Consider the following 123,713-nt stretch of genomic DNA (forward strand, 5'->3'; position numbering starts at 1 on the left):
AGTATATTGGATAGCTTGAAAGGAATGTCAAGGACAGAGGGGTTAGGGAATCTTATTATCTGGAAAGAAATCACTTTGTAGGCTGACCCACACCATCTTGCAGACTGTCATGTTAAGATAAGGTAAGGCACATCAAGTCAATGAAGATGGATTAAGTATACACCACATGCTTAGATCTGCACTAGACATTTTTAAGAGCATATGGAAGATAACATTTTCTCCCTGCTTTCAATGAATGCACCATCATTTTGGATGAAAGAAGACTACACTCATCAGACAACAGTACTACAATAGTGGACACAGATGGTCAGATTTAAGAGTCATCTAATTAATCATGGAGAAACTAGTATTTTTGCTGCAAAGTGTTGTGATGAAAACTTTGTTTAAGATTAAGCTTGATATTCAAAAAAGAATTCCTTGCCAAAAATCTCATTGCAATATGTTTTAAAGTATATTTGTACATAAATATTTCACGTCACTTTACATCAATAAAGCCAAATGCCACCAAGATTTCCAGCCTCCCTCCTATGAAACAACATGTTTATATTTATGGAAACTGAGTTCACATTAACCACCAAATAAGTATGTGTCTGCTAGCTTCTTAAGAAAACTATTCACAAATAGAAATGAGGCCAATTATGTGATGTACTCGGGTGTTTTTTTTATTTTATTTTATCATTGATTTGAGAGGAATAACTGGTTTAGATGTTATCATGTTTCTCCATAGCCTTAGTCAAAGAATTCAGATATGCAGACCAATTCTCGCTCTTTATGCATGGTTTTAAAACAGAGTGTAAAATGCACTTGGTGCTTTGCTCTTCATGGCTAAGAGATGTATGGAGTATGCCGAAGGGGTTCAGTTCAGGGCACATTTCACTACACATTATAAAACACTTATAAGATAATAACAATTTTCAATTATATCCAGTGAGGCAGCAACACTCAAAAGAGATTTTAGCAAAATATCCTTCCTAGTCTTCCAAATAAGCAGTGCTTTTTCATCTAGAGGCATGTTTTTCAAAGTGTAGTTGCAATTTTCCATGGACATGTAAGTTTTTCTTAAAGCATAAAGCTCTGAAGCAGGACTGTATATTCAATTTGTTGATAATTCATGTTCCTTCTTTCCCCGTCATTTTATTCTTTTTTTTTTTTTTTTTTTTTTTTTTTTTTTGAGACGGGGTTGCCCTGTCATCCAGGCTGGAGTGCAATGGTGCAATCTTCTTGGCTCACTGCAACCTCTGCCTCCCGGGTTCAAGCGATTCTCCTGTCTCAGCCCCCTGAGTAGCTGAGATTACAGGCACATGCTACCACGCCTGGTTAATTTTGGTATTTTTAGTAGAGACATTGTTTTGCCATGTTGGCCAGGTTGGTCTCAAACTCCTGACCTCAGATGATCCTCCCACCTTGGCCTCCCAAAGTGCTAAGATTACAGGTGTGAGCCACCACACCTGGCCCACTTTTTTCTTTACTACCATAAGGATCCTTGTTCAGTCATCCTCCATCCTCCACCATTGTTTTGCTTTCTCTAGTTTCACCATCTCTCTCCTTCATTTACTGGTGTTGCTTTACTGTCTTTTCTCTCTCCTCCCCTTCTCCTTGTCCTTTTGTCTCTCCTCCCCTTCTCCTTGTCCTTTTCTCTCTCCTCCCCTTCTCCTTGTCCTTTTCTCTTCTTCCTATTCTTCTTCACACACAGCCACAAGAACTTTTGTCTTCTGCTCTCTCTAGAGCCAGATGTTAAGAAGTGTGTTCCCCCCATACAGTGTGATCTGAGAGACAAATGGAAGCTATTCATGAGCAAATAATGACACCCCTGCAGTGGCAGCAGTTCTTATTTTCCAGATGATCTGTGGACAGGTGATCAAGGCTGAGCCAATAATAGCACCCTACTCATAGTTGCTAAGTTTGGGGCAAGGGACATGAACCAGGTTAAATAGAATCTTACCCTGGTGAATTTTCTGTTGCTGCTGATAAAAAAGAACTTCCCTCTGGATAGACACTAAAAGAACATGACTTCAGGGATGCTCAGGGCTAGGCTCTTTATCGAGGAAAGAAGTCTGAAGGAATGAAGGTGGCACTCTGAGAGAAAAAGAGAGGAGTGGCAAAGGAGGATCCATGTTGCATAATTTCCTAATTTTAGTCTACAAACACAACAAGCTTTTCTGTTTTTTACATCCATTTTTATCAAGTCTCCTTCCTATTTTTCGAATAAATATTTTATTTACTTTTAATTATTTTGCTATGTTTATTAGAATTCAAATTGTTTCAGTTATTTGCAATTGAATAAGTTATAATTAATGTAACTATTTTATACAGTCCTATTCCTTGCCAAGACTTTCTGATATTACAAATTCCACTTTTAAGTTGTAAGGAAATTATAAGGAAATGTTCACAAACATTCTGGTAGAGATGTAATAAGACACTACATCTATGGAGAATGATTTGTTGATATTGACCAGAATATAAAATGAACCAAATCATTGACCTCACAATCCCACTTCTAATAATTCAATCTAAAAATATACTCACTCTGTGATAGAATTTATATATGTGAGTATGTATACTTCAGTATTTCTTTTTTTTTCCTTTTTCTTTATTATACTTTAAGCTCCGGGGTGCCTGTGAAGAAGGTGCAATTTTGTTACATAGGTATACACACGCTCTGGTGGTTTGCTGCACCCATCAATCTGTCACCTACATTAGGTATTTCTCCTAATGTTATCCCTCCCCTAGCCCCCCACCCGCTGACAGGCCCTGATGTATGATGTTCCCCTCCCTGTGTCCATGTGTTCTTATTGTTCAACTTCCACTTATGAGTGAGAACCTGCAGTGTTGGTTTTCTGTTCTTGTGACAGTTTGCTGAGAATGATGGTTTCCAGCTTCATCCATGTCCCTGCAAAGCACATGAACTCATTCTTTTTTATGGCTGCATAGTATTCCATGGTGTATACGTGCCACATATTCTTTCTCCAGTCTATCATTGATGGACATTTGGGTTGGTTCCAAGTCTTTGCTATTGTGAATAGTGCTGCAATGAACATACATGTGCATGTATCTTTATATTAGAATGATTTATAATCCTTTGGGTATATACTCAGTAATGGGATTGATGGGTCAAATGGTATTTCTAGTTCTAGATCCTTGAGGAATTGCCACACTGTCTTCCACAATGATTGAACTAACTTAGACTCTCACCAACAGTGTAAAAGTGTTCTTATTTCTCCACACCCTCTCCAGCATCTGTTGTTTCCTAACTTTTTTTTTTTTTTTCCAGACAGTCTTGCTCTGTCACCCAGGCTGGAGTGCAGTGGCATGGTCTCAGCTCACTGCAAGCTCCGCCTGCCAGGTTCACACCATTCTCCTGTCTCAGCCTCCTGAGTAGCAGGGACTACAGGCACCTGCCACTACGCTCGGCTAATTTTTTGTATTTTTTAGTAGAGATGGGGGTTCACTGTGTTAGCCAGGACGGTCTCAATCTCCTGACTTCATGATCTGCCCACCTCAGCCTCCCAGAGTGCTGGGATTACAGGCGTGAGCCACCGCGCCCAACCTGTTGTTTCCTGACTTTTTAATGATTGCCATTCTAACTGGTGTGGGATGGTATCTCATTGGGGTTTTGATTTGCATTTCTCTAATGACCAGAGATGAAGAGCATTTGTTCATATATCTGTTGGCTGCATAAATGTCTTCTCTTGAGAAGTGTTTATTCATATAATTTGCCCATTTTTTGATGGGGTTGTTTTTTTCTTGTAAATTTGTTTAAGTTCTTTGTAGATTCTGGATATTAGTCATTTGTCAGAGGGATAGATCGCAAAAATTTTCTCCCATTTTGTAGGTTGTCTGTTCACTCTGATGATAATTTCTTTTGCTGTGCAGAAGCTTTTAAGTTTAATTAGATCCCATTTGTCAATTTTGGCTTTTGTTGCCATTGCTTTTGGTGTTTTAGTCATGAAGTCTTTGCGCATTCCTATGTCCTGAGTGGTACCGCCCAGGTTTTCTTCTAGGATTTTTATGGTCCTAGGCCTTATATTTAAGTCTTCAATCCATCTTGAGTTGATTTTTGTAGAAGGTGTAAGGAAGGGGCTCAGTTTCAGCTTTCTGCATATGGCTAGCCAGTTTTTCCAACACCACTTATTAAATAGGGAATCTTTTCCCCGTTGCTTGTTTGTGTCAGGTTTGTCAAAGGTCAGATGGTTGTAGATGTGTGGTGTTATTTCTGACTCCTCTGTTCTATTCCATTGGTCTATATATGTTTTGGGACCATTACCATGCTGTTTGGGTTACTTTAGCCTTGTAGTATAGTTTGAAGTCGGGTAGCATGAGGCCTCCAGCTTTGTTCTTCTTGCCCAGGACTGTCTTGGCTATGAAGGCTCTTTTCTGGTTCCATATGAAGTTTAAAGTAGTTTTTCCAATTCTGTGTAGAAAGTCATTGGTAGCTTGATGGGGATAACATTGAATCTATAAATTACTTATGGCAGTAAGGCCATTTTCACAACTGATTCTTCCTATCCATGAGCATGGAATGTTTTTCCATTTGTTTGTATCCTTACTTATTTCCTTGAACAGTGGTTTGTAGTTCTCCCTGAAGAGGTCCTTCACATCCCTTGTAAGTTGTATTCCCAGGTATTTTATTATCTTAGTAGTAATTGTGAATGGGAGTTCACTCATGATTTGGCTCTCTGTTTGTCTGTTATTGGTGTATAGGAATGCTTGTGATTTTTGCACACTGATTTTGTATCCTGAGACTTTGCTGAAGTTGTTTATGAGTTTATGGAAACTTGGGACTGAGACGATGGGGTTTTCTAAATATACAATCATGTCATCTGCAAACAGACAATTTGACTTCCTCTCTTCGTATTCAAGTACGCTTTATTTCTTTCTCTTGCCTGATTGCCCTAGCCAGAATTTCCAATACTATGTTGAGTAGGAGTGGTGACAGGGCATCCTTGTCTTGTGCCAGTTTTCAAAGGGAATGCTTCCAGTTTTTGCCCATTCAGTATGATATTGGCTGTGGGTTTGTCATAAATAGCTCTTATTATTTTGAGATACTTTCCATTGATGCCTAGTTTATTGAGAATTTTTAGCAGGAAAGGCTGTTGAATTTTGTTGAAGGCCTTTTCTGCATCTATTGAGATAATCATGTGGTTTTTGTTGTTGGTTCTGTTTATGTGATGGATTACGTTTATTGATTTGCATATGTTGAATCAGCCTTGCATCCCAGGGATGAAGCTGACTTGATCGTGGTGGATAAGCTTTTTGATGTGCTGATGGATTCAGTTTGCCAGTTTATTAGGTTTATTGAGGATTTTCGCATGGATGTTCCTCAGGGATATTGGCCTGAAATTTTCTTTTTTTGTTGTGTCTCTGCCAGGTTTTGGTATCAGGATAATGCTGGCCTCATAAAATGAGTTAGGGAGGATTCCCTCTTTTTCTATTATGTAGAACAGTTTCAGAAGGAATGGTACCAGCTCCTCTTTGTACCTCTGGTATAATTCGGCTGTGAATCCATCTGGTCCTGAACATCTTTTGGTTGGTAGGCTATTAATTCCTGCCTCCATGTAAGAACTTGTTATTGGTTTACTCAGGGATTCGACTTCTTACTGGTTTAGACTTGGGATGGTGTATGTGTCCAGGAATTTATCCATTTCTTCTAGATTTTCTAGTTTATTTGCGTAGAGGTGTTTATAGTATCCTCTGATGGTAGTTTGTATTTCTGTAGGATCAGTGGTGATATCCCCTATATCATTTTTTCTTGCGTTTATTTGTTTCTCCTCTCTATTCTTCTTTATTAATCTGTCTAGCAGTCTATCTATTTTGTTGATCTTTTCAAAAAAACCAGCTCCTGGATTCACTGGTTTTTTGAAGGGTTTTTTGTATCTCTATCTCCTTCAGTTCTGCTCTGATATTAATTATTTCTTGTCTTCTGATAGCTTTTGAATTTGTTTGCTGTTTCTTCTCTAGTTCTTTTAACTTTGATGTTAAGGTGTCAATTTTAGATATTTCTTGCTTTCTCTTGGGGGCATTTACTGCTATAAATTTCCCTCTACACACTGCTTTAAATGTATCCCAGGGATTCTAGTATGTTGTGTCTTCATTCTCATTGGTTTCAAAGAACAGCTCTATTTCTGCCTTCATTTCGTTATTTACCAGGTAGTCATTCAGGAGCAGGTTGTTCAGTTTCCATGTAGTTGTGGGTTTTGAGTGAGTTTCTGAATCCTGAGTTTTAATTTGATTGCACTTTGGCCTGAGAGACTGTTTGTTATGATTTTTGTTCTTTTGCATTTGCTGAGGAGTGTTTTACTTCTAGTTATGTTGTCAATTTTAGAATAAGTGCTGTGTGGTGCTGAGAAGAATGTATCTTCCGTTAATTTGGGGTGAAGAGTTCTGTAGTTGTCTATTAGATCAGCTTGGTCCAGAGCTGAGTTCAAGTCCTGAATATCCTTGTTAATTTTCTATCTCGTTGATCTGTCTAATATTGACAGTGGGGTGGTAAAGTCTCTCACTATTATTGTGTGGGAGTCTAAGTCTCTTTTTAGGTCTCTAAGGACTTGCTTTATGAATCTGGGTGCTCCTGTATTTGGTGCATATATATTTAGGACAGTTAGCTCTTCTTGCTGCATTGATCACTTTACCATTATGTGCCCTTCTTTGTCTCTTTTGATCATTGTTGGTTTGAAGTCTGTTTTATCAGACATTAGGATTGCAACTCCAGCTTCTTTTTGCTTTCCATTTGCTTGGTAGATCTTCCTCCATCCCTTTATTTTGGCCTATGTGTGTCTTTGCACATGAGATGGGTCTCCTGAGTACAGCACACTGATGGGTCTTGAATCTTTATCCAATTTGCTAGTCTGTGGCCTTTAATTGGGGCATTTGGCCCATTTACATTTAAGTTTAATATTGTTATGCGGGAATTTGATCCTGTCATTATGATGCTAGCTGGTTGTTTTGCCTGTCAGTTGATGCAGTTTCTTCATAGTGTCAATGATCTTTACAATTTGATATGTTTTTGCTGATACTGGTTGTTCCTTTCCATGTTTAGTGCTTCCTTCAGGAGCTCTTGTAAGGCGGTCCTGATGGTGACAAAATCTCTCAGCATTTACTTGTCTGTAAAAGATCTTCCTTCTCCTTTGCTTATGAAGCTTAGTTTGGCTGGATATGAGATTCTGGGTTGAAAATTCTTTTAAGAATGTTGAATATTGGCCCCCACTCTCTTCTGGCTTGTAGGGTTTCTGCTGAGTGATCTGCTGCTAGTCTGATGGGCTCCCTTTGTGGGTAACCCGACCTTTCTCCATGGCTGCCCTTAACATTTTTTCCTTCATTTCAACCTTGGTGAATCTGATGATTATGTGTCTAGGGGTTATTCTTCTTGAGGAGTATCTTTGTGGCGTTCCCTGTATTTCCTGAATTTGAATGTTGGCCTGTCTTGCTAGATTGGGGAAGTTCTCCTGGATAATATCCTGAAGAGTGTTTTCCTACTTGATGTCATACTCCTCATCACTTTCAGGTACACCAATCAAATGTAGATTTCATCTTTTCACATAGGCCCACTTTCATGGAGGCTTTGTTTGTTCCTTTTTATTCTTTTTTCTCTAATCTTGTCTTCTCTCTATATTTCATTAAGTTGATCTTCAACCACTGATATCCTTTCTCCCGCTCTATCGATTTGGCTGTTGATATTGTGTATGCTTCACGAAGTTCTCGTGCTGCGTTTTTCTGCTCCATCCAGTCATTTATGTTCTTCTCTACACTGGTTATTCCAGTTAGCCATTCGTCTAACCTTTTTTCAAGGTTCTTATCTTCCTTGCGATGGATTAGAACATGCTCCTTTAGCTCAGAGGAGCTTGTTATTACCCACCTCCTGAAGCCTACTTCTGTCAATTCATCAAACTCATTCTCCATCCAGTTTTGTTCCCTTGCTGGTAAGGAGTTGTGATCCTTTGGAAGGGAGGAGGCTTTCTGGTTTTTGGAATTTTCAGCCTTTTTACTCTGGTTTCTCCCCATCTTTGTGATTTATCTACCTTTGGTCTTTGATGTTGGTGACCTTTGGATCGGGTCTTTGAGTGGATGTGCTATTCCTTTCTGTTCGTTAGTTTTCCTTCTAACAGTCAGGCCCCTCTGCTGTTGGTCTGCTGGAGTTTGTTGTAGCTCCACTCCCGACCCTGTTTGCCTGGGTATCACTAGCAGAGGCTGCAGAACAGCAAAGATTGCTGCCTGTTCTTTCCACTGGAAGCTTCGTCCCAGAGGGGCACCTGCCAGATGCCAGCCAGAGCTCTCCTGTGTGAGGTATCTGTCAGCCCCTACAGGCAGGTGTCTCCCACTCAGGATACACAGGGGCCAGGGACCCACTTGAGGAGACAGTCTGACCCTTAGCAGAGCTCAAACACTGTGCTTGGAGGTCCACTTTTCTCTACAGCCATCAGGCAGGGACGTTTAAGTCAGCTATAAGTCCCTGACTGGGGCTGCTGCCTTTTATTTCAGAGATGCCCTGGCCAGATAGGAAACATCTGGCAGTCTGGCCACAGCAGCCTTGCTGAGCTGCAGTGGGCTCCACCCAGTTCGAACTTCTCAGAGGCTTTGTTTACACTGTGAGCATAAAACTGCCTACTCTAGACTCAGTTATTGTGGACACCCCTCCCTCAACCAAGCTCTTATCCCAGGTCGCTCTCAGATTGCTTCTGTGCTGTCAGTGAGAATTTCAAGCCAGTTGATTTTAGTTTCCTTGGCTCCATGGGAGTGGGACCTGCCAAGCCAGATGACTTGGCTCCCTGGCTTCAGCACTCCTTTCCAGGGGAGTGAGTGGTCTGTGTTGCTGGCCTTCCAGGGGCCACTGGGGTATGGGAAAAAAAAAGAACCCCTGCAGCTAGTTCAGTGTCTGCCCAAATGGCTACCCAGTTTTGTGCTTGAAACCCAGGGCCCTGGTAGGGTAGGCACCAGAGGGAATCTCCTGGTTTGCAGGTTGCAAAGACCGTGGAACCAGAGCAGTATCTGTGCTGGAGCTCCTTAGGCTCAGTCCCTCATGGCTTCCCTTGGGTAGGGGAGAAAATTCCCCAACCCCCTGCACTTCCTGGGTGAGGCGATGCCCCACCCTGCTTCAGCTCACCCTCCGTGGGCTGCACCCACTGTCCAGCCAGTCCCAATGAGATGAACTGGGTACCTCAGTTGGAAATGCAGAAATCACCCACTTTCTGCATCGATCTCCCTGGGAGCTGCAGACTACAGCTGTTCCTATTCAGCCATCTTGCCAGCAAGTCCCCAGTATTTCTTAAGTAGCAAAATATTAAAAATAGCTTAACCAAACTGAAATAGTGGTGAAGAGTAAATTGTTAAACTATAGTATGTCATCAGTGAAAATATAACACAATATTTAAAAAATGAAACAAACATATATGAAGTTATGTGGAAAAATATCAATATAATAAGAATAAATCTAAGTGAGGTGGCAAATGATCTGTTCATTAAAAACCATAAAACATTAATGAAAGAAATTTAAAAAGACACAAATAAATGGAGAGATAGCTCATGTTAATTGATTGGAAGAATCAGTATTGTGAAAATGTCTATATTACTCAAAGTGATCTACAGATTTAATGCAATGCCTATCAAAATCCCAATGGCAATTTTAATAGAAATAAAATAAAAATTTAAAATTCATATGAAACTACAGAAGACCCTGAATAGTTAAATCAATCTTGAATAAGAAGAAAAGAGTAAGAAGTATTACACTACCTGATTTGAAAATGTATTACAAAACTACAGTAATAAAAACAGTATAGTACTTATTTAAGAATAAACATATTGAAAAATGAACTAGAGTAGAAAGCCCAGAAATAAACCTACACATATAAGGCCCAATGATCTTTAAAATAACACCAAGAATACAAAAGAAAAAAGGATGCTGTCTTCAATAAATGATGCTTGCAAAATTAGATATCCACATGTAAAGGAATGAAATCAAACTTTTATATCACACCATACACAAAAATCAACTCAATGTGGATTAAAGACTTAAATGTTTTACCTGAAACCCAAGAAGAAAACAAAGGAAAATGCTCCTTTGACATTGTTCTTGGTGTTATAAATAAAGTTTCAGTGTTGCAAAAGAAATGGCACTTGAATATAAAATGTTATTTTTAATTCTCAGCAAGGCAATGTACTTCTATAGAAGGATGTGCCCTTACAGACGGAGCAATGGTGAGCACACACCTGGACAAGAGGGGGGAAGGGGTTCCTATTCCTGATGCTCATGGCCCCTGCTGCTGTGTCGTTCCCTTATTGGCTAGGGTTAGACCTTACAGGCTAAACTAATTCTGATTGGCTAATTTAAAGAGAGTGATGGGGTGAGTGATTTGGGGGAAAAAATGGTTGTGGCAGAGCAGGAAATCGGAATGTGTCAGGGTGGAGAATGAGTCAGGGCAGAGCAGGTAATTGGAATGAGTCAGCGTGGAGCAAGTAATCAGAATGAGTCAGGGTGGAGCAGGTAATCAGAATGAGTCAGGGTGGAGCAGGTAATCAGAAAAGGTTGCTTTACAAGGAAGTTAAGTTTAAAAGTAGAAGGCAAAGAATTGAACATACTGCCATATTGATTCTTTGAAGAGAAATTTAGAACCGATATCTAACAACCCCTCCTCTTGCATTTCCTTACAGTTCTTTCTCTTCAAACTTCTTTAACATGTCTTGGCTTAGTTGTTCTGCTTGATTTTCCAAAAGAAGAAGCTTTTCTGGATAAGGTGGAGGATAGTTAAGGGAGGTTTTAGTAAGTGCCATTTTTATAAGCCTCTGCACCAACCCATGGATGCATGGTGTGACACAGCACCCGACAAGAATAAGTACACCCATTATGGCTCTGAGGGAAGTAAGAATTGAGGCTATTCTTCTTTTCCATTTACTGAACCACTTTTCTAGCCATCCTGTAAAGGGGTCATTTACCCCCAAGTTGTTGGCTAACTCATTGGACAAAGCAGTCAGACCTCACAATGCCTTTGTTATAATTCCATCAGGGGTGGTGTTGTTTGGGATAAAGGTACAAAATTGAGTTTTAATTATGATGCAAACTCCTCCTTTTTCTGCTAATATCAGGTCTAAGGCTATCCTATTTTTCCCAAGACGTCTGGCTAGTAGCCCCTAATTGCTCAGCTATTCCTTTAACAGCATCTCTAGTGTAGTTAATAGATCACTGCTGGTTGTAATAGATGTAGTTTATCCAATTTACATTTTATTAATTGTCACCCATCAAAATATTGACTCAAATCCTGCACCTATTTGATTTCAGGCTTTAAATTGCTCTGGTATATACCATGGGACTCTAATTATGTCTAAATAGACTTGAGAGTCAAAAGACCCATAAGGGGCTTCTTTTGCTTTACAATGTCTTATTTTTCCTGTCTCTGGTTTCTGAAATGCCAGGGTGAAAGGGACAGCCACTTCAATTACTTCCATTACTCAGCAGAGTGTCCAGTAAAGGCCTACCATAATACCACTACACATCTGCTCAGGGATGAATAAGGGCTGACTGATTGGTAAGCTTTTGAAAATTTTTAAGCTTGCTGTATCCCTCCAGGTCTCCAAGGAATGCTAAGTTTCCTCCCTGTCATGAGAGACACGAAGTGAACTTAGTGTTGGGAGATGGAAGCTGGATGGTCCTCGGGGGCTGACCCACAGGGTGTCAAACTTTGGGATATAACAGAGAGAGAGGTTGACACGACTTGTTACCCCAGGCTGTAGAATCCTGGAAAAGAGCTACCCCAGAGCCCAGGCCTAGTTGACGGAAAGACCACCCTACTGGAAAAGGGATAATCTGGGCCTCTGTCCTGCCATGTGCATAAGCATAACAATTGCCTTTGTTTAACATGTGGACAGAATATTTAATCCATTTTAACCAGGCATTTACATCTTTATACCCTGTTTCAATGGCTACGGTTTGCCTTAGGTCTCCTATTTCTACTACTGAGACCTTGCTTTTGTGATTTGGCATGAGGTGCGTCATAGTTTGATTTTGTAGGCTTGGGAAAGGGGCAGCCACAGCAGGTGGAGGAAGGAGAACAAAGTGCACCTTAAAGAAGCCTATAGGATCCTTTCCAGTGACCTCTGCTCCTAAAGCATAGAAGTGCTCCAAAGTGGGATTAGAGTTGCTAGTGGTAGGCATAGTAATGGATATAAGCACTGGGTAAACAACCAACAACTTTAAACAACCAAATTTATTTTAGGACAAAAATTTACCATATAACATTCTGTTTTACATAAATTCTCTCCCCTCCCCTTTTTTTCTCAAAGATGATAACCATTCTTTTCAAAAGCGAACTTCCTTCATGTCTGCAGACTAGACTGTCTAAGGCCACAAGATTAGAAGTTAGGATAATACGTGTTACACTGTTAACTTTTAGCAAACTTTACTTTTATCGAAAACCTTGTAAGTTCTGGATTTCAATTATTCTTTGCTATTAATAAGACCTCGTTCAGTCCATATTAACTTAGAATTGGTGTAGATGGCTCCTTCCTGATTCTGTAAATACTTTAAGGCTTGGCTGAGTGCAAACAGCTCCCACATTGAGCAGACCAATTATTATGCAATTTTCCACTCTGCTTCTTTAAGAGTTTCCTTATCACTTACTGAATACCCATTGTGTCTTTTTCCCTCAATCACCTGGGAGGAAACATCTATCATCCTGTCTGAAGGGAGTTCCTCCTAGGTCTGGTCGGACTTTTGTATGGTAATTAAGATTTAGATCCCCTGTTAGGAAACCTGCTGGGTTAAGGGCATTTTCAGTGGTTAATGTTAAATCATCTTTTTCTAACAGAATAGCCTCATACTTTAAGGTTCTTGAGTCAGTAAGCTACCTTTCCGCTTTTTTTTTTTTTTTTTTTGACTTAGGATAGTTCTGACCTGATGAGGTGTGCTCAATGCGGTTTCCTCTAAAAGTCATTTTTCTACTTTCTTCTAAAAGTCATTTTTCTATTTTCTTCTGTTAGCAAAGCAGTTGCTGCTACAGATTGAATGCATTTGGGCCATCCGCAGGTTACTGGGTTTAGGAAGGCTATAGGTTATCAGTGGCCTCAGTGCTTTCGGGCTAGGCACTTGTTTACACTGACAACAAGGCAGTATTGGAGTGTTATAGAGTCACAGAGAAGACCTTCAATTACTAATTATAGGTTTTAAATTTACCCTGGCTTTTAAAGGAATAGGGTACACTGTTTTCTCTTTACTATTTCTATCTCTCTCTTTCTCTCTCTTTGACTCTCTGTCTCTCTCTGACTCCCTCTTTGTCTCTCTGACTCTCTCTCTCTCTGCCTCTCTTTCTCTGACTCCCTGTCTCTTTCACTCTTTTTCTCTGACTTCCTCTCCCAGTTTCTCTTTCCTCTCTGCTGCTTTCCCTGCCTCTGCCAGCTGCTTATGCTGCTGTTCTCCCCTCTCCTTCCCCTTTCCCTAGGGGAGGGGCCGGCAGGAGTGGAGCTGCTCTTTCTTCCCCTGAGAAGAAAGGAAAGGGGAGTTCTGAATATTTTTCTTACTACTGGAGGCTTATGTGAGGTTCAATCCCCTGAAATTTGCAGAAGGCTCAACCCCCTCAAACCAGGGATGTCTCGCCTTACCTGTCCTGGAAGGCTCAACCCCTCAAATCAGGGATGTCTCACCTTGCCTGTCCTGGAAGGCTCAACCCCTCAAACCATGGGGTATCTTGCCTTGCTGCTCTGGAAGGTTGACCTGTTTCCTCCCTTTCCCCCTCTGAAGGTTCCTTGCACACTTCCCACTTGTGTTGTCCTCTCTGGCTGCTCCCCCAAGGAAAAATTAGGCCCCTCTTAGTGTTCGCGTGCCAGTATAAATCCCACAGCAGGATCAACCCTAAGCCATATGAGGTAGCTACGGAACCACGGGGAGGACCCACTTACTCCGTCCAGCAGTAGGACTTGTCAACATCAACACGAACAACACCGCAAGCAGGGTTGTTTGTAATCATTCACGCATGCACACATTTAGCCCTCCAGAATTTGACCACAAGGAAGTACTTTACTGACTTCCATGGCTTCTCCTTCCTTGGTCTGTGCACAGAGTCGTCACTGCAGTATGTGAGGATCCTTTAAGCCAGGTTGCTGGGCAGTTTCTTTTTGTATTGCTGAGAGCTTGGGTTATTCCTCGCACTGGGTGGGTCCTGATTTCTCACCCCTCAGGCCGCCATAAGGGGGTGGGGCATGTCCCCTCATGAGAAAGAACCAGAGACCACCTCCAGAGGCGAATGTAATCCCAGATGAGCCCCCAAATTGGTTATAAATAAAGTTTTGGTGCTGCAAAAGAAATAGCACTAGAATACAAAATTTTATTTTTAATTCTCAGCCAGACAATATACTTCTATAGAAAGATGTGCCCTTACAGATGGAGCAATGGTGAGCACACACCTGGACAAGGGAGGGGAAGGGGTTCTTATTCCTGATGCTCGTGGCCCCTGCTGCTGTGTCATTCCCCTATTGGCTAGGGTTAGACCGCACAGGCTAAACTAATTCCGATTGGCTAATTTAAAGAGAGTGACGAGGTGAGCAGTTTGGCGGGAAGAATGGTTATGGCAGAGCAGGAAATTGGAATGTGTCAGGGTGGAGAATGAGTCACAGTGGAGCAGGTAATTGGAATGAGTCAGGATGGAGCAGGTAACCAAAATGAGTCATGGTGGAGCAGGTAATTGGAATGAGTAAGGGTGGAGCACGTAATCAAAAAAGGTTGCTTTACAAGGAAGTTAGGATTAAGAGTAGAAGGCAAAGAATTGAACATATTGACATATTGATTCATTGAAGAGAAATTTAGAACTTATATCTAACATTGGAAATAGTTGTTTGGGTTTGACACCAAAAGCACAGTCATCCAAGTTAAAAATAGACAAATGAGATTGCATCAAATCTCTACAGCAAAGAAACAGTCAAAAAAAAAGAAAGGCAACCTAAAGAATGGAAGAAAATATTTGCAAGCCATACATCTGATAAAGGGTTAACATATAAAACATATAAGGAACACATACAACTCAATAGCAAAAAATAACAATAATCTGATTTTAAAATATTCAAAGGAGCTATGAAAACACAGACATTTCTCTAAAGAAGACAGACAAAAGAATGGCCAACAGGAATATGAAAAGGAATATGAAAAGCACTGTGAAATGTGATGTGGAAATGTACATCAAATCTTCAATGAGGTATCACCTCACACCTGCTAGAGTGGATATTATCTCTGGGATTTTCCTTCAAGGGGCTGACACTCATTCTGCAGATTTTAATACTAGCGTTGTCTTGGTCTCCCAGAATGTATCAACAAATTTCTTTTCCAAATAATCAAAATCATTCATATTCCTGTAAGTAAGAATTTTTTTTTTTTTTTTTTTTTTGAGATGGAGTCTCACTCTGTTGCCCATGCTGGAGTGCAGTGGTGCAATCTGGGCTCACTGCAACCTCTGCCTCCCAGGTTCAAACAATTATCCTGCCTCAGCCTCTGGAGTAGCTGGGATTACAGGCATGTGCCAACATGCCTAGCTAATTTTTGTACTTTAGTAAAGACGGGGGTTTCATCACATTGGCCAGGCAGGTCTCGAACTCCTGGCCTCAAGTGATCCACCCACCTCAGCCTCCCAAAGTGCTGGAATTACAAGTGTGAGCCACCATGCCCAGCCTGTAAATAATCTTTAAAACTGGTTTGTCTGTTAAAATATATTTCAGTTAAGTTGTCCAGTTATGCCACATAAAGACAAAATCAAGCAGAAATGGCAAGCATAATCATTATAGCCAGGAAAAAATCTCCCTGATTTCAGATATGTTAAATGTCTAGGAGTATGTATGTATGTGTAACTATTTATGTACACACATTTGCTTATATATACAGAATATTCCTGGAGATATGGGAGAGAGTGGTAATAAGGGTTTTCCCTAAGGAAAGAGCCAGATGTTTTGGAGACAGAAAAGTGGAAGGGAGTACTTTTTTTTTACTTTATATCCTATATATCAATTGAATTTTATTCTGTGAACAAATATTACCTTTTCAAACATAACTTTTAAATATTAATTAAAATTCTACTCCTATTGATTTATTCTCTTGTGTTAAGGCAATGTTTTTTAAGGGATACTGTATTAGAGTTCTTCAAAGAAATATAACCAATAGGATATATATCAAGAAAGATTTATTTTAAGGAATTGGCTCATGTGCTTGTGATGGGCTGGCAAATCCAAAATCTGTAGGCCAGACCAGCAGGCGAGAAATTCTAGCAGGGTTTCTTTGTGGCAGTCTTGAAGCAAAATTTCTTTTTCTGCAGGAAACTTCACTCTTTGTTCTTATAGCATTCAGCTGATTGGATGAAGCAGGCTATGGAGGGTAATCAGCATCACTCAAAGTCCACTGATCATAAATGTTAACCACATCTGAAAAATACCTCCACAGCAACATCCAGACTACTGTTTGACCACACACGTGGGCACCGTAGCTAAGCCATGTTGACACATTATATATTCACACATAGTATATGGACAACTAATTGTGTACAACTGATTTGAAATGAGATATTAATAAACTTTTTGAAACAGTTATATACGATACTTCTTTCTACATGTACTTGAAAAAAGATAACTAAAGTATTAATTCTAAGATATCAAGCAGATTACTGCAAATAATGATTCCAAGTCTATTTAAGATAGAATAAAGGTGTTAATTAAGTAATAGTACAAGTGGTATGTGGCAAAAAGTTGGAGATGGTGCTAAAATGACTGGATTTTGAAAAACCTTGGCCTAACACCTGCACCCTTACAAAGAAAAATATCCTTTAATAATGAAATTAACAGATACTTTCCCAGGAGTGAATTTTGATGAATGAAAGCTGTATGCTAAGGATAGCATGGCAGAGTATCTTAGTTCATTCTAGCTGCTGTAACAAAATGCCATGAATTGTGTGACTTATAAACAAGAGAAATTTATTTGTTATAATTCTGGAGGCTGAAAACTTCAAGAGTGAGACACCAGAAGATTCAGTGTATTATGAGGGCACATTTTCTGGTTCATGATTGGCAACTTTTCATTGTGTCCTTACACAGTGGAAGGAACTAGCTAGGTCTCTGTATTCTCTTTTTATAAGAGCATTAATGTAATTCATGAAGGCCCCATCCTCGTGATGTAATCACTCACAGAATCTTCACATACTGATATCATCAATTCTTATCACATATTTTGTTTTTAGTTTTGTTTCTCTCATAGCTGTTTTTTTTCTTTTTAGTTTTAAGTCAAGGAGAAATACATGAGAAAAAATAGTTTTAAATGAGACACATCATTTAAGATTACAGGAGGAAATAAATGCTGGTATGGTTGGCTGTGTCCCCATCCGAATCTCGTCTTGAATTCCCATGTGCTGTGGGAAGGACCTGATGGGAGGTGATTAAATCATGGAAGCTGGTCTTTTCCATGCTGTTCTCATGATAATGAATGAATCTCACAAAATCTAATGGTTTTAAAAGGGGGAGTTGCCCCATACAAGCTCTCTCTTTGCCTGCCACCATCCATGTAAGATGTAACTTACTCCTCCTTGCCTTCTGCCATGATTGTGAGGCCTCCCAAGCCATGTGAAACTGTAAATCCATTAAACCTCTTTTTTTTTCCCAGTCTCGGGTGTGTCTTTATCAGCAGTGTGAAAACGGACTAATACAGATGCTGAGAAGCAGTGGGCTAATTGCAGGAGGTTCATGATGTTCGAGTGAATGTTATTGACTGGTCACACAATGAGCAATACTTGGGTGGAAGCACAGACTATTCAACCACAGTTATAGAAGAGAAGACAGAGTAAAAAGATGATGATGCAAGTCAGTGTGCAGAGTTGGAGGCGCAAAGATAACATCGTTTCTTAGGATTGCTCAGATTTTCTTGGGAAAAGTAGAGATAAAATCAGCAAAGAGTTAAGATGAGGGAGAGTTAGTCTAGACCTTTGAGATGGGATGAAATGGGCAAATAGTTTTCTTGGAAGTAGAAGAATGAGTGGACACTGCCTTTACTTCTATAACTGTGGTTACGCAGTTCATGCCCTTACTCAAGTCTTGCCCATCCTGTGACCAATGGATACCATCCACTCTGACATCAAGAATCAAACTAGACCATTGCTCCTCAGCATGTTCAATGTCTTCTTCTCTACTGGGTAATGGTTTTGCTAGACAATCCTGAGGACCACTTAAGATTTATGATCATAAATTTAAAATGAGAGCAATAATTGGATGTTTTTATCTAACCACATTCAGCTAGTTGGGGGCAAGTAGCTAGGGGATAGAAATTTGGATTTAAAGAGGTCAGTCTTTTGCTGAATGAGTACAATTGATGGAGAGAAAAGCAAGGGAGTTAGATGCTCCCGTACTTCCAATTCTCATAGCTAATCATCACCAATCCTTCCTGCTACCCTGGCAACCCACTGCTTGTATGCATGCACAAACACACACACACACACACACATCAGATAAACATAGTATTTCCATGTCATATGAATATTCATAAGTTTGCTGCATACTCAAGTATACTATGTACAAGCATCTTGAAGTTTTCAAACCATGTTAAGTTGAACTCTCACATAGGAGACAATACAGCATATGCTGACAAATCAAAATAGTTTTTGATCAGCTCATGGAAACCTTAGACACCAGGTAACATATGAATTCAAGCATCCAAACATGACGCCTTGTGAATAATTTCTGATGCAAAAATTATAACAAAACCTTGCTACTATTAAGAATTGAAACATTAGTCAACCCAATTTGATGTGAGGTTAAGAAATATATAAATAAGTATGTTTTGATGGAAGAATACAAACTATAAATTTTAGAAGCTGATACACCATGTGTGGTGTAAACACAATTTGAGCACTGCACATAGTTGCTAATGCTACAATATTATTCCTAAACTGTCTTTCTGATTAGTTTTTCACTTACTTAAATCATTCATAATCATTATGTTTTACTTTATTTGAGAAAGAAGAAAGATGTGATGTGAATATTTTAGCATTACTAGGAAAAACAAAGTAACAATTTAGTCTTTCAAGTGCCTGTTTATTGGTACTAACTTATACAAGTAGGAAAATCAAAGAATAACATCTGTTGAAATATCTCCCAATTTATATTACCCTCTTTGTGAAGTTGTTTCCCCCCTCCATACTCCCTGCCTGTGATCTGGATATCAAGAAAAAGAGAGAATACAATTAAGAAAGGACATATTGGCTTAAGGGAATTGCTGGCACACAAGAAGAGAATAGAGAGGTACCCCTTGAGGTCCCAAGAAGAAAAGATAATGGTGAAAGAGGTCGAACCATGTCCTCATTTTTCTTTTCTGGAAAAATCCTAATGGACATGGTGAATATTGAGAACAGGAGAGAGGGAGAGAGGATAGTGACACATTTTATCCAGGATACCCTGGGAAGGCTGTAAGTCTCTAGAGCAGGAGTCAGCCAATGTCTATGAAGGGTCAGATAATAATTTTAGGCTTTGTGGCCCAGGTGGTCTCTGTCACAACTACTCAAACTTCGTCCTCCTAGCACAAAAGCAGCCATAGATAACATATAAATGAATGTGTGGCTGCGTTCAAATACAATACTTTTTCACATCAGGTGGCAGGCGGATTTGGTCTCTAGGCTGTAGTTTGCATACCCCTGTTCTAACAGAAGACTTGTATGTGGCCATGTTCAACATGACACGTCAGGGATCATACAGGGTTGGCAGCAGGAAATGGTTAGAGAGATAGCCTAAGGTTGCCCTCTCCTCTGGCTCCCTTCCAATTGTGGGGACCCTAAAGAGGTTTAAATAGTTTTCTTAAACCGTCCTAAAGAGATACAGTGGACCTTCAGAAGAATATAGGATTGAGATAAAGAGAATGCTCTGAGTTCCTATTTTCTTATCGATGGCAAAAGGTGGTGTCCATATATTTCAATAGTAGATGTCAGCACAATGCCCAAGCATCCATTGACCCAGCACAGCAATCACTAGTTCAAAGAATCTATATAACTAGTCACACCAACAGCAGAGGTCAGAGAAAATAACTGGATTCCACAGACCTTGTATCCTGATACCACTATGGAGACATGTAAACCCCATATCATATTACCAGAAGGCATGTTGGCAAACAGCTGAGGATGACAGAAAAAACATTTGAGAAATTAAGTCATCCCAAAAAGAATTAAGTTTCCAAGTTAACTGGAATAAAAGGACTTAAATTGCTGGATCTGAAGAGTTTACTGTATTGCAAATGAACATAGTGAGGTGTGGATGGGAGGACATGGGGACTCTGTTCCACCCTACAATGTTAAGGCATTGAAAAGATCATATAAATTACAGGATGTAAAGAAACTTTTTATTTGAATAGATAAGTATCAAAAATAAATATTTAACCCTACTACACATGATTTCACATAGAATATTTCTTGTTCCTAGAAAACAAATTTTGTGAAGAAAAGATGTTAGTTCAATGGCTATACTGACAATTGTGTACCCTTCCTATATATCAAGATAGAAAAAAAATCCCAATGCAATTTTCACCTTTAAGTCAAAGATTGTTACATGGTTTGAATTCTAACGGGAAGAGAAAAATCAAACAAATAGTATGGTCCCACAGAAAAATTTTTTTTAAATTATACTTTAAATTCTAGGTACCTGTGCACAATATGCAGATTTGTTACATAGGTATACATGTGCCATGTTGGTTTGCTGCACCCATCAACTCATCATTTACATTAGGTATTTCTCCTAATGCTATCCCTCCACCAGCCCCCCACCCCCAGCCAGCCCTGGTGTGTGATGTTCCCTGCCTGCCCTGTGTCCACGTGTTCTCATTGTTCAACTCCCACCTATGAGTGAGAGCATGCAGTGTTTGGTTTTCTGTCCATGTGATAGTTTGCTTAGAATGATGGTTTCCAGCTTCATCCACGTCCCTGCAAAGGACATGAACTTTCCTTTTTTATGGCTGCATAATATTTCATGGTGTATAAGTGCCACATTTTCTTAATCCAGTCTATTATTGATGGACATTTGGGTTGGTTCCAAGTCTTTGCTATTGTGAATAGTGCTGCAATAAACACATGTGTGCATGTGTCTTTATCATAGAATGCTTTATAATCCTTTGGGTATATCCCAGTAATGGGATTGCTGGGTCAAATGGTATTTCTAGTTCTAGATCCTTGAGGAATTGCCACACTGTCTTCCACAATGGTTGAACTAATTTACACTCCCACCAACAGTGTAAAAGTGTTCCTATTTCTCCACATCCTCTCTAGCACCTGTCGTATCCTGACTTTTTAATGATCGCCATTCTAACTGGCATGAGATGATATCTCACTGTGGTTTTGATTTGCATTTATCTGATGACCAGTGATGATGAGCATTTTTGCATGTCTATTGGCTGCATAAATGTCTTCCTTTGAAATGTGTCTGTTCATATTCTTTGCCCACTTTTTGATGGGGTTGTTTGTTTTTTTCTTGTAAATTTGTTAAGTTCTCTGTAGATTCTGGATATTAGCCTTTTGTCAGATTGGTAGATTGCAAAAATTTTCTCCCATTCTGTAGGTTGCCTGTTCACTCTGATGATAGTTTCATTTGCTGTGCAGAAGCTCTTTAGTTTAATTAGATCCCATTTATCAATTTTGCCTTTTGTTGCCATTGCTTTTGGTGTTTTACTCTGAAGTCTTTGCCCATGCCTATGTCCTGAATGGTATTGCTTAGCTTTTCTTCTAGGGTTTTTATGGTGTTAGGTCTTACATTTAAGTCTTTAATCCATCTTGAGTTAATTTTTGTATACGGTGTAAGGAACGGATCCAGTTTCAGCTTTCTACATAAGGCTAGCCAGTTTTCCCAATACCATTCATTAAAGAGGGAATCCTTTCCCCATTGCTTGTTTCTGTCAGGTTTGCAAAAGATCACATGGTTGTAGATACATGGTGTTATTTCCGAAGCTTCTCTTCCATTCCATTGGTCTATATGTCTTTTTTGGTACCAGTATCATGGTGTTTTGGTTACTGTAGCCTTGTAGTACAGTTGGAAGTCAGGTAGCGTGATGCCTCCAGCTTTGTTCTTTTTGCTTAAGATGCTCTTGGCTATGCAGGCTTTTTTTTTTTTTTTTTTTTTTTTTTTTTTTTGCTCCATATGAACTTTAAAGTAGTTTTTTCCAATTCTGTGAAGAAACTCAGTGGTAGCTTAATGGGGGTAGCACTGAATCTATAAATTACGTTGGGCAGTACGGCCATTTTCATGATAATCACTCTTCTTATCCATGAGCATGGAACGTTCTTCCGTTTGTTTGTGTCCTCTTTTATTTCATTGAGCAGGGGTTTGTAGTTCTCCTTGAAGAGGTCCTTCACATCCCTTGTAAGTTGGATTCCTAGGTATTTTATTCTCTTTGTAGTAATTGTGAATGGGAGTTCACTCATGATTTGGCTCTCTGTCTACTATTGGTGTATAGGAATGCTTGTGATTTTTGCACATTGATTTTGTATCCTGAGACTTTGCTGAAGTTCTTATCTGCTTAAGGAGATTCTGGGCTGAGATGATACGGTTTTCTAAATATACAATCATGTCATCTGCAAACAGAGACAATCTGACTTCCTCTCTTCCTACTTGAATATGCATTATTTCTTTCTCTTGCCTGATTGCCCTTGCCAGAACTTCCAACACTATGTTGAATAGGAGTGGTGAGAGAGGGCATCTTTTTCTTGTGCTGGTTTTCAAAGGGAATGCTTCCAGTTTTTGCCCATTCAATATGATATTGGCTGTGAGTCTGTCATAAATAGCTCTTATTATTTTGACTCTTTATCCAATTTGCCAGTCTGTGTCTTTTAATTGGGGCATTTAGCCCATTTACATTTAAGGTTAATGTTGTTATGTGTGAATTTGATCCTGACATTATGATGCTAGCTGGTTATTTTGCCCATTAGTTGATGCAGTTTCTTCATAATGTCAATGACCTTTACATTTTGGTAAGTTTTTGCAGTGGCTAATACCGGTTGTGCCTTTCCATGTTTAGTGCTTCCTTCAGGAGCTCTTGTAAGGCAGGCCTGGTGGTGACAAAATCTCTCAGCATTTGCTTGTCTGTAAAGGATTTTGTTTCTCCTTCACTTATGAAGCTTAGTTTGGCTGGATATGAGATTCTGGGTTCAAAATTCTTTACTTTAAGAATGTTGAATATTGGCCCCCACTCTCTTCTGGCTTGTAGGGTTTCTGCCGAGAGATCTGCTGTTAGTCTGATGGGCTTCCCCTTTGTGGGTAACCCGACCTTTCTCTGTGGCTGCCCTTAACATTTTTTCCTTTATTTTAACCTTGGTGAATCTGAAAATTATGTGTCTTGGGGTTGCTCTTCTTGAGGAGTATCTTTGTGGTGTTCTCTGTATTTCCTGAATTTGAATGTTGGCCTGCCTTGCTATGTTGGGGAAGTTCTCCTGGATAGTATCCTTAAGAGTGTTTTCTAACTTGGTTCCATTATCTGTGTCATGTTGTGGTACACCAATCAAATGTAGATTTGCTATTTTCACATAATCCCATATTTCTCAGAGCCTTTGTTCATTTCTTTTCACTCTTTTTTTCTCTAATCTTGTCTTCTCACTTTATTTTATTAATTTGGATATCAATCATTGATATCCTTTCTTCCACTTGATTGAATCGGCTATTGAAGCTTGTGCATGTGTCTCGAAGTTCTTGTGCCACGGTTTTCAGCTCCATCAGGTGATTTAAGGTCTTCTCTACACTGTTTATTCTAGTTAGCCATTCATCTAACCTTTTTTCAAGGTTTTAGCTTCCTTGTGATGGGTTAGAACATGCTCCTTTAGCTTGGAGAAGTTTGTTATTACCGACCTTCTGAAGCCTACTTCGGTCAACTTGTCAATCTCATTCTCCATCCAGTTTTGTTCCCTTGCTGGTGAGGAGCTGCAATCCTTTGGAGGAGAACAGGTGCTCTGTTTTTTGAAATTTTCAGCTTTTCTGCTCTGGTTTCTCCCCATCTTTGTGGTTTTATCTACCTTTGGTCTTTGATATTGGTGACCTACAGATGGGATTTTGGTGTGGATATCCTTTTTGTTGATGTTGATGTCCTGCTTCAGCTCGCCCTCTGTGGGCTGCACCCACTGTTCAACCAGTACCAGTGACATGAAACAGGTACCTCAGTTGGAAATGCAGAAATCACCCGTCTTCTGCATCGATCACGCTGGGAGCTGCAGACCAGAGTTGTTCCTATTCAGCCATCTTGGAAGCAACTAGAAAAATGTTCTAAAAATTCAAACAGCTGGTTTTACTTGTAAGGTTAGAAATTTGCTTTACTTTACCTTAATATTAGTTTGTCTACTTCCAAATTTCAAATGATGAAATGCCAACTTGTGAATACTACCAATGACTAAACAGTTTTTAAGTATATGACTTTAAGCCAAACTGAGTGATAAACAGAGAGAAATTTTGACTTGGTAACAGTAGCTTTTCCATCCTAGGTAGACTTGTTCTTCTTTTAGATTAAGAACCCCTGAAGACTATCCCATGTCATCTTTGTATCACAGTGGTGGTAGTTGGGAACAAAACACAGAGTTGATCCATGTTATTCTAAAGGCAACTTTCCTCTAGCTGTTTATTGTAGTCACATGTCAGTTTCTAAAATATTATAACCAAAGACAGAAATTGAGCTCCATTTTTCCAGATGGCTCTTCCAAAATATCAGTGAGAGGTAAGTACAAGAGTTTGGCATTATGGCAGTAGTTTAGAATTAAAATTTTGTTGTTTTTTTTTTTTCATTAGTTCTAAAGCATTTCTATTAGGATACTTCTTTAAAGCCTCAGTCAATGAGGTGAAAAGCCTTTCCAGAAATCCCATTCCTATTATTATGTTACTACAACAAAGCTTTTGCAAAGGTCCCTGCAATTTTTTTACATTAATAGATGCCTCATTCTTGAAAACAGAGATTCTCGCTCAGAATATTGTGAAAAATGGAAAGAACAGATCCTCAAAGTTACATGTAACTAACAGTATGTGAAAAAGCAGGGTTGAATGTTCAAAACAAAGTAGTAAATCAGATATTAAGAAGTAATACCATATTTAATTATAAAAATCTATATTTTTCCTGATAATTTCTCTCTAATTGAAGGGTAAGTAAGAGGTATACAAGCATCCAGGTTCTGATCTATGGATACTTTCAACATATTCATTAAACCTTACCACTGAATGAAGAATAACGACTGTATTTAAGAGTTCCTTTTAATTAATGATATAGTTAATTAAAAATAAAAGAGCACTCTTGAGACCTCTATTTCCTAATATTTATTCCTTTTAACTATCTATTTCCACAGAGTAAAATGTGTCTAATCATGAGGAAATAAGATCAATCATCAAAACTTTCTTTCTAAGTTTTGAACTTGGAATTTTCAAGCAACATTTTTTGTGAGATAAATAAAAACAAGTCAGTGTACTTATACTTGTTAGAGTTTATCCTTTTCTACTATCAAGGAGATAAGTAGATCTGTAATATTTCGCTGCTAAGAGAGTTTTTCAAGGAAGGAAAACAAAATATTCTTGAAGTTAAGACTTTTTTCTGATTTTTGAGAAATATTAGTATAATGAAGAGATTATTTTAAGTGTGATTAGTGAGGACAGAAAGAACCAAAGTTTTTAGAGGATTATGACCCTTGATACTGGGAAATAGGCTATTTCTTTTGAATCAAAAGAAAAGGAGAAAAATCTAATGCAGTCATTTTTTTTCTGAGACAGCAACCTTGCAGTTTCTCTAGGGATGTTTCACAATTTCCCAGCTCTTCATATTTGCCAGTGGCAATAACAGCCAAAAGAATGGATTGAGAGGGTGAGTAAGGAGTCAATTGTAGATTAGAGGAAAGTGAAGAGATGTCTAGTAGAGAAAGTAGCATTCACATTTCTATGATGAATTCCCTGCAGGGGCAGTGCTGGCCTAGATGTCTTTGATACCGATATAACCTAATTTCTGAGTTATTTTATGAAGAAAAGTAAAAGTTGCAAAATATAATATATTAGAGTATGAAATATTCCAATACATCCTTGCCTACTTCATAGTGGGCACTTAATGAATCAATAAAGATTAGGTATGTTATGAACCTGTTTTGTGCCTAAAACCAGTTCAATTGTCAATTGGTGTATTTCATTTTGTTGTTTCTTTTTATTTAGTTACCAGAAAATCAAAAATATTTTTTTAAAAATCTAGATTATTTCTATTGTTTTCTACTTATTCAGGGTTTCCATTAGTATACAGTAAATTTTATGATGTATGCTATTAATTATAAGTATGGAAACTCACTTCCTGGGCTATCTTTATTCTTTGCTCTCAGATTGACTGCAGGAATAACATTGTCTGTAGATGTTTTGGGGTAGTTGTCTGTGAGATGGTCATGATCCTGTTGGTTAAAAATCTTTGAAAAAGGTTAATTAGGCAGGGTGAAAACATTAGTGCTATGCATATTATTAGGAGATGGCCCAGTGAAAATTAAATATTTTTTGTAAAATATATTTTGTAAAAGTTACAAAATATAAAATATAGTGATTGCAATTGATGTATTTCATTTTGTTGTTTCTTTTTAGTTACCAGAAAAAGAAAGTCAAAAATTTTTTTTTTAAATCTAGATTATTTCTATTGTTTTCTACTTATTCAGGGTTTCCATTAGTATACAGTAAATTTTATGACGTATGCTATTAATTATAAGTATTGAAGCTCACTTCCTGGACTATCTTTAGTTATAGTTGTTAAGAACAATTATTTACTAGACCCAAAATTGCTCAAAGACATCTTTTCTGCGTGTTGTGTGGAGGGAAGAGGGAGTGGAATCTTGATGTTATTGTACCTATACAGCCTTAAAGTATATTCTTTCATTCATTTTATAGTAGTAAGTTTAGATAACAAGTAGCAATTTAATCTTCTCAAATCTCTATTTCTCCATCTGTTAAAACCACCCGGAATAGTTATGCAGACTAAAGAAGTTAGTATATGTGAAGACACTTGAACCGGTTTCAGGCACAAAACAGGTTCCTAATATACCTCATCTTTATTGATTCATTAAGTGCCCACTATGAAGTAGGCAAGGATATACTGGAATATTTCATACTCTAAATTTCTGAGGTACATTCATGACTAGGTCAGTAGCAGAACCTGAAGCATGACCCAGTAACCTTGTTACATACCAGTATTCTGTCCCTAACAATGGTTTGTGAGAAGTCCTTTATGTACTTCCTATCTAGGCTATCAGGAGCCTTTCTACCAGAAACTCAGAACTATTACAGCACTGACTAGTCAGCGATACCAGCATCATCTGCAGCACATGAAGATTCTTGCTGGGCTAGAGGTCTGTATAAGGCACCCGGGCTCTAGTTCCACCATGTTTCTCTTCTCTGACCCATGGTGCTTCACTATCATTCCAGTCATGACCTTGCTTTACTGCTTAGGGCAAAATTTCTAACAGGTCATAGGTAAGCCACATAGGAAATAGGAGCCTCATAATAAATACGCCATAGAACAAAATGACTGACAGATAATATCCTGCTATAGGAACTAGGGGGATAGGTAACCCATTTGCTAGATTTGTGTGACAATGAGTGTAATTTTTGTGATTTATTTAAGGCAAGAATGTCTACATCTTCTTTAAAAGATTAGGCAACACAATAAAATAAATGTATGTGTTATGCTAGCATCATAAGGACATCTTGACACTTCTTTTAATTTTATGACAAGTGTTTTACAAGTTTCTCTCTAATGTTTTCATAAATCAGTAGTTAAGTATATAAAATTATGATTCTATATCTCTGGAAAAAATCACAGAAACCTTTCTTTAGGTGATTAACTTCAATATTTTCAAAGTTCATAGATCTTAAATGTTAGCTTAAATTTTAAGCCATCAACCTTCTGACACTTCCAGCTTGCCCTATACATGACACAAGCATACTCCCACAATCAGAGACTCAGGGACTTTCCTCATGGGATGAACTGAAGGGATATGGTTGGGCATTGACAGTATCTTGGTAGAGTAAGGAATGCTTGTAAGAGTTAAAGAAAGAGAAAAGAAACGTGAAAAGCAGCTTAACAGTCAAAGACAAGTTTATTTTGGAGAATAAATCTGAGAGGGGCTTCTGGCTCATTTCGATCAGGGGCATTCTCTCTTACAGATTAAAGGTATTTAAGGGTTTAGAGGGTGGGAACTTACTGCAGCCTCAGAATGCTTCTGTGTGAAGGAGAGTTTGATTGAGGGGTTGGAATGTCTCTGGTCAGAGGGGAGGTTATCTCAGGATTGGCATGTTTCTGGTCAGAGGGAGGTTTATCTCAGGGTTGGAATGTTTCTGGCCATGCTGACATTAGCCACTAGGCTGTTTTGGGGCTGGATTTAGACGGTTTTTAATCGAGGGGGATCTTAAAATGATGGTGTTTGCCCAAGATGGTGATGCTCCTGCTCTGTCAATCCAGACCCTATAGTTATAAAAGGACAAAGGGCAGTGTGTTCTTTCTGGCTACTTCCTGCTGAGGTGGGGATGGAGAATTCTTTGGTCTCAGATTGACTGTAGGAGTAACGTTGCCTGTAGATGTTTTTGGGTAGTTGTCTGTGAAATAGTCATGATCCTATTGGTTAAAAATCTTTGAAAAAGGTTAATTAGCCAGGGTGAAAACATTAGTGCCAGGCATATTATTAGGAGATGGCCCAGGAATGGGATGACCCATGATATGATTTTGTTCCCAAACCAAGAATCTATTTGGTTGTTTTGGTAGTCTTTTAGCATCTTAGCCCTTTCTTTAAGTTTTTCAGCAGCATTTCTTAGTTGGTCCAATTGGATGAGATAGAAGCAACATTCATGGCAATGTTCCTGCTCTGTCAATGCTAATGAGTCAAAAACATTTAAGATTGTTTGAATCTGTGTGACTGAGAGGCAAGTAATGGAATAGGTAAAGTCAAAAAGAACAGCAGTGTTTGGACTCTAAATCTAGTCTTGGTAGCACTGGGCAAGTGAGGCTATTGGGACAATCAGAAACATGTGTCTGAAACCTGAGAACTGATATGGGTAATACACAGGATGAACAAGGCTGAGGTCGGCAACAGTAGAAAAACTGACATCTAAGAGGCAAGAAGAAAAAAGACCCCCTAAAAAATAAGCATAAAGATTGAAAGAGAGCCAGATTTTAGTGGCATTGAACTAATAGCATTATGCTAATTTTGTAACATAGAATTTTTAACCAAGTTAATTTTCTTTGAATATTATTAGGTTGGGGCAAAGTAGTTGTGGCTTTTGCCATTGAAAGTAATAGCAAAAGCCACAATTACATTTGGACCAATAATAATTCAGAGATGTACCAAAGTTTATGGAATATTAAATTTTAGGATATTAAGTTGCACCTATTGCTGATTTAAGAATGGCAATAAGATGAAATATACAGATTAATATTTACTAAAATAGACATTGTTTCCTGAGATTCAGTTTTCTAGTACTGCTCAATATTTTTCCACTTTCAGAAATATTATCCTCAGGACAGCTAGAACAAATGTCAAAAACTTACAACTAGATTTTAACTCGATTTTATTTTAGTTAAACAAGGTTTTAACCACTCGGAATTAACTAAATTCAAACCTAGTTTTAACACCACCTTAAATGCACTATTTTAAATCACTTGAAATTAACTAAAAAGAGAGAAGTTTGTATAAATGCTTGCATAAAAAGGAAACAAGGCCTCAAACAACCTAAATGCTTACCTTAAGGCACTAGAAGAAGAACAAACTAAGCCCAAAGTTAGCAGAGGGAAAGAAATAATAAATGTTAGAGCACAAATTAATCAAATAGAGAATAAAAAAAAAGAATAATCAATAAAACTGAATATATTTTTTAAAAAGATAAATAAAATTCACATAACTTTAGTTAGACTAAGAAAGAGGACTCAAATTCATAGAATCAGATATAAACAAGGCAACTTTACAACAGATGCCTGAGAAATATGAAGAATCATAAGAGACCATTATTAACAAACACATGCCAACAAATTAGATAAGCTGGAAGAAACAGGTAAATTCATAGAAACACACAACCTACCAAAACTGAATCCAGAAGAAAAATAAAGCTTGAACAGACCAATAACAAAGAAGAAGACTGAATTCGTATTTAAAAATCTTCCAAAAAAGAAAAGCATAGGGCCAGATGGCTTCACAGCTGAATTCTATTACACATTCAAAGAAAAATTAGTACTAACCCTTCTTAAATTCTTTCAGAAAATAAAAAAAGGAACACTTCAAAACTTACTTTATGAGCTTATCCACTACAACCAAGTCTGCTTCATCCCTGGGATACAAAGCTGGTTCAACATATACAAATCAATAAATGTAATTCATCACATAACCAGAACTAATCATAAAAACCACATGATTATCTCACTAAATGAAGAAAAGGCCTTTGATAAAACTCAACATCATGTTAAAAATTCTCAATAAACTAGGTATTGATGGAGCATATCTCAAAATAATAAGAGCCATTTATGACCAACCCACAGCCAATATCATACTGCATGGGCAAAAGCTGGAAGCATTCCCTTTGAAAACTGGCATAAGACAAGGATGCCCTCTCTCATCATCCCTATTCAACATAGTATTGGAAGTTCTGGCCAGGGCAATCAGGCAAGAGAAAGAAATAAAGGTATTCAAATAGGAAGAGAGGAAGTCAAATTGTCTCTGTTTGCATACAACATGATTCTATGTTTAGAATATCACATCATCTCAGCCCAAAATCTCCTTAAGCTGATAAGCAACTTCAGCAAAGTTTCAGGACACAAAATCAATGTGTAAAAATTGAAAGCATTCCTATACACCAACAATAGAAAAGCACACAGCCAAATCACAAATGAACTCCCATTCACAATTGCTACAAAGAGGATAAAATACCTAGGAATACAGCTAGCAAGGGAGAACTACAAACCACTGCTCAAGGAAATAAGACAGGATGCAAACAAATGGAAATATGTTCCATGCTTGTGGATAGGAGGAATCAATATCGTGAAAATGGCCATACTGCCCACAGTAATTTACAGATTCAATGCTATTCTCATCAAACTACCGTTGACATTCATCACAGAATTAGAAATAACTACTTTAAAATATGGAACCCAAAAAGAGCCTGAATAGCCACGACAATCCTAAGCAAAAAGAACAAAGCTGGAGACATCATGCTACCCAACTTCAAACTATACTACATGGCTACAGTAACCAAAACAGCATGATACTGGTACCAAAACAGACAGATAGACTAATGGAACAGAATAGAGATCTCAGAAATAAGACCACGCATCTACAACCATCTGATCTTTGACAAACCTGACCAAAACAACCAATGGGGAAAGGATTCCCTATTTAATAAATCATGCTGGGAAAACTGGTTAGCCATATGCAGAAAATTGAAACTGGACCCCTTCGTTACACTTTATACAAAAATTAACTCAAGATGGATTAAAGACTTGAATGTAAAACCCAAAACTATGCAAACCCTAGAAGAAAATCTAGGCAATACTATTTAGGATATAGGCACAGACAAAGATTTCATGATGAAAACACCAAAAGCAACTGCAACGAAAGCAAAAATTGACAAATGAGACCTAACTAAAAAGCTTCTGCACAGCAAAAGAAACTATTATCAGAGTGAACAGAAAACCTACGAATTTGAGAACATTTTTGCAATGTATCCATCTGACAAAGGTCTAATACCCAGAATCTGCAAAAAAAAATGTAAATATACAAGAAAAAAAATCAAAAAGTGGGCAAAGGACACGAACAGACACTTCTCAAAAGAAGACATTTATGTGGCCAACAAATATATGAAAAAAAGCTCAACATCATTGATCATTAGAGAAATGCAAACCAAAACCACGGTTAGATACCATCTCACGCCAGTCAGAATGGCGATTATTAAAAAGTCAAGAAACAACAGGTGCTGGTGAGGTTGTGGAGAAATAGGAACACTTTTACACTGTTGGTGGGAATGTAAATTAGTTCATCCTTTGTGGAAGACAGTGTGGCAATTCCTCAAGGACCTAGAACCAGAAATACCATTCGAGCCAGCAATCCCATTACTGGGTATATACCGAAAGGAATATATATCATTCTATTATGAAGATACACACACTTGTATGTTCACTGCAGCACTATTCACAATGGCAAAGACATGGAGTCAACCCAAATGCCCATCAATGATAAATTGGATAAAGAAAATGTGGTATATATACACCATGGAATACTACGCAGCCATAAAAAGGAAAAGGATTATGCCCTTTACAGGGACACAGATACAGCTGGAAGCCGTAATTCTCAGCAAACTAACTCAGGAAAAGAAAACCAAACACTGTAAGTTCTCACTTATAAGTGGGAGCTGAACAATGAGAACATGTGAACACAGAGAAGGGAACAACACATACCGGGGCCTGTCCAGAGGGTGGGAGAAGGGAGAGCATCAGGATAAATAGCTAATGCATGTGGGGCTTAATAGCTAGGTTATGGGTTGATAGGTGCAGCAAACCACCATGGCATACATTTACCTACGTAACAAACCTGCACATCCTGCACATGTATCCCAGAACTTAAAATAAAATAATTTTTTTTAAAAAACTTTTTTTGTGAAGCTAGCATCACCTTTATACCAAAACTAGAAAAAGACAACACAAGTAAATAAAGCTAAACGCCAATATCCCTGATAAACATAGATGCAAAAATTCTCAATAAAATACTAACAAGTCAAATTCAATGGCACATTAAAAGGATCATACACCATGACCAAGTGGTATCTATTCCTGGGATACAAGTATGGTTCAACATACACAAATCCATCAAGTAATACATTACACTAACAAAACAAAAGGGGGAAAATTCACCTCAATAAATGAAGAAAAAGCATTTGAAAAGTTCAATACTCATTCATGATTAAAACCCTTAACAAAATAAACACAGAAAGAACTTACCTTAACACAACAAAGGCCATATGTAAAAAGTACTGCTAGTATAATCAGTGGGGAAAAACGGAAAGCTTCTATCTCAGATTCGATACTAGACAAGTATGCCCACTCTCACCACTTCTGTTCAACATAGTACTGGAAGTCCTAAGCAGAGCAATTAGACAGAAAAAAAAAGAAACAAAAGTTATCTAACTCAGAAAAGAAGAAATAAAATTATCTTTGTTTGCAGTTGACATAATAACATATGCAGAAAACCTTAAAGACTAAACAGAAATTTTATTAGAACTAAGGAAAATTCAGTAAAGTTCCAGGATACAAAATCGGGATACAAAAATCAGTAGCATTTCTTTCTTTTTCTTTTTGAAACAGTCTCACTCTGTCACCCAAACTGGAGTACAGTGGTTCAGTGGCACGATTACGGCTCACTGCAACCTCTGCCTCCTGGGTTCAAGCAATTCTCCTGCCTCAGTCCCCCAAGTAGCCAGGATTACAAGCGTGTGCCAATATGCTCAGGTAATTTTTGTGATTTGGGTAGAGATGGGGTTTCACCATGTTAGCCAGCCTGGTCTCGAACTCCTGGGCTCATGTGATCCACCCACCTTGACCTCCCAAAGTGCTGAGATTACAGGTGTGAGCCACCATGCCCAGCCAATCAATAGCATTTCTATACAATAATAACAAACTACAGAAATTAAGAAAATAATTCATTACAGCAACAAAAATAATAAAATAGGAATAAACTTAACAAAAGAGGTGAAATACCTGTACAATGAAAATTATAAATTTCATTACTGAAGGAAATTAAAGAAGACACAGATGAATAGAAAGGCATCCATTGTTCATGGATTAGAATTAGTATTGTCAAAATTTTCACACTACCGAAAGTGGTCTACAGATTCAATGCACTTCCCATCAATATCACAATGCCATTTTCTACAAAAATAGAAAAAAAATTATTAAATTCATAGGAAATCTATAGAGATTTGAGTAATGAAAGCAGTCTTGAGTAAGGAAAACAAACCTGGAGGCATCACACTTTTTGACTTCAAAATATGTTACAAAGCTACAGTAAAGTAATCAAAACACTATGGTGATGGCATAAAAACAGACACATAGACCAACAGAAGAGAATAGAAAGCTGAGAAATAAATCCACTTAGTTACAGTCAATTGATCTTTGACAAGGATGCCAAGAACACACAAGGTGAAAAGAATAGTCTCTTCAATAAATAGTGTTTGGAAAATTAGACGGCCATATGCAAAATAATGAAATTAGACCTTTATCCCAGACAATATACAAAAATGTATTCAAAATGTATTAAAGGCTTAAAAGGAAGACTGGAAGCCATAAAACTATTAGAAGAAATTATGGGAGAAAAATTTCTCGACATTGGTTTGGGCAATGATTTTTAAAATATTAACACCAAAAGTATGAACATCTAATGCAAAAATAGACAAATGGGATTGCATCAAACTAAAAAGCTTCTGCAGAGCAAAGGAAACAATTAACAAAACTAAAGGCAGCCTATGAATGGGAGAAAATATTTGCAAGCCATACCTCTGATAAGAGTTTAATATCCAAAATACATAAAGAGGGCTGTGCACAGTGGCTCACGCTTGTAAACCCAGCACTTTAAGAGGCCTAGGCAGTTGGATTACTTGAGGCCAGGAGTCCGAGACCAGCCTGGCCAACATGGTGAAATCCCGACTCCACTAAAAATACAAAAATTAGCCAGGTGTGCTGCTACACACCTGTAATCCCAGCTACTCGGGAGGGTGAGGCACGAGAATTGCTTGAACCCAGGAAGCCGGGGTTGCAGGCAGACAAGATTGCACCATTGCACTCCAGCATGGGTAACAAAGCAAGACTCTGTCTCAAAAATACATACATATGTGTGTTTTATTAAAATATACATATACGTATACATTTTTATTAAATATACATATACACATATATGTATTTGTGTATGTGCGTGTGTGTGTGTATATATATATATATGTAAATGGATCTCACAAAGCTCAGTAGCAAGAAAACAAACATCTAATCTTAAAATGGGCAAAGAACTGGAATAGACGTTTCTCCAAAGACATACCAATGGCCAACAGATTTTTGAAAAGGGGCTGATCATCACCAATTATCAGCGAAATGCACATCAAATGGAAGTGAGATATCATCTCACACTTGTTAAAGTGACTATTATCAAAAGGAAAAGAAAAGATGTGTTCCAATGATGTGGAGAAAAGGGAACCCTTATACACCGTTGATGGAAATGTAAACTGGCACAGTCATTATAAAAAAACAGTACAAAGCTTCCACAAAAAATTTAAAAGTACAAGTACCTTATAACCCAGGAATCCTACTTCTGGGTATAAATACAAGGAAAATGAAATCAACATCTTTAAGCAATATCTTCACTCCATGTTCATTGCAGCATTATTCGCAATAACCAAGATATGCAATCAACCTAAGTGTCCATCCATTAATGAATGGATAAAGTTGTGGTATATATACACAATGGAAGCTTATACAGTCTTTAAAAGGAAAAAATCCTGACATTTGTGACAATATGGATGAATCCAGAAGCCATTGTGCTAACTGAAATAAACCAGACAGTAAAAGACAAATATTGCATGATCTCACTTATATGTGGATTCTGAAACAACCAAACTCACAGAAATAGAAAGTAGAATGGTGATTTCCAGGGACTGGTAGTGGAAGGGAAAAATGAGGAAATGTGAATGATAGGTCTGAACTTTCAGTTATGTAAGTCTCAGTTATGCAAGTTCTGGAGACCTTACATATAGCAACGTGAATACTGTTACAGTACTGTATTGTACACTTAAAATTTGCTAAGAGAGTAGACCTTAAATGTTCTCATTACACACACACACACACACACACACAAATCAATGATTAGGAAATTTTTAAAATTAAAGACAGCATATTTTGTGAAAAGCTAGTTTATAATCCTAGCTATTGTATTATTACATACCCGTAATATAGTCATTTGGTCCAAACAACTTTTGCCTTTGTTTAATAAGAAAGTTGTTTCCATTTTCTCCTAATTCAGAAAGAACTTAAAATGGCACTGCCACTGCAAAGTTAGGATTGTTGGGATTGCAAATGTTGCTCTCCTAATTGATACCGTGCTTCAGGTCCAGGTGCCTAGCAGTTTTGTGACTAGAGAAAATATAAGGCAATAAAAGCATGCCAGAAATGTGCTAGCAGGAAGAAAGAGGAAAAAGACAATGAGGTCCTTTTTGAGAGATTCTTCAGGCTTATTATCTCTCATCGTAGTATCTTAGCAGCATAAAGAACTGGTTTTCTTTTTTTGTTTAATGTTAAAACTTCTAATATCCAGATATTAAATGAACTCAGTGATAATTTTAGTAGATTAGTTCTCATTTTTTCAGCCTTTTAGCTTAAATCCGCTTATCAGTAATGGAAAAATAATGATTACTTTCTTCAGAGTGTTTTATGGTAACTTATCCACAGATATTAGGTTAACAAAGCCATGTGGAGCACATAGTTCTTAAAGCCCATATTGAGCCAAAATTTATCTCACATTAAAAAATCACAGAACTTGCCTTTCTGACCAATTCCTGATTATTTTCATGCCACAAGCTGACAATATTTAGTTTTCAATCAAATAAATTTAAGGTCGTGCTTCTGACCATAAAGTATTCCGTTTCCACCTATTTTTATTACTTTGTTTAAAAATGTTTACTCCTATAGGATTTTGTGTGTATGTACAAAAGCTAGAAGTTATAATATTCAATCAATTACAAAGCAGATTTACTTTCAAAAACTTTTGCATATATGCTAGAAATGACTAAATGTATGTCTATAAAAGACTGAAAAAAACTTGGCAATGAGACAAAAGTCTTTTTGCATTCCCTTGATTGCCTAAATTCTTCACTTTGGAGCTGATTATTCTGGCATCATGTAGAGTGTAGACAGAATATTAGTATTCTGTCTATTCTAAATTTCCAGACAAATCACAGTTCTCACAAATTGGCACTTGGACAATGTCTTCATACTCCACGTTTCACTTTGAGATCCATCAATTTTTGGGCAACCTCTTCTTACGTACACAGGAGAAGTAGAGTGAAAGAGGATATCCTACGAAAGGTGTCTCAAAGCTTCAGCAATCATAACTGAAGGAACATTCTAGATATTGCATTAAAAAATTCACTAAACCCTTTAAGTCATTTTTCCCTTTAAAATAATCACTTCTGCTCTAAGAATCAAGAGGTTATTTAACTTTAATTTAGTCTTTATCAAAAAATATTCAAAGTTTGAAATGTCAAATAGTTCTGAAAGCGTAACAAAAACAAGTTTTGACGTATCCCTACCTCTTCACCTCTCCCATACACAAACACCATCCTACTTACCGTAGGCAACCATTTTCATGTTTATTGCCTATTTCATGTTATTTATTTACTTCTCTATTACTAAATAATATATTTGTTGTCAGATCTTTGTTCATCAATTCTAGCTATCATCCTTTTGCTTCCCATTATAGTAAGTGAAAATATCACGTCCCTTCCAATCTATCTTGCCGTCCACTCATCTACCCACCATAATATAATTTTTGCCTAATCTCTATTTATTCATGTATTGTTTGTATTACCACATATTTCTTCACCAAATAAGTATATTACAATTATGTGTCTTTCCTGTCAACCCTTGTGGTAGTGTTTGCCTGGCAATTTTTTTTACTTGCATGTTAACTTATTTTTAAACCACGGGCAGTTTTTCCTGAAACAGGACTGTTTTCCCATAATAAGCTAAAAGCGCTTCTTGGGAAAATATAATTAAAATAAAATCTCGTCCCCATCCAGAAAACTTCTTCACAAAGGTAAAAGAGAAATAAAGCAATTTTATTATCTAATAGGTATTAAAACCAGAATGTGATGTGCATCATAGCATAATCCACTAAAGAGATTGCAAGAGCAGAAAGGATTATTGCACTGTTATACAGCCAAATAGATATAACTCACATGCATATTCTCAGAATAAACAATAACTAGTTCCCCAGTAAGAGGACCTATCAGCATCATCTGTCATACGTAGAATTAAGATTTGTAAATTTACTTAGTAACTGAATTGGCTTTATCCAAAGAAAAAATAAACGTCTCATATCTTTATAACAGGAGGTAGTTTGAGAACAAGGACCTGACTATCTTAGGTTCCTTCCCTTCCATACAACCTGGGAGATAGGGGCTTTATCTTCCTTGATGATTACATTTCAAAGAGGTGGTTCCCAGGTTTTGAAGAAAAAGACATTCCTGGGTCATTAAGTGGGCAAGAGGCTCTTTTAGCTTTTGAAAAGATTTACATACATTTCAAAGATACAGAAATAAGTTACAATTACAGGTTTTCTCAAATAAATGCTCTAAGCAAAGGGAGGGAAGAGAAGTCTCTTATTTTCAACAGGGAGAATTAAACCTTTTATTTTTAATTTGCATTTGCCTTTACACACCCCATCGTGTAGTAGCAAACTCACAAAAGCCCTGTGGAATATTTAAAAATTTTTAGAAAAGCAAAGCAATACTTCATATCTGTTGATATTTGTACAAACTGCTAGAATGAGGAATTCAGAGTCTTAACATTTAATTGTACTGTATTCCTTAGGTGACGTCATCTTTGCAAAGTTGGGTCTTCAACAATCGCTATGATAAAAAGAAATTACTTGTGAAAATCAATGTGAGATATAAAAGGAGGAAGTCGGTATCCAATCCAGTTTTGAGGTTTAAGTTGTGCAGTCTCCGGCAGGTACACACATTAGTAACTGTGATTATTTAAGAATGAAATAAAAATATATTAATAAATATACTTTGAGTATTGTTTTCCTATAACTAATTTTAGGAAATAAATATTTACTAATTTTTGGACCTATTTAGTTAATTAAAAAAAAATGTTAGCCATTTCTTAGGGTCTAGGTATTCCAGGAAAAAAAATTACGGAAACATTAAGTCTGCTGTGAACAGAGAAAATGGGGTAACCCCTGGACTAGTAGTTAATCTATGCAAAACTGCTGTACTAATTTATAGGGTTACAGTAAACTCACCTCGATGCGTACGCCTTTTCTTCTTTTTTTTTTTTTTTCTTTGAGACGGAGTCTCCTCTTTCACCCAGGCTGGAATGCAATGGCGTGATCTCCGCTCACTGCAACCTCCGCTCCCGGGTTCAAGCAAGTCTCTTGCCTCAGTCTCCTGAGTAGCTGGGATTACAGGCACCCGCCATCATGCCCAGCTAATTTTTGTATTTTTGCAGACACAGGGTTTCGCTACGTTGGCCGGGTTGCTCTTCAGCTCCTGACCTCGGCCTTCCAAAGTGCTGGGATTACAGGCGTGAGCCGCCGCGCCCGGCCCTTTTCTTCATATTAATGGCAGAAAGATATTTGCTCCCTCCCATCCTCTGAGAGTTAAGGTTATATTCATTAGAATGGGAATAATTTGAAGTCAATCTTTTTACCTAGGAGGAAAAAAACACAAATCCAAAATGGCGCCTAACTTATGCTTTGTTTACCCTCCCCACCCCCAGCAGGGGTCCGCTGCTCTATTGTCATAGGAATAACAAGGCTTATTATTCACATTTATATGTGCATGAGAGTGAATTTATGAAAAAATAACTTTCCACCAAAATAGAAACATCCATCCAACAGAGCACCAGACCACCTGGGCCTATTAATTCACTGAAAATTGGGGAAATGCTCTCAAAACACATCCCTTCATAAACCAAATAGTTATTAATGTATACGTACAGCAGTTTTGTGACTGGTGAGGAGGATATGACATTGGAAAAGTCCAGTCTTCAGCTAGATAAGTATAGCCCGTTGCATTTCCATTCTTGGTGATTTTATGTATATACATTGTGTATCTGCAATGTAGCTAATTATCCAACCCATAAAACGAAATAGATAAGGAAAGAAACAAGGAAAAGAAAATAGAAGTTGGCCAGGCGCAGTGGCTCACGCCTGTAATCCCAGCACTTTGGGAGGCCGAGCTGGGTGGATCATAAGGTCAGGATATCGAGACCATCTGGCTAACACAGTGAAACCCCGTCTCTACTAAAAATACAAAAATTAGCCGGCTGTGGCAGTATGCGCATGTAGTCCCAGCTGCTGGGGAGGCTGAGGCAGGACAATGGCGTGAACCCAGGAGGCGGAGCTTGCAGTGAGCCGAGATTGCGCCACTGCACTCCAGCCTGGGCTACAGAGCGAGACTCCGTCTCAAAAAAAAAAAAAAAAAAAAGAAGTTAACCTGTATGCCATCAACTATTGTATGACTCTGTGTTCTTTTATAAATGCTAGATTCATGAACCATTGCCAGAGAAGGTCATTCACTTTAACTGGAATAAAACACAATAGCAAAGTAATTTTCTTAATCTCCTGTATGAGTTTCCTTTCCTGCATCACATTTCCATCCCTCATTTCTTTTGTCTCATTTCATGTCTTCCATTATAGTGGTTTTAATATGCTTACTCCCCAATCTCTTATTGGCCCACATTCAAACCATTTACTGTAGGTAATTAGCTTTAGTGTGTCTGAGCCTGTGTTATCTCAGCCTGTTCTGTTCACAGCAGTCTTTTATGAGTACCCTTCTTATATCAGAATTCAAAGCAGAAAAATAGGATCAATGTCTGTCGAGGACACTGTGGCTTAATTTTGCAGTTTCTAGCAACTAATTGCTCTCTTATACTCATTTGATTAAAACCACAAATCCATTGACAGATATGCTGTTTAATGAAAAAACAATAGGCTAAGCCTGACTGAAATTTAAGAAGGGCTTCTATGTTAGTGAGTCCCTGAATCCAAAATCAAATACCTAGCAACCACAGGATAAGCTACACAAAACGTGCTTAGAGAAACTTCAGACAAATTGAAACCAAGTTAAAGAATTTGCATCCCCCTTACTCTCTTAACAGCTTTCACATTTCCCTCAGTTCGACTAAACTTTAGACTTGCTTTTTCCTGATTCTAGGCACCTGACATCTCTTTTCCTAGAGCACTTACTCTGAAAAACTTGTAATTCATTCTTTCCCTGCCCCTTCCAGATGTAAATACTTTCAAAGATATCTTGCTGATTTTACAATTCAGGAATGTCTTTTTCAAATAGCTAGGGGCCATCCCGTGAAAATTCAATCATGAAGGAAGGTAGTGCCCCTATTTCCCAGTTTTTGCAAGAGGATAGGAGCCTAACTTCAGTGGGCTCCTCGCTGTAAGTTGTAAAACTACCTCCTGTCTTGAAAATAAAAAAAAAATTAAAAAGTTTACTTTTTCTTGGATTAAAGCCGGCTGGCAAACACAGACGGCCTATGATCTTTCTCTTACCCCACCTCCTAAACACTCTACCTGCTTTTGTTTGAGCAGAGTTGAGTTCTGGTCTTTCTCTTCTATTGCAAATAACCTTGAATAAAGTCTTCCTTGTCTATTTAAATTTGCCTGATGCAGTTTTTGCTTTGACACCCCAAGGCTGGACAAAAATATAAAAATTTTTTAAACTACAAGTTTTAATTTATAGCTTTTTCTGGGACTGGTTCTGGGCTATCAGCCAGGTATTGTAAAGCTGGAAAATAAGAATTCAAAAAGAAGAAGCATTTCCATTTCCAGTTTACATCAGAAAGTGATTCATATGGAAGATTATTAAATTGTCATATATTCATGAGAGAAATAATGCTTGAAAATAAAAATTAAACCAATAAATTAAATTAAATATTTTGTCACTCTTGATTTTTCTCTAATTATTTCTTGAGAATATATATATAGGTAATGCAGGAAAATGTTTAGTCTATATCTACATGTGGCATTCCATTTATTCTGCTTTTACATAGTAAAATCCAATATCTATTCAATGAAGAAATTTTAAATGATGTTGATATATTATCCTGTCTTTGAAATTATAGTCACTACACGCAATATTTGACGCTAGTTTATAGTTCACTGTTGACATAGAGATTGCTGATGGGTTTAGAATGCAAAGGCAACAGGTAAGGTGCTGCCGTTACTCAAAAACAAGAAAGTAAGCGAGGTAGAATGGTGGGAAGGGAAGTTAGATGTTGAGTTCAGTTGCTGACAAATTGAGTTTATGATGCTTATGATTTACCCCAAAAGAGATGTCTGCTATGGGCAAAGACATGAGAAGACAGATGAGGCTTGGAATTGGGCATTTGGTAGGCATGAAGGGAGGGGGCGAATATTCTACAGAAGAGAGAACTTGAAGTCTTCAGATGGAAAAAGATGAAAGAGAGAAGAGGTTAATATATCATAGAGAGCAGAGAGAAATTAACTGAGCAAGGTCCCAAAGAAGATGATCAGGAAGATTCATAATAGAATGAAAGGACTAGGTTAGTAGATGACCCTGAAAAAGAGGGGACCGCTTTGCCACTGAGATGAGATGAAATAATAGATACATGTTAATCTGTAAATGGAAGGTAAAGTGGTGTAAATGAAAGCTGAGAATGATCCTATTTAATAATCTGTCTTTTCTCTCTGAAGTAAGAAGTAATACCATCCATGGCAAATAATATTATGATGCAAAGCACAATAGAAGCTTCTAGATGTCTGCTCCATTATGGAGATAGCTCTAACTGAACCAGTTTCAGTATAGAGCTGTGCAAGCCATTTGTGATCAGGCATTGCTTTGTAACATGTCAGTTCATCACTTTCCAAATCACTAACACAGCTGTCACTGTCCTGCATAAAAACCTCAGAGTTGGTGAGTCACTTTCACCATGTGTTGTGGTGGCAATTTGAACACTCTCTATTGTATGCCTTTACTGCTTTATTGGCTGTATGTAAGCACTGGCTGGCAGGGGTGGAGTATACTTCTGTATAACTGGTGTTAAGCTTGACTCTCTAAACACCTCCTCAATAAAATACCTTGTGAAAAATTGAATTGTTTTAATAAAATTGACTAATTCCACATCTGCAACATATCTTCTTTACTGTGCTTCACTTTATCGTGCTTTGCAAGTTTTGCAATTTTTACAGATTGAAGGTTTGTGGCAAACCTGTGTTGAACAACTCTATCAGTGCCATTTTTCCAACAGCATAGGTTCCCTTTGTGTCTCTGTGTCACATTTTGGTAATTCTCACAATATTTCAAAATTCTTCATTATTATCTGTTCTGGTGATCTGTAGTCAGTGCTCTTTGATGTGACTATTAAAATTTCTTCTGCAGTTTCCTCACCTCTCTTAGCCTTCACAGAATTAAAGAGAGTTTGAGCCTTGCCCTGGGTTAGGCTTTGGCTTAAGGGAATGTTGTGGCTGGTTCGATCTTCTATCTAGAACACTCAAACTTTCTCCATATCATTAATAAGGCTGTTTTGCTTTCTTGTCATTTGTGTGTTCACTGGAGTAGTATTTTTAATTTCTTTCAAAAGCTAAAATTTGTATTGACAACTTGGCTGTTTGGTGCAGGAGGCTTAGCTTCATGCCTTCTTCACTAAGCTCAAACCTTTCTAGCTCCTGATTTAAAGTGAGAGATGTGTGACTCTTCTTTTCACTTGAACACATAGAGGCCATTGTAGGGTTATTAATTGGCCTATTTTCAATATTGTTGTATCTCAGGGAATAGAGAGACCCAAGGACAGGGAGATAGATGGGGGAACGCCCTGTCATGGAGCAGTCAGAACACACACAGTATTTGTTTATTGTTTGCCATCTTAGAGTTGTATGGTTCAAATAAGGCAAAACAACCTTATTAATGATATGGAGAAAGTTTGAGTGTGAAGGCTAAGAGAGGTGAGGAAACTGCAGAAGAAATGTTTGAAGGTCTTTGCCTAAACCAGTGTCTAGAAGGTAACAGATACTGGTTAGTGAAGTTTAAAGAAATAAGCCATCTTCCTACATAGAAGTGCAATATGAAGCAGCAAGTGCATAGAAGCTGCAGCAGGCTACTCAGAAGATCTAGCTTAGATCATTGATGAAGGTGCCTAAACTAAACAACAGATTTTCTTTGTCTTTTTTTTAACATCTAATAATTTCATTTTTTTATTTCAATAGGTGTTTTGGAATCAGGTGGTGTTTGGTTACATGAATAAGTTCCTTAGTAGTGATTTTGGAGATTTTGGTACATCCATCACCTGAGCAAACTACACAGTACCCAATGTGTAGTCTTTTATCCCTCACCCCTCTCCCACCCTTTCCCCCAGGTCTGCCAAGTCCATTGTATCATTCTTATGCCTTTGCGTCCTTTTAGCTTAGTTCCCACTTATGAGTAAGAACATATAGTGTTTGGTTTTTCCACTCCTGAGTTACTTCACTTAGAACAATGGTCTCCAATTCCATTCAGGAATTGGCAAATGCCATTATTTTGTTCCCTGTTATGGCTAAGTAGTATTCCATGGTATGTATATACCACAATTTCCTTATCCACTCATTGATTGATGGGCATTTGGGCTGGTTTCACAATTTTGCAACTGAGAACTGTGCTGCTATAAACATGCATGTGGAACTATCTTTTTTGTACAATGACTTCTTTTCCTCTGGGTAGATATCCAGAAATGGGATTGTTAGATCAAATAGTAGTTCTAATTTTGTTCTTTAAGAAATATCTACACAGTTTTCCATAGTGGTTGTACTAGTTTACCTTCCCACCAGCAGTGTAAAAGTGATCCCTTTTCACAATATCTATGCCAACATCTATTTTTTTTTTATTTTTTGATTGTGGCAATTCTCGCCAGAGTAAGATGAGTGTTATTTGCATTTCCCTGATTATGAATGATGTTGAGCATTTTTTCATATGCTTATTGGCCATTTGTATATCTTCTTTTGAGAATTGTCTATTCATGTCCTTAGCCCACTTTTTAATGGATTGTTTGTTTTTTCCTGCTGATTTGTTTGAGTTCTTTGCAGATTCTGGATATTATTCATTCGTCAAATGTATAGATGGCAAAAATTTTTCCCACTCTGTGGATTGTCTGTTTCCTCTGCTGATTGTTTCTTTTGGTGTGCAGAAGCTTTTTAGTTTACTTAAATGCCATTTATTTATCTTTGTTATTGTTGCATTTGCTTTTGGGTTCTTGGCCATAAGGTCTTTGCCTAAGCCAATGTCTAGAAGGGTTTTTCCAATGTTATCTTCCAGAATTTTTATAGTTTCAGGTCTTAGATTTAAGTCCCTGATCCATTTGAGTTGATTTTTTTAGAGAGATGAAGATCCAGTTTCAGTCTTCTACATGTGGCTTGCCAATTATCTCAACACCATTTGTTGAATAGGTTGCTCTTTCCCCACTTTGTGTTCCTGTTTACTTTGTTGAAGATCAGTTGGCTGTAAGTATTTGGCTTTATGGGCTCTCTATTCTGTTTCATTGGTCTATGTGTCTATTTTTATACCAGTACCATGTTGTTTTGGTGACTATGGCCTTATAGTATAATTTGAAATCAGGTAATGGGATGCCTCCAGATTTGTTATTTTTGCTTAGTCTTGCTTTGGCTATGCAGGCTCTTTTTTGGTTCCATGTGAATTTCAGGATTGTGTTTTCTAGTTATGTGAAGAATAGTGGTGGTATTTTAATGGAAATTGCATTGGATTTGTAGATTGCTTTTGGCACTATGGTCATTTTCACAGTATTGATTCTACCCATCCATGAGCATAGGATGTGTCTCCATTTGTTAGTGTCATCCAAGACTTCTTTCAGCAGTGTTTTGTAGTTTTCCTTGGAGAGGTCTTTCACCTCCTTTGTTAGGTACACTCCTAAGTATTTTGAAGTTTTTTTTTTTTTTTGTTTACAGCTATTGCAAAAGGGGTTGAGTTCTTAATTTGATTCTCAGCTTGATTGCCATTGATATATAGCTGAGCTACTGATTTGTGAATATTTATTTTGTATCCTAAAACTTTGCTGAATTAATTTATCAGTTCTAGGAGCTTTATGGAGGAGTCTTTAGGATTTTCTATGTATACAATTCTATCATCAGCAAACAATAACAGTTTGACTTCCTCTTTACCAATTTTTATGCCCTTTATTTCTTTCTCTTGCCTGATTGCTCTGGCTAGGATTTCCAGTACTATATTGAATAGAAGTGGTGAGAGTGGGCATCCTCATCTTGTTCCAGTTCTCAGGGGGAATGCTTTAAACTTTTCCCATTCAATATAATGTTGGCTGTGGGTTTGTCATAGCTGGCTTTTACTACATTAAGATAAACAACAGATTTTCAATGTAGACAAAACAGCCTTCTATTGAAAAAGATGTCATCTAAGACTGTGCTAGCTATAAAGAAGTCAATGCCTAGCTTCAAAATTTCAAAGGGAAGGCTGACTCTCTTGTTAGAGGTAGCCAGCATCTTTAAATTGAAGCCAATGCTCATTTTCCTTTCTGATTTTTCATAAAGAATTTCATAATTTCATGAATTTCATAATTCTTTAGGGTCCTAAAGAAGTATGCTACATCTACTCTGCTTGTGCTCTACAAATGGCACAACAAAGCCTGGATGACGATACATAAACAGAAAAAGCTCTTGGTTTACTGAATATTTTAAGTCCATTGTTGAGACCTACTGTTCAGATAGTTTCCTTTCAAAATGTTACTGCTCATTGACAATGCACTGACTCACCCAAGGGCTCTAATGGAGTCACCCTTATGAATGATTTTGAGACGTTCAAGATTTCAGTGAAGGAAGTAACTACAGATGTGGTAGAAACAGCAAAAGAATTAGAATTAGAAATGGAGACTGAAGATGTGACTGAATTTCTATAATCTCATGATTAAACTTGAAGGAATAGGAGTTGCTTCTTATGGACAAGCAAAGAAAGTGGTTTCTTGAGATGGATCTACTCCTGGTGAAGATGCTTTCAACATTGTTGAGATGATAACAAAGGATTTAGAATATTTCATAAATGTAGTTGGTAAAATAGCAGCAGCAGGGAGTCAGAGGATTGACTCTAATTTTGAAAGTAGTTCTACCATGAGTCAAATGCTTATCAAACAGCATCACATGCTGCAGAGAAATCTTTCCTGAAGGTCAATGAATGTAGCAAACTTGATTGTTGTCTTGTTTTATGAAACTGTCACAGCAACCCCCGCCTTCAGCAACCAACCACCACCTTAATTATTCAGCAGCCATCAACACTGAGGCAAGAACCTTGACTATCAAAAAGATTACAACTCCCTGAGGGCTCAGATGATTCTTAATATTATTTTAACAATAAACTATTTTTAATTAAGTTTACCCACTTTTAGAAATAATACTGCACATTTAGTAGACTACACTGTAGTTTAGTAGACTACAGTGTAGTGTAAACATTAACTTTTATAGGCACTGGGAAACCAAAAATACTTGTGTGCCTTGCTTTATCACAATATTTGCTTTGTTGCACTGATCTGGAACCAGACCCACAGTATCTCTGAGGTATGCCTGTATTTACAGAAATCCATGGGCCTCTGAGAATAAATATTGACAGAGTACCTCTCTTTTTCTATCTCTCATTGCTCAATCATTTTTGGAGCTCACAATAGTTCTTTGCATTAAGTAAAGTGTCAATAAATGTTTCTGGAAGATGACTGTATTGTCTTTGACTTTTTGTTTAAATCTTGTATTGCTTTACTTTTAAACTTTTCATATATTTATGCTTTATTTCACCAGTTAGATTTTAAGTTTTTGAGGAGAGTAACTCTAGTTACAACATTCCGTATTAAAGCCTGAATTGACTTAAAAAGAAAACTTTGGAAGAGGCATTTTGTAAGAAAATCACATTACATAATTCATCCCATGGCTAGCCAAAAATGGTTTGAGAATTATAAGCACAATTGAAATATTTTTAATCGAAATTATATAATAAGTATAAGAACATATCAATTTTTTCAGATTTGATTTTTAAATTTTATTTTGAAGCAGTCTTACTGATATTCATGGGAGGGAATGCTAGTACTAATAGTAGAACATGTTAATATTTTTAGTATTTACAGAATTCATGCTCATCAGTGAGAAGACAATCTTGTAAAAATTTTAAAGTTTTTTATTTTTTAGTACATTTTTCCAAATTCTTTTTATGGATGACAATATAAATAGCTATTCGGTATCTTAAAATAAACTGTAGAATAGTACACAAATTTGCTTTTGGTCAATATCTACAGTGAAACTTGTGAAATGAGAAACATGTGCTATTCTATTTCCAACCTAGAAAGGAAGTGAAAATAGTAAAAACTGCATCCACAAAATAATTCTCATTCGTTACTAGTCTTTCTTTTAACTGGAAATCTTTTCCAATGATCTGCAATGAGAAAAGAATTCTTGCAAAATTAGTAGGAGTATGGGAACAAAGAAAATGAACAAATGTAAATGCAAATGCAATTTTTACTCCCTCAAAAACAGAAAAAAAATTTAGCAAAGCCCCTTATTTAGTATTATAAAAGCAACACCGCTGCCTTCTGGTAAAAATAGAAATTGCAATCCCAGAAAGACTGAAAGGACATTTAACATATTTTTTCTTTTTTTTATTTGTTGATGGTCCAAAACTTAGTGAACATTTTCTTTTCTTGAGAATATCACATTTTTATGTCTAGGGCCTCAAATTTGTTCAATTGCTTAATTAAATATGATTTTTAGGATTAAAAGAGACACTGTATAATACCCATGACTAAAAGTTGTGGGTTGTGTTCCTTTTAATCTATAAAGTGAACTTCAGCATATACTAGTGAAAAAAGAAAGCCTGAACTTTGGAGCCACAGATACCTGGATTCAAGTTCTATCTCTGATTCTACCTTTGTGGCCTTGACGAATTAATTTCCCTGGGTTTCAGTTGTTTCACATGCAAAACAATAGTGGTGTCGTGAGCATAAAATGTGTGATACATCTAGTACATTTTGTCACACCGAGTAGATAAGCAATAACTGATAACTACCTTATTTTCATTAGAATTACCTGATTTCTGCTATACTTTTTTTGAAAGTGTTTTCATGGATAATGTTATTCAACATGGTTTTACTGCTTATAATTAATTTTCAGACCTTCAAATCACCTGTCAAAGATGCCTGGTAGCTGGGCGTGGTGGAGCATACCTGTAGTCCTAGCTATTGGTGAGGCAGAGGCAGGTGGATTGCTTGACCCCAGGAGTTCTAGTCTACAGTGAACGATGAGGGTGCCACTGCACTCCGGACTGGTATCAAAGTGAGACCGTGTCTCAATAAATAAATAAAGACATATGGTAATTATCAATACATTATTTACTTATATAAAAAGAAAGCCAATAATAGATTTATTTAATCTTACCAGGACCCAAACAAGATGTATATAGGACAAGGAAAAGAGAGGGAAGAAGGAAAAAATTTGAACATATCTGATATTGTGACTTATGTTCCCTTTCCTTGGGTAAGCTTTGCTGACAACAGTCAGAGACCAGTCAAAATATTGTGTCATTGTGCAGCCAGACGGATCAGTTGTTTCCATATTATTAGAAAGATTTCAAGAATATAGCAGCAGAGTATGTCCTAGGATGTCTTTTTTTATGTCTGAGTGTCTTTAGCACCTGTACCTTAGTTATGCCAAATCTGCCGCATTTTCCTTATCAGAATTTCTCATATTACTATCATCATATGTTGCCTGTACTCTGCCAAACTACTTCTGGATCTATTCATGAAATATCCAATAGTGTTATGTTCATACTATTACTGAAGTAGCTCACAAAGCAGAGAAAGGAGGAATTTACCAAGCGGTGTTCTCTAATTTGTTGTTGTGGTTATTTCTGAAAGGAAGAGCCCTGGGCAAAATTTAAAAACAAAAAAATTTCTCTTTACTGCTTCCCAATTTTCTGACACCCTTTCTTCCCCAATTAACCTCATCCATCCCAAAGAGCACATGCTTCCATGTTTTCAGATGAAGCCCGAGTAATGTCTTAACCTCAAAATTACCCCATTATTTTTATGTCTCTTTTACTTTCAAAACTAAATGTTTATTCTCTGAGACTAAAGTTAGAAATAAGAAATCATCATTAAATCACTGACAACAAAAATTGAGTCATGTCTCCCTCCCGCACTGCATCTTCTTCAATGCAATAGTTGTATTCAGCAGTTTTCAACCCTGGTTTAACTTTAGAATCACCTGGGAAATTTTTAACAAGTTAATTTAATTTGTCCTAGATAGAGCTTGAACATTGTTAATTTTAAAAATTCCACGAGTGACTTCAATTGTAGCCATCATTGCCAACCCTAAACCCAAAACCTAGTTAATAAATTTCACGAGGTAAGGAATAAGTTTTTTCATAGGTTTGGAAGGGAGAATTGTACTATAATTATGTTTATTTTCTCTGTATAAGTAAAGCAAGAATACAAATTAGTAAAGTAACTGGAAGAAGTGGGGCTGATAGGATTCAATCTATAAAGAGCCTTATTTTTATCCCATTGCTATCTTCAAGCATATTTTGTAGGCTCTACCTTCCCCACTCCCTTGACAACAGTCTAAGATTTCATAGCTATATGGTAATTTTAGGCATTAGAAAAGTCTTATTTCTCTTATACCCCCAAATTAGAACTCACTCATGAAAAAGGTACCAATAAGGGAAGAGAGGGTAGTTCTTCATTAGTCCATCTTGTTTTCTGTGCTCTTTGCATCAGGGAAGGGATGAAAGAAAGACAGGAAGAGGGGCAAAATCCCTATATGACCAGGGTCTACACCGTCTTCTCTTGGCTGACACTGGCTGACTTCCATGCCCTCCATTATGGCATGGCTTCAAAGACTGCTTCATTTATGAGGTGCAATGTTAGGTCCATGTTTGCCTCTGAACTGATCAATTCCCAGACAGATTGTTTCCCCTTGAGCTGACTTCTTACAGCACTATCTTTCTTTGTTCCTTACTTTAGTAGGAAGGACCTCACAGCAAGGAGCACCTGAGGCAGAGTTCCATCAAGTATAGTAATGCCTCATGGCATCTTATTGCATGGGAAATTCTCACCCTCAGATGTTAGGAATGCAGCTATTCCTGTAAGACTCCCTCTGTTTGCATCAACAGCTGTTTTTTTGTTGTTGTTTGTTTTTTGTTTTTTTGTTTTTTTAAATAGCTTATTTTTTAAAAAATCATTGTTTCTAATATTACATTCTAAAATTTTCAAATCAGTGTTATTAGGGAAAAAATATGTATCACAAAATGCACCATTTTTAAGTACACAGTTCAATGATTTAAAAAAAGACACTAACACTGCCATCACTGCTGTGCCCTTCTCCAATAAAGCATTAGCCATATCACCAGAGAGCTCTAGTTTTTTGTTTGTTTGTTTTTTTAATAAAGAATGATTTTTGTTTGGAAAGCAACATCTGTCTGCTTACATGTGCTCACTACTGCTGGATTACCAGTATCTCTAGCCTCTTCGACAAACAGAATCTATTCCATCCTTTTATGTGCTTATTTGCCATATGTGTATCTTTTTTGGAGAAATGTCAATTTGGATGCTTTGCCCGTGTATTCATTGGCCCATTTATCTTTTATTGTTGAGTTGTAACAGTTCTTTATATATTCTGGATGCAAATGAGTCCCTTATCAGATATATAATTTGAAAATATTTTCTCCTACTTTTGGGTTACCTTTTTATTTTTTATGGTATTGTTTACAGCATAAAGTGTTTAATATTAAGTCAAATGTTTCCATTTTTTAATGTTGTCATTGTGCTTCTGGTGTCATATCTGAGAAACCATTGTCTAATCCAAGATCACCAAGATTTACCTTTTTTTTCCTTCTAAATGTTTTAGAAGAAATATTTACAAACTTTAGCTCTTACCTTTAAACTTATGGTCTATTTGGAATTTAGTTTTATATAGATGTGAGGAAGGGGTCTAACTTCGTTTTCTTGCATATGGATAAATTATCATTTAAATCAGTTAAGATAAATATGAGAAAATATATGTTTATATAGTCTTTCATATTCACCCATGTACTTACCTTTTCTAGTGCTCTTTATTTGTTCATGTGAATTAGTTACAATCTAGCGTCATTTCTTTTCAGCCTTTTTAGCACGTCATTTCATTTCTTTCAGAACTTACTTGAGTGTTTCTTGTAAGGCAGGTTTGATAGGAGGAAATTCTTTCAGTCTTAGTTTATCTAGGAATGTCATTTCACTATCACTTTTGAAGCATATAGTTGCTAAATATATATTTTATATTCGTTTTTTTCTTTCAATACTTTGATTCTGTCATTCCCCCCTACCTTCTAGCCTGGATATTTTTGGAAAAAAGTCAGCCATTAGTTGCATTGTTTTCCTCCTGTGCATGTTGACTGGGTTTCCATTTTCTGTTTTCAAAATGTTCTCTTTCAATAGTTTCAATAAGATGTGTGTAGCTATGAATCTCTTTGTGTTCACCCTTCTTTGGACTTTGATGATGTTCTTGGCTATGTAATTTAAATTGTTCAGCAAATTGGGAAGTTTTTAGCCATTACTTCTTAAAATATTTTTTGTCCCTTTATTTCCTTCTATGATTCCTATTACCTTATATATTGGTATGTGTGATGGCTTCCCATAGTTGCTGAGGCTCTTATTTTTACTTATTCTTTTTATTTTCTAGTCCTCAGATAGAATAATTGGGAGATCTTCAAGGTTGCTGATTCTTTCATCTGACATTTCTAATCTGATGTTGTTTCCCCAGTGAATTTTTCATTCATTACAGTTATCATACTTTTCAATTCCAAAATTCCCCTTTCTTTTCTATAATTACTCCTTATTAATATTCTCTTTGAGGTATTTTTATCATAATCTTATATAACTCTTTAAACATGGTTTCTTCAGTTATTTGGGCATATTTGTAATAGTTGTGTTGAAGTCATTGCATACTAAGGCTAATATTTGCTCCCCTTCAAGACAGGTTTCATCGACTATTTTCCCTGAGTATGGGTGATGATTTCCTGCTTTAGACGCTTCACAATTTTTTTGTTGAAATCCAGACACTGACGAAAATATACTATAGCAATCTTTGAATTCATTTTCCCTGCTGGGTGTGTCCAGAGATCCCTGTTAAATTTCTTGCTAGTCTGGTAGCACTGCATGTTTCAACCAGCATCTCAACCTCACACTAGCTGCAACACTGGCCACTGAGATTGCCAGTGACTGAGAAAATGCCCATGGGCCTTGAGTTTCACTGTATTCCACTCCAAATCAAGTCAGCCTTCTCTACCTGCAAAACTGCTGGTTTTCACAGTCTGACACCCTTATAGTACTACCACGATGATGAAGCTGGTGAAGGAACAAGAGCATCCCCAGGCTAAAATACATCAGAGACTCCTATCTTTTTTCTTTTTCTTTTTTTTTTTTTTTTTTGCCTCAAGACAGGGTCTCACTCTGTCATCCAGGCTAGAGTGCAGTGGTGATCACAGCTCACTGCAGCCTGGACTCCTCAGGCTCAAGTGATCCTTCTACCTCAGCCTCCCAAGTAGCTGGGACCACAGACATGGGCGATATCCCCGGCTAATTTTTCATATTATTTGCAGAGACAAGGTCTCCCTATGCTGCCCAGGCTGGTCTCAGACTCTCAGGCTCAAGTGATCCTTCCATCTCGGCCACCCAAGCTAGTGGGATTACAGACATGAGCCACCATACAAGGTCTGCTTTTCTTATACAAGATTTAGTAGGTTTTTTTTTGGTGAATACGTATTTCCCAGTCTGTCATATGCCTGTGTTTGATTCCCAGGGACCTGAAGTGATTGTTTTTGATAATTTTGTATAGTTTTGTTGTATTGCTGCATTTTTGGAGAGGATTTGATGAACCCCTCATTCCATCATTCTAGTAGATCAGGTTTTTACAGTGTATGTGCAGAAATACTGAAACTAATTTGTGTGTTTATAAGGTGTATTAGACAGAATTCTAAAAATGCTTCTTCCCCAATATTCCACACCCTGGGCTACTCAAAGAAGCTCTTTACTGATACTGTGGTCAAGAGACTTTGTAAATGTAATTAAGATAATGGATCTTAAAGTAGTGAGTTTATCCTGAATTGTCCAGGTCAGCCCAATCTAATTACTTGAGCTCTTAAAAGCAGGTAATTTTATCCAGCTAGGGTCATAAAGAAGCAGCAAAAGAGAGAGCAGGAAAGATGAGACAGAGGGGAAGTCAGAGAGATTCAAATCTTGAGAAGGAGTCCACATGTCATTGCTGGTTTTGAAGATGGAGGAAGTCGGGGGAGGTGCATAAACCAGGAAATGTGGATGTTCTCTAGGGCCCAAGAACAACCTCCAGACATTGTTGTAAAAAAAACAGGGACCTTAGTCCTACATTGCTATGTGTATTAGTCTGTTTTAACACTGCTATAAGGTACTACCTGAGACTGAGTAATCTATGAAGAAAAGAGCTTTAATTGACACACAGTTCAACAGGCTCAACAGAAACTGTGACTGGGAAGTCTCAGAAAACTTACAATCGTGGCAGAAGGTGAAGGGAAAGCAAGCATGTTTTACCATGGTGGAGCAGAAGGGTGGAAGGAAGTGCTAAACACTTTTAAATTACCAGATCTCATGAGAACTCACTTATAAGACAGCACTAGGGGGATGATGCTAAACCATTAGAAACTGCCTCCATGAGCCAGTCACCTCCCACCAAGCCCCTCCTTCAACATGTGGCGATTACAATTTGACATGAGATTTCAGTGGGGACACAGCCAAACCATATCATCATGCAACTGAATTTGCCCAACAACCTGAATGAGCTTGGGAGTTAATTCATCCCCAGAGCCTCTAGAAATGAATACAGCCTTGGACAATAACTTGATTTCAACTTGTGAATCCTGGAACAGAGAACTACCTGAACCACACTATTCCTGGGCTTCTCAACTACAAAACTGAGAGATAAATGGATATTATTTTATGACATAAAATTTGTAGTAATCTGTCATGTCAGCAATAGAAACTAATACTCTATCTAGTATTGGACAAATAATGTGTTGTGGATAACAAAAGCCAGTTTTCTCACGCTTTAAGAAAGTATTTACAAATGAGGAAAAGGAAGATTAACATGAACTCTATGGTGTTGGATTGCAATTGGAGGTATCCATATTCATACATACATAAATTAACACAGAAATAGATGTTATGTATGTTAACATGCACATCTTGGTTTTCAATTATTTGATCCTTAAATAATGGAAAGTATAAGAAGAGCCTGGAGTATCTTGTGGTGCTAAAAAGTAAGGATGTCCTCAAATAATGATGTAAATATGTCCAAAAAACACAGGAGCCAACATACTGTGGCTCCAATGTCTACATATAAAACAATTTGACAAAAAAAAAAAAAACCTAGTGGATAATAACCTAGTCAATTAATGTATATTCGTTCAAATAATAGAGTAACTTTAAATAACAGAGAGAAAGGGACAGTTCTTTCTTAGATTACAATACCAATTAATACATGTTACAGAAGTGATGAATACAAAAAATCACTATTAGCAAAAACCATATTAAGCATGCAAGAATCAAAAATGGATGCTAAAATTAGTGGATGAAAGTTTGTTGAGAAACAGGATATTTGGATGGTCTCAAAGTATCCCTTCAAGAGCTAGTTATTAATAACACGGGAGAAAATAAAATTAGAGTGGTCATTGCTGGCAGATATATACCTTAACCAAGTGATCAAAGTTCTGTCATATTTAGACATGTACTCACTAATATGTGCGCTGAGAAGAGTATATCATTTTTGCCAAAAAATATGTATAATGTTAATATAATCATGAGAAAACATCAGACTAATCCAAATTGATAGATATTCCACAAAATAATTGGCCAATCCTTTTCAAAATTGTCAAGGTAATATATGGTAGACAGCCCCCAATATCATCCTAATGATAGTCACAATATGCATGCCTCTTGGTACTACCTATTGTCTTTTCTTCCCACTCTATACCAGGCATGGTAGGCAGATTTGTAAAGACATCTTCTCCTCCCTGGCTTATTCAACCAAATATGAATCAAGGTGTTGTAGTTTACTGCAAAGTTCTTTTAAATCCTTTTAAGGACTTTGCAGCTGGAATTAAGATTACTAAGGTCATCTGTATGACCAGTAGACTGTGGTAGAAAAGATGGTATGTCACTTCTAAAATTAAATCATATAAGACACTGTGATTTCAGTTTTGGTTGCTCTCGTTTTTGTGTCATTCACCCTGGGAGCAGTCAGCTGCCACGTTACAAGACCTATGAAGAGGCTCACATGTTGAGGAATGAAGTTCTTTTTCAAACAAACATGTGAGCACACTTTCTTACAAGCAGATTACTCAATCCCAGAGAACCCTTCAGATGATTACAGCCCCAGCCAATATCTTTATTGAGACCTCTTGAGAAACTTCAAACCAGAGCCACCCAGCACAGCTGCTCCTGAAATCCTGACACACAGAAATGGTAGGATAATAAATGTTTCCTGTTTTAAGCCACTGAAGTTTAGAGTTATTTGACACCTAGAAATAGAGAGGAAATATATCATGAAGAAAAAAGACTGGGTAACCATTCCAGATTGGAAAAGATTAAGAAGCAGTAATAAATAAATGTAACGTGGGATCCTTGACTGGGTTCAGATCAGATAAAGACCACCGAAGCAGGAAATTACCCTGATCCCTTTGCAGGGGGGAACTGGAGTGTGGACACTGGAGCTAGCTTGTTGCTTTGGTGCCGGCAGGGGTAAACTCCACTCACTAGAACCTGTTATGCTCAACCCCTTGTGGAAGAGAGCACATAAGTGAGTGGATGCAGGAGCCAGGGTGAGTGCTTTTGGGCACCAACAGGAAACATCGTGCAGGCCCCATAGAAGCATCTAATGGGGAGTACCTGCGACCCCTGAAGCTCCAGGGGCATGCTTTACAGCGTTCTTTTAGCTTTGCTGTCTGCTGATGGCTTAAGTGAGAAACAGCTCAGTAGGCCCTCTGCCTTTTGGCGTGAGGCAGTTGCTCTCCACCAGTGAGGGCAGAGGGTCAGAGTGATAGCCTTTAGCATTCGCACCCGTGGCACCTGAGCTGTTGTTCAACATCCAGGAAAAATCAAGTTGCATGAAAAAATTGAAGGGTGGTGAATGTGAAGGACTTTATTGCCTATGAAAGTGGCTGTCAGCCGCAAGGGGAGCTGGAAAAGGGATGGAGCAGGAAGGTGAACTTTTCCCGAAGTCCAGTGGCCTGGACTTCTTCTCTCCAACCCCAAACCAGTTTCCAATGTCCAGCTGCTTTTCATCTTCTCCTCGCCTGCTCTGCTGGCAAGGATGGGGGGCGGAGTGGGCCATGGGTGGTTTTGGAAAAGGCAACATTTGAGCAGGAAAACATGAATGTATGTTCTCACTTTGGGCTGTGGTTCCAGGCTTGAGGGTGGGGCCTTTACCAGGACTCGCTCTCTTCTGCCCAGAATTTCCCAGCCTCCTGTCCTTGTCACCACTAGTGTTAGGATTGGCAAAATTTTAATAAAATCTGTAGATTAGTTAATAGCATCATGCCAATGCTAGTTTCTTTGTAATTGTTTCTAGTTTTAGGTAATTGTTCTATGGATTTTTAAAATATTAACACTAGAGAAAGCTTATAGAGGAATTTTATGTGTACTATTTTACAAAGTCTAAAAGCACTACAAAATAAAATTTTACATGGAAAGTCAGACGCACTAAATTTGAAAAGAAAAAAATGATCAATTCTTGATAATTTTTATAAGCTAAATTAATTTTAGCTGAAGCACTAAAATGTTATAATCCAATTTACCCATTGAGTTTTTCAAAGTGGATTATCTTTCATCTATTTTTGATTACTCATATGTGCTGTAAAAGTTAGTGTTTATTGGACTTTACTGAAAAAAAAGCTGAAGGAGCCTGGGGGAAAAGAACATTACATTTCAAATTAACATCTAATATTATTTCCTTAAAATATTTCACTATTACAATAAACTGAGATAAATTAAATACATCCCACACTTTTTTATCAGATATTTTACAAATAAACCATCTGTAAAATGTATCCTACTTACATAAATGTTATATATTAATCTGTCATATATAGAAACTTGTGTAAGAGAATTTCCCTAATATATATTTCATAATAAATGTGGTTTGTATTGAATTAAAAACATCTGTTGAGATACGAGAAATCACTGGATTAAATTATTAATACATTCACCAAGTTCAAAAGTATACTAATTTCCCTTTCCCATCCATAAAATATGCTTATGTTCACAGAGATAAGGCAAGTTTCAAACCTGTGTCATTTAATAAGCTCAAACATGACAATTTTGTATAAACATTCTGATTTAATAAATGGTATGAATATATATTTTGCATACTTTACAATAAAGAAAATTTTGAAAGAAAATGGATCTAAAACTTTGTTTCCCTTCAATTTACATAGTAAAGTCAACTGCATACAGTTCTTTCCATGTGTAAGTTTTACATTTGTATTTTCTACAGTTAAGTAAATCTAAATGTTAAATTTTAACACATATATCCAATTATGTACAAAATTACAATGTCAATTTATAAGTCAAGCTTACTTAAGAATCATAAATTACAAAAAACACATTATGAATAATTTTGTTCTAGAAGTATCATATCAACTCATATGATCTAGGTGAACCCAAAAGTAAAAAATAATGATTATAAATTATGGTAGTGTCTGTAAAACCCTGTTACAAAGGAGGTATTCTTTTAAAATATGTACCTTATATATAAAAGCTCCTGACTCCTTTTAAGGACCAAAATTATTTTCAGTTTAACCATTTTCATTAAAACACTTATTTAAAAAGTATCACCTTATAAAACTGAGTATATAAAATACAATGCAGCCCTTGATAACTAAGAATCTTTATAAATGCCAATTATTTAGTGACCTGTTTATCAAACTATTTCTATGGATGGGGTGATTTTTTTTTTTCTTCCTCTAAATTAAGTGGCCCTAGACTAATATATTTGTATAGTTATTCTGTTTTCTTCCTTACTGCCATTTCACATCTCTATCAGTGAGTTCCTCAGGATTTGCCTTTATGTTACAACTATGAAAGTCTTCAATCCAATTCCCTGCTTCCACACAAAGGACACAGAAAGCCTAAACTTTCCTTTTTTCTGGGCTCCAATAGGAAGCAGCATTTACAACGTGTCTGGCTTGGTGGGAAGAAGATTGTCAATTGAGGTATCATGTGTGTTCATCTGCCTATCTTGCCCTATTTCTTTGGTTGCTATAAATTTCCTGCTTCTCAAATATCTGGATTTTTGGCTACCTATTTGGCTTCCGTCTTTGGTGTTTATGTCTGTCTGGTTTTAGCAGGTCTCTCTGATTCCTGACCCACAGCTCCTCTCCTTCTCTAATATTCAAGTGTGCTGCTTCCTTAACTCCTCATTCCTTCTCCTTGAATTTCACTTTACAATTGCACTAGTTTCTATCATCGTTGGCCATAGATTACCACAAAACGTAATTTCTTAAATTCTGCAAATTTCTAATGTTTCTAATCTTGGTTCCCTACAAGATCTAACACTAAGCTTGTGTTATCCTGATTACAGTGTATATAAAACAATGCTTGTGGAAAACTAACCTAGGAGAAAGCTTATGGGGAAACCTGATGATGAATTTTATTAAATTAATAACCCTTATAAAAATTTCAAATGTAATACTATCTGGATTTGAACTTCAATACTTTTCTTAAGTAAAATTCTTAACCATGGTAGAAGTTATGGTTGTTCATGTTCACTCATCTATACCCTCCATATTCTCAGCAAAGTTGGCATAAATCTGACCTGAATAAATAGGGTTATAACATTATCAGGCTTGTAAAATACTTTATCAAATCAATGCATCAGTTAAAGCAGGGGTCCCCAGCCCTGGGCTGTGTGTGGCCTGTTAGGAATCGGGCCACACAGTTGGTGAGCTGAGAGGCAGGTTGAGTGAGCATTACTGCCTGAGCTCCGCCTCTTATCAGATCAGTAGTAGCATTAGATTCTCATAGGAGTGCAAACCCCACTGGGAACTGCACATGCAAGGGATCTAGGTTGCACTCTTCTTATGAGAATCTAACTAATGCCTAATGGTCTGAGGTGGAGCAGTTTCATCTCAAAACCATACCCTCTTCCCCCATGGAAAAATTGTCTTCCACAAAAATGGTCCCTGATGCAAAAAAGGTTGGGGACTGCTGAGTTAAAGGGTAGGGTTTAATATTTTAATTAAACAGTAATAGATGACTACACTATACAAGGCACTGTTTTAGGTGCTATGAGTAATGTGTTAAGTGATTGGCTTTTCAAATAAGAAAAATTAAAGGTATATAAGTATTGATCAATAGTTTCATGTTTAGTTGGCATTTGTCTTTACTGACTGGTACTTTCCTCTTAAATATATGTAATTGAATAATACTATCACAGAATCATAAATGTGTTAAAAATTGTAATATCAACAATTTACCTCCTGGAATTCTTGAGTTAAAGTGAAAATATGTGTATACAATGCTGATATTTTTGTATTCACCATATACTAGGACACAACGATGATAACTAACATATTCTAATAGTTCAGTAATTTGCTTGGAGAAAGGCCAGGCTAGTATACATAAATTTAAAAACAAATTACATGGTAAACCTGGTTTTAAATTCATAGGCTTTCAATAATAATTCCTGGAAATCATCACACAACTTTGATTAGTTTAAATTTTTATACCATAAATGTTCTAAGCTCAAAATATTAGCAGTGAAAATTAAAATTAAACATGTTGTAATGGGGATAGAAACATTTTTTTTTAAGTGCAAATTTTTCTAATTGTGGGCATTTTTTCTTGTTATTGCTTGAGGATTTCATATCTAGACAATGGGAATGGGAAATAAGTGTGTGTGTGTGTTCGTGTGTGTGTGTGTGCTCGTGTGTGTGTGTGCTGTGTTTTGAGGCTTTACGTGGGCTTTGAAGGCACAAGTCTGTTTCTTGCATAAAACAAAAACTATATATGTAAAAAAATACATTTGATTATAAAAACATCCATTTTGTAAATATGATTGTCCATATTGGATAGATAATGCTGCCAGGCAATGTGTGTTCTTAAAAATCGAGGTAAATTTTCCAGGTGTAAAACAGTCTTCTCTTTTCCCATTTCACCCTTCTTTTACTATTTTGTTGAGATCCTGTTCTGCTAAAACATTAGTCACAACTGCATTCTCTTTATGAAATGACAAATCTGTGGCTGATGGAGGTGGTTTATACAAAAAGATTGCAAATCCATTGAAGAACATGGTGATAACTTTACAAGTAACACCTAAGTGAAAAAAAAATTAATCATGTGTTTTTGTTTTTAATTATGATAAAAATTATCGCTGAGAAAAATCTTCATGAATAGAACATTTTTAAAGAGAATAATTACATAACCATTACAGTTCTATGTTTAAAATTTTTGAAACATTAAGGGGAAAGAAAAAACATTTGTATACAATTCAAGTCACTAGTACTTATTTTCTTTCTAAGCTGTAATAGAGTACAACAATTAACTTATTCTTGGTTATGCTTGTGCATTCTTGTAAAATAAGTGTTGTATAGAACTAAATAGGAATTGGGCCACCATCTAGATTTGTTAACACAAGCCCATAATCCCAGTACTTTGGGAAGCTGAGAGAGGTGGATGTCTTGAGTCCAAGAGTTCGAGACCAGGCTGGGGACCATAGGAAACCCTGTCTCTACCAAAAAAAAAAGTGCAAAATATATCCAGGTATGATGATACAGCCTGCAGTCTCAGCTACTTGGGAGGCTGACGTGAGAGGATCGCTTGACCCCTAGAGGTGGAGGTTGCAGTGAGCTGAGATCACACCACTGCACTCCAGCCTGGGTGACAGACAGAAACCCTGTCTCAAAAATAAATAAATAAATTTGTTAACACAATATCATATCTATAAAAAATTGCAAGCAACCATAAGTCAATAATGAGGGAAAGTAGTTTGTAACATTCTTGAACCTGAATAAATTGAAGAATATTCCCTTCCAGGACAGAAAATAATTCTAAAAATTAAAAAGGTTTAGATGACGAGTTGGTGGGTGCAGCGCACCAGCATGGCACATGTATACATATGTAACTTACCTGCACGTTGCGCACATGTACCATAGAGTCTAAAGTATAATAATAATAATAGTAATAATAATAAAAAAAAGAAAAAAAAAAAAAAAAAAAGAAGAGGAGCCATTAGGACCTTCAAGGAATAAAACATCCTCTTCAACTAGAAACAATTGTGCTGAATAGGTAAAACACTGCCTTTGACTATTACATTAGTCATAGTAGATTTGAAATATGTCATATTAGAAATAGTCAGTTAGAAATAAGATTACATTCCTCTCCAATGTTGGAAGTGGGTGTTTTAAGAAAATTATTCAGCAAGACTGGAAAATGAGAGGAAAGAAAAAGAATCAATAGAAGAATGGGAATTCTGAAGTAGTTCTTCACCTATTCAGTAAAAAAATAAATAAAGGCCTTCTAAAAGAGAATACGAAAAAAAAAAAAAAAAGGTTTTGGAGTTCTTAAAGCCTCTGTGGGAGGATATCACACTCAATACTTAACCAAATCTACTCTTCTTATCAGCTAAAAATATGAAACATTAAAATTCACTTCACAAACTTTGATTTATTTCCAAGTAAATCTGATTTTAAGTTGTTATATGAAGAGAAACTAGTTCCAACCACAGTATAAGCATTTAATAATTGCCAGCCTAATAAATTCAATGTGGTCTCACAGTATAGTTCTTGCAGTAGCTGGTTTCTTTTTGTTGATTATTAATATTTTGTTTAAAAACATGTATTTGAAAAACAGGAATGCTCATTCATCTAGGCATTACTAGTTTATAGAATGATTAGTTACATAGGTACAACTTACAACTTTTTTTATTTGTTTCATTCTGAAAATTTTAAGGTTTTTATATATTTTGTGAGGGGATTCCCATTCATCATTGACTAGGAAAATGAACGATTTGTTATCTATCTATATCTTTGACCAAAAAGTACAAACAAAATGAATTAAATAAATTTTAAACATAAAAACATTGTATGTAGGCATGATTGTGGTAAAAATACATAATTTAAAAAATTGAATAAAAAATGGTTTTTAACAACAGGTAAAGTAATGGGATGATTAATTTTGCCTGTACTTGTCAATACTTACTCCCCAAATGCTATAAGAATTTATACATTATTCTTCAGCAAATATTCTGTTACTCTATCTCTATCAACTGAGAAAGTATACTCTGGATTTACATGCATGTGAGAGTAATAATAAGCCTATCTTGATCAACCTGTGTCAAAATCATCACAATGAAAATCACACATTATATTAGATACATGTGTATACATACATTCAGGAGTTCTCTAAGATATTTTAGTTTCTTAGGTTATTTTTCAAATTTTAAATTTTTAAATTTCAACTTTTATTTTACTAGTATAAACTAGATACATGTTTTACTTAATCTTAATCTTGCCTGAAATTTCATTCATTGCTTAACCAAGACATTACAAACTGCAAAAGGCAAAAAGAATTAAACATCACAGCTAACCTTCTAAACTATAAAAATGTTCCTTACAATGTGCCTTAGAGACAAAGGATACTTCCCTGCCTGAGCTGTATGTGTTTGCAACACCTAGATACCTAGATGACAATCATTCCAGGGAGTTTCTCAGAATTCTCTTTTAGCTTTTGAGTATACTTTCCAAAAACGTTTGAGATAAGTTATTAAAAGAAAATTATATACTGTATGATGTAATGAAAGCTAGAATTTTATTTTCTTGTATTTAATACTGAGGCTTGCTGACTCCATCTGTTCAAAGCCTTTCATAACATGCTGTGATAAGTGTTCTTTGCTTCAAGAAGACTACTGGATGGTTCAACAATGTGGACTGAACATTTCAAAATACCTGTGACCCTAAGTAACCAACAATGAGATTTTTTTTTTTTTTTACATTCTTAGTTTACTCTAAAATTATCAAGAAGTCACCACTTACTTATGGCTACTAGCATATGGGCCATCTTGATGTTATCATAAATCCGGCAAGCTCCTTTAATTCCACAATCATTTATATCCCAAAGAATACATGTGCTGTCTATTGTGAAACCAAATATAATTGGTCCAGGTATTGTTCCTAAAAGAATTATGGGTGAAATATATGACAGTAAAGATTACAGTTTAGAATTACAGATTTTTTTATACATGATCATACATATATTTCATAGAAATAAAAACAAGTATTCATCTGTCCACATGCAAATTAATTCATGTACAAGTCAAAGGAATATAAAGCACAGATACAACATTCTAAAATAATTATATGTAATTACTATGTATTTCTAATCAATTCAAAAAAGTATTTCAATAGAAATATCCAATATATATTGGGCTAAAAGTTAATATTTTAATTCACCACTTTTCTAATATAATGAATAAATATGCCTTTGAAATTAGCTATTATACTTGTTAAAAATCAAAATAAATTATTCATGATGCACAAATAAATCTGCTGAACTACAGTATATGTTGTATCTGTGTGGGTGTGCATGTGTATACAAACTAACGTGGGCCTCTGTATGTATTAGTGTATGTATATACAAATATAGTCTTATAATACCATATCTAGAAATATCACTATCTTATATACCCGCCACCATTTCCAAGAGGCCATGAAGTACTCAACTTCCACATAGTTAAGGAACTTCCAATTATTTGAGGTTGTAATTTTTAGACAAAGATTTCAGCTACATCCAGTCTGTTCTTTCATGACCTGTAGCATGATATAGTCAGAGTACTAGACTCAGAGTTAGGAATCATTTTCGTAGTTTCATTTCTATCACTAGCTGTGTAACTATGGGCAAAACCCTGCACTTCTCAGGGACTTAATTTACTCATCTGAAAAAATTGGCAAGTTGGACTAGGTGATCTCTAATGCCCCAACTTTTTGTTTTTGCTTTAATAAATAATCTTAATATTATGTTTACTGTGTCTGTCTTTCTTGTAATTTGTCCTGTATCTGGAACTTTATAAAATTCTCTGGTACAAATTCTTTCTTCCAATAATTCTTAACTAGTCACAATATCCATACCACAGTTGCTATTGAAACATTTTAACATCATTTTTAATTGCTAGTGTAACATAATAGTGTCACAAATAGAGACAAAAGCAGAAAGAAAAGATATTATGTGTTGATGACCATATTTTATATTTGAAATAGGCATGATACACCTTTTAAGGTTTTATTAGCAACAGAGTTGGAACAGGTAACCAGTCAGGTAGGTTAAAAGTATGCAATATGTAAATAATCCTATATCTGAAACATTGGAAAATGGCTTCCTTCAACAAGAATGATGTAGCCTTCCACTATAATTTTTTTTGCCACAGGCCATAAATGAAAAAATCAATAACACTAATGAACCAAAATAGCCAACAGTTAGCAATGAATAAAGAAAAATGGCATACCTAATAATCGAAGGACCATAAATTGTATTCCCAAGGCTAGGGACCGTTGTCTGTGATTAACACACCTGGTAATATTAAATACATATGAGACCAAAAAAGGTGGTATAGTATATTCACTCTTTGAGCAAGTTCACATTTATAAGGGTTTAGCATTCCTATATTAAAGTAAATGTTGTAGACACAAAATAAACAATGTATTTGTAAGAGCTTATAAATGGTTTAATCTTCCTGGAATTATAAAAGAAGAAAAATGTTATCTGACCTAAAATATTGCAAATAACACCAAAGAGTCACTAGTCTTTATTAACTTTAATAAATGTAAAGAGAAAGGGTATTCATTAACAAGACATATTTTCCATAAAAGTCATCAATAAATTATGTATAGAAGGAGTGTACCTCAATATAATAGAGCCCAAATATAACAAATCCACAGCTAACATCATACTCAACGGTGAATACCTGAAAGCCTTTCCTCTAAGATGAAGAACAGGACAAGGATGCCCACACTCATGAATTCTATTCAGCATAGTACTACAAGTCCTATCTAGAGTAAGTAGGCAAGAAAAATAAAAGGTATCCAAATTGGAAAGTAAAAGGTAAGATTATCTCTGTGAAGATGACATGGTCATATATGTAGAAAACACTAAAGATCCTGCCAAAAAAGCACTACAACTAGCAGATGAATTTAGTAAAGTTTGAGCATACAAAATCATAATACAAAAATCAGCTGCACTTCTACACACCAACAATGAACAAAAGACATCAAGTAAACAACAAAATTTACAATAGCATTGAAAAATAAAATACTTAGGAATAAAGTTAACCAAAGAGGTAAAATACTTGTACACTGAAAGCTATAAAACACTGATGAAAGAAACTGAAGAGGCCACAAATAAATGGAAAGATATCCCTTGTTTATGAATTGGAAGAATAAATATTTTAAAATATTTATCCTACATCAAGTGATCTGCAGAATTCAGTGTAATTTCCATCAAAATTTCAAGAGCATCTTTCACAGAAATTGAAAAAACAATCCTAAAATTCATATGGAACGACAAAAAATCCACAATAGCTAAAACAGCCAGAGGGTGGAACAAGATGATGGACTGAAAAGCTCCAAGTTAATAATTATCTACACAGAAAAAAAAAACACAACACTTTAACAAGAATCAAAAGTCAGGTGAGCACTTATAATACGTGGTTTGAACTTTATATCCCTGAAAGAGGCACTGAAGAGATTTAAAAAAAAACAGTCCTGAATCTCAGACACCACACCTCCCCAACCCAGGCAGTGGCAGTGTAGTACAAAGAGAATCTCTGGGGGTGGGGAGGGAGAATATAGCAATCGTGAGGCAATAAAATCACTACTGTTTTGTTAGAGCAGAAAGGAAAACCAGACCAACTCACCTGACATCTGCCCACAGAGGGAGCATTTAAACCACCCCTAGCCAGAGGTTAATCTCCTATGCAGCAGCCCAAACTTGAGTGCTTACAAAACAACTCACCACCAAGGACTACAGCACTGTGTCTCCAAGTTAACTTGAAAGGCAGTCTAGGCCATAGGGACTGCAACTCTTGGGCAAGTCTTAGTGCTAAATTAGGCTCAAAGACAGTGGACTGGAGGCACACGTGACATACTGAGACAACAGCTGGGACAGACAATGGAGTCCTGGTATTACTCCTCCACTAATCCCAGGCTGCACAGCTCCAGGTTCCAAAAGAAACCCCTTCCTGCCACTTGAGGAGAAGAGAGGGAAGAGTGGGGAGGATTTTGTCTTGCATCTAGGGTACCAACTCAGCTACAGGAGGACAGAGCACCAGTCAGAGTTGTGAGGCCCTCCCATTTCAGGCCTTAGGTCCCAGACAACATTTCTAGACACACTTTGGGCCAGAAGGGAGCTCACTGCCTTGAAGGAAATACACCAGTACTGACAGCGTTCATATCCTTTTAAGTGAAGAGCCCTTGGGCCTGAATAACCAGCACCAATACCCAGGCACTACATTGAAGGCGCTGGGTGAGAACTCTGAGACTTGCTGGCTTCCAATAAGACTCAGCACATTACCAGCTCGGTGGCTATGGGGCAAAACTCGTTCTGCTTCAGAAAAGCAGAGGGAAAAGTAAAGGGGACTTTGTCTTACACTTTAGGTACCATCACTGCCACAGGGGGGTAGAGCACCAAGCAGATTATTGGAGTCCTCAATTCCAGAACTTGACTCTTTGACATTTCTGGACTTGTCCTGGGCCAGCAGGGAGCTCTCTGCCCTGAAGGGTGAGTCCCAGGCCAGGCAGCATTCACGACAAGCTGACTTAAAGAGGCAGTGGGACGTAAAGGAACATTGGTGGTAGTCTGGCAGTACTCCTCGTGGCCTGGGTTGGAGGTGCCTATGGGGTGAAGCTTCTCTGCCTTTGCAAAGGGGAAAGAAGAGTAGAAAGGACTACACTGTGTGGTTTCCATGCCAGCTTAGCCGCAATACAATAGACCAGGTAGACTTCTAAGGTTTTTGACTCTAGTCCCTGACTTCTGGGTGGCACTTCTAGACCCACCAGTGCCTGTAGGACCTCCCCACCCAAGGGAAGGACACATGCGTGGCTGGCTTTCCCACTTGCTGATTGTAGAGCCCCAAGTCCTTAAGCAAACAGAACCAGTAACCAGGGAGTGGTTACAGAAGGCCTTGGAAAAGACCTGAAACTTTGCTGGCTTCAGGTATGACCCAGTGCAATCACAGTGGTGGTGGCCACAGAGGTGTTTGCATCACTCCAGCTTCAGCTTCAGGTGGCTCAGAACAGAGAGAGAGACAGACTCTGCAAAAACCACAGCATTACTGGCCTTAGGGTGCCTCTTAAAGCAGATACAACTAAAATCAGAACACCCAAGTCCTTTCAAATATGTGGAAAGCCATCCCAAGAAGGATGGCTACAAATAAACCCAGACAATGAAGACTATAATAAATACTTAACTCTTAAATACCTAGATGTTGAAGAACATCTACTAGTATCAACACCATCTAGGAAAACATGAACTCACCAAATGAGCTCATGGCACCAGAGACCAATCTGAGGAACAGAAATATGTGATGTTTCAGACACAGAATTTAAAATAGCTGTGCTGAGGAAACTCAAATAAATTCAAAAAACACAGAGAAGGAATTCAGAATTCTATCAGATATATTTTACAAAAAGACTGAAATAATATTGGCCAGGCATGGTGGTTCACACCTGCAATTCCCAGCACTTTGAGAGGCTGAGGCAGATGTACCACTTGAGGTCAGGAGTTTGAGACTCAGCCTGGCCAACACAGTGAAACCCTGTCTCTACTAAAAATACAAAAATTAGCTGGGCATGGTGGTGCACGTCTGTCATCCCAGCTACTCGGGAGGCTGAGGCAGGAGAATCACTTGAACTTGGGAGGCGGAGGTTGCAGTGAGCCAAGATCATGGCCACTGCTCTCCAGCCTGGGCAACAGAGCAAGACTCTATCTCAAAACGAAAAAAAGAATCAAGTGGAAATTCTGGAGCTGAAATATGCAATTGGCGTATTGAATAATGCATCAGAGTCCTTTAGTAGCAGAACTGATAAAACAGAATGAAGAATTAGTGAGACTGAAAACAAGCTTTTTGAAAATATACAGTCATAGGAGACAAAAGAAAAAAGAATAAAAAACAATGAAGCATGCCTACAGCATCTAGAAAATAGTCTCAAAATGGAAAATCTAAGAGTTATTGGTCATAAAGAAGAGGTAGAGAAAAAGATAGGTAAGAAAGCCTATTCAAAAGGATAATAACAGAGAACTTCCCAAACCTAGAGAAAGATATCAATAATCCAAGTACGAGAAGGTTATAGAAGACTAAGCAGATTTAACCCAAAGAAGACTACCTCAAGGCATTTAATAATCCAACTCTCAAACATCAAGGATAAAGAAAAGATCATAAAAGTAGCAAGAGAAAAGAAACAAATAACATACAGTGGAGCCTCAATACATCTGGCAGCAGACTTTTCAGTGGAAACCTCATAGGCCAGGAGAGAGTGGCAGGACATATTTAAAGTGCTGAAGGAACAAAACTCTTACCTTAGAATAGTATATCTGGTTAAAATATCCTTCAAACATGAAGGAGAAATAAAGACTTTCCCAGACAAAAGCTGAGGGATTTCATCAATGCCAGGCCTGTCCTATAAGAAATGCTAAAGGGTGTACTTCAATCAGAAAAAGAACATTAATGAGCAGTAAATAATCACCTGAAGGTACAAAACTCACTGGTAATGATAAGTACAAAGAAAAACACAGACTATTCTAACACTGGAACTGTGGTGTGTAAACTACCCTTATCCTAAGTAGAAAGGCTAAATGATGAACCAGTAAAAAATAGTAACTACAACAACTTTTCAAGACATAGTACAATACGATATACATAGAAACAACAAAAGGATAAAAAGCCAGGGGACAAAGTTAAGGTGTAGAGTTTTTATCAGTTTTCTTTTTACTTGTTTGTTTTATCAATAACAATGAATCCAAAAGGACTAAACTCTCTAATCAGAAAACACAACCTGGTTGAATGGATGATAAAACAAGATCCATTGACCTGTTTCCAACAAGCAAGACACTTCACCTATAAAGACACACATAGACTGAAAATAAAGAAACGGAAAAACACATTCCATGCCAATGGAAATTGAAAGAGAATAGGAGTCACTATACCTAGAAAAAAATGGATTTCAAAACAAAAGCTATAAGAAGGGACAAAGAAAGTCACTATATAATGATAAAGGGGTGAATTCAGCAAGAGGATATAACAATTTTAAATATATATGTAGCCAACACTGGATCGCCCAGATATACAAAGCAAATATTAGTAGAGCTAAAGAAAGAGACAGGCCCTGATACGATAATAGCTGGAGACTTCAACACCCCATGCTTTGCATTGGACAGATCTTCCAGATAGAATATCAAGAAAGAAACATCAGACTTAATCTGTACTATAGACCAAATGGATCTAATAGATATTTACAGAACATTGCAACCAATAGCTGCAGAATACACACTCTTTTCGTCAGCACATGGATCATTCTCAAAGACTGACCATATGTTAGGTTACAAAACAAGTCTTAAAACATTCAAAGTAACTGAAATAATATCAGTCATCGTCCCTGATCAAAATGGAATAAAACAAGAAATTAATAACAGGAGGAATTTTGGAAACTATACAAATATATAGAAATTAAACAATATACTCCTGAATGACCAATGGGTCAATAAAGAAATTAAGAAGAAAATTGAAAAATTTATTGAAACAAATGATAATGAAAACAACATGCCAAAATCTATGGGATATAGCAAAAGAAGTACTAATAGAGAAGTTGATAGCTATACATCAAAAAAGAGGAAAAATTTCAAATAAATAATCTAATGATACATCTTAAAGAATTAGAAAAACAAGAAGAAACCAAACCTAAAATTAGTAGAAGAAAGGATATAATGATCTGAGGAGAAATAAATGAAACTGAAATGAAGAAAACAATACAAAAGATCAATGAAAAATTAAACAAAATTGACAAACCTTTAGCCTGACTAAGAAAAAAAGGAGAAGATGCAAAGTAATAAAATCAGAAATAAAAAAGGACACATTACAAGTGATACTGTAGAAATTCAAAGAATTATGAGTGGCTACTATGAGCAACAATATATATGCCAATAATTGTAAAATCTAGAAGAAATGGACAAATTCCTAGATACATACAACCTACCAAGATGAAATCAAGAAAAATCCAAAGCCTGAACAGACCAATAACAAGTAGCAAGACTGAAGCTGTAATGAAACATCTCCCAGTAAAGAAAAGCCCAGGACCTAATGGTTTCAGTGAAGAAAAGCCAAAGCTACCCTAAGCAAAAAGAACAAAACTGCACATGTACCCCTGAGCTTAAAATAAAAATTAAATAAACAGTAAAAAAAGAAAATGTAGTGAGTAAATATTAAGGAAGAAAAAAAGAAAAAAGCTAGAATTCATTAGGAAAGATATACAAAGACTGATGACTCTATGGAAGGACAGGTATGAAATGTACAGGTATGAAATGTGTTTGTGCAGTGGGATACAAGGAGGAAAAGAAACTGGAAACATAAAACACAGGTGAACAACACAGGTAATAGCCAGTTTCTTATTGATTAGCACTGCTTAAGGAAGATTTAACGTCACAGTGCCTAATGCATAAGGTAGAATGCATGCCATTCTGATTCTGGCATATTGGAATGCATTTTATTTCTATGATACTCAAAACTGAAATTTCTCCAGCTCACAGCTGAAGCTTCATGAAAGAAGCAGAGAAAACACCAAGCACAAGCCAGGCAGGCAATGTGAAGACACTTTCACGTGCATATCATTTAAATCTCCTACATATGGGGTTCTACAGAGGAGCTTATCCAATGCCACAGAACTAATGATCTTGTAAGGGCTGACTGGTATTGAACCAATGGTCAATATGAACCCCAAATGAACCCTGAGTCCATTTGCTTTCCATCAACATGTTGCCTTAGGGAATGAAAATTTCTCAACGTGCTACATACCTTAGGATAGACACAGTTATAGGAGTACCAGCCATAAAGGTAAAAATAATTACAATAAAGAAAATGCAAAGGAATATGGGCAGTTTCGCACAATGAGTTTCACATTTTCCAGCTTTAGCTTCAAAACCAAAAGTTTCTGCAGTGGATGTTGTTTCTGTTTTCCTTTCAATACAGGAACAGTTGTAATATACCTAAAAATATTAGACATAAAAACAATGAAAGTGATCATTTAGGAAATAAATCATTGTAAATTAAGTATTCTCTAGACATGGCAAACACTCTCATACTGTCTTAATCCATATAAAACAAATTATGCTGAGAGAATATTTAACCCTTAAGAAACTAAGCAAGCGGAAACAAACCATATTTATGATGTGGAATTATCTGTATTTGACTTTTGTGGCCATTACTTCAGCTTGTAACCTGCTATAGTAATTACTGACTTACAAAACAATTTAATGGGAGTATAAGTTACGTGACCTTGCACATTCTACACTTCTTTCAACAGTAATTATTTCTTAAAGTCATTTTACATCTCAGATCCATTCTTCCATATCGTTTATCCTTACTATAAATCTTTTTTAGACATTAAAGCCTCAACGAAATCAGAGCAGAGCCAGAGAAATCAAAGAGAAGCAGTGCTTTCATTGTTCCAAAGGCCAGAAACTTTTTTTTTTTCTTTTTTCTTTTTGGTGCTAAAGCCATTCTAAGACCACTGGTACCAATTCAGGAAAACCAAATATGCAGATGACACCTCCAAAATTGACTATTACATATTCAGCAATCAGATACATCAAATAATGAGGTAATTCAGCCTTTAAAAATTTTAAGGAGAGAAACTGAGAACAGTATTTTCTATCCTAATGAAACTTTACAACTCTCATTCGCCTGCAATATAGCAGTTAGTCAAGGTCAGATTTTGTAGTTTGGGTCACTGGTGTGAAATATAAGATTAAAACTGTATTGCTGTGAACAAATGTATATGGGTGTTTATTAAAAGTATTATAAATGTATATTGCCTATCTGAAATATTTCATAAGAAAAATATTGTGTATCAATTGATTATTTCATGGACCGATTGGACATAAAAGTCAGGACAAATAGAAAATTTGCAAGTCAAAATCATTTGCTCTTCCTAAAAAATTCTAGAAGACAACTTGCTGTGTAAGATAGTAATTATCTTAGCAGTGGGTGAAAAATATAAATATTAAATTAACCATATCGAAATAACCAAAACTATTTTAAGTATGCTCTGGGTATTAGATTTTCTGTGTTGTTTCCTTGTGCAGGATGGTATTTGTGTCTATATATATTTAGTTATGTGACTAAAACCCTTCCTAATAACTCCTTGTCATAATCTGCTTCTAATCAAAGTTAGCCAATAGCATTTATTGGTCATATATACAGAAAAAAATTCAAATATTCAAAATTGTCATATAACTCTTACACATCTTATTCATTGTTTTCATTTATACCACAGTATATTTCCCTCAGATCCTTTTAAAGTTATCACATTATCTACCAATGCATAATATACTGTGTACTACTCATAATCTGAATACTATTTATTTCCAAGGCTCTTAAGTTTAGCTAAGATGAAACATTTAGATTCTAAGATATAGTACAATAAAATTGTATTGAGTTCTTTTAAACTATTTAACTGTACAAAAAAGAAATAACATCTAGGCACACTGTTTAGTATTCAGATCCAGAACTAAATATGAATTTGTACTTAAAAATAAATTGATTTGAATATTTTAAATGTATTCATGGTACATCAAATAAAACAAATACTAAGTTTCTATTATATAAACTGCACCTAGTGAAAATAGGAAAACTCTCTTGCCTTCAAAGATCTTAAACAGTTAAGGAAAAATAAAATTGACCCTTGAACAACACAGGTTTGAACTGCACTGGTCCACTTATACGCGGATTTTTTTTTTTTCCGGCCAAACATGGATCAAAAATACAGTATTCGCAGGATGCAAAACCCATATATACTGAGGTGCTGACTTAAAGCGAGTTCTTCAAGGCCATCGGCGGGACTTAAGTATGGCATATTTGGGTACATGCAGGGGTCCTGGAACTCATTCCCCATGTATTGTGAGGGATGACTATAAAACAATTTGAAAAGGTAAAAGATATTTCATAACTGCAACAAAGTGATGTTACTAAAATGTTTGTAACTTCCAAATAGATTTTTCAACAATAACTGCAAGAGGCATGAAGGAAAAAGAATCTATTTCAGCTGGAGACATCATAGGCCGCTTAATGGAGGCAGTGGAGCAGGAAGGCAAGAATAGGCATTGCATAACCCCATTACAGAAGTCAAGATAATCCATAAACATATTGCCTCATTAAGGGAAAAGTAGGAGACATAAGCTACCTTTGGCTTCCTGTGTGCAACTGAGTTTGAACAGCCTGCAAAGCAGGGAGAAAAATATTGGACTCCATCTCCACAGACAGGATAATAATATGATCGCAAACAGTTACAATTGGCATTACAAGGGGCTATCAAGTTTCCCAATTCTCCAGTCCTGTAAATAAGAAATGAAAGAAGGGTAAATGATCTATGTCATAACTTTTAACTAACAATTTCGAAGCACTGTTATATCTTACCATTAGGTCATTTATTCACTCACTCAACACAATTACTAAACAAATAAAAATCTTCCTTTGCACATAAAGTTTAACTTCTTGTCGGAGAGAGGCAATAAAAACAATAGTCATATAGTATAGTATCTGTCAGTAATTTAAAATATATAAGGCAGAATAAGTGAAGAAAACAAGAGCTTCTCATCTGGAACCAGGTAATTCTCTCGTGGGGTTGGTTCTGTGGACTGTAGAATGTTTAGCAGCTTCTCTGACCTCCACCAGATACCAGTAGCACTCTCCTTCATTACAGCAACCAAAATATCTCCATACAGTGCCAACTATCTCAAGGATGCAGACAATATTTTAAACTTGGAAGGATGAACAAAATCATGCTGTTGAACATAAGCATCTCATCAATGGGAAAACTGAGGTCCAGGGAGATTAAGTTACTTTTCTTTCCTTACCAAATATAATTTTCCCAGTCCCCAGGCTCAGTGTCATTTCAAGCTGCCTCTTAGAGAAAACATCTTCCCTAATATAAAGGGTTACACTAATCAAAAATGCATCCCTCATACCTCATTTGTTTATTTATTCATTCAAACAACATATATTGAGCAACTGCTAGGCCCTATGCTGGGTAACGGGAATACAAAGCCGAGTAAGACAGTCTCTGCCCTCAAGGATTTCACAGTTTAGAAGTAGAGAGGGACTTAGATAATTATTCACTAATATGCTAAGTGTGGTTACAGATATCAGCAAAGTGCCTTTTAGAAGCACCAAGGAAGGACACCTTGGTGTCCTTCTAAGCCAAAGTTTAGAGAAAAGGGGCTGGAGGAGCTACTGCCTGAGATGCGATTTAAAAAACGAGTAAGAGGCTGGTGCAGTGGCTCACACCTGTAATCCCAGCACTTTGGGATGCCAAAGTGAGTGGATCACTTGAGGTCAGGAATTCGAGACCAGCCTGGCCAACATGATGAAACTCATCTCTACTAAAAATACAAAAATTAGCTGGGCATGGTGGCAGGCACCTGTAATCCCAGTTCTCGGGAGGCTGAGGCAGAAGAATCTCTTGAACCCACAAGGCAGACGTTTCTGTGAGCCAAGATCGCGCCACTGCACTCCAGCCTGGGCAATAGAGTGAGACTCCATAAAAAAAAATTATAAAAAATATATAAAGAATGAGTACAAGTAAGCCAGTCAAATGGGGAAGGGGAAACGTACTTCAGAAAAAGCTGGTACAAAGGCATAGAGTAGAGAAACAGCATCCTCTGTGGAGAAATATGAATGATGTCTGAGGCACAGAGTGATGGGAAATGTAGCTGGAGAGGAGTAAAGGACCAGTTTAATTGAGAGCCACATGGGCCTGACAAAAGGTAATCATTAAGGTATTTTTAGACTAGAAAGTGACACTGTCAAAAGTTCGTTTTAAAGAAGTAATTCTAGGAGTTGTACAGAGTATGAATTTGAAGAAAGGGGACCAGTTACAATACCCTAGACAGTAGATGATGACAATATAAAGGAGAGCTAAGATAGAACATATGATGATAGGAAGCAGATTAAAGAAAACTTTTGGATGTAGAATCAGTAAGATTTGGTGATGGATTGGTTGAAGATGACTCTTCCTGTTAAAAATGGAAGAGGCTACTCAAGAGGCTTAGGCAGAAAAATCACTTGAGCCCAGGAGTTTGAGGCTGCAGTGAGTTATGATTGTGCCACTGCACTCTAGCCTGGGCAACAGAGTGAGATCCCATTTCTAAAAAAAAAAAAGAATGGAAGAGTCAAATGTGACTCCTAATATCTAACTTGGTGTTTAGGTACAGGAGAACAATGATGAGTATGGTATTGTACGTAATAAGATTAAGAGTATTTCCAATTTAGTGAAGAAATCTTGAATGGAGCTAGATTTCTTAATAACCATTTGGACACAGATGTAGCTGAAACCACGAACATGTATAAGATCAGTCACATAGTGTATGGAATGAGAAGCGTACTGAAGTCTTGGGAGTCCACTTATTTAATAAACACACAATGAACACCAATTATGTGCTAGACTACTCAAGGTGGTAGAATTACATTTAAAAGAAAGAAGGAGCTAGAGTTAGAACTAGAAATGACAGATTGAGGGAGAGAGAGAAATGGATGAAAGGAAGGGAATGAGGGAATGAAGGAGAAAAGGAGACAGAGGGAGGGAGAGGGAAGAAGGGAGAAAAGAGAGAAGGAAGGGAGACAGGGGGAAAGAAGGAAGGGAAGAAGGGAGGAAGGGAAGGGAAAGAGGTAAGGAAAGGGAAAGAAGGAAAAGGGAAGGGAAGAAGGGAGGCAGGAAGAGAAGGAAACCTCTGCCACCATGAAGCTAACTTTCTTGCATCAGGGGTCAAACACAGTAAATGAGTGATTTCTGTAAGTATTAGAAGATAATCGACACTATTTTGGAAAATGATGACATATAAAGTAGGAGGAGAACAAGAAAGTCATGAAGAAAACAAATTAAAGAGAAAAAAACAACTAAATCAGTAGGGAGTCTGAAGGAAAGAGTGATCAAGATAGTAATCTGCCACTCTGCCTGCAGTCTCATCTTATTCAAATCTATTCCACGGACGCTGCAAGATTTATCTTTATCAAGTATGATATATCAAGGGTTGATCACATTCACAAAAGCAATCACCAGAGTGTCTGCTCACAGAGCTCATAACATAGATGCAGAAATTAGATAACCAGAGAAAAACCATCCCTGCAACTCTAGAAATAGCCTTTACACAGCAATTTTTAAAGTTCCCAATATACAATTCTCATATTATTGATAAATAGTTACTGAGATCATACAAAGTATAAGACAGCATGATGCAAATTATAGTAGAAACAAAAAAATATAGCTTATATTCATTAATATCAAGTGTTGGTCACATTAGTCTACATATTTTATAAAGGTTTACTTCTTGAGGTAAATAGAAAACTATTAGTAGAAAAAGAGCAGATGTTTGTGAAGTTTATTAAATTTTCTTAGTGTGTACATAATATCTAAAAATATTAAAATATCCTATTTTGAAATGTTTAATAGTTTTCAAAATATAATAAAATAAATGTGCACATATGAACATCTTTATGTTTGTCACAAGTAGAATGCATATATAAACATCTTTATGTTTGCCACAAGTAGAATTCAAACATTAATTTCTTTATTATTCTATAATTATGCCTCTGTAACAGGCTAAAATTTTCCTAAAAGTATTGCAAAATATTGATATGCCTCTTTAAGATGCTATTTCATATAATCAATAAAATTCTGGCTAAAGGTCAGATGCAGAAAAAAATACTGTGTGTATACACTATGGTATTCCTATATTCTGTGAGGTTTTAAGTATTAAGTAAAACACAAATCATCATTACCACCACTGATCACCAAAATAAGACTCAAAGTTCCTATAGATTGTCAAGGCAACAAAAGAGCAGTGGGGAACAGTGGGAAAAGAAACAGTATTCATGCAATTGAATTTAGTATTGTGCCCAATTAAAGATTTAATAATAAATTACTTTAAAATATTATTGAAAAATATCCTGACCATTATCTCAAGCAAATTAACACAGGCACAGAAAACCAAATACCACATGCTCTCACTTAAAAGTGGGAGGTAATCACTGAGTACTTATGGAATAAAGATGGCAACAATAGACACTGAGGATACAAGAGGGAGAAGAGAAGAAGTGGGGCAAGGGTTGAAAAACTATTAGCCAGGCACAGTGGCTCACACCTGTAATCCCAGCACTTTGGGAGGCCGAGGCGGGTGGATCACCTGAGGTCAGGAGTTCAAGATCAGCCTGGTCAACATGGTGAAACTCTGTCTCTACTAAAAATAGAAAATTTAGCTGGATGTGATGGCATGCCTATAATCCCAGCTACTCGGGAGGCTGAGGCAGGAGAATCACTTGAACCCAGGAGGCAGAGGTTGCAGTGAGCTGAGATTGTGCCACTATACTCCAGCCTGGGTGGCCAAGGGAGACTCTATCTCAAAAAAAAAAAAAAAAAAAGAAAAGAAAAACTATTGAGTACTATGCTTGGTACCTGGGTAACAGTATCAGTCATACCCCAAACCTCAGCATCATATAATATACCCAGGTAACAAATCTGCACATGTACCCCCTGAATCTAAAAGTTGAAATTATTTATCTATATATATCCCCTGATCTTACATTTTTTGGATATGTTGTTATTATTAAACAGGGACTTTCAAAGAACATATCAATGAACCTAATTCATTAATTCATGGATGCAAAACCTCTTTTTACCCATCTGTGCTTACCATGGCAAAGGTCAAAGATTCTTTGCACCCCTCTACTAGAAACCCTACATCCTCAGAACCTCTTCTGTCTCTCACTCCCTGAAAAGGTGTTTCTTGAGCTTCTTAGTCTGTTCTTTCCATAGACAGGCTTACCTAGCTTTACTTTACTTTGTTTTATTATACTTTGCAAATCTTGTGTTTTTTACAAATTGAAGGTTAGTGGCAACCTAGTGATAGTGATAGTGTTCAGTAAGTCTATCAAGTGCCATTTTTCCCAGAGTACATGATCATTTTATGTCTATTTCATATTTTGGTAACCTTGCAAAATTTCAAACTTTTTCATTGTCATTTCTGTTATGGTGATGAGTGATTTTTGATGTTATTATAATAATTGTTTCGGGACACCATGAATCATGCCCCTTTAAGAAGTAAAATTTAATCAATGAATGATGTGTGTGTTCTGACTGCTCATTATTGTCTTATTTTAAGAAGCTGCCACAACTACCCCAACCTTTGGCAACCACCAACCTGGTCAGTCAGCAGCCATCAACATTGAGGCAGGACTCTCTACCAGCAAAAAAATTACAACTTGCTGAAGGCTCAGATGATTGTCAGCATGTTTCAGCAATAAATAATTTTTTAATTAAGGTATATACATTGTACATTGCTTCTCTAGACATAAGGTTATTGCATATGTAATAGACTACAGTATAGGGTAAATATAACCTTTATATGCACTGGAAAACCAAAATATCCACTTGAGTTGCTTATTGCAATATATGCTTTATTTTGGTGGTCTGGAAGCAAACCCACAATATCCTCAACAAATGCCTGTACCTTTTCTTTTATACGTGTTTCTTAGATGAGACTAGTTTGACTGACCTGTTCGTAATATACACATTTTAATACTCAGGGTATAGAAGCTAAAACTAAGAATCTGGGGCCATGACAAAAAAATGATCTGAAAATGTCACACTTACTTTGTGACATTAAATTCTGTCCCTATTTCTATTTACATCTATATACACACACATATACATAAATATGAGTAAAAACATATACCTTTAGTGATATTTATGTGTATTCATTTTCAGTTTTTCTCATCACTAAGAAACATGTACATGTATTGAACACTATATCCCAGATCTTAATATATCTTAATGGCCAACCCCTACATGAACCTCAGAATTACCCCATCACACATGCCTTCCTTTCTGATTACACTAAGGACAGCACACCTGGTAGTAACTATTATTTAAGGTAGACAATATTAAATGGATTCACATGTACTTTGTTACACAAGGTGATAAACTATGTGTTAAACTATCCAGAACTTCCTTTTTTTTCTAAAAGGAACATACAAAAAATGTTTACTGGGATAAGTTTGGGTGAAGTTTATAGGGGTGAAAGTCAGGTCTACACAACTTAACCTCTACCTACCTTTCAACATTCCAAAATATATTTCTACTATTTCTAGACACATAATCTAAGTCCTTTCAACCTGGTCTCTGAAACTAGCCTTCACATTTTATAGCATTTATAATCTTGGTTTAGCATATTCCCTCTCCCTTTCTCTCTTCTCAAATCTTTATTTCTCAAAACTCTTTGTATCCTTGAAAGATTTTTAAACCCCATTTCACGATTATGCTATGAAGCCCTTCTGGATTCTAATCAAATAAAATTGAAAAGCTCACCTTCTTTTCAATTCCGTAGCAATTTGTTTATCTCCCATTACCTAATTGACTATTTGTTCACTGTTTTCTTTTGCAATCTCTCCTTTAGAACAGGTATTTTGCCAAGAAGTTCTGCCAGACGAAGCATTCAACAAATGTTGAATAAATGTAATGGAGCTTGGCCAGGCACGGTGGCTCACACCTGTAATCCCAGCACTTTGGGTGGCCGAGCCAGGCAGATCACTTGAGGTCAGAAATTTGAGACCAACCTGGCCAACAGGGCAAAACCCCACATCTACTAAAAATACAAAAATTAGCTGGTCATGGTGGCATGCACCTGGAGTCCCAGCCACTCCAGAGGCTGAGACAAGAATCATTTGAATTCAGGAGGCGGATGTTGCAGTGAGCCAAGATTGTGCCACTGCACTCCAGCCTGGGTGACAGAGCAAGACTCTCTGTCTAAAAAAAAAAAAAAGAAAAAAAAAAGAAAAAAATGTAATGGAGTTTAACTAAACACTGCTTTAGAACGCTCAGCATTAATGTAAAAGAATCACAGATATATCAGCAGCAACTACAAATCATGATAATTGTCATTGGCAAACTTTTCTGAACAAAGTAGATTATATTTATATCATCTATATGTCACATTATACAAAATTATGGAGTCCTTGACCTAACGTACCACCTTCCTTGACAGCCTCAAACACATGTAATGAAACAAAGCAGCACTGTGAGGTATAAAATGCACTGCTGTGCAACACCCTCCTGCCTGACCACCTACTTATGGCTTAAAATTTCAAAGCAAAACAAAAAAGGAAAACAAAGAAATATAAATGGTCAAATCAGTTATAGCTAGAAACATATCTACAGGTGAGAATAAGTTATTTATTTATCTACAATAAACATAAACTTCTAAGTAGATACAATAATGATAAGTATTAGCTAAGACTAGCTTTATTCTAATTTCTCTTCTTGTCTGTTTGCAACCAACCTAATAAGATAATTTTTATCATAGGGAGTTATTTCCATTTTTAAAAATTTAAATCAATAAAAACATATAATGTGAAATTCTCCCTAGGATGTGAATCGCTTAGAGGCAAAAATCCTACAGTATTAATCTTTGTATCACTGAGGAAGTACAGTGCCCAGTATATGAAAGTTGCTCCTTAAATGTTCTTTGTATAAATATCCCCAACTTTTAAGAAGACATCAATTATCTAAACTAAAAACAAAACCACATGCTCTTACATAGGAAAAAAGGCCTTTCAAATTTTTAAAAAGCCAATTTCTCACCATTTTATTTAAGAAAACATATGCTTGGAAATGCTTAGTCTATTATTCTGGTATTAATATCAAAAAGCACTGAAATGTATTTACCCATTATATGATTCAGATACACCAGCAAACGGCTCATTTCCACATTTGGCATAAATAAATACAAAACTCAGCGTAAGTGCAACTCCAGATGTGAACAATGCAAACTTCATTGTGTTTTTACATGTCATTTTGAATTTTGAAACAAGGAAGCCACCTAAAATTTGACCGAGAGCAGCTCCAGGAATTAAAACAGCCCCTAATAAGAAAGAAGAATGTAGATTGTGAGAAACCGTACACATATACTCACTCATACTGACAACCAGAAAACATCAAAAACAAGTGTCAATATGGTTTTAACTTATATTTATTCACCTGATATAGAAATACATGTACAAATGACTTAAAGTTCCATCAAGTAGGGAATTAGTCAAATTAATGTATTGAACCTTAAGATTAATACATATTTTCTTTAGGCATTTTAGACTTTGTCTTTCTCTAGTTCATACAATAGATTGTCTAATGTCAGAAAATCAGAAATTTTTACCAAAATTAAGTTTAAATGTCTTTTTTTTTTTTAGACATGATCTCATTCTGTCACCCAGGCTGGAGTACAATGGCGCAATCTCGGCTCGCTGCAGTCTCCACCTCCCAGGTTCAAGTGATTCTCCCACCTCAGCCTCTGAAGGAGCTGGGACTACAGGTGTGTGCCACTATGCTTGGCTAATTTTTATGTTTTTTGGTAGAGACAGGGTTTCACCATGTTGGTCAGGCTGGTTTTAGTTTAAATTTCAAGGAGGGCTACCTCAAATTATACACTATCCTCATAAAAATTTAATATAGTAAAGTAAAATTTTTAGATTAAGTTAAGATAAAGAAAATGTCTTACCTCCAAGAGTAGCTGCGAAGCTGGATGTCAATCCGAATTGATTTTCTATAAATTTAGGTAAAAATGTAGCAAATCCAGTAGTAATTAAGGCTTCTGAAGAAGTTGATAGAACTAAACACATAAAGACAGCATTCTTCATCAAATTCTAAAGAAAAAAATACAGTTCCTCAAATGAATAGCTATGATTGTACTGCAAAGTACAGAGTTAGAAGGTTAGCATGATGAAATAACAAAATTTTACAATCATCTGTAAAATTTCAGCATTTCCTCCAAAACAAAAATATAACTATGGATAATTAATAGAATTACACATACATGATGAGAAAATTTATATGTGGAATACCTAGAAAATTGATAGATAATTCCTCAACATGGTGGTTATGCTTTTATTGCATTCCAAGGGCAACGGAAAGAAGGTAAAAGCCTTCTTGGAAAAGTTCCCTTCCCCAGTGTTACTGTAAATCTCCACACTATAAATCTACCACCTATTCGGTAGTTTATTGTGTTCTGAATTCCTATGTACAGTAAATAAAGAGTTTGAGACTATGAGCACAGATAAGAATGGTCTCTAAGTATCAAATTCATAGTATTGTTACATGATTAGACTCAGCAATTAAGAACTTTAGAAACACAGTTAAGCAACTTTAAATAGGTGTCTATATGGCTAGACCTCTCAGAATCTTATTTATTGACAGAGGGGAGTATGGAGGTTAATTGTGTTAATACATTTAACCACAAAATGAAAACCAAATTATAGTTCTCAAATATTAAATGCCAAAAAATTTTTCATAAAACCAAGCAAAACACAAACACAAACACACACACACACACACACACACACACACACACGGAGTCACAAAGAAGCAAGATGGGAGCTTTAGAAGTCAGAGCCACATAGACTGACAAAAGGAGGAAAAAGTACCTAAAAACATGCAATAATTTAAAATAATTAATAATAATAATAATAGCAATATTTTAAAAAATTTTCTTCAGATTGAAAATAATCGAATCTTGAGAAGAATTAATGAAGAAAGACATATACTTCAGCATAACTGAGTAAATTTCCTGTAATCAAAGATATATGAAAAAACTTACCAATATACAGATGAAAAGAATAAGTCAGAATCACACTAACATAAAACTTCTCAAATACAACACAATTAAGTAGAAAAGAGCAAACAATATCCACAGACTACTGGGATTAAAGAGGAATGATCCAAAAGTATTCACCTAGTAAAATATATTATTCAGGTATTCAAGGATATCTAGGTGGTATCCTATCTAAGGAAAACCAACAAGAAAATGTTGAATTCACAGAGATTGAAATCAGAATAGAGAGATCTCTAAGCCGGAGGACACAAGGATAAAAAAAAGTAATGGTCAGTAATGACTCTATATAGTAATGTAAATTAAAATTTATAAGATAAACTAAACAGGAATAATGAAATAGCACAGAACTACTGTAAGAGAAAATAATAGTAGTTGCAATTAAAGCATGAACAATATCAGCAAAACACAAGAATGTGCATGTATGGTGTGGAGAGTTGAAAGATGGGCTGAGTGGAGAAGTAAAAACATTTTAAGGCTTTTATTTGACAAGAAACCAAAAACAACGAAAAGCAAACAATTTCACATCTTGAAAAGGTAAAATTATAAAGTCCTTTATGAATAAAACTTTTATAACACTAAATAGAAAGAATACTTTTCTGCTGAGTACAACTTAATGGACCATAACACTTTTGTTCTTTAGCCTCAAATTCAAAACAAGTTACCACTAACCACCTCTTTCACAAAAGAAAAATATTGGTTCAGAATTCTCAAATATATTTACAATTCAGTGATAATTGACTAATCAATTTCATAAGAAAAATGTCATGGAATAATGGGCTATTAGTGTTAACAGGGAACCACTGAATATATTGCCAATAAGACAACTCATGCTCTTTCAACCATTCTACCCTGGAATAGTTTTCATTTACTCAAAAGACAATAAAACTGAATCCAAAGAGTTGTTTATAAGAGCTCAAATTGTAGTAAACAAGCAAACAAAATTGTACTATGAAAAGATGGCGTGTGTGTGTGCACGTGTGGGTATGTGTTGGTGTGTGTGGGTTTATGCGGGTGTTTATATGTATGTATACATGTGTGGTTGTATGTGTATATATATGTGTGTATATATAATATATAAACACATCTACACATATGTACATGTGAGTTGTGTGTGTGTATATGTGTGTGTGTATGAGACTTAGAGAGAGACAGAGAATAATTTTATTTTACCTTTAAAGCAGCTGGAAAATCTTTAATACTTTTTCCAAATTTTGCATCTGCATTACTGTTACTCTGATGAGCCTGGGAAGTTTTTCCAGCTTGAATTTCTGCTGTACCTAAAACAAAAATATATAGTAAGTAAACGTGCTCTATCATTTTACTCTTCATGTAAAAAAAGTGCTTACTTTTTAAATGACACATACTTCCACCAGTATATGAATTCTATAAAAGGCTAGTTCTTCTGTTAATAAAATTGTTCAAATATCTAAATATCTATGTCTGTAATCAGGATGCCCCAAGAACTAGTATTCATTACTACTAGCTAAGGAAGTTCCAACGAGTCTAAACATTAAAATGAGACAATTTTGCTCCAATCACATATCTATGCTTTTCATTTAAAATCTCTTAACATTTTTTCTTCCTTTCAAATGGTTCTCTTTTTGATCTTTTATATTAAAGTACTTTTGTGGCTTTTTTTCTCTGCTCTCTTAATCCTAACTTGCTTAACAAATGAAATATTTGCCATCTTATTACCATGTCCCTTTGATTTTTAATAATGGTACTGCCAACAAATTTGAGAAAACAGTTAACATATGGAACTATAAATGAATGGCTCAGGGTAGAAAGAAATTAATGAGTCTACCTACTCACAGTTTGTCAGATTTTCTCTTGCCCATTTCCAAAAATTAATAATTTATCCTGCTGCAAATAACAATGTAAACAACTAAATACCTTCAATCTAAAGAAAAATACTTCTACAGATATGTATTTTAACTACATGATTATACAGAAGCAAGAGTTCATAGAGAAAAATGAATATTCTTTCTTATTAACCTTTTCTTTTTATATAAAATGTTTAGTATTCAAGCCGGGTGTGGTGGCTCATGCCTGTAATCACAGCACTTTGAGAAGCTGAGGCAGAGAGATCACCTGAGGTCAAGAGTTCGAGACCAGCCTGGCCAACATGGCAAAACCCCATCTCTAATAAAAACACAAAAATTAGCCGGGTGTGGTGGCGCATGCCTGTAGTCCCAGCTACTCGGGAGGCTAAGTCAGGAGAATTGCTTGAACTCGGGAGGCAGAGGTTGCAGTGAGCAGAGATCATGCCACTGCACTCCAGTCTGGGCAACAGAGAGAGACTCTGTCTCAAAAAACATAAAAGAAAGAAAGAAAATAATGTTTAATATTCACATACAGTAAAAAAAAAAGTATGCTACAGAATGACTTCAGTGATAATTGAAAAAAAATAAGTACTTGCACTTTTAACTACAAATAATTAACATGAATGATTTAAGACAGATTGAAATTAATGAGTAACTGAATACAAACTAACAGTTTAAAAGATGTTGTACCTTGCATACACATAAAGCAGAATTCCAGATAAAACATAAGAAACAAATTTATTAAGTACTAAAGAGGTAAATATTCATAGTTTTATTATTAATTGGAAATTTAAAAAAACATGAATATTAAGATTGTTACCCAATATTTTCTAGAATGAAGAATATTCAAAAGTTTACATAGGCAGACAGCTGAGATTCTATAAAAGAAACAGGGTGAATCTATAGTTCTTATTAATCATATAGAAAATAACAACTGGCCTACAATTAAAATAAACCTCTCTGGTTTTAAAGAAAGCATGTTTACCTGGTAAATGTTTTGGAAAGCAAGAAAAAGGTATTATTAAAGACCAAGCAAAGATCCATGATAGAAGAAACCCAATCCACCAAGCTCCCAACCATCGCGGATCATCCTCAGTGATATCAGTGCTATATGACAGAAAAACAAGAGGTAAAAGTCAACTCTACCTTATTAATTAAAACTCAGTTAAGATAATTATATACTTTATACTTCAAGTGCATATAGTAGAATATGATTATAATATCCAACAGTTTAATGGTGCCATTGCAAATAATCAGAAAACAGGTAGCAGACATAATTGAGAGTTATAAGAATAATGGTTTACAAAATGTTTAAAAATGGCAAATATGACACAAAAGTTTAAAATATCTAATAGTAAATGTGACAAATATTTGAAAAGATACGTAGAATTTCTCAACATTCTTTTAACTTTGGCTAAATTTTCTTCTCTACTGTATTAAATTAAATATATATCACAGCAAATCACTGATCTACGTTAAAAGTCCAGAGTGTGCTTCAATTAGAGCATTTCTTTAATGTAAAATTATTCTTAAAGCGACTATTTATTTGTCTATTTATTTCTTTGAAACAGGGTCTCAGTCTGTCACCCAGGCTGGAGTGCAATTGCATGATCATAGTTCACTGCAGCCTTGAACTCCTGGGTTCAAGTGATTCTCCCATCTTAGCCTCCCAAGTAGCTGGGACTTCAGGCACAAGCCACTCCTGGCCTCAAGTGATCCTTACACTTTGATCTCCCAAAGTGCTAGGATTACAGGTATGAGCCACTGTGCCCAGCCAGGGGTCTCATATTTTAATATACTTTGGCCCTTTCCAAAAATAACTACTCCTACAACTCATGTAATTTTCCACTGAAATTAAAATGTCCTGTCTTAAATCTCTGGGTCACCAATTCAAGAGTTCTTCTGCATGCCTTTTTATAGGCTGTGAAAGATTAACCTAGGACTAACAGTTTAGAGAACAAATCACATACCTATGACCACATTTTTGTATTCACTGCTCATGGTCATGTAGAGGATTGTGCAGTTATTATTCCCAGTGGCAAAATGGAAAAAAATATGACCTCAGCAAAGGCACAAATTTCTCTAATCAGGAAATGGAGAAGGTAACTAACTCAGTGTTGAATTTTGGAGTCAAAGAGATCTACTTTAATTCATATCTTAGCCACTTACCAACCTGTGCATATCAACTACTTTGTAGAGTACTTGAGAGGATTAAATAAGATAGCACGTAAAATAAGTTAACATTCAAAACATATGGTGTCTGGTATATAGTATAGGACAAATAAATATTATCTATTACTATCTTTCATTGTCATCATTGTTAAAATGGCATAATTGTGATCTCTGACATTATCAGAGTTACTATGGAACATTTTCTGAGAATGATAGACTCTTGAGACTCTTCAGACTATCTAGTCCCAACTAAATCTATGGAAAATACTGCTAATTTTTATTGAATTCTTATTTTTGAACAATGCATGGGGTCCTACATACTTATTTTTTAAAATTTCACCAGATGACTTCATTAAATATTATTTATGAAAATATGTTATTATAATAAAAGATGGTATAGCACTGACCCAAAAGGTAATGCAGCCAAATAAGATATTATATAAGAATTCTTTGTATTCAATTTTGTTTCCTGAATAATTCCTCATGCTATACTGAGGGAAGTACTGTGAAAATGTTCTGTCTATGATGCTGGCATAATTCAAATAAAATGACTTTAAATAAAAGAAAAATAGATACTGCCTTGCCTTTCTCCCATAGCAACATCAACGTATATGGTTAGCAGTTGTCCTCCCAATACATAGCCAATAGCAGGGCCTAAGATTGACATAGCATAACCAGTTCCTAGAAGAAGAACAGACATTGAATACAGTCATATGTACAACTTCACTTTGCATATCTAACAGTGAAAACAAATGTTTTACTACAGAAAAATCTAAACAATTAAGCATATCAAAATCATGCATATTTTCACTAAAACAATACCATTTGAATTGATAGTCAAGTCAAAAATCCTAAAACATATAACTCAATGTAAAAGCTATTTGTAGTAATACTTAGAACAAAACCAAAAATTATAAATCCATGGAAAGTGTTAACTGGCAGTAGAGGTAGTATATCTACTATTTATCCTTTACTGATAGTGATCATAGTTACTCTTTACAATATCATGGAAGAAAACAATGCGAGCAATGTGAAACAAGAAGCCTTTTCTACTCTGCACAACTCAGACAGAATTTTGTATTTTGCACTACAGCAGCTGACTTCAAATCTGGATCTGCTGATAAGTCTATTTCTTAAAAGTAAGCCATTAGATTTCTTGCTCAGGGTAGGGACTCTCCCTATTTTTACTTGCAGTAGAATTAAATTGAGCTTATTTCTATCTGTGAGATATTTAAAATGTTGCCATATATAACTCTGAATTTTCATAAAACAAAAGTTATTTGACCACTCATGTCTTTTTATTGTTGTTGTTGCTGTTTATTTAAGCTCCCAAGTATTTTGGGGAGTCAGTTGAATATAGTTTCACTTTTTTTCCCTTTTTTTAGTTGACACATAACCATTGTACATATTTAGAGGGTACATGGTTATGTGTCAATACATCTATACAATGTGTAATGATCAAATCATAGTAGTTAGCATACCCATCACCTCATACATTTATGACTTGTTTATGTTGGGAACATTCAACATCCCCTCTTCTAGCTTTTTGAACATATACAAGGAGTAATGGTTAACTATATTCAATCTACAGTGCTATATAGAACACCAGAATTTATTTCTCCTAACTGTAGTTTTCTATCTGTTAACAAATCTCTCCATATCCTCCCCTTCCCATATCTTCCCCAGCCTTTAATAACCATAATTCTGTTCTTGAATTCTATGAGCTGATATTTTTTCTTTTTAGCTCCTACATATCAGTAAGAACATGCAGTATTTATCTTTTGTGCCTGACCTGTTTCATTTAACAGGATGTCCTCTAGGCTCACCCATGTTGCTGTGAATGACAGGATTCTTTTTTTTATGGCTGAATAGTATCCTGTTGTATATACATTTTGCATTTTATTTATTCATCTGTTGACGAATATTTAGCTTGATTCCATCTCTTAGCTATTGTGGTAAGTGCTACAATAACATGGGGACACATGGTGGTCATCTGTATATCTTATTTTGAAAAATGGCTATATCGATTCTTTGCTTATTTTATAATTAGATTATTTGGACTTTTTGCTGTTGAGCTGTTTAAGTTCTTTATATATTCTGGAAATTAGTCCTCTGTTGGATGAACAGTCTGCAAATAATTCCTCCTGTTTTATAGGTTGTCTCTACAATCTGATGATTGTTTCCTGTGCTGTGCAGCAACTTTTTAGCTTGATATAGTCCCATTTGTCTAATTTTGTTTTTGTTGCCTATGCTTTTGCAGTCTTAGCCATACAATCTTTGCCTGGACCAATGTACTAAAGTGTTTCCCCTATGTTTTCCTCTGGTAAATTTATAGTTTTGAGTCTTACATTTAAGTCTCTAATCCATTTTGAGTTGATTTTTGTGTATGGTGTGAGATAGGGGTCTAGTTGTATTCTTCTGCATTTCAATATCCAGTTATTACAGCATCATTTATTAAAGAGTCTCCAGTGTATATCCTTGGTATCTTTAGCAAAAATCAGTTGGCCATAAATACATAGATTTATTTCTGAGTTCTCTATTCTGTTCCATTGGTCAATGTGTCTGTTTTGATACCAACACTATCCTTTTTTGATTATTAAAGCTTTGTTGTATAATTTGAAATCAGATAGTGTGATGCTTTCGGTTTTGTTCTTTGTGCTCAGGACTGTTTTGGCTATTTGGCATCTTTTCTAGTTTCATATGAATTTTAGGACTGTTTTTCCATGTCTGTGAAAAGTGACATTGGAATTTTGATAGGGATTGCATTGAATCTGTAAATTGCTTTGGGTAGTATAGACAGTCATTTTAAAAATATTCACTCTTTGAATCCATGAGCATGGGATGCCGTTCCATTTTTTTTCTGTTTTCAGTTTCTGTCATCAGTGTTTTGTAGTTTTCCTTTACAGATTCTCGCCTCCTGGGTTAAATTTATTCCTATGTATTTCTTTGTAACCATTATAAATGATATTACTTTCTTGATATATTTTTCAACTAGTTCATCATTGGTGTAAAGAAATACTACCGATTTTTTTAATGTGACTTTGTACCCTGAAACTTCACTGAATTTATTTAATAGTTCTAAGAGTTTTTTGGTGGAGTCTTTAGATGTTTTTATGTAAGACTATGTCATCTGTGGAGAGAGACAATTTGGCTTCCTCTTCTCCAATTTGGATGTCCCTTATTTCTTTCTCTTGTCTAAGTGCTCTGAATAGGACTTCCAGTACCATGTTGAATAAGAGTGATGAAAGTGGGCCTTCAGCCAGGCCTGGTGTCTCACGCCTGTAATCCTAGCACTTTGGGAGGCTGAGGCGGGTGGATTACCTGAGGTCAGGGGTTTGAGACCAGTATGGCCAACGTGGTGAAACCCCGTCTCTACTAAAAATACAAAAATTAGCCAGGCGTGGTAGCAGGCACCTGTAATCCCAGCTACTTGGGAGGCTGAGGCAAGAGAATCACTTAAACCCGGGAGGCAGAGGTTGCAATAAGCAGAGATCGCACCACTGCACTCCAGCCTGGGCGACAAGAGCAAGACTCCATCTCAACAAAAAGAAAAGAAAAGAAAAAAAAAACAGAAAGTGGGCTTTCTTGTGCTTCAGTTCTTAGAGGAAAGGCTTTCAGCTTTTTCTCATTCAGTATAACATTAGCTGTGGGTTTGCAGTATACGGCCCTTACTGTGTTGATGTACGTTCCTTTTATACCTAATTTCTTAGAAGTTTTTATCATGAAGGGATATTGAATTTTATCAAATACATTGCTACATCTACTGAGATGATGATGTGATATTTGTCCTTCATTCGTTTATGTGATATATCATATTTATTGATTTCCATATGACAAACTAATTCTTGCATCACTGAGATCAATTCCACTTGATCATGGTGTATTATTTTTTGATGTGCCATTGAATTTGGTTAGCTATAATTTTGTTGAGGACTTTTGTATCTATGTTCATTAGGGATATTGGCTTGTAGCTCCTCTTTACATTCTGTTTTTCTCTGGTTTTGGCATCAGGGTAATACTGGTCTCAGAATAAGTTAGGAAGAATTATCTCCTCAACTATTTGGAATACTTTGAAAAGAACTGGTGCTAAGTTCTTCTTTACAAGTTTTATAGACATCAGCAGTGAAGCCATCCAGCCCTGGGCTTTTGTTTCATAGGAGACTTTTTATTATTCATTCAATCTCATTACATGTTATTTGTCTGACCAAGTTTTCTATTTCTTCCTGGTTCAATCTTGGTAGGTTGTATGTGCCTAGGAATTTATCCATTTTCTCCAGGTTTTTCAATTTGTTGGATGTATTTGTTAGTAAGACTAATAATCCTTTGTTTTTCTGTGGTATCAGCTGTGATGCCTTCTATTTTGTTTCTGATTTCACTTATTTAGGTCTTCTCTCTTTTTTTAAGTCTAGCAAATGGCTTTATTTTATCTTCTCCAAAAACCAATTTTCATTTCATTGATCTTCTGTAGTTTTTTTTTTTAACTCTTGTTTAGTTCTGTTATAGTCTTTATTATTTCTTTCCTTCTACTAATTTTGGGTTTGTTTGTTCTTGCTTTTCCATTTCCTTGAGGTACATCATTAGGTGGTTTATTTGAAATCTATTTTTATGATGTAGGTGTTTATTGATATAAAATTCCCTGTTAGCATTGCTTTTGCTGTACCTCATAAGATTTGGTTTATTGTATTTCTATTTTCATGTAATTCTTTCTTAATTTCTTCATTGGCATATTGGTTGCTCAGGAGCATGATGATTAATTTTCATCTATTTGTACAGTTCCAAAAGTTCTTCATTATTGATTTCTAGTTTTATTTCACTGTAGTCAGAGAATATACCTGATATATTATTAATATTTAAAAGTTTTTTGAGACTTACTTTGTGGCTTCATATGGTCTACCCTGGAGAATGTTCCATGTGCTGAAAAGAAGAACATGTATCCTGTAGCTGCTGGATAAAATGTTCCGTAAATACCTGTTAGGTCAATTTGGTCTATACTGAAGTTTAAGTGCAATATTATTCACTGATTTTCTGCCTAGATGATCTTCCCAGTGCTGGAAGTGGGGCATTAAAGTTCCCAACTGTTGTTATATTGGGGTCCATTTCTTTAACTCTAATAATATTTGACTTATATATGTGCATGCTCTGGTGTTGGGTGCATATTCGATTATAATTGCTATATCTTCTTAGTGAATTTATTTTTGTATTCTTGGTGAATTTGTAATTGTAAAATGATATTCTTTGTCTCTTTCTTGTATTTTTTGACTTAGACTATTTTGTCTAATTTAAGTATAGCTACTGCCACATGCTTTTGGTTTACAATTACACTAAATATCTTTTTATCCCTTCGCTTTCAGTCTAAGTGTGTCTTTACAGTTGAAATGAGTTTCTTCTAGGCAGCATATGGTTAGATATACTTTCTTAATCCATTCAGCCTATCTATATTTTTAATTAGGGAATTTAAACTATTTACATTCAAGGTTGTTATCATTGATAGATGAAGACTTCTGTCATTTTGTTAATTGTTTTCTGATTGTTTTATATATCCTTTGTTCATTTCTTCCTCTCTCGTTCATCTTAGTAGTTTGGCAGTTTTTTGTAGTGATAACATTTGATTCCTTTCTTTTTCTTAAGTATCTGCTCTGCCATTGAGTTTTACGCTTTCACTTGTGTTCAGGGTGGTAATTATTGTCCTTTTGCTTCCAGATGTAGGACTCTCTTAAGCATTTTTTGCAGGGCTGGTCTAGTGATGATGCACTCCCTCAGTTTTTGCTTGCCTGGGAAATACTTTATTTCACCTTTACTTCTGAAGAATAGCTTTGCTGGATATAGTATTCTTGACAGACAGCTGTGTCCCCCCCACCCCCAGACCCCTGCCTTTGAGCATTCTTAAATATATCATCCAATTCTCTCCTGACCTGTAAGGTTTCTGCTGAGAAATCTTTCTAATGGGAATTCCTCCACATGTGACTTGATGCTCTTCTTTTGTTATTTTTAGAATTATCTTTGTCTTTGATTTTTGCCAGTTTGAATATAATACACCTTGAAGAGGACCCTTTTGGGTTGAATCTATTTGGGAATCACTGAGCTTCCTGTATCTGGATGTCTAATTTCTCACCCACAACTTGAGATGTTTTCAGCATTATTTCATTATATGGATTTTCTATACCTTTCCCCATTTCTTCTCCTTCTGAAATTCCGAAAATTCAAATATTTGTATACTTAATAGTGCCCATATGTCACATAAGCTTTCTTTTTTTTTTTTCATTTTGTTTGCTGTGTTGTTTGACTGGGTTATTTCAAAAGACCGCTCTTTGAGGTCAAAAATTCTTTCTGTTTGATCTAGTCTATTGTTAAAGCTCTCAACTGTAATTTTTCATTCAACTACACTTGTAATTTCATTCATTTAATTCATCAGTTGCATGATTTCAATTTGGTTATTTTTAATGATATCTATCTCTCTTGAATTTCTCATTCAGATCATGAATTGTTTCCTTGATTTCCTTGTGTTGTTTATCTGAGTTCCACCTTGATATCATACTAAGTTTCTTTAAGACCATTAGCTCAAATTCCTTTTTAGGCATTTCATAGATTTTTATTTTATTTTGGTTCCGTTACTGTATAATTATTGTATTTCTTTCAAAGTGCCATGTTTCCTTGCTTTTTCATGTTTTTGCTTTTGCTTGTTACTATATTGATACCTGCACAGCTGGAGTAACAGTCACTCTTCCAATTTTACTGAGTAGTTTTCACAGGATAAGACATATTCCTATAGATATATCTATGGTGTTTGTTGGGTAGGTACCCTATGGGTTTGATTCTGGGTGGGCGCAGCAGTGTAGTCTCCATTTGAATACTCTGGCTGTAATCAAAGCCAATGGTATCTGTGAGTTCCTCGGTGGCTTAGGCTGCACTGAACATACTGTCTTCCAAATGCTGTGGTAATGAATCTCTTGTGTTAGATTAACAGACTGATAAAGAGAAAACTCATACGCAAATAAAGTATTCAATAATTAGATGTAGGGCTGTGCATTGTCTAGTTAGCTTTACCTTGCAGGAACATGAGAGAAGGAATTTAAGAGAAACTTATGCTACCAGGAATTAGATCACAAAGGAGAAACAATGGTTTCTTTTGTGGACTGTAAATCAATATAGGATGTCATAAATCACACAGAATGGCAGAGCTCAATCTCTACACCTTGTAGAGATTTGCCTCTATGTCACTTGTGAAAGTTACCCTAAGATTCAAGCAATCTAAAGAGAATGCTGCTTAAATGGCTATTCCTGTCCTGCAAAGCTGGCATGCCTAGAGCAAGAAATACAGCAGAGGATCAACAAAAATCATTATAATTTATATTTACTGACATTATATGGCAGGAAATAAAACAAAAGTAATACTGCATTTATTTATTGGGAAAACCTATGGCATTACAACTAACTTTTTAATAAGCCTATGTTATACTTTACTTCTAAAGTGAACAAATAATAAGATAAAGTGATACTGAGACAGTTTAGACAGTAAACTTACCTATATAGAGAGAAGACTTGTGTGTGGGCACAGAATCATCAAGAAAGGCTGTTCCCAGAGTATAAAGAGGAGTTCCTCCTGCCCCCAGCAATAGTTGTCCCAAGATGAAGACATACAAGTAATTAGAAAGTGAAGAAGTTGAAGACGTACAACTGGTGCTATTCCTTGTTGTTACACAAGTGTCTTTGGGGAAAAAAAAAATTGTGAATTTATAGAAATTTAGCTAATAATTTAAATTTCTATCATATAAATTACATTTGCCTAATATAATATAACCTTATTTATTTCTTCCAATCATTTTACTTTGATTTAAACTATTTAAAAATACATCAAAAGAAAAATACACTTTCTTACCCCAGCCTGCCCTCACTTTATGAAGGTAACCCCTATTCACCTCTGTCACTTAGATGGGGGTAACCACTGTTAACAGTTCTTTTCAGTTTTTCAGACATTTACTCACACATTTACATGTTGTATACCCCATTTAATTTTTTTACACAATTATAGTCATAATAAAACACACTATCTTTATATTCAACAATGTCCAGTTTTCACTTATTATGTCCCGGACGTCTCTGATATTAGCACTTAAAGCTATATTTAAATTTATTTATTGGCACTGTCATACTATTCTACAGCATAAATGTCCTGTAATTTTATTGCCTAGTCCAGCACATGTATTTAATAATAAATATTATTAATATTATATTGTATTATACATAGGTTTAGATGATTTTATTATTTCCATCAGAATGTTATGATGTACATTTTTTTTAAGTTTACTCTGGCACATTTTGGGGAAGCCTATCTATAGGACAGGTTACAAAGAGTGAAACTGCTAGGTCAAAGTGAATAAATATTTATATTTTGATACTGCCAAACCACTTAATCAAAAAGTCATACAAATGTGCAATCCCACCAACAATTCATTAACACTTTACATAATAAAACTTAAATGACTACCAATCTCATTGGTAAAAAACATATATATATATAATTTTTTAATTTTATTTTTAAAATCAGTGACATTAAGCATTTTTCCATACATTTATTGTCACTTGCATTTTTTTCTGTGAACCAGTTTTTCAATTAGTTCAATTTTCCTAGGTTCTGAGTTTGATACATGACTGTTCCTTATTCCATAATTACACAAACAATGGTTTTATCCTAGCATTTTTACTACTTTATTTAGATATAAGATAGGTGGATAAACATATACACACAGAATGGATCACATGGCTATGTCCATGTAATGTGTGTGTATATGTTGCAAAAAAGGCCTCAGAAGAAAAGTAGGTCAGAGGTCATCTTCTGCAACTCGGGTAAATACATTAAGCCAATTAGCTCAGCCCAGGTTGTTGCAATAAGCCAATTAGCTCAGCTCTGGTGAATATAATCAGTCAATTAGCTAACTTGAGAAAGCAGAGGCATCCAGGCAGGCCCCAAGTAGAAAATGTGAATAATACAGGCATACATTGAGAAAGGAAGCAGGGCTGTGAAGTGCTAAGTTAATTCATGTGTAATATCTTTTAGTGGGAGAAGACAGAGATCCAGCATTCTATTGCATTAACCAAAAAGCACATCTTTTACTAACTTGACTATTTGGGGGTTTATTTATGGCCGCCTGACCTTGTGTCACTAATCTGTGCAATCCCACTCCAGCACAAATCTCTTGTTATTACTTCAGCTTTCTAAGGTTTAAAGGCATCAATATGTCAACCCAGCTATAACACATTTTACAGTGCTTCATGAAAAGCTCTATTTAATTGATCCATTTTCATAATACAGATGGTCCTGTATTATGAAATCTAATACAAACATCCCACAAAAAGCTGACAAGGAATAATTCACCTCATTCAAAGTTGAATAATAACCAAAAAAGAAAAACAAATGGCTAGTAAGGGAGAACAGTCTCTAGAAAAATACTGTCATTAATGTAGATTTTAAAATTACTATATTGCCATACTTAAAAAAGGAATGGAAACAGTTGCCTCTTAAAATCCAGAGCTCAAAACAGGGATTTAATAAGCTCATAGAAATGTGTTGAGGCAGGGCGTGGTGGCTTACATCTGTAATTCCAGTACTTTGGAAGGACGAGGTGGGTGGATCACTTGAGGTCAGGAGTTTGAGACTAGCATTGCCAACATGGTGAAACCCCGTCTCTACTAAAAATACAAAAATTAGCCAAGTGTGGTGGCACACCCCTGTAGTCCCAGCTACTCGGGAGGCTGAGGGCAGGAGAACTGCTGGAACCCAGGAGGAGGAGGTTGCAGTGAGCCACTGCACTCGAGCCTGGGAAGAAAAGCAAGACTTCATCTCAAAAAAAAAAAAAGAAAGAAAGAAATGAGGTGAAATAGAGAAAGAAAAGAAAAAAACACAAACATGGGCTAAAATAACTCAGTATCATGTTTTATTCTATAAAACATAAAAGAACAAAACTATCAGAAATGGAGGTCACCCTGGAATGGTCAAAAAAGAATAGAGACTGTGAGAATTATGACAAAGAGAATAGACTTGAGAAATATGAACAAAATTAAATAAAGGAAAAATAAGACGCCAAGATTTAAAAGGTTACAGAGAAAATTACAGATATAGAATTCAGACAAAGGCAATCAAACATACGTATAATCAACCAAAATAGAAAAATAAATATGTTTAAAGGTAAAATTAAGGAAAATTTTCTATAATTAAAATTGATCTATGATTTAAAAAGATATATAGCATCCCAGGAAAATTTGATGTAGGACTTTCAACACCAAAATATTCCCTTGTAAAGTTTGTGAATTTTAAAGACGAAAAGACTTTTTTGAACAGCTAGACAAGAAGATAAAGTCACTTATGCAGAAGGAAATAAAAAACATAAGCTTACATTCAGACTTCTCTAAAGCAACATTAATCTCATAGAGGCAGTAAAGGGATGCCAGAAAAGTAACCAGTGCAAGATAATGTGACACTCATATTTTATGCTTAGCCAAACTGTCATTCAAATATAAAGACAAAGAAAAATATTTAAACCTATATTATTTAAACCTATTAAATCTCATAAAATGAACTTGCCCTGAAAAACACTACTAAAGAGTACATTTTACCCTATAGAGAAATACTTCATTCAGAGATGCCATGTGTACCTTAAGATAATCAGAAGCAAATTGTACTTTTATAATACAGTTTATAAAATAGCTAGATTTACCTATTCAATGAATTTTGTGAGATTATTAGTTGAGGAAACCATTTGAACCTAGAATTTCAACTTCTAATGAAAAATCAAACAATTTCTGACCAAATACAGTTAGCCCTCCATATCCACAGGTTCCATATCTGTGGATTCAACCAACCACAGATCAAAAATATTCAGGGAAGAAAAATAACAATACATCAATAAAAGAAATATAAATAAAAATATACTATAATTATTTACATAGCATTTACACTACATTAGCTATTATTTGTAATCTAGAGATGATTTAAAGTTTATAGGAGGATGTAGGTAGATTGTATACAAATAACACACCATTTTATAGAAGGGACTTGAGCATGCAGATTTTGTTATCCATGGGGGTCCTGGAACCAATCCCCCATGGATACTGTAATTTCAACATTAATTAAAAGGCATGTGATTTGACAATACACCACAAGAGGAAGCTCCTATGTTGTTTATAAATTTAGAGGAACATTGCCAATAAAATTAAGGATTAGAACTGTACCTAATAAAAAAAGAAGTGGCCAGTCTTACCCACTAATATTGGCAGGTCTGTGACAAAAAGACAAAAGGAAATCCACATACCATATGTCAAAACATTTAGAAGTTAAATACCAAGCTCAGCCAAATGCTTAACCCCAATCAAAGACCCACAGCCTGCTGCTCTCCAAGCATTTGCCCTAAAGACCTAGAGGCTAAAGGTACCTCTTTTCCCCTGGGCCTATCCTGCTGCCAGGGGTAGGGCAGAATGGACTTTGCTGTGATGTGACTCCACTTCCCCAGCCACACATTTGAGAAGATTCCCAGGAGATGCGTATCTATGCATCCTGGAGAGGGGAGTAAAGAAGCTTAGTTTTGAGGGAACCCAGTCTCCCCAGTTACCTGCATCAGGTGCTTTGAGGTGGCTAACTTTAAACAAACACAGTCTCTCTTTCTCCTTTCCCAGGGGGTAGCTGTACTTTTCTTCCCTCAGCCTCATTCCTCATCTCCTAACCTACTAACCACTGCCCTGAGGAAGGAGAAAGAGCTGCTGCTTTTGTTTATAGTTGACCACCCCGAGTCTAAACAGCATCTTCTGGCCTGGGGAATTTAGCTCAATCCTACATTCCTTTCCTGTCATCTCTGGTACCACGTCTCTGGTTACCATGGAATTTACGGAAAGATGTCATAAGAAAAAAAAGGCAGCATAATTTTATTAAAATTAAGATTAGGGCACTGACCACAAAAATATTTTCATGGAGCAAATGAGAAATGTGAACACATAGTTCATCACGAGATGAGGCAATGATTTATATAAATAAATGAAGTAAAAGAAGAGAAATGATGAAGGAAAGAAAGAGGAGATCAAATCCTGACAGAAAAAAGTAAAAGGAAAAAACTAAAACCCCATAGAAAAGAAGATACAACGGAAAGGGGCACATGGGTAAAATGACTGAGAAAACATAGTTATGGGCATATAGAATACAAATGAGGAAAGTGAGCAAAATTCATGATAAAAAAGAAGAAATGTTAACATACGGAGGCCAAAGAAGATCATATATACACATAGTTGAAGTAGTTGATATACCTAAGAAAGAAAACTAAAATCATAGAACGAAATACTTAAATATATAATTTAAAGAAATATCACTATACTTTAAAAGTATGTATGTAAATCTCTATAGGTCAACCTGCATAATTGGAGGCCAGGAAACTATGACATGAATGGTCATCACCAGGACATAGTTTAGAGTAGACTTTGAAGGGAGTCGCAAATACACTTGGACTATTGAGAATCTTCTTTGTAGAGAACACCAGCAGTATACTATATATCACGTGTCACAAGCACTTCTAAATAATTTCAGAATGCACAGGCAAACAAAGGCTTTGTGTGCTTTGTATCTTTTCTTCTTGGTTCTCGAATAACAAGTGGAATAATCACTTATTTATATGTAACATGATAAAGAATATTAACTTTAAAAATCATCTATCATATATTCAAGTTAGTTTTATTCTTCATTAATGTCTAACATCTCCCAGAACTAGTGCTCTATAAATCACTTTTGAAAAAGACTGGTTAGAAGTATAACAAAAGTGTCAAAAGAAAGAACAGTCCTAGGTCATTAAAAACATTTAAATTTAGCCCTTATACAAACAGACTTAAATCCTAGAGGGTTACAGTGGCACACAGCCACTCCAAACCACACCAGTGGGGAGGACACCAGGAAAATGCACACTTGGGACCTCTTTCTTCCCAACATGCAAACTCCTGTTAGCTAACCCAACTACAATCCAGGGCAGAGAAAAGTGCCAGATTGACATAGTCTGCTGGATTTTTCTACTAAAGCACAAAGCAAAAGTGATAAATAGTAAATATTGGCTCTGGAGGGACACAGAATATCCAACACAGCTCCCTCTCCTTCTTTGGCATCCACTTTTATCTTTGTCTGAATTTAAAAATCTGCATGTCTCCCACATAAGAAACCCACAAAAAGCTATCAGAAAAATATCATCACGAGATAACATGCATTCAGTTATTCTCTCACCTGAAAGCAACACTGAAGTGTTAGCCCCAGCGGTGGTCTGCATCGAAGGCGGCAGACGAAAACAAGAGCAGGGCGACAATTAACCAGCTCCATAGTTTTCTTTCTATAGTTGGTCAGAGGGCCCGACTGATAAGCATAGCTTCCTTCTATCATGCAGTTCTTGTTCCCTTTACCACTGCCTATACCTTAACTGATCAGGTATTTTACAGTCTTTTACAAGTCTCCAGCTGTTCTTTCCCTATTGAGTTACTGAAGTTTTCTTTTAACAAGTACTATTGGGTATAGGAGTGTTAAGAGGCACCTAAGTGAATCGTACAGTTCAAAAATATACTGTTCCTTGCAACTGGAAAGGAACAACTCAATTTTCCCTTGGTAACTAGGATCCATTAGCTCTGTCAATTTAGTGAACTTCTCTCCCTGTTGAATATTTACTATGAAGAGATCAAAAAGGATTAGCGAACAGTTATTGTTAAGCTTTGGATTTAAGGGAATAATGACTATGTGCCTTGATGGAAACTTGCATCCCTTGGGTACTAGAATTCAACAAGGCAGGGTGTAAGAATTCCATTAAGTGGATTATTAGCTATGGTAGTGAGAGGCACCAATCCATTGCCGCTCCTTAGTTCCTTAGACAGTACCCAACGAACATAGTGGTGAGTTTCCTGGGTTTTATTTTTGCTTAATCTATCCCAGATTTGCAGCTGAATAAGTTAGCAACCCACAAATGCCAAAGGCTGCATACAAAACAAAAAAATGAGGCACAAGAAAATTATCATCATTCTAGCCAAAAGATCAAGAAAGAAGCAGCTTGGCAAGGCAGAAAAATTATACAGTAACCATGCTACTCTAGTCAAATACCATAGAGAAAAACTGCAATCTCACCCACACTCACCCCTGCAATATATGGTGTAACAAGGTGCCCCATCCCCCTTCCAGGGTGGTGTCAGAGAAGGCTGAGAAGGGATCCGGGACTTCTACCTCCATCAAGAGGTAATGATCCCCACCCCTCGTGCCAGTGAAATCTACACTGGTAGCCTGGGTTTCCAGCTCTATGTAGCAACAGAAGCATCCCCACTCCCTCTCTGCTAGTACAAGAGGAAGCCTAGTGAAGAGTCAGAACTTACACTGTAGTCTAGTTGGAATTAGGCCATACTTCTTCTCTGTGGTGTCAGCAGAAGAGTAGCAAGTCACTCCTACCATTCCCAGAGAGAATGATATCAGTGGAGTTCTAGTGGAGGTCCAGGACTGCCACCACCACCCAACAGTAACAAGGAGCCTGTCTTCCTACTAGGTGTCAATTGAGGCCAAGAGGTGAACTTGGACTTCTATGCCACTCGGCAAATAAGACATCACCCACCCGCACCTCAAAGCCATCAGAGCAGTGTCAAGTAGTTAAGACAGAAGATTTAAATAAGAACCAGAGTCTAATAATATAATACAAAGACTATACTTACATACATGTAATGCAATATCTAGAAAAAAACACTCAAAAAGCTATACAAAGAAATATACTCAAAACACTATAGATAAATCAAAATGGAATTCTAAAAATGTTCAAGCAATTCACATTCAGGAAAGCAAGAAGCAGATAATAGAGAAACAAAAAACAAAGAACAAACACAAAACAAAATATTAAAAGTACAGGTTTAAACTTTAACATGCTAGTATTTACATTACATGTAAATGGTCTGAATATTACAATTAAAGGATATTGACATAGTGAATGAAAAAACAACGCAACTATGCCATCTACAAGAAATTCACTTCAAATGCAGTAATGTGGGCAGGCTGAAATTTAAAGATTGGGGGAAAAAACATATCATCCAAGCATTAATCAAAATAAAGTAGGAGTAGCCATATTAATATCAGTTGAAACTGACTTTAGAGCAAAAAAATTTACTTGACACAGAGAGACATTACATAATGAAAAAATAGTCAATTTACCAAGAAGAGTAACATCTTTTCACCATCATAGAGCCGTAAAACATGAAGCAGAAATTTATAGAATGAAAGGAGGAACAGACAAACCCACAATTACAATAAAAGATTTCAAAACCCCTCTCTGAGCAACTGATAGAACAGAAAATTAGCAAGGATATAAACTAACTTATCAACCACATCTACCAACAGGATCTAACCAACATTTTTTAAGCGCTCTGCCAAACAATAGCAAAATACATTTTCTTTTCAAATGCCCACAGAACATATGCCAAGGCAGATCACATCCTGTGCCATAGAGTAAACCTTAATAAATTTTTAAAAATTCAAATCCTACATAGTATGTTTTCTGACTACAATGGAATCTAACGAAACATCATTAACAAAATGATAACAAAAATATCTCCAAATATTGGAAACTAAACAACATGCTCTCACACTTTCAAATAATCTACGGGTCAAAAAGGAAGTCTCTAAGGAAATAAAAAAATTCACTGAATTAAGTAAAAATGAAAACACAATATATAACAATAGTGAAATACAACTCAAGCAGTACTGAAAGAAAATTTTATAGCACTAAAATGCATACATTAGAAAAAATAAAAATAAAATCAATAAGCTAAGCTTCCATGTCAGCCACCTAGAGAAAAAAATAATAAAATAAATTTAAAATAAGTAGAAGGAAGAAAATAAAGAGCAGAAATCAATAAATTGGAAAATAGAAAACTATAGAGAAAAATCAATGAAACTAAAAGTTCATTTTCTGAAAAGATGAATTTAATTGGCTACATCTAGCAAGACTGACAAAGAATAAGAAAAAGTAGACAAATACTATCAATACCAGGAATCAAGCAAAGGATTTCACAACAGATCCAGCAGACAAAGAAAATATAATAAATAAATACTAGGAACAGTTAGCTTTATATACATAAATTTGACAACTTAGATGAAATGGGTCAATTCCATAAAAAGCATAAATTATATCTACTCACCCAAAATGAAGTATAAGGTTGGTGCAGAAGTAACTGCAGTTTTTGCCATTAAAAGTAATGACAAAAATCACAATTACTCTTGCACCAACCTAATAGATTTGAATTACTATTAAAGATAACTATTAAGAGTATTAACTTTTTAAATTAAGAAACTCCCCAAACAGAAATCTATAGGCTCAAACAGTTTCACTTGCAGAATTCTAACAAACATATAAAGAAAAATTAAAATCAATTTCAGAAAATAGTAGAGGAGGAACATTTCTCAATTTATTGTATGAAGTTTATAATCCCCTAAAATCCACAAAAACTACAAAGCCAAATAGAGACAGTACATAAAAGAAAATAAAAACTAATATCCCTTATGAATATAGACACAAAAATGCTTAACAAAATAGTACCAAAAAGAATTCACAAATATATCCAAAAATTGTACACCATTGCCAGGTGAGGTTTATTCTGGGATGCAAGGCTGGCATCAAAACAATCAGAAAATCAAAAAATGTTAACTACTGTATTAACAGATTGAAGAAGAAAAATACCACATGATCATGATCACATGATCAGAAATCACATGAACAATTGATGCAGAACAAGTATTTGGCAACATTCAACAACGATTCCTGATAAAAATTCTCAGAAAAAGAGGAATAGAGTAGAACTTTCCCAACTTGATAAAAAGTATTTATAAAAATATGCAGCAGTGGTGAAAGACTGAAAGCTTTTCTCCCTAATATAGGGAAGAAGGTAAGAACAATCACTCTCACCATTCTTACTCAAAATAGTACTGGAAGTTCTAACCAGTGCAATAAGGCAAAAAAAAAAAAAAAAAAAAAAAAAAAAAGAAAGAAAATTAGTGCCATACAGAAGGTAAAGGAAGTAATAAAACTGTTCCTATGTGCAGAAAACATGACTGTCTACATAGAAAACATCAAGGAATCCACAAAATAATATCAAGAACCAATTAATTCAGTAACGTTGCAGAATACACAATAAAACATACAAAAATCTACCGTATTTCCATACACTGGCAATGAACATATGGAAACCGAAATTTAAAATACAGTACTATTTACAATCATTCAAAAAAAAGCAAAAAGAAATACTTAGATGTTAATCTAACAAAATATATATACATAACTTGCATGCTAAAAATATAAAATACTGATGAAAAAAATTAAAGAAAATCTAAATAAATGGAGTATAAATCCATATATATTAACGGATTGGAAGACCCAACATAGTAACTATATCAGTTTAATCCCAATTAATATACAGGTTGTATTAGTTCATTTTCACACTGCTATAAAGATACTACCTGAAACTGGGTAATTTATAAATAAAAAAATTTAGGCCTCAGGAAACTTACAATCACAGCTGAAGGGGAAGCAGGTACATCTTATATGGTGGCAGGCGAGACAGCATGTGAAGGATGGTTTTGTAAGCATGTCAAACACTTACAAAACCATCAGCTCTCATGAGAACTCACTCACTATCAGGAGAACAGCATGGGGGAAACCACCCCCATGATCAAATAACCTCCCACCAGGTCCCTCCCTTGACATGTGGGGATTATGGGGATTACAATTTGAGATGAGATTTGAGTGGGGACACAAAACCAGACCATATCAAGGTTTAATACAATTCCTCTCAAAATCCTATTAAGATATTTTATATAGACAAGATTATTCTAAAATTTATATAGAAATAAAAAGGAATGAGGCAAACCAATATGGAAAAATAACAATGAAGTGAGAGGAATGTCTATAGGATTTCAAGACTTATATAAGTGTAATAGTCAAGAATGTGATATTGGTGAAGAGATACATATATCAATGGAGCAGAGTAGAGATCCCAGAAATATAGCTATACAAATATGCCCAACTGATTTTTGAAAAGCTACAAAAGTAATTCAATGGTCGAAGGACAGACTTTTCAAATGGAGCTAGAGCAAATGGACAGTTATAAACAAAAATCAAACTTTAAACCTCACATCTTTTATACAAATTAACTCAAAATATATCACAGACTTAAATGTAAAATAGAAAACTATAAAACTTTTTTTAAAAATGAAGAAAATCTTAGGGATCAGAGCTAGGCAAAGGGTTTTTAGTCTTCACAATAAAAGCATAATCTATAAAAGGAAAAAACTGATAAATTCGACTTTATTTAAATTGAAAATTTTCACTCTCTGAAAGACCCTGTTAAGAGGATGAAAAAACATGCTACAGACTGGATGAAAATATTTGCAAACTAGCTTGTGACAAGACCTAGTACTCAGAAAACATAAATGTCTCTCAAAACTCAACAGTAAAGAAACAAATATCCAAAGACATGAAAATACATTTCACCAAAGATGATATGCAGATAGCAAATTCACACAAGCAAAGATGCTCAATGTTATCAGCCATTAGAGAAACACAAATTAAAACACAACAAGATTTCACTGTACACCTATCAGAATGGCTACACCAAATGCTGGCAAGGATTCAAATAAACTGAGTCACTCATACATTGCTGATGGGAATATAAAGTGATATAGTGAATCTGGAAAACACTTTGGCAGTTTCTCAAAAAACTAAACATAGAATTTTCATATGACCCAGCAGTTTCACTCCTGGGCATCTATTCCAGAAAAATGAAAACTATGTTCACACAAAAATCTGCACACTAATGTTTGTAGCTTTATTTGTAATAACCAAAATCTGGGAACAAACCAGATGTTCTTTAATAGGTAAATGGTTAAACAAGCTATGGTACATCCATACCATGGATTACTAATCAGCAGTAGAAAGAACAGAACAATTGATATATACAACAACATGATGAGTATTCAGAAAATTACTCAGACTAAAAAAAGTCAATTCCAAAATATTATATACTGTTTAATTACTGAAATATAGTAAAACCTTTAAACATAAAAATGTTCATCATGAGTTAATCTATAATAAAATACTTTTTATATGTAAAAATTCAGTTCTATGAGAATGTTTAAAATGTAAAACAGAATGCTATGCAAGACAATGCTCACAGGTTGCAACATATTTTATTAACTGTATTAAAAATAGGCACAGAAAAACAGTAAGACAATTCCAAAGCTGTTTTCCTTGAGAAAAGAAAAACAGTGAATTGGGTTTTTTTCTCTTTCCACTTCTTAGTATTACCCAAATTGTCTGCATGACCCATAGACCCTCTCTAACCAGAAAAATTAAATGTATTAATAAAAAATATAACAAAGGAGGGTTGGCTAAATAAGTTATTTATAAAATGAAATAATAGAAAAGCAAAAAGATTCTGCAGCTCCATCTTTACTAATATAAAATGTGTCCAACACATCTTCCAAGTAAAAAGAAGTCAACATTCATAGATTAAAAATCTTGTTTCCTTCAAACAAGGATTTTGAATATGTTTGTGCGAATGTGATGTAAAGATGTGTGAATGTTAATAAAATTATGTGAGTGTGAATGTGTGCATGAATGTGTTATTGACTGTGTAGTGTAGTTTATGTGTGACAATATATGTATGAATGTGTATATACATTTTTAAAAGACTGAACAGTGTTAACAGTGAATAACCAAGGTGTGTTATCATGAAAACTCTTTCTTTCTTTATTCCATTTTTGTTTGTGTGTTCCTATTTTCTGAACATTTTACAAAGTACATATCATGTTCAAAGTCAAAAAATTCAAGATATTTTCAAAAGGCAACTTGGCTATTTAAAAGGCAATATTTTAATGTGTTATTCTAAGTGGACCCAATTAAGCTGAGCTACACCAAATGAATTATTTTCTTATCTCATAACAATATGATCTTACAAATATATCTAATTAAAACCCTTTCTAATGTACTACTTCAAAAGTGTTTGGTCAGACTTTGGGGATATGTCAACACCAAGTGACATCCACAAAAAAAAAAAAAAGGACTTTATTATTCATTGCTACTATTTAATGAGCATTTACCACACACCAGGCACTGCCTTATCACCACATATGTATACTCTTCTATGTGGTATTGATTATTATCAACATAATTTATAGTCAAAGAAACTTATCTCCAGGATCACTATAGTTCTATCACAGTGTGTGAGCAAAAGCTTAAAACTCACTTATTTCTGACTCTCATATCTCTGCTAAAGTGCTGTATACTTTCATTAAATAGGATGAACTAATAGCATTAAAATGAAACAGAAAAAAATATATTAAAACACACATTGGCAAATTTGTGCGTTTTTAACAGTGACTAAGAAAATAGAATTTCCTCATTTATTTCCTTCCACAAACCACCAACCTTTCTAAGGCAGCTACAAAAAAAAAAAAAAAAAAAAAAAAGACATTGCTTAATCATTACCTTCCACACAATATATCTGGTTAGACACAACTACACCTATGGCCACTTGAATGCCCTATCAGAGCATTTCATTTTATATATGAAGATTTTAAAAAGTCCATGAAAAGAGAATTGCTAACATTTTAACATTAAGAGCCTAATGCCTTGTCCTTCCACAGAAGACAGTAAGAGTAGGTAATGGCAGATAAAGGCAATTTGGGATTCTCTGTCCACATTTTCCATAAACTTGGGCTAAAAAAAATGGAACATTAAAAGAGAACTTTCTTAGAAGCACTGAAGTGCAATCAACATCTTAGCAAGTCATTAAGACAAAAACCAAAAGTAGAATATCAAAGCATTCTGCTACTATTTCTGAATATGCTTCTCATTTTAGCTTCTTTTTCACACTGCAAATTTTTCAGATCTCAAATCTTACTCAAAAAGATTATGGAAAATAATTTTTGCCTCTAACAACATAATTTGTCCTAATTCGGTCGCCAGAAAAAAAAAAAAAAATGAAGAAGAAGAGAGAGAAAGAGAAAATTATCTTTAAATGTTACACTTTTTTTTTTAGCCCAAGTTTATGGAAAATGTGGACAGAGAATCCCAAATTGCCTTTATCTGCCATTACCTACTCTTACTGTCTTCTGTGGAAGGACAAGGCATTAGGCTCTTAATATACCTCATCAAAGGACTCCATTCATTAATATATGTGACAACTCAACAAATAGTTCTTAAGGACCTAGTCTATATCACATGCTGTTCTAGGTGCTGATCATAATAAAGTTTCTAAACTCAACAAGGGCTTTCAAATTCACATAATTAAACCTAAAGCAGATAGAGCAGATTTTACCAAAGTGTGTTCACTGCCTCACTTACCTAGAGGAAGACAAAGTAAGGGGCGAAAGCAGGATGAAGGGGACAAGTATAACAACGGAGCCTCTTCATGAACTCTGCATATCATACCCCTAACTAAAGATTCACAAAATGCATTTGCTTTATAGTGCTGCAATAAAGACACCTGCTTAGCGTTCTTCTTTTTTTTTTTTTTCCAAACTCATTCAACCATTGAACACATTTTTAACATATTCCTAATACCTCTAGAAACTGTTCTCTGTAGATAGTACTTTCAGAAATGTTTGGACATGTTTTTCTCTTGCTGAAGGCCATGGATTTTTTAAACCTCTACCTACCAGGAAACTATAGCTTGTAAGGAGAACGAGTTTGTGCTAAAATTTCATTGACACATTTTTTTCCAACTTATTTTTCTCTGTAAGTTTCCTCTATTTCAGAAGTTTGGTCATTTGCATTTCAACAAAACTGGCGGCATTAGAGCACCTAGCATTTCATGATGATTGTGAAACTCCTGTTTTAAAGGAAGACATAAAGCAATAATCTGGAAAGGAAAAGAAACCTTTCTCTCTGTATCCACAGTTAAAAGCTTTACAAAGTAATCAGACACTAAAATGGACATCTATGTCCTAAATTAGACTAAGATAACCTGGGTAATTTTTAAAAAATATTGATTGAGTCCTACTCCAAACTTACTGAATCAGGATCTCCAAGAGGCAGTATTAAACAGGAATAGCAACCATCCAGGATAATTCATATATATATATATATATATATATATATATATACATACATACATACATATATACACACACACACACACACACACATATATATAAACATATATATATATTTTTTTGTTTTGTTTTGTTTTGTTTTTGAGATGGAGTGTTGCTCTGTCGCCCAGGCTGGAGTGCAGTGTCCTGATCTCAGCTCACTGCAACCTCCGCCTCCTGGGGTTCAAGTGATTCTCCTGCCTCAGCCTCCCAAGTAGCTGGGATTACAGGTGTCTGCCACCATGCCCAGCTAATTTTTGTATTTTTAGTAGGGACAGAGTTTCACCATGTTGGCCAGGCTGGTCTCAAACTCCTGGCCTCAAGTAATCCACCCACCTCAGCCTCCCAAAGTGCTGGGATTACAGGTATGAGCCATTGAGGCTGGCTCAGGGTAATTCAAATTATCTAGGAAGTATGAGAAAGACTGAAAAGCCTCTGATATAAAAAATTGTGATAGTTTTATCTAGAGCATTAACTATCGCTAAAAGGTAGCTGTAGGCCTTTTATTGTATTATTAAATTTAAAATTGAATCATTTGTTTTATTATACCATTATAGCTTCTAATCTAAAAAAATCACCTCTTCTCATTACTCCTTTATTCATTTCAGTTACAAAGAAGTAAAATTTAAGAAAAATAAGTGACTTCCGTAAAGTAAAAAATAATATCAAAAAAGGAAAAACACTCAGAGACCAAGCAAAATTAAAGCTTCCTGTATTGAATTCGTGCTTGAAAACTTCTAAGATTCTTTGCCCTAGGTCTTCTCAAATCTAGCCAAGCATTCCATTAAAGAAAAAAATATTCTAAGAAAAAAAGATAAAATAGTAACTGGAAGTAAAGTCCACTTTGAGTCCTACTGTAATCATTTTCCTAGCACAGCTTTTGTAAGTAGTTACCAAGCATAACCGAAGTCCTTTGATGAAGCATTCTCTCTGAAATGCCAATCAAAAAAAAAAATTAGAAATTTAGTGCTACAGCTAATGTGAATTTGTATCATTTAAGGTTTCTTTGAGGGAAAGGGGATGGAAACGAGAAACAAAGATATAGTGCAACGTAGGAAAAATTATCTAATTATTGGTCAATAAATAAAAAGAGCTTTACTAGGTTAAGTAACTACTTTTCTACAATTCCTCAGTATTTAATAATGCCTCTCTCCCAAAGTCTCAAAGAGACATAAAGATTATTTTGCATGGTAACATTAAAATAACACTCACCTAAAAGAAATTAAGATTGCTTAGATGAAAAAAATGTTATGTGGTAAAGATTTACTTTTTGCATTTTAAATATTTTAAAGTCATATTGCAATATGTTGTGTCATATTAATATTATGTTGAAGTAAGTCAAAATGAATGTCAAATATGACTTATTTAAAAGTGTTTTGACACTATTCTATATTTGGGCTAACTTGTACAAAAAATTAGCCCTTAATAGCATGTATTTGTTCCTCTTAATTTTAATACTACCTCTTTTTTTAGTCCAATAACAACCACAACTTCCCTTTGATCATCTCCATTCAAAGTTAATCACCTCTAATGCTTATGTCTTTCTAAAAGCTTCCCTTAAAAAACACTTTCTCTCCAACCTACTTAAAGTTATTGTTTACAACACAATAGAAAGTCCAAGCTGTTTCCAAATATATCTTCCTAACTTTTGTTCTTAACGTTCTTTTGTGTTATTCTCACACCTGTAGAAATTATACATGCTTATCATATTTTATGTTTTGTTTTTTTCTACTTACTAGCTATATTACATTACTTTAGTCTCATCTTATAGAGATTATCCCATCCAAAGTGAGCCCTGATTTTGATTTCCCACAAGAACAACAGAAAAAGCACAGAGGGTATGTTAATTTCCTCACTGTCCATTTTAAATTAAATCACATGTATAATTTCAATTAATAAAATCATTTATTAATATTATGCTCTATGTTATGTTAAGTTACTTAAGAAGATTACACATCCCCTTGCCTCTAATTAATTTACAGGAAGCTTTCAACTAATCTGTTTTCCTTTTGCAGTTTCCTTTTCCTAAGTTTTCTTCTCTACTTTCCCTAAAGTTTGACAAATAATTCAGATTTTTCAATACAGATTCCCACACTTGCAAAAGTAGATTAATACAGACCACTATACCTGACTACTAGAAATTGGGGAAGAAATGGTTGAAATTCATAAAAAATATTGAAATCATTCAATATAGTTAATAACTTAGTATGAGTAATAAGCATACTTTTGAAAAACAATAAACAAACCATAAAAATTAGGATTAGTTTTAGTTGTTGTTAGCCATCTATGAAATCAATTCACCTCTTGACCTAAGGCTTACACTGTAAAAAGAAGGGTTTTTCACTTCTTTGTTTTTTTTTTTTTTTTGAGATAGAGTCTCTGCTCTGTCACTCAGGCTGGAGTGCAATGGTATGGTTTCAGCTCACTGCAACCTTGGCCTCCCTGCTTCAAGCATTTCTCCTGCCTCAGGCTCCCAAGTAGCTGAGACTACAGGCATGTGCCACCACACACGGTTAATTTTTTTTTTTTTTTTGTATTTTTAGTAGAGATGGGGTTTCACTGTGTTGGCCAGGCTGGTTTCGAACTCCTGACCTTGTGATCTGCCCACCTTGGCCTCCAAAAGTGCTGGGATTACAGGCATGAGTCATTGCGCCCAGCTGGGTTTTATCATTTCTAACATCCCTTCCGTTTCTAAATGTCTGGATTCCTTTAAATGTGTAATGCAATTTCAATCCTGAATTTTGTGTCTGTCATATTATAAACACCTACATACACCACAATGACACTTCTGTTAAGAAAAATCACAGGGAAAAAAATGCAAAAATTCAGCACAACAGTGATGCATTTTCATTCACCAACAATGGGAGAGTAACTAATATACCCCTTCCTGAAAGTCAGTGTGACATTATCTATCAAAAACTAGAATGAGGAAGGCCTTCAAATCCAGTATTTGCACTTCTGGGAATCAAACCAAATGAATGACTTGCACATTTATGTAAACACGTATGTTCGAGGATATACACTGCAACACCGGATATATAATATGCAGTTCATACTAAAAAACTCCAAACTCGAATTCTTAATTTCATTCCAATTCTGTTCTACCTAGTCTTCCACCTTCTAGTAAAAACGGCCCCAGCTGATCAAGCCAAATACCAAGGACTCCTTCATTCCTCCTTCACAATACATCCAACAGAGTCCTATTTCTTTTTCCTATAAAACACACTGAGAATCATTCATCTTCTGGATCTCTGCTGCTACCACTCCAGTCTCAGCCACATTTATCTCTCACCTGGACTACAATAAAAATTTCCAGAGTGATTGGCTCCCATTTACTCTTGTCTCTTGAACTCCAGTAAGATCATGCACTTCCCTGTATAAAATTCTTCCACAACTTTGCATTGCATTTCAAGCTCAACCTAAATGCCTCCCTAGTGTCTACCTGCCTCTCCAAAACAGCCTCCCTTGCTTTGACAATGCTGACCAAAACTGACAGTTCCTAAAACCTATCAAGCCCTCCTCTGCTCCAAAGCCCTTAATCATGTTTTTCTCCAGCCTGGAAATTATCTTTCAAGGTTAGCTCTTCACTATCCAGATACTATCATGTAGCCTTTCCTGGCAAACATACTTAGCCTTTAACACAGTTTTACTTCATTCTATTTGTCTCTTTACCCACTCACCTCAATTTTCAATTATCTCGTTCATCTGTTTATTAATTGCATATTTCTTCCCACTAGTACATAAAATCCAGATGGCATGGAACTGTTTTACTGGTGTTATCTCAACACCATGTGTAGTCCATATCAATAAATATATATTGTATGAATGGCAGAATAACAGGAGGGCAAGCTGAGTTTTTGCTTTCATTTGCCACATTTAAGCTATTATTTAAATTATGAGTCAATTTACAGTAAATATATTAGATCAGCCAATTCCTCTATCTAACCTATTTCAATAATCTACTAAAATAATGAAAAATGTTAATTAGATCAATAAGAACTTGGTGAAAACCAGCACAGTACACTACTAAAAGTTTATGATCTGGCTTCAGCCATCTTAGTTTCATCTCTGGTCACACACAAACACCTTAATTTGTGGCAATTTTCCTTTAGGAAAATAAGTTCTTCACAATGGCCATAACTCCAGGTATAAATGGCAAGAGAGGAAGCTGAGAAGATCGTGGAGGACAGATCAGGCTTTGTACTGGAAGAAGTATTTACGCTTCAGTTTAGAGAGTCATAGATTTTTGAGCAAGGTTTGTTTACTTAAGAACAAGAAAGGCATCTGAGCAACTGAAAGGTTGAGGGCCCAGAAACAGCACAAAGATTACCACCTAAATGCTATGAACAAATAACTATCATAGAATCAGTATTATGTTTTCTTGTGTGGCAGATTAAAATTTAGATATTCCTTTACGATTTAGATTTCAATAGTGTTATACTAAAGCCTACGCTGCAATATGTGGCTTGTTCCTAAAACTACTCCCAGTGAAATTATGTCAAGTTGCCTTGTGCAGTCTTGTCCAATCTCAGATAATGTGCTAGAATCTATGTAAGTGCTCTTTCTGCTGATAACTTATTCTCCTTATCTTATTCATTCCAAACTCTACCACATTTTAAAAATACTCTCCATTCATACGCTTACATATTCTATTGTTACTTCTAAAATGAAGCCTACTTACCTAATAAGTGCACTGCTAAAACCATGCTGTGTAATATATAATTTGTTATTGAGAATATTTTCATGTTTGTTATCATTCTAGAATTGGGAAATTGATCTTGGGAAAGATTAATACTTTAATATTGTCTTGCATTAATACTTTAACATTGTCTATTTGCATTGCTAAAAAGGAACACCTGAGGCATTTATATAGAAAAGAAATTGATTTGGCTCACAGTTCTACTGTACAAGAACATAGTGCCAGCACCTGCTTCTAGTGGGGGCCTCTAGCTGCTTCCACTCAGGGCAGAAGGCAGAGGGCAGCTAGCCAGAGATCACAGAGATCACTGGGGAGAGAGGAAGCAAGAGAGGTACAGGGGAGGGGCCAGAATCTTTTTTTGTTTGTAGAAAGTCTCACTATATTGCCCAGGCTGGTCTCTAACTCCTGAGCTCAAGGGATTCTTCTGCCTCAGCCTTCCAAAATGCTGTGATTTTAGGCGTGAGCCCCCACGCCTAGCTCAAACTCTCTTTAACAGTTTTGTTGAGAACAAACAGAACTCACTGACCCTATTCCCAGGGCATTAATGTATTCATGAACGATCCATCTCCATGACCCAAACACCTCCCTCCAATATGAGGTTTAGGGGGACAAACATCCACACTATAGCAAATACTAATTTTCAATATTAACAAACAAATCTAACAATCTTAACTTTTTAAAAATAATACCTATAGCATAACAGGCTCCAATTATCCTTTGTCTTTTATTTTCAGGGGTTAAGTGAGTGAATAAAGCCTCTGAATTTATAACCATCTGATTTTATTTCTAATTATTTCAATATTTGCTATTAGAAGTCCCAGGAAGGACATTAGAATGTTAAGGTCTACTTTCATTTGTCCACCCTTCTGGCTCTACTATATTTGTTTTTTTATTTAAAATGTCATTGGGAAAAAATAGGCATATAATTAAATTTCCTTTCTGAGCCTTTGAATAATATATTTCTCCATCTAACGAGAGCAACTGTAGGTTGCTCTGAAGTTCTCTGTTTCTTATCTAGGTCCAAAAGTAGAGCTAGTTTCATTTCTTAGGAAAAGTTCCACTTTTCTAAATGTCACCTCTCTTTGTCTCAAATCAGGAATCAACATGTCCAGGGTGCAGAGCTGTAAACACAGCAAATAAAAGTACAAAGGGAAAAACTAAAGATCTCAGAACTCCAATGAGGTCACAACCTGCAAAGGAAAACAAGTCATCTCTTTTTGAGGAGGACTGTGTATAATATGGGGAATAAGAATCAGAGGCTTAAAAACTTGGAGAACCACTGAAACGATGAATAATGTACAGTCTCTCTAATCTCCTATCTCATAGAGTTCACACAATGAACAAACCAGTGAGGTGTGGAAGAGATGTAAACCCTTACCATACTGTATAAGTGAATTGCAATATAAAGTTAATGACCTAGTTTTATCCACTTCTTTAGATTAAAACAAACATAAACACAACAGAAACTTACCTTCAAAAAGAGACCCCAATTTATATTCTCCACTGAAAAATTGTGGCAATGAGAATACAAGTGCTCCCAGTCCAATCATAAAGGCTGCAAATGCAAGCCATCTCGGCTTATGTCCTCTTTCACCGAAGAATGATACAAATAAAGACAACAAACAGAATGAAATATCGTAGCTTGATGAAATCAGGCCAGTCAGGGAACTCTTCATTTCATAACGCTTCTCAATAGTGGAAATGCTAATATTTACTAGGCCATTAACTACAATACCTAAAAAACAGAAAAGTTGATGTGCATCATTAAAATTTTACCATATGATTAAGATTATTAACACAATGAAGTAGAGTTCGATTATTTGTTTCTTTTGTTTTTTTAAATGTACCAGTTTTCAAAGTCTCAAAGTTTCAAAGTTAGGCAACCTAAACATATTTCCTTGAAAATCAGTTTGCTTTTTATTTTTATGTATTTATTTTTTATTTTTATTTTATTTATTTATTTTTTTGAGACAGAGTTCCACTTTCATTGCCCAGGCTGGAATGCAATGGCGCGATCTCGGCTCACCGCCACCTCCACCTCCAGGATTCAAGTGATTCTCCTGCCTCAGGCTCTGGAGTAGATGGAATTACAGGCATGCACCACCACACCTGGCTAAATTTTTGTGTCTTGTTAGTAGAGATGGGGTTTCACCATGTTGGCCAGGCTGGTCTTGAAATCCTGACCTCAGGTGATCCACCCGCCTCGGCCTCCCAAAGTGCTGGGATTACAGGTGTGAATCAACGCGCCTGGCCCAGTTTGCTTTTTAAATTGTACACTTGTGAATTTTCAGGTGTCCAACAAAACTGATGCCTGCTACATACTAAATTATAGTTAACTAGGCTTAATTCATTTTTCTTTAAATGATGAAGTCAAACTGGTAAAGTCCCGTGAAGCCAGTTTGCTAGAGTTTCCAAGTATTAATATATCATACTCTCAGGGACCTCACTCAGAAGACTACAAAAGGTACAAGAGACCCCATAGGCCACTACAGTTAGGCTCAATTGCTTCCCAAATTATTCAATCCTTAAACATATTTATCTATGACAAGAGATAACTTTGACTATTATTTTGTCTCTTCCCTCCTCTCCCCAACTCCAAAAAAAGAGATAACCTTGATTTAGTCTTAGGAAGAAGAAATTGAGCTCTCAAACCCCTATATTTTTCTAACATTCTTACAGATATTAAAGTTACCATGTAAAGGATTCTAGAGCAAAAGTAAACATAAGTCCTTCAACCACACTTGCATTCTAAATTGTATGCAAAGTAAAAGAAAAAAACATACATTTATTATAACTATAGTGAAGGAATAGAAGGTAAACAAGGTAAGACTGAAAATCTGAAAATTCTGACTTACTTAAAAATGTCCTGTCCAGATATAGATTAAACTTACGGGAATTTTAAACATAACTATAAACTGAAAATTTTAAAAATCTGATTGAATTAAATAGAGATTCCTTTTACTTAGGTATGATAAATTGTTTTCATTCATTAACAGTCCAGATATAGATTAAACTTACAGGAGTTTAAACATTACTATAAATTGAAAATAAAAAACATCTGATTGAATTAACTAGATACCCTTTTTACTTAGGTATGATAAATTGTTTTCATTCAATACCAGAATGAGTATGTACATACAAGTCATGATCTCCACAAATCTCTTTAAATTTTGATTAAGACCGTAGCTGAAAATATATTTCAAAAAAAATAAATTGAACAAATTTAATAAGTTTCAAAACTCATAACATGTTTTTTACTTTTATACCAGTTTCATAAGACTATAAGCCAATTTACAATTCTTGGGATTTCAAAATAAGTACCTAAAGTATCTTAGGATGACATTTTTATATGTTATCTAATAATACAAAATTTTCCGCATCCAATAAAATCAACTTCCCTATCACTTGCCATACTGATTAAAAATTAGTTAATAGAAAGCATTGCCTTTATGGTAAAACTTCTCTTTGAAAAATAAATTTGTAAACTCCTCAAGAAGGATAGCACATTAATCCAATGACTCTTGAAGCAAATTCTATGCTATACAAGTTCCAAGAACACTACTTAAAAAAACAAAAACAAAAAAATCAGGAAACGCTCCGTACTACATCTCTCTATTGTAAATCAATGACAATAGGAAGCACATTAGAAAATTAAGTACTTAGAGAACCCCTGTTTGTCTTTGAGAAATGCTGGGTTAAATGAACTCATTTGACAAATTTTGTTTTTCTTTCCAATTAAATGTATATTTAAATATACCATGGAAATGATCTTAAGGATCATGTTTGAGAAACATGGCAATAAAGTTTTCAGGCATTCAAACTTAAACTGAAACATAAACTAATAATTTATTGGGTCACACTTTTTATTATTATAATTTTTTCTGAGACCTTGCCTCGCTTTGTCACCAGGCTGGAGTGCAGTGGCACCATCTCGGCTCGCTGCAACCTCCACCTCCCGGGTTCGAGCCATTCTCGTGCCTCAGCCTCCTGAATAGCTGGGACTAAAGGCGTGTGCCACCGCACCCAGCTAATTTTTGTGGTGTTTTGTTTTGTTTTGAGACAGAGTTTCGCTCTGTTGCCTAGGCTGGAGTGCAATGACACGATCTCGGTCCACTTCAAACTCCGCCTCCTGGGTTCAAGTGATTTTCCTACCTCAGCCCTCCAAGTAGCTGGGATTGCAGGCATGCACCACCATGCCCAACTAGTTTTTGTATTTTTGGTAGAGACGGGGTTTCACCATGTTGGCCTGGCTGGTCTCGAACTCCTGACCTCAGGTGATCTGCCTGCCTCAGCCTCCCAAAGTGCTGCGATTACAGACGTGAGCCACCACGCCAGGCCTATTGGGTCACTTTTGTCTCAGATTAAGCTTCTTAAATTGGGGACCTCTGGGTAGATGCTGCTCCAGACTAAACCTGACAAATTTTCTAGGAGTGACAATTATATTTGATAACAATTTTAGGCAACATTTTATATTAAATATAAAATGATATATTCTGGAGTAATATAGAAATTTCAGAGGAATTTTAAGATCATACACAAGACATTTTTTACTTGTGTCCAACTTTTTTATCTTCGCATTCCTTTGACACTGAGATGCTTCACAACTACCAATTTTGTAAAACTATGATCAAGACATTAATGGAGGGGAACTTTGGTAGGGACAAGAAAGTGGACAGGAAAATAATTCTTCAACACAAATCTACCTTCAGTAGAAGAGCTACAGCTGACTTGCAATCACGAAATGGTTACTTAGCATCTAATGCGCAAAGCAAGGGGCCCTGGGTTCCTTGAAGAGGAAGAATAAGAACAAAAAGTATACTTACGCTTTGACTTAGTTTTCTATTAACTTAAAAAATGAGCTGTTTTCAACCCTCTAAAAAATATATTTCTAAGGTTGTATTTCTTCCAATTAATCCTTGACTGATTATACAGAAAATATTCTCGGACTATGACTCAAGTGACCAAAAAATGTCTACGTGCCAATTCAACAAAGCTTCGGCATATCCTTCGTGATTCCTCTCCACCTCTTCTCCACACTTCCTCAAAGTCAACTCAGGGTAACTTCCTATTTTCGTTCAACCTCTGTATTGAACACACCATAAGCAGCTTTAACCTTCTCTGTGCCTTCTTTCAGGGAGCTGTTCTCCCTCCAGGATATCACTCCTCCAAACTGAGCTTAGATTGCAAACCCCGGAGGGTATAAATCTGAACTGAATCTGTAACTCCCGAGAGAACCTAAAAGAGATCCTAGAACAAAACAGATACTGGATAACTAATGTAACACAATGAAGATTAAGGCTCAACAACGTCGGGAGCCTTTGCTAATTTACTCACTGGGCTCCTCTGGTGCCCACATACTCTCAAACTAAATACACTCACAAAACATGAATGTCTGTATCTAATTTATACGATAGATTTTACATAGCTTTCTTCCTTGGAAGGCATCCCACTCCCACCTGCAAATGTATTACTCCTTCCCCTGAGGCAATGAAACAAATGTAAAAGTAAAATACCTTTAAAGAGGGCCTAGGTAAATTTTTGTCTTTATAATGTAAAATAAACTCCCCCAGGGTATACCTTTCCCAAAGGAAAGTTCTTGTAATCTTCCCTGTAAGTCTTGAATCCGCTAAACTGAGGTAAAACACAAGAGAGAAAAAGGCTTGTATAGCAAGTTTGAACTGTAGCGATAAAGGAGAAGCTGAGCTTTGGAAGGCTGGCTGGGGCCAGTAGGTTGACCTTGGTGAGAGCGCAAGCAAGTTCCAAACCCGGGGCCACCTTGCAGGGCGCGTCCACCGTCCCACGGACCCCGCGCACCTGCCCTCTCCCCCGGCTGGCTCGCCGTGCCCACCTCGCTCTCCACTGGCCCGAGCCTCGAGCGGGCGCTGGACTTTACCTTGTGTGACGGCCAAGAGGCAGTAGTGAAGCAGAAAGCCTCCAGGTGTGTTGCAGCGCTGGAGACATTGAGGATGGAAGTTCCTCCAGCCGTAAGGCCCCTCCTCAAAATCGGACAGCGACAGTGACCGGAGCTTCTCTTCGGAGACATTGGGAGGGGCTGAAGGCAGAGATGGCTCTGGTGACTTCTGGGGCTCCTGGGGCTTCTGAAGCTCCTGTGGCTGAGAATTCTCTCTCTGGGGGTCAGAGGACAAGGCAGAGACTTCGACTTGGGAGGGGGACGCAGACAAGCGGCGCAGGATGTCTGGGCTGGAGGGGACGAAAGCCAAGTTCTCAATACCTTTGGCGCTCTTCATGTCTGGATGGGTTCTCCCGACTCTGGTGCTTCAGAGCAGCAGAGCCAGGTCCCTCTCTGGCTCCTCCCACAGGCAGGTGACAGCGCCCCCGTGCGGGAAGCTTCTCGCCTCCTGGCCCTCCAGCCTCCAGCGCGCTCTCAGCCACCGCCTGAACCTTCCTACTCCAGCTCGCAGCTGTCTGGAGCGCAGAGCGCGGAGCGGGGGCGTTATCGCCCCAGGCTGTGGCTTTGGCGCTCAGCTGTGCCTCACCCGTCGCCTCAGGGACCAACCGGAAGGCGCGGCGTGGGCGTGCCACCCGGCGGCAGCCGACTAGAGGGGGCGAGAGTTCTTACCCCACAGCCTTCGACCGGAGTCCGCCTCCGCCTGAGCCCCTGCGGTTCCGACCTGAGCCTTCAGCCCGCAGCGCGCCTCCCTTGAGCCCAAGCACTGGGAACACACAGAGACTGTGGGAGTCTCTGGCCGAAAGCTCCCCCTGGGTGCTGACATGAAACCTGTAAACAGTTGCATCAGGAGATTGTTCAAGAAACTATCTTGCGTTTTTCTTCCTTTGCTGCTTACCAAACCAGGCTAGGCTTGGACTCCAAGAATCAAGACGTCAGAGGTATACTTTGGTTCATGAGCATCTTGATAAGACTTTTGCCTGTCATCCTGTTACTGGTAGGTGTCCAGGTTCTTGGCATCTTGAAGAAAGAATTGAAGAAAACGCACAAACAAAGCAAGGAAGGAATGAAGGGGTTTATTGAAAATGAAAGTACACTCCACAGTGTGGGAACGGGCGAGCATAGGGGCTCAAGGGCCCGGTTACAGAATTTTGGGGAGTTTAAATACCCCCTAGAGGGTTCCATTGGTTACTTTGGGTATGCCCTATGTAAAGGGAGAAGATGAAGTAAAGTTACAAAGTCATTTATGGCCTACGCCCTATGGAGAGGATATTTCCTGTTATAGCTGAAGTGTGAATAGGCCTTATGTTTCCTGCCTCCAGACCCTATTTTCCTGCCTCAGTCCTCCTTAGAAAAAGAAATCCACCCCACCCCACCCCCATCACCACCAGGATGAACATCACAGCATAACCACCGCTTTGCTTTTCCTTCTCCGAAACTGAAGGACCAGAAATTGTCTCTCTGCTGTGTATTGCATATCTAAGATATACAGTGATGACAATCATGTAAATAATTTCTACCGGGCCAGGCGCAGTGGCTCACGCCTGTAATCCTAGCACTTTGGGAGGCTGAGGCGGGTGGATTACCTGAGGTCAGGAGTTCAAGATTAGCCTGGCCAACATGGTGAAACACTGTCTCTACTAAAAATACAAAAATTAGGTGTGGTGGTGCAGGCCTGTAATCCCAGCTACTTGGGAGGCTGAGGCAGGAGAATCACTTGAACTCAGGAGGTGGAGGGTACAGTGAACCGAGATTGTGCCACTTCACTCCAGTCTGGGCGAAAGAGTGAAACTCAGTCTCTTAATAATAATAATAGTAATAATACATTTCTACCTGTGGAATAAATAAGAAAAACACTTCGAAGAGCTTAACACCATTGTGTCATGGTAGGTACAATTTAGTCATTCACTCTTTCACTTAACACAGACACAAAAAATTCTTGTGTCCTGGGTGCCAAACATTGTTCTAAGTTCTAGGGGTATACAAGTGAATAAAGACTGGCAAATACCCCTACCCTTATGGTGCTTATGTTTTAATAGGAAACAGTAATAATACATAGTACATGGCACATAATATGATAAATACTTTTTTGTGAAACTTTTGTTTCAGTTATATATGCTGTGTTTACTGGGTTGAGAGACAGATATAAAATATGTATCTTACTTTGGACAGAGGTACATTCTGTTGCCTGTTCCCTCACAATCGAAAAAACTCTAGACTGGCCAACCGGGCGCGGAGGTGCAGGCCTGTAATCCCAACACTTTGGGAGGCCAAGGTGGGTGCCTTGAGTCCAGGAGTTTGAGACCAGCCTGGGCAACACGACAAAAGCCTGTCTCTACCAAAAAATACAAAACTTAGCCTGGCATGGTGGTGCATGCCTGTAGTCCCAGATACTTGGGAGGCTGAGGTGGGAGGGTCGCTTACAACCTGGGAGGCTGAGGTTGCAATGAGCACTCCAGCTGTGCCATAGAGCCAGACCTTGTCTCAAAAAAATAAGAATTAAAAATAAAAATAAATTGTAGATTGGACTAAAACATGGGGAAAGAGTAGAAGTAGGAGCTAACATTTAAAATGTCTGCTATATGCCCCATTATTAAAATCTTTACAAAAGCAGCTGCACTGTTATATATAGTTTACATATTGAGGAAACCATATCCCATAAAGAATTAGTAACTGTCCCAAAGACACATAGCTAATAAGTGAACTGCCACTTAAGGATCCGAACTCGGCTCTCTTAGCCAGAAGTCTTCCCTGAACTTTGCATTTTCTGTCTTTTAATAACTACAGTGTATCTCCATCAGGTTAAATTATTGCATAGCAATTTTAAGAGATCAAAATTCAAAATTCTCTGATATTTGTGAGGCTTAGAAGATTAGTGCTTCTCTGAAAACCTCAGATTTTGGAGGTATTCAAATTAAGCATGGTATGTAATCCTCCTGGGCTTGCTTTCTACAAAAATGGACTCAAAGTAGGTAACTATTTTGATCACCATTTTATCTATGGAATACGAATTAATTTACACAACCAGCAAATTTCGTTTTTATGAGATGTGGTTACATAAAATCATGGCTTAAGACTATTTTACAGCTGTGACTTAATAAATCCATGCTATGCTATCAAAATCAGAGTAGCGTAATCATCCTGCACTTAAATTCATACTAAGGAGAAATCTCCACTCTCACAGTGTTAGAGAGAGAATTTTGGTTAAAGATTAGCAAAATTACTATTGCTTCATCTTAAATACATCTTGCTCTTACTGAAAGTTTCAATTTCCTGTTCCCTTACATTCTTTATGCTGCAGTGATGGAAGGGGCTCA

At 36.2% G+C, this 123,713-nt stretch overlaps 1 protein-coding gene across 1 annotated transcript; it reads right to left on the minus strand.

Annotated features, from left to right (window-relative positions):
• Positions 1-60,845: 60,845 nt before the first annotated feature.
• Positions 60,846-120,916, minus strand: SLCO4C1 (solute carrier organic anion transporter family member 4C1). Its single transcript, NM_001135267.2, is given in 13 exon segments — positions 60,846-61,075; positions 63,793-63,930; positions 65,259-65,323; positions 71,814-72,004; positions 74,200-74,350; positions 81,733-81,928; positions 82,559-82,703; positions 84,839-84,945; positions 86,477-86,598; positions 88,248-88,344; positions 95,186-95,368; positions 115,960-116,223; positions 120,382-120,916. Coding segments are annotated over 13 exon segments (2,175 nt in total). The 5' UTR covers positions 120,737-120,916; the 3' UTR covers positions 60,846-60,914.
• Positions 120,917-123,713: the final 2,797 nt, after the last annotated feature.

The sequence above is a fragment of the Pongo abelii genome, chromosome 4, assembly GCF_028885655.2.
Source record: "Pongo abelii isolate AG06213 chromosome 4, NHGRI_mPonAbe1-v2.0_pri, whole genome shotgun sequence".
NCBI classification, from domain to species: domain Eukaryota; kingdom Metazoa; phylum Chordata; class Mammalia; order Primates; family Hominidae; genus Pongo; species Pongo abelii.